General features: G+C 41.8%; 5 protein-coding genes, 1 long non-coding RNA gene and 1 pseudogene across 7 annotated transcripts; 1 reads left to right on the plus strand and 6 right to left on the minus strand.

Annotated features, from left to right (window-relative positions):
- Positions 1-3,077: 3,077 nt before the first annotated feature.
- On the minus strand, positions 3,078-6,630 carry LOC120557097 (annotated as a pseudogene).
- An 893-nt stretch (positions 6,631-7,523) lies between these two features.
- On the minus strand, positions 7,524-36,465 carry LOC120558074 (helicase with zinc finger domain 2-like). The gene is made up of 20 exons (XM_039798923.1): positions 36,152-36,465; positions 32,357-33,901; positions 29,383-29,566; positions 28,522-28,629; positions 20,518-21,032; positions 19,785-20,423; positions 17,714-18,512; positions 17,504-17,579; positions 13,970-17,327; positions 13,645-13,730; positions 13,347-13,484; positions 13,111-13,266; positions 12,886-13,030; positions 12,675-12,806; positions 11,806-11,998; positions 10,927-11,073; positions 10,546-10,755; positions 9,784-9,940; positions 9,128-9,295; positions 7,524-9,039 (listed from the first exon to the last, which is right to left on the minus strand). The coding sequence occupies exons 2-20, from the start codon at positions 33,706-33,708 to the stop codon at positions 8,927-8,929; spliced, it is 8,676 nt and encodes a 2,891-aa protein (XP_039654857.1). The 5' UTR covers positions 33,709-33,901; positions 36,152-36,465; the 3' UTR covers positions 7,524-8,926.
- Positions 36,466-37,951: 1,486 nt separating this feature from the next.
- stmn3 (stathmin-like 3) lies at positions 37,952-84,292 on the minus strand. The gene is made up of 6 exons (XM_039798926.1): positions 84,243-84,292; positions 79,525-79,588; positions 51,415-51,510; positions 49,102-49,280; positions 41,659-41,850; positions 37,952-38,265 (listed from the first exon to the last, which is right to left on the minus strand). Exons 2-6 carry the CDS (start codon positions 79,553-79,555, stop codon positions 38,206-38,208), a joined length of 558 nt encoding a protein of 185 aa, XP_039654860.1. The 5' UTR covers positions 79,556-79,588; positions 84,243-84,292; the 3' UTR covers positions 37,952-38,205.
- Positions 82,692-88,429, minus strand: arfrp1 (ADP-ribosylation factor related protein 1). The gene is made up of 8 exons (XM_039798924.1): positions 88,323-88,429; positions 88,000-88,047; positions 87,603-87,690; positions 86,161-86,243; positions 85,816-85,897; positions 85,497-85,567; positions 85,017-85,117; positions 82,692-84,390 (listed from the first exon to the last, which is right to left on the minus strand). The coding sequence occupies exons 1-8, from the start codon at positions 88,392-88,394 to the stop codon at positions 84,303-84,305; spliced, it is 633 nt and encodes a 210-aa protein (XP_039654858.1). The 5' UTR covers positions 88,395-88,429; the 3' UTR covers positions 82,692-84,302.
- A 6,352-nt stretch (positions 88,430-94,781) lies between these two features.
- Positions 94,782-108,501, plus strand: LOC120556668. Its single transcript, XR_005638885.1, has 2 exons — positions 94,782-94,936; positions 108,244-108,501. It is a non-coding gene; the product is annotated as an uncharacterized LOC120556668 (long non-coding RNA).
- Positions 99,744-105,116, minus strand: LOC120556667 (acidic mammalian chitinase-like). 2 transcript variants are annotated; one of them, XM_039796312.1, is made up of 12 exons: positions 105,049-105,116; positions 104,871-104,928; positions 104,345-104,371; positions 104,049-104,253; positions 103,692-103,748; positions 102,307-102,472; positions 102,089-102,213; positions 101,874-101,997; positions 101,603-101,785; positions 101,379-101,495; positions 101,147-101,279; positions 99,744-100,063 (listed from the first exon to the last, which is right to left on the minus strand). In XM_039796312.1, exons 2-12 carry the CDS (start codon positions 104,893-104,895, stop codon positions 99,813-99,815), a joined length of 1,413 nt encoding a protein of 470 aa, XP_039652246.1. In that variant the 5' UTR covers positions 104,896-104,928; positions 105,049-105,116; the 3' UTR covers positions 99,744-99,812. The 2 variants fall into 2 exon arrangements, with proteins under 2 accessions (XP_039652246.1, XP_039652247.1); XM_039796313.1 differs by lacking the exon at positions 105,049-105,116 and having other exon boundaries at positions 104,871-104,952.
- A 4,082-nt stretch (positions 108,502-112,583) lies between the features above and the next one.
- On the minus strand, positions 112,584-118,477 carry LOC120557762 (acidic mammalian chitinase-like). The gene is made up of 12 exons (XM_039798360.1): positions 118,414-118,477; positions 118,110-118,170; positions 117,991-118,017; positions 117,641-117,845; positions 117,398-117,454; positions 117,020-117,185; positions 116,808-116,932; positions 116,580-116,703; positions 113,621-113,803; positions 113,421-113,537; positions 113,167-113,299; positions 112,584-112,972 (listed from the first exon to the last, which is right to left on the minus strand). Exons 2-12 carry the CDS (start codon positions 118,132-118,134, stop codon positions 112,596-112,598), a joined length of 1,539 nt encoding a protein of 512 aa, XP_039654294.1. The 5' UTR covers positions 118,135-118,170; positions 118,414-118,477; the 3' UTR covers positions 112,584-112,595.
- Positions 118,478-144,179: the final 25,702 nt, after the last annotated feature.

The raw sequence follows: 144,179 nt of genomic DNA on the forward strand, positions 1-144,179 counted from the left end.
TACTTAGAATTCCTCATGGGGGCGACAGAAACTACCCACTATAGCTTTAAAGCCATCGTTATATTAATTGTAGTGCTCGAAACTGGACTGTCCCAGTGCATCAACAGGGACAGTTCTTTGTCACAGCTTACAATTGGGTGAAGCCAGTAGTGCCAGCATGGTGATAAGTCATCTTTGAGTATTTTTGTGCTATGACGCTAGAAAAATCTATTTATCCTATATTATATTATGTTTGTCAATTACATAAAACCAAGGCAAGTCTGAGCCCTTTCTCTCTCTCAGAGTTGGCAGGTATAGTAGTCAACTGGGCTTCAGTTGCCTACTGGTTGTTTTTTATGTCTTTTTGATGAAGTCTTCTCTTTGTCCTGTGCTAGTTTCGCATTGCCAGACCTATCTCCATCAGCGCTGTGGAGTAAGGTCTGGCTATACCACACATACATTCTGGGACAGGAGAAAGGAATGCTCTGAGTTGTTTGTATTTCTTTAAACCAATCACAATCGTCTTGGGCGGTGCTAAGCTACAGACACAGCCACGGTGGCTAAATCTTTACAATCATTCACAGAAAGAATGAAGCAGGGCTGCTATGTTGCACATTCAAAACAATTTCAGCGTGTAACTTGCTTGTTTGCAGGTTTTTGTTTCCTGAAGCGAACAGAATTTGAGAACGGCAACACACAGAGAGCAGAAGGTGAGGGACATCCGGATCCGCCGGTTGTGAGGCAATTATCCTGAAAATGTACTGTCGTTGATCCAGACTAGTCCAGTGCTGAAAGCATCCCTTATGTACACGCTGTGGAGGAAGGTCTGGCTAGTCCACACAGTATACACACAACCGGCACATACGGGTACTTCGCTAAAACTCAAGGTCGCACCCCCTTTTGGGAGATAGAAAACAGACGGTCTCATAGAAGTCAATGCAATTTGACGTGTGTTTGGATCATAATTTTGTCAGTGTTTGGATTTTTTTCTTGTTAAACAGATGGTTTGTTTTATGCACATGTCTAATGTTTATTGTATAAACTTGCCTGAACCTGAGCATTCACGATACCTTAATAAACTAAGGTTGATTGCCGTCATGTCCCCTCAGTCTTCCCCCGTATCAGTAGATCAATGACCAACACGGTGGCAGCATACTAAATGTAGAAATACATATCTGATTAAATCACTATTGTTAGGCTAGGAATGTCGTCTGTAATTAATCAACCTGTTATTAATAACCAACTGTTCGATCTATAAGCTGAGATTTAGTTGGTGACGACAGTCTGATGCTGCAAAACTGTTCCCTTACCACTAAAGCTAACGTTAGCTATCTATCAGTAGTAACTGTCACCAGCATCATTTACCACACTGACTGACAATATTCACATTTCTTATGAGCCTCATATATCAGTGTGAAATTCTTGATTAACCCGCTACACAACAGCTGTTTCTATCCTGATGTGACAGCGCGATTCTTCCCTCTCATAAGGAGCCTCAGTGATGCTGGTCTGGTCTATAGCATGGAGCCAAAGCCTATCTATCAGGGTCTATTTTAGGACATGGCAAGAGGACAAATTGAAGACCAGGGTTTTTGGATGTATTGTTGGAGCAACAAACTACTCAGCAACCTTTCGGCATAGTTATTAATTCAAAACGGTTTGTTTAAAGTAAAAGTTTGGAGTAATTTACATTTCCTCTGTCTTTATGCTGTTGTCATCTATGGGGAACACGGTAATTGTTTTCCCCTAAAAGTGGGCGTGAATCTGTTTAGAGACATTAGGCTCGTTCGAGATGAGCCAGATCTGCGCAGAATTGATCACTGGCGATCGCCGCCCAATGCATGCCGGTTAGATTTGTGTCCGACTTGATTCCGACTTGCTCTGACGTTATGCACATGTGGGCAACGATAATCTCACGAGATCAAGGCGGCCGCAGTTTTAGAGCTAGGTGCCGCAGTTGCTCTCCACCGACTGCAAGACCCAGGCGGACCCAGGGCATGCTGGGAAATGCCGGCCACTCAGCTTTTTGACAGCTACTCTGTCATAATAAAAACAACTGGAAACTGTGTACAAGCTGATATATGGGTCTGATAACATTTGATTAAATTTAATAATAAATAATATTAAAGTTTATTGGCACTTCTTAAAACCAATCACAATCGTCATGGGCGGTGCTAAGCTCCATACTGAGTCACAGCAAAATAGCCTCGGGAAGGAACTTGTTTGAGTGGAACGTGTGTATGTTCAGAAGTTGTTTCAGTAGTGCAACAGAAAACTCAGATTGGACTTGATAGCTGTCTCGATTTACCATGCAGTTAACCATAGTCCTCCAACTGAAACAAAGCAGAAGGAAACGGACATCGGTGAAAAGATGGAATTTCCTGCGTCACCTGACCTGAGCAATCCCGGAAGTAGAACATATATACAGACCATGATACTGGTGAAACTGATATTTTGGGGGTTGACTGGAGATACATTAATATTCATTTTACATATTTAAACTACTTAAAAAGGAAACTGTTATAACCTTAGATGGTTAATAATGCACGCACACTTTGAACGGTTAACAGACTTTACTTAACGTCTGCAGCAGCCCACATACACAGGTAGAAACACACAGGAGCAGCACATGTCAACAGGGCGGGGTAACCCTCTTAACGTCCCTGGGGGGGGAACCTGGGTTAATTAATAAAGGTTCCGGGGTGCAGTACACAGCGACAAAGTTTCAGTCTGTAACACTTCTCCCCCTTTAAGTGAAAACATAATGTAAACAAATACAACTATGCAACTCAGGTCCCCTTTGTAAACTCAAGTACGTAAATATTTTTTGTAACGTTACGGCCTTTTCATAACTTACAGAAATGTGTCTTGCATAATATTTTTAAAACAATCTTAAACAACAATCTTCAAAATGCTTTGTGCTTTAATACCTTAACAATTAACATTTTGTCCTAGCTTTTGGGCAGTTTAACATGTCAGTCTATCTGGAGGCTTGTGCTGCCTCTTAGATCTCCTCAGTCCCACTGTGGGACCAACAGGTCCTGTAGCAGGTTGTGTACTCCCAGCCAAGTTTGGGGTACAGACAGGCTGGTCAACCTGTACAGACTCACTTTGCACAGACAGTCCTGTGCTGTGGTGCTACTGGCACCTCAAAATCAGCCGCAGAGCTGTCCACACTGTCCTCATGTGTAACACTCTGAGGCCTCTCCTCTTCAGCCCCACGGTGAGCACGCAGGTGATCCTGGTGCCTGCGGATCTGCTGTCCATCCAACAAGTCCACTGTGAAGGACACCGGTCCCGTCTGGCGGCTGATGAGTCCTGGCAGCCAGGGAGGACCCTGAGCAAAGTTCTTGACAAACACACAGTCCCCAGGCTTAAAAAGCCTCTCTTTAGCATGTTGGTCTCGCCTCCCTTTCTGCTCTTCCTGCGAACGGACAACTCTCGCTCCGACGTCTGGGTGGAGCAGATCCAGATGAGATTTGGACTTCCTCCCCATTAACATTTCTGCTGGGAAGACGCCTGTGGTTGTGTGGGGAGTGATCCTATATTGGAACAAGAAGCGGGAAAGTTTAGTTTCCAGTGTATGTCCTGACATCTTTCGTAGACCATCTTTCAGGGTCTCAGCGGCTCGCTCTGCTAAGCCATTGGAGGTTGGATGATAGGGACATGTCGGATACCATTTTTCTCCATGAACTTCTGGAACAACTCACTGGTGAAAGTCGGACCGTTGTCTGTCACAGTAACAGCATCTGGCAACCCGTGAGTAGCAAAGATGCTCCCGAGCTTTTCTATGGTGACTGAGGCAGTAATGTTTGACATGATGTGTGCGTCCAGCCACTTAGAATGTGCATCTACCAGCACTAGGAACATGTGACCAATAAATGGACCAGCAAAATCCAGGTGGAGCCTTGACCACGGACGACCAGGCCACTTCCAGGGGTGGAGCGGGGCAGGTGCTGGCATCTTTTGGTTACTTTGACATTGTGCACATGCCTTTACCTTTTCTTCTAGAGCACTGTTCATCCCCGGCCACCACACAAATGACCTGGCAAGGCTATTCATCCAGGACACGCCAGGGTGGGCGTCATGCAGCTCGTCCATCACCTGTGCCTGCCGTGGGGGTGGAACAATCACTCTGGATCCCCAGAGGACACAACCATCCTGGACATTTAGCTCTAGCTGACTCTTGAAATAGGGCTTAAACACCTCCTGCTCAACAGCTGCTGGCCAGCCCTGCATCACCCATCTCTTAAGTTGAGATAACACTGGGTCTCTCTCAGTCCACATTTTGACTTGCTTTGATGTCACTGGAGTGTTAGACAGCCTGTCTAACATGAACACAGTCTCTGGGGGCAGGAAAGTTTGGTTTGGTGTGTCTGGAAGAGGGAGTCGGCTAAAGGCATCAGCATTGGCATTTTCGCTGCCTGCCTTGTACACTATTTTGTACTGATACGCTGAGAGGGTTAGTGCCCAGCACTGTACTCTTGCTGAAGCCATGGGCGGGATGCCTTTTGACTCACTGAACAGACCCATAATGGGCTTATGTTTTGTATAGATGGTAAAGGGACGACCATACAGGTACTGGTGAAACCGTTTCACAGCAAAAACCACAGCCAGTCCCTTTCTCTAACTGTGAGTACCCTTTTTCTGCTGAAGTGAGAGTGCGTGACACATATCTAATAGGCTTTTCAGAGTTTTCCTCCATCTGGTGCGAAAGGACCGCCCCCACACCATAGGGCGAAGCGTCACAGGACAGGATGACATCCCTGTCTGGATCAAAGTGCACCAGCAGTCGATCAGAGTGTAACAGTTCTTTTACCTGCTGGAATGCTGCCTTTTGTGCTTGCTGCCACTTCCATGAGCTGTCTTTATGCAGTAGCTGATAGAGGGGGGCCAGTACAGTGGAGAGGTCAGGTAAGAATTTGCCAAAGTAGTTCACTAAGCCCAAGAACGACTTGAGTTCTGCCACATTCTTTGGACTTGGAGCCTCCTTTACTGCCCTCACCTTCTCTTCCACAGGAGACAGACCCTGAGCCGTAATCCTGTGGCCCAGGTAGGTGACACTTGGAGCTTGGAAAACGCACTTACTGCACTTCAACCGCAGCCCGGCTTCTTCCATTATCTCCAACACCTGGCCCAAGTTACTCAGATGCTCCTCCTCTGTTTTCCCTGTGACCAAAATGTCATCCAAGTAGACTGCCACATGGTGAATAATTTGGAGCAGATTGTCCATGGTGCGTTGAAAGATAGCCGGACTGGATGCAACGCCAAATACCAGGCGGTTATACTGTCGCTAATTTGCATCAAACCCCTTCCATTCCGACTGCAGGCGAGATAGCGTGTTTATTCCCCCAAATGTTTGTTTACATTCGATACATACCTAGGAACCTTTTGCACGCAATGGTTTCTCGTAGGACCGGTCGGAGTGGGAACTACATCCGGTTCACGGAAGCGAAATTAACCCTAACCCTAACCCTATAAAAACTACTGTCAATGTTAGGGAGTAGGAGAGTGTTTTCTTTCTTGCTGTTATCAAGATTCATTTATTTGTCAATTAAAGTTTAGAAGTTCTAACAACTTTGTGACATGAATAAAATTTACATATCTGAGATGGGAAAATGTGTTTTATTAATTTTACCATTTTGTAAAGAATTTTACCATAAATGCCTGTTGTCGCTAATTTGCATCATACCTAAATGTATATCTATTCTATATGCTATAGACAAAGTAACAATCTCTACTTAATTTAGCATCAGCTTGGAGCCAGAAACACACATAATACATTTTTTTATATAATTGTGAATAAATTCAGGCGTCAAGGGGTTAACAACCCTTTGTGGGTGTTGATGGTGACATACTGTTTGGATTTCTTGTCCAACAGCAGCTGCTGGTACGCATGACTCATGTCCAGTTTTGTGAATGTTTTTCCACCTGCCAGAGTTGCAAACAGGTCCTCCACCCGTGGCAGAGGGTAGGTATCGAGCTGTGAGGCCTGGTTTGCCGTCAGTTTGTTTCTCCTCAGATGTGTACTTTACCATCATCTTTCAAAACTGGCACAATCGGGGCTGCCCAGTCTGAAAACCCAATAGACTCAATGACACCTAGCTGCTGGAGCCTCTCCAGCTCTGCCTCCACCTTGGCTTTCATGGCAAATGGCACTGGGCGAGGTCTGAAGAAACGTGGTTGTGCGTTGGGGTCTACACATAGTTTTACAGTTGTGCCATGGAGGGTGCCCAGCTCATCTTTAAAAACATCTGCGTACTTTCCTAGGATGTCTTCAATCACTCTCACGTGCTTGATTTCCCCCCAGTTCAGGTGAACTTTCCACAGGATGTCACGACCAAGCAAACTTGGCCCCTCTCCCTTGACCACAAACAGCCTCACTGTAGCCTCCTTCCCTTGGTACACAATGTTAACTTCTATAGCTCCAAGAAGTGGAATGCACTCACCCATATATGTCCTCAGTCTGACATTAGTCCCTTTGAGTGCAGGCGCTTCCTCTGAGCGCCACAAGTTGAGGTAGGTAGCTTGACTTACCACTGATGCTGAGGCGCCCGTGTCCACCTCCATTTCCAGCTCCTTTCCATTCAACTGCATTGTTGCATTGATGGGCTCAGCCCGGGGCTCGCTGAGGTCGATGAGGTTGAACATGTTAAAGGAAACTCTCCAGGTGATGTGTGTTCATATTGGGCCTAGATTTTCCCCAATCCTTTCTGTGTTTATTGTTAGCAGCTCTGCACTTCTTTACAATGTGCCCATTTTTCCTACAGTTATGATAAACAGTGTCTTTAAAGCCACAGTGATTAGCAAAATGTGGTTAGGTCACTGCACATAAGTGCCCTTAACGACCCACAGCCCATCAGTCTCCATAGGATAACATGGGAAAACTCAACCCCCTACCTGGTGGGGCCCAAATATATTTTCATCTTTCTAAAACTGCTTTTCCATGTCTCACCTCCATAAATTATTGTATAAACACAGATATTTGTGCATTTACTTAAAATACATGGAGTTACAGCCAGGCCGGGGACAGTTGAAACAGCTGTTTCAACCGTCCCGACAGACATATGCCATTATAACCTGTTTTGCTTTCCATGTAAACAAGCATGCAATATGAAAGTCTGGGATTGTGGAGAACACTAAATAGTCTACCAAATAAGCATGTCACTTGGAGAAAACTGGAATGTTTCATCCGTCCCGCGTTTCAATCTTCCCGGCTCTCCCCTACTCAAAATCACATGAAACGGCTTCAGTGATTTAGTATTTCACATTGAAATTTCCATGGAGTTGGGGGAATTGTAAGAAACATATTAAGAGTGATAAAATTGGTTGACTTTTGAAGACAAAATGTAGCTTTAATATCATACCTACACTAAATCTTTTTTGGAAACAAAATTCTGAAAATCCAATATATTCCATTTAACAAGGAAAAGACAAACAAACACTGACCATATAAAGCAGCAACTTTCAAACAGCGCATTTGTTACATTCTTGTCCTTTGGATTGTGCCTTGGTTGATGTGCTCAAACATGACTCAGAATCCATTGATTTGTTACATTTATTTATCTTTATCATTTAGACTTCATGGTGTAATGTTTTTTTTCTTGTCCACAAACAAATAATTAACGACCCTTACCATATGGCGTACAAGGGTTTGACAGCAGAGCAGAAAAATAAAAGATATAAAAAAACAACTGAAATTCACAGTCACTTAATGGCACTGAGTGCTCAAAAGAACGAGGCTACAAACCAAAGAACAGACTGTATGACAGCTCAGCTCTTATAAATGGCCTTAATCAGCTGATTGTCAAAAGGCTGTGACTATACGCCACATACCAACAGCAATTAACTTTTCATCACAATTCAGCACAATTCATCAAAATACAAGTTAACATCAAAGTCATAATTTTGGCTTCAACACCATCAATACATCAAGTTGAATGTTTTTGTACACACTAAAAATCACAGAATGTAAAAAAGCTTAAAAAACAACTTTAACAGCAGTTTAAATGTGTACTTAACCTTTCCTGAAAATTACCATTTGAAAAGTTAAGGGTTTAATGTTTTAGAAGACATAAAGGCAAAAATTCAGAGGGTAAAAGTAGCCATTTTGAGCAATGCTGCTAAAAAATGTCATACGTGCCTATTTGATAAAAATGTTTTATTAACATATAACATACATTTATTCCTGTAGCAAAAGCTTATCCCTGAACAAACAACATCTAAAGGTATCAAAAACAATTCTTTAAGAGGTCAAACATTAAAAAAGAAAACTACAAACTGGACTCACTGAATGGTGAGGCAGTTTAAGTTTTAAGGCCAGATGAAAACTAATTCTGACTCATTCATCAGTAAACAGGAACATTGTCTTACTGGAGGTGATTTCATACAGTGGTAAATACAGTGAAATACATTTAAACTAAATCTAAAGATGAATTAAAAGATTCAAACAACAAGAGCTGAACTCATTTTCTGTCATTATCATTGTCTGATAAAGTATTTATTGTAGCCTACACCTTTTCTTAAATGCAATTTCTTAAATTGTAAACATAATATAAAAACATAACAACAACAACAACAACAACAACAACAACAGACTTTTCATTCTTTGAACCTGGAAGTTCAGAATTCAAATTAGCACATCTAATAATAAAAGTCTAGATACAATTGATATAGGAGTTTTAGGATTTCCTATTTACAGATGCAAACGTATTAAAGAGAAAGGTGTATTTAAATCAGCGCACAACCAAAACTGTCAAATACAATACAAAACCCCCAAATATGGTATATAAAACTGTAAAAAGAATGCATAAAAAGTTACTGCAACATCATTGAAATAACATAAAAATATATAGGCCTACATATTTCATGAAGTCGTGCTGTTGCGCAGGGCTGTGGTCTGCTGCTTGTAGGAATCAAGTCTCTTCAAAGGGACAGATGAGATCAGCTATGTGGGACAGCACACTGAAATCTTGTCTGCATCTGTCACTGCATTGTTACGCTTGTAGTGGGCCAGGAGCTTTTTCCAAGGGCTACTGCAGCTCAGCAACTCTTGGTTTCCTTTCAGAGGACAGAAACATTTGAGTTAAGAAGCTAGGAGGTTTGAGCTTTGAGCGTCAGAATAAGACATTGAGCTGCAGTATCTTACCGATAATGCAAAGTCCCTCTTTGGCTCTGGTGATGCCCACATTTATCTGGTTGGGATCACCCACAAAGCCCACATGTTTGGACAGCCAAGATCCTTCTGGTTCTCTATTAATCTCTTCACTTGGCAGAGAGCACACCGTAGATATGATGACGTAACGCCATTCACTTCCTAAAAGACAAAATATTGTATGTCACGTGATGTTGTGCTTTGCTTTTTTTGAGCCGGCACTGAAATACTTGATTGTTGAGTCATGGGATTGTCATTTACACGTCCAGAAAAATGGTCTATATCATGAAAAGTACACTTGAAATGCTACTCAAGTATTTCCATTTTGTAAGACTCACTCAACTGAAAAAAATATTTTTATTTCACTACATTTGTCTATAGTTACTATTTTACAGATTATGATTTTAAATTCAAATGTGGAATATATAGTCATAAAATATGACTCACTACTTTAAACTAACACCTACTGCCTACACAGCACCACTGGGACAAGCTTCAACATTCTGTACTGACTACATGTTTATACAGGTAATACTTTGAGAGGAGCAATTCTTCACAATGAGTAGTTTTACTCTGGAATATATTTTTTATAGTGGTGTAGCTTCTTTACTTTCAGTAAAAGAGTTGTTGTTAGGTAGCAGAGAGGTCACCTTGGCTTCTGGTGATTGTGGTAACGCTGATTTGAGTCATGCCCTTCTTCTTCAGCTCATCTCTGATTTCAGACACTTGTGCATTATAGGGTGACAGAATCACAATATCTTGCTCTTTGATTTTGGCATTCTTCACCAGCTTTTCAGCAATGTCAATCTGCAAAAGACCAAACCAACACTGAGGTTATAAGCAATAATAATGTAAAACGGTACTATTACTTTACTACTCTATAGTAACTTTTAACCAAAACCTAGGGTGCCCAATATAGGTCTGCACGATTCGTGGAAAAATATGAATCACAATTTTTTAGCTTAGAATTTATATCATGATTCTCTGCCTCGATTTCTTTCTCACAAAGTGTAATGTTTATTGCACACATGAACCATGACAAAACAAAACAAATTGGCAGTACCAAACATAGATTTGTTTTGGCACCTATAGCGCATTGCGCATCACCACAAGCCTGTAAACATAGAGGCTTCAATGGATAACAAAAATAAAGAACATACTGGCCATTTAAGTACAGTAGGCTACGAAAAATAGTGACATTTAACACATTTAACTAAATATGGCCCTGATACAGGCTCTATCTGAACCCCTTGAACATGTCTTTACATAATTAAAACATGTTAATGTCAATGTCAAATGCTTTCAATAAATTAACTGAAGGAGAATTTTTTTTTTTTTTAATTACGAACAGGGGTGAATCGAGATTGTGATTTTATAATGATTTATTGTGCAGGCCTAGCCCAATACAGTACCACTTTGTCTCTCTCTTTCTGGTTTGCTTTGGAGTTCTCATTGCCCTTGGCTGTGCTGACAACCAGACTGATGGTCTCTCCTTTGATGTCCCCAAAAACGATTGGCATCGTCTTGGCATCAACACGCAGGACGCTGCTTGGCTGATTCTCCCCAGTTCTCAGCAATCCCTCATAGTATTCTTCTGACGGGAACTTGCATATGTCCTCATGCTATAAAGGCATATCATTGATAGTTGTTGATAACAATATAAAATACTAAACTCAGACATGTGGTAATTCAATATTGCTACACTAAGTACATGTAATACATACATATACAATATACTTTATAATATATTACACAATAAATATGTATATATAGTGCATATTTAATGTTCTCACCATTCTGTACTGGGTGTCCAGCATCACTGCCCTGCTCTTATGCATTGTATAGTAGCGTTCAAACAGGGACTTGGCCATCCCCAGCTTCCTCACACGCTCATTCTTCACAATGGGTCGTAACTGTTTGTGGTCACCGATCAAAACAACCTGAAAGTCATATTGTAAGATATTGGAGTGAATAATTATTGTAATGATGCAACCAGTGCCCCAAACTCCTGTTATTTGACAACAGTCGTCGACAACAGATGTAAAATAGCCAGTCAGCTTTAACCAGTAGGAGAACCTCCTTTGTCAAAAAAATGGAAAGGCTTGATGCTATAGGGGGCATGAATGTGCCCAAATCTGCCCATTATATTTTGATAAGTGCAAAAACTGGTGGGGGCACTAGATAACAGAATAGAAGGTCATCATTAAGATAAGGATTCATTCCCTGTGGACAAACCTTCATGGATATTTGGCCAATAGCTTTTGAGAGTCATTGCCATGGACTAAACTGCTAGTCAAGGTTAGAGTTTGACCTGAAAGTGGGACCAAATACATGATCAGGGGGCAGTACCATTATCATTAGGAATCAGCCTTTGACAATCATGTTTTTTCACTGTCACACAGGACAACCTTGCTAGTTATCATGATGCCATTGTCACAACTGCCATGAAAAATAAATGCCACAAAATAATATCATTACATTTTTGATAAGGATTAGGCTAATAAAATTTTTATAACAGAGACATTCTGGCATCAAAACTCATTGTGCTTTAAACCTTTCAGGACAGTATTTTCATGAATCAAGACACAAACCAGGATCAGCATACAGAAGCATTCAGGACAGTGTTAATGGGAGGCACAAGCTGGACAATGATTGTTAAATAAAAAGCACACCTTTTCTGGTTTGTTGCAGACTAATGGAATCAGGGCCTGGGGTTCAGTGGCCATTCCACATTCATCAATGAGGATCTGACGTGCGCTGACTGTCTTAGTCAAACTCGGGGTGGAAGACTGTGTACATGTGCACAGTATGATGTCATGGCGTTCAAGCTCATATGTCCGCGCAACGCTGAGAAGGTTTTTGTATCTAGATGGGAACATTTTTCATACAGTTAGGGCTGGATATACAGTCTTAAAGTTATTTACTTACTCTTTTCTACTCTTTCTAACTCTTTGGACAGGAGTTTGGTGTGCAAACAGATGACAGACATGCAGGAAACTAAAATTAAACTAACAAACACAAGACATTAAAGTTGGACATAGCCCTGTTTGTGACTGTCTAATTATCACACTGAGTCAAAGTGACTTTTGATCATTATCTTATGACAGAATAAGGAACATGTTATGATACGATCCTAATCATGAGCTTGTTACTGTACATTCACTAACTACCCCAAGACAAAGTAATGTCCAGCCTAGTCCCATTGAGGACTGTGTCATCACTGCAGTAGGAAACAGTCCCATAGAAAAAGCTTAGGGAAGTAGCTGTACCAGATCAATGGATCTGGTGAAGTTAACCAGACGTTTATTTGCCAAACCAACTAAAATTTAGTTTGTCTTCATCCTTGAAGTCTTTTCTCTTGTAAAACTGAAAAATGCGGTTTATTTCACGCTCGAAAATAATCTTAGACAACTGCCACAAAGGTGATATTTAGTAAAAACTTAAAACAATAAGTATTTAGAAATCCCCTACTTTAGTGACTAAAAGGTGACATTTTAATGCAGCTTAAATTGTGTTAAACCAATAGTGCATCTGAACTCACTTTTTCACCTCTTTAGCAGTCAGAATTTCTCCTTCATCCTCAAGGGCAAGTTTAATGCGTCGATCAAAATCTTTAATTTCACCTGAAGAAGGGTTTTGGTCCTGTCGCATGCGGTGATGCATAGTGATGCTCCTAAAACATGTCAGTGTTAGTGAATAATTAAATTTTTTTTTTCAAAGTTGAGTGTCATCAACTTGTCTGATAATAATACCTTAGCTCTGATTTGGCACGTTCTTGGCGAAGTGACCTCTGGGAAAACTGAAGAGCGCAGTCTGGATAAGGGTAATCAAGCATCTCCACTTGTTGGCTGTAGACCCTGAGGGGATTTAGTCTTTCCCCAAATCTCAACAAGTATTCTGTGTTACAACAGTAAAACATGGGTTAGTAACAGAAACAAATGCAGCTGAAATCTTCACAGAGAAAGAAAGTAACTTGCCTGCAACAACATCAACAGACTTGTTGGATGGGCCGCAGTAGAGAATGACTTGTTTCTTGTTCTCATCCTTTGGGTCAGTAACCATCCTTGGGTTCTTAGAGTTCAGTTCGAAGAAACGGTACACTATGTACACACCTACTACTGTCTTTCCAGTTCCTAAAACAAAATGGGAAAAATTACTTAAGCCTTTGCAGAACATATGAAACATCAGGGTGAATTTACATTATAGCTCTTACCAGGAGGTCCCTGTATAAGGGTAAACGTATTATTTAGAGCTTTCTCCACAGCACGATACTGACTCTCGTTAAACGTTGGCAATACATTTGGTAGCTCTTTCCTCAAGATGTGCCACATTGGTATGTGCTCATTACACACTGCAAAGACAAAATGACAAATTGTTTTTGCAAGAAAAAGAAAAACCTGTTGAGTCAAATTTAAAATATACTACAGGAATATTCCATGTGTGTTATGTGTATTCCACGTTATGCCTGACTCCCATTGATACAAATACTTCAAGTCAATGAATGAACATACCCTCTTTCGGAATGTGTTTTCCAAGTGCTATAGTCTTGACAAGATCACATGCAGACGTAATACTGACCACAGCATCTTCTTTCCGGCTACAAACAGATAGGATAAAACTTTGTGTCAACAGCTTAATTTAGCTGAACATGAAATAGTCGATCAACATATGTCAATGCAAGAAAAATAAGATATAATCAGTATGAAAAGTAGGGCTGTCAATCAATTAAAATATTGAATCACAATTAATTGCCTAAGTGTCCACAGCCCTAATGAAAAGTCAAACTGTAAGCAAAGCTAAATTGGTAGGCTCAGAGTAAACTACACTAGAACTTACATGTCAGGCAGGAGCTTTGGAATTATTTCAACTGTGAAACAAGTGTTTTTCTGAAAGACACATTCAGGAAAGGTCTCCATCGGCAGGTGATTGACATCGAACTCCACTTTACTTCCTTCATTTGTTTTTTTTTCCTCTTTTCTTGAGACACCATGGGCCACCCATGTGAATTCTTTTGGGTCCATCGGTGCAGAAAGCTCCAGAGTTGGAGTCACCTTCAGACCTCTTTTACGTATGCACAGTAAGCACTTTGAAAGGTTACATTCAATGGCCCATTCATTAATCCATGCCAGAGGTAAGAAGAAGCTTCCTGTTATTATGCCTTGTTGCTCTTGACTGAAGCTTACCACCAGGTTCTCGATGACTATGCTGTCACTTTCATTCACGGCAGTGGAAGCAGATTCCATCTTACACAATGGTTTCCATATGCGTACATACTCCTCAGTGTCGCTATAAAAAATCCTTGATGGATCATCTGCCGATCTGGAGAAGCATGTAATGGGGCTGTGGACATGGTGCACACAAATCTCAAACTTTGGTTTAATGCGCACCAACTGGACAGCAGGCATGTGATAACCTCTTTTTAACTCTGTTGTCATTTGGATCTGAAGGGTGTCACCTCTTTGCAACTGGAGCACAATGTCAACCTCATGCTCGATTTTTGTCTCATGCTTCTTTGAGTTAGTCTTTGATTGAGGCACCTTGGATGACTGTGGTAGATTATTTAGATTTTCCAGTTGCATTGTATTCACGTTCATTGTAAGAAACTTTGCATGATCCCAGTTTTTTTCATCAATTGCTTTAACAGTGGCTTTCCACATCGTCAGTGGAAGCTCAATGCAGGGACCACAGTCTGGAATGTTCAACTCTTGGTGGATTTGCATGTTGTCAACTGCGTAGATTCGCCTTTTCCATTTAAGAGTGACCCAGTCATTTGCTTCATCATAAGCTGGTTGGTCGCACAATTGTAAATCTTTGTACATAATTGATAAACTCCCTGCAAATATGTTCTTGTTAAAAGGAAATGCCACTGCAAAACTGTCTCTGTTGGGATTAATAACAAAGGCTAGCTTTGCAGCACTTTCTTTTCTCATGCTCACTGCATAGGAGATCTGCTCAGCCTTTTGTTCATACTCCTTAGCATCCTTGAGGTTTTCCTCAAATTGACTGCACAAAGCCTTTATCACGTCTACAGTGTACTGGACATCCCGGTTACATATGACGGAGTGCAAAAGTCTTTGCAAGATGATGTCCATGTACCGCCGTATTGGTGAGGATGCTTGTGTGTAAGATCCTACATTCAGAGAATAATGGCCAACCTGTGCTTCGCGAGAGGAGTTTGAACAGATGACTTTAGATTTACTACAGCACCTTCTGAACTGATCAATGACTGGCTGGAGCAGAGGGTGGATGTCATCTGCAGCAATCAGGTCCACCATTTTGTCAATATCATCTGTTCTGGCAGCTGACTGGATATCTTCCCACACTTCTGTGAGTATGCGGAAGTTTTCACTGTTTGGGGCTTGTTCCTCATGGTCAATTTTGTGCCGTACATGAAAAGACAGTTGTATTAATTCTCCGCATTTCTCCTTGAATTCTTTTATCTTTTCTAGATTGGGTCTTTCCTGACAGCGAAGGGGTGTGCAATACTTGGTTTTCTCTGAATCAATCAACCTCTTAGATGCAAGTGTGTTGAATAACACACTCAGCTCTTCAATCATCAGATTGGCTTTGCGCTTTCCGGGCAATCTCTGATCATCAGGTTGAGAATAAGCCCAATCTTTTCCAAGTCGAATCTTCCTTTGTGCCATTGCAAAACAATAAGCCACTGTGACACAGTCTTCTACAGTGTCAAATGTAGGTCTCTCTCTATATCTTTTGGTGATCATGACCTCTGCCTCCTCATATGACAACTGCTTATCAGACCTGATCAATGACAGCTGGAATTCAGGCTTTTCAATGATCTCATGTGTTTTCTTGTTTACTTTGATCATTAATGAAACCACCCTGCGAACTTCGCCTGACAGAAGACTGAAGTGTCCAGTGCTCAAGTCTTGTGGGAACATATGCATAGGGTTTTCTTTACTGCAGTAATATGTAGCCCCACGTTGTTTTGCAACTTCATCTAATTCACTACCTGGACTCACTAAGCTTGCCACATCTGCAATATGGACTCCCAACTCATACTGATCTCCAAGTTCCCTGACACTGATGGCGTCATCCAAGTCTTTTGCTTCTTCTGGATCAACAGTGAAAGTGATTATGTCTTTTATGTTCTTTCTGTGTGTCCAATCTTCATCGTTGGAGAGAGCCTCATCTGATTTACATGTATTGGGTGCAACTTTGAATTCTTCATTCAGGATTGTTAGTCCATCAGCCAAAGAACTTCCAGTTGGAAGAATATCTATGACTTTCCCCAATGGAAAAAGACAATTGTCTCTCCAGCCAATCACTTGCACTACAAATACATTGTTTTGTTTCAGCTTTTCATCAAGACGCTCTTTTCGTGCAATCGTCCACTGTCCATTAGTTTGCTCCCATATCGGAAGGAAGTTACGTCTTTTCTTGATGATCAGTATGCGCACTTTGGGTGCAGATTTTGTAATGGGCATCATTGTCCTTCTGACAAATTGGTCTTCAAAATTCTGTCTTGGTTTACTGTGATCCTCATCTTCAAGCAGGCACACAAGTTCACGGGCTGATGCATCTTCCTTGATGATGCTTACCACCTTTGCTGACTGCAACAACACTTCGTCTCCAGTGAAGCCCTTACCCAGGTTTGCCCTTCCTGTGATGATGATGCGTCTAGAGGGGTTGTGAGATGGTATGACATAACCTCTATCATATGACTCCCTGACCAACTTTCCTCGCTTGTATATCTCTGGTTGTTTTTTACACAACTCCAAAAGGTCTGTTTCAACATCACTGGTATTGTATGATGATCTTGACTTTAATCTGATTTCATCTGAACTACATTGTGTTTCCAACTGTTCATATTCATCTTTCAACTCTTGCAGAATTGCATCGCTGAGAGTATTGCTTTCATCCATATGTTCAGACTTTTGAAACCTTGCAGTTTCCATAACATCTTTTTCGAAGAAATCTTTGGTGAAATGCTGTGGTGCAACACTGTTGTTGCTGATGCAATGATCTATGTAGCTATTCCAGACTCTTGAGCATTTTCCAAAGCAACAGAGGGCAGCGGCATCTCCAACCACAACCACAAGGGACTGAGCCCTAGTCATTGCAGTGTTTAACACACGGGCATCATTGAACAGCTCCAGACCAGGCAGGTGAGATGTTTGTAGGCTGTCACGTGTTTGCACAGCGGTCATTATGACTGCCCTGAACTGTTTGCCTGTTAACACATGAAGACAATGTTTATGACAATAATATATATATATATGAAATATATGAAAGGTAATATAAATATATTTGAATAGTCAGACAGGTGTAATGTTTAGCCATCCTTCATGTCTAAAATAATGAGATAATTCCTGCAGGAGTTCTTAATAGTAACTACATTAAAAATACCTTGGACATTTGCAATATTCTCAACATGGACTTCAGCAAGGCTTCTTCTTTTAAGTGCTGTCCTAATTTGCCTAACCTACAAATAAAAAAAATACAATTAAGATAATGAAACTATTGACCATAGTCTGATCATATATAACAATGGCAATTAAAATACATCAATACATAAATCATCATTGTTTTAGTAACAAGTTAAAGGTTGTAACTTACCTGACATCCTTCTGATAGAACGCAGATTGAGCTTTGGTCCTTGGTCCCCCAGGTCAATGGCCAGTGTTCAAGAACCTCATTCACTGCTTCAACCACTTTGGCAACCTCTTCTTTGTTAAACCAAGACATAGATACAGTGTCCAAAAGACACTCTCCCCTAACATGGTGAAACTTTAGGGCATGGTCATTTGCAGGAGCAGGAATATTTCCAGTGGCTTTGATAACATCATTCTTACCAACATAGAAATGAGTGGACACAAACTCCACAATTTCTTTGGTTGATCGGTAGTTTTCACTGAAAATGATTCTACTGTTCTGGGCAGCATCACACTTTTGGCCTTGATAGTAGTGGAACAAGCGATTAAGGAGTGTGTGATTTGAACGGTGATGATCATCAACTGAGAAAAGCTTGGGTCCCATTTGCATGTGATCTCCAGCCAAAACAACTCTGGTGTTTGGCCCAGCAAGACCAAGGGCCATCAAGGCATCACATTCCAGCATCTGAGAGGCTTCATCAATAAGTATGTGGGTGAAGAATCCCTCTGGGAGCTTTAGGTCATGGAAATGTCTTGCCATTGTTGTGGTGGTTATGATTATTTTGTAGCGATCAAGGGCAGCTTTTGTGGGTGGTAAAAAAGTCTGTCCATCTTCCGAAAGCAAACAGTATTTTAAAGTTATCTCATCTGTGGCAAATAAAGCACCCCCTTGTTTGTTTGCTTTTATTCGAATTGGCCTCATTCCATCATTTTTCTTGTCGATGAATGGATGGAAGTGATCTCTGACGTACAGATCTGCAGAACTTAAAGCAAACAAAAATGACAATATTGTCAAATGTATATTAAAACTTTAAAACAGTACATCTTAGCGCAAAGAGCTTAGTCTTTACACTTTTACTTTGCACATGTCCATCACACACGCGTCAATTCAATTCAATTCAATTTTATTTATAGTATCAAATCATAACAAGAGTTATCTCAAGACACTTTACAGATTTACAGAGTAGGTCTAGACCACACTCTATAATTTACAAAGACCCAACAATTCCAGTAATTAAATCAATCAATTAATCAATATTTTATTACAGGCATACTAAGCAGCATTGTTGGTGGGTGTTTCTAAACACACCATTCAAATGTGGCTCTTCCAAATACAGGCAGATAGCAGGTCTACATCAATACACACTTCTAGTGGGTCATAAGCATAGACTGTAAAAATGGTAGACATAGCATCCGTGACTTCACCCATTGGTTTGTGGACTGCTGTTTTGAAGCCTCCAGATTGGCAATACGGGCATCACCCTCTTGGTTTTTTGAAATTGGATAAGATGATTTTTGACAAGATGGTGGAGCTGGGAATGATAATGCGGCCAAGCCAGTGTTGTTTATGGTAGCAATTGTGCTGTGTTAAGCTAAACACTTAAAGGGGAAAGTTGCAGACTTTCAACCCTTCGGAAGGGAGTCATCCAGTGGATTTACGTGGACACAGAAAATCATCACGCTAACACTAGCAGTAGCAACACAGCTTGGTTAGCAGAAAGCTGAACAAGACATTTTAGGCGACCAAATGTTCCAATTAACTTTGATGAAGTAAAAACACACAGTTTGAGGGTCAACATTTAAGCTGAAAACACCGACAACTTCACATCTATTTAATGTACACAGGGCCATGGTTAGAATTGCTAAGCCTCTGTCATGATTGACAGGTCCCTGTGTAGCCATACCCCTAAAGCATCCCCTGCTTTATTCTGTATTTTACCATAATTCACAAAATGACCATAAGCTCATGAAAATGTTTACTGAGGTAATTAATCAAATGAGAAGTTGGGTAGTTTTCTCTTCTATAGAAACTGAGGTCTTTTTCCAACCAGTTGAGCCTTGCTCGAAATTAGATAAAATGCAGGATTAAGGCTTCACTTTTCAGACACAGAAGCCTCGTCCATTATTTTTACAGTCTATGATCATGTATGATGAGTGAGAGGGATTGTTTTTGTATTAGTCTATACACTGTTATGTTTTTTTAGGAAAATTATGCTTAGTGCACCTTTAAACACATTATCAGTAATATGTATTACCTGTTGGTGTGGGTGCAAATGAGCACTTTTTTGTGAGGCTGCTTACACAGCTCTTTGGCTGCTGTAGCAAGGGTGAATGTTTTGCCAGTTCCAAATGGTCCATAGATAAGGAGTGGTGCCACATGTTTTTGGACATTGGAATTACCGGTGATGAAGTCAATTGCTGCCTGCTGCTTTGCATTCAGCTTCTCATAGTGGATGCTATTCACAGGAACTCCACAGTTTTTAAGTTCTGGTAGCACTCTTGTTGTATCAGGAAGGAGGTCTACAGCCTTGTGCATGTTGCAGAAGCTGTGGCGATTCAGCTGAAACTGCACTTCCATTTGGTACGATTCATTGCTTTTGAGTATAAGATCAGAGCAACATTTTTTAGACAGTTGCAGATACATTTTGTTCTCACTTGTGGTGTCCTTCAGAATGATGGCTTCATAGACCTTGGAGTTTCGACCTCTTGAAGATAAAGGTGCTATCAGGCCAGACTGGATGCTTCGTTTAAGAACCAGTCCCTCAGGGGTGTCTGGTGTGAGATTACAAGGAATCGAGACCGCACAGAACAGTTCTCCCAGAGGAGCCATCATCATGCCAAACCTTGTACTGTTCAACATAGCCATTGTTGTAATTTCTCCACAAACATTCAGTCTAAACAAAGAAAATAAGAAAACAACTTAGTTTTTGTAAATATGTGCTAATTCTAAACAACATTAAAGGAAACCACTACAGATAAGGATATTACCTTGAAACAATCTGGTCCTCTGCCCGTTCCTCGTTATACAGGAAGTGGTGCATTCTTTCTTTGTAGTTCTCATTATTCAGAGGTGTTTGGCTGTTGTAGAAGGACTTATACAGAAAGTTAATCTGAGGAGGCTTGTACTCCTTTAACAGCTCCTCCTGTTCTTCTGTCCTGGATGAACAAGGGATGAAAACCCTGTTCCCTCGATGCCAACGCTCAGCACTTTGTAAGGTGGCTCCACGGTTCACAGTTGGTAGTTCAATGTCGTCCAATGGCAGCTGGCCTAGTCTTACTCTGAGTTTCTTCAGTAGCACTGGTCTCATGTCAAAATCTAGCACTAACCACTGGTCGTACAGGCCTGGGTTCATGGATGTGAAAGACACAGTGATGTCATAAGTCATGTCTTCACTGAGAAAGTGTTCACCTGAGGAGTAGATGCAGGGCACAGAACTGATGTCACCAAGGGTGAACGAAGCTCCTGGTTCCTGCTTCAGCAGCGCCACATGCACAAGCTGTCTCTGTACATACAGAAAAGTGGCAATTAAGCTCACTATGACACACTATTTCTGGAACATTAAAGAAAAATTCAAGATGAAGATTGTGTGAACACAACACTGACCAAGACGACAAACAGAGCACGAGTAGCTAGGCTAATGGTCTAATAGCATTTAACTTTTAATTAAATTTTTAAGCCAGTCATTATGGCCAATTAGAACCCCGACAGGCTGATGCAGACTTGAATTGAAATGGTTCAATTCACACAATTCGCTCTACATTATCCCACTTATTAGACGGCTTATTACACAGCTTATTACGTTAGCCAACGAAAAAGTTGTTCACCGGCTGGCTGGTTCCGCCGTGCTGTCATGCTGCATTGGTTACAGAGAATGAGCTGAACAGCGGGCTGGGTCTAACGTTAGCAGTCCGCTGATACGAATGATTGTCATCATCACTTGATTATCATTAAACGATTGATTACCATCATATGATTGATAAAGGATGATAGATTTTCTCGAACTGTTATGGTTTTGGTGTTGTCTTAGTTTGGTAGTCTGTTTTCTGTGTTGTGTTTTGCTCGTTTCCTGTTTTATTTTGAAGTCCCTGTTTTTCTGTCTTGTCTTGTCCTATTTACTTCCTGTCTTGTGTTTCCCTCCTTTTTTGATTGCTCTGCCCAGCCTAATGTGTTTCACCTGTTTTCCAGCCCTTGTGTCACCTGTCTTGTGTTTTCTCATTAGTCTGTGTATTTAGTCTTTGTGTTTCCCCTTGTCCTTTGTCAGGTCATTTTGTGTGTTTGTTTGTTTGTACCCAACCGTGTTCAGTCCAGTCTCCTCGTCTGTGAGTTTTTGTCTTTTGTTTCTGTTACTGGAATTTTGGACTCCTTTTTTGTTGTTTGGACTCCTGCCTTAAATAAATCCTCCACTGCAAACGTCCTCCTGCCTGCCTGCCTGCTCTCTCCGCATTTTGGGTCCGCCATTCCCTACTCCTCCCAGCCACCCCTTAACATAATGACCTGAACATCATGGACCCAGCGGAAAAGCTTTTGTACACCAAGAAGGTGTTAGAGTTCGGCTGGACTGTGCGGTGTTTGCTCTTGTCTGAGCCGGACCGGCACCCGCCTTTTCTGGAGAAGCTTGCCATTCAGCAGCAGTGGCTATCGGAGAGACCTTGGGTGAGTCACTTTGTTCCCCAGCTGGAGGGCTTCAAGCACCAGCTGGAGTGTTTCCTGAAAGCCACCTCCAGTGACTCACCCCCCACCAGCTTGCCTCCTCCCCAGTCGGCCAACACCGTAGCCATCGGTGTGTGCTTTGTCAGCCAGCCTGCCACTTTACCAGCTTCCCCAGAACTCTCGGTAGACTGCTCAGACGCTACCTGGTCAGCGTATGCCCCCAACCACCAGCAGTCCTATGACGGAACCCGCCTGGCCGTCTTCACGGGGACCTGTGGACGCCGTGGACGGAGGAAAGGATGTCGTGGCTCTCAGCGCCATGTCCCTGATCAGCCTCACAGTGGACCTGAGCCTGAGCCGACCTGTGTGCCCGCTCCTGCGCCTGCAGCCCAGTCGCCCGACTGTCCTTGGGCTGGCATGCAGCCCTCCTGCCTCTGGGCTGACGTACAGCCCCTTCCCAGCCTCCAGGCCAGCTAGCATCTCCCCTGAGTCCAGGCCAGCTAGCATCTCCCCTGAGTCCAGGCCAGCTAGCATCTCCCCTGAGTCCAGGCCAGCTAGCATCTCCCCTGAGTCCAGGCCAGCTAGCATCTCCCCTGAGTCCAGGCCAGCTAGCATCTCCCCTGAGTCCAGGTTAGCTAGCAACCACCCTTATTCCCCGCTAGCCAGCAGGCCCCCTGCCTCTAGGTTAGCTAACAGCCTCTCACAGCCCCAGCTAGCTAGCAACCTCCCTGAGTCCCAGCTAGCTAGCAGTTCCCCAGAATCCAGGCTAGCTAGCAACCTCCCTGACTCCCCGCTAGCTATCAGCCCCCCTGATTCCAGGCTAGTTGGCAGCCTCTCTACGTCCCGGCCATGTAGCGGCCCCCCAGAGTTCCTTGAGTCCCAGCTAGCTAGCAGCTCCCCTGCCTCGCAGCTAGCTAGCAGCTCCCCTGACTCGCAGCCAGCTAGCAGCTCCCCAGGATTCCAGCTAGCTTGCAGCCCCCCTGACTCGCAGCTAGCTAGCAGCTCCCCTGACTCCCAGCTAGCTAGCAGCTCCCCAGGATTCCAGCTAGCTGGCAGCCCCTTTAGTGTCCCCGTGCTCTCTAGTGTCCCTGTGCTCTCTAGTGTCCCCGAGCCCTCTAGTGTGTCTAGTGTCCCCAAGCTCCCTGGTGTCCCCGAGCGCTCTAGTGTCCCTAGTGTCCCTGAGCTCTCTAGTGTCCCAGAGCCACCCAGTGTTCCAGCGCTGTCCAGCGCCCCAGATCCCCGGCTGGCCAGCAGCCCTCCTGTTCCCCGGCGGGCTGGCTGCCCCCCTGAATCCCGACGCGGGACCACCCCTAAGACTTTGCCGCCCCTGGGACTCCCCGGGAGACCCCCTCTGAGACTTTGCCGGCCTCCGGTGCCCCAGAGACCGCCTCTGGGACCGCCCCTGAGACTGTCCCTGTCTTCATCCCTGTCACTGTCCCTGTCTTCATCCCTGTCACTGTCCCTGTCTTCATCCCTGTTACTGTCCCTGTCTTCATCCCTGTTACTGTCCCTGTCTTCATCCCTGTTACTGTCCCTGTCTTCGTCCCTGTCACTGTCCCTGTCTCCATGCCTGTCACCGTGCCTATCCTTGTCCCCGTCACCGTGCCCATCCTCGTCCCTGTCACCGTGCCCGTCTCTGTCCCTTTCACTATCCGTGTCCCGTCCGTGTCTGAGTCTGTCCCGTCTGTGTCCGTCCCGTCTGTGTCTGAGTCCGTCCCGTCTGAGTCCGTCCCGTCTGAGGACTGCGTTCCCTCAGTCCCCAGTCCCAAAGCTCCCAGTCCCTAGTGGTCTCTCTCTGTCTCCCAGTCCCTAGAGGCCTCTCTGTCCCCCTGTCCCTAGTGGTCTCTCTGTCTCCCCCTGTCCCTAGTGTTCCCTCTCTGTTCTCTATGCCCCCGGGCCCCTCTGTGCCCCCGGGGCCCCTCTGTTCCCTCTGTGCCCCCAGGGCTCCTCTGTTCCCTGTGCCCCCGGGGCCCCTCTGTTCTCGGGGCCCCTCTACCCCCGGGGCCCCTCTGTTCCCTCTGTGCCCCCGGGTCCCTCTGTTCCCTCTGTGCCCCCGGGTCCCTCTGTTTCCTGTGACCCGGGACTCTCTGTTCCCTGTGCCCCAGGACTCTCTGTTCCCTTTGACCTTTCTTTGTTTCCGTTGCCCCGAGTGGCTCTGGTGCCTTCCCTCTCCCCTCCGGGGTTGACGTATTTTGTGTATTTGGGTCGTCCCTCCTCCGGGCCCCCTCCGCCCTCCCTGGGTTGGTTTTTTGTTGTCCCTCCTCTGTTCCCCTCCGCCCTCCCTGGTTTGTCTTTTGCTCCTTGGTTGGTTTGTTTTGTTGTTTTTTGGACATCTGGGATCTGTCCCTTGGGGGCGGGGGGTACTGTTATGGTTTTGGTGTTGTCTTAGTTTGGTAGTCTGTGTTGTGTTTTGCTCTGTTTCCTGTTTTATTTTGAAGTCCCTGTTTTTCTGTCTTGTCTTGTCCTATTTACTTCCTGTCTTGTGTTTCCCTCCTTTTTTGATTGCTCTGCCCAGCCTAATGTGTTTCACCTGTTTTCCAGCCCTTGTGTCACCTGTCTTGTGTTTTCTCATTAGTCTGTGTATTTAGTCTTTGTGTTTCCCCTTGTCCTTTGTCAGGGGCCTGTTTCACAAAGGCAGAATATATAAATCCAGGATAACTGATAAATCGAGGCTTGACCTAGTCTAATCTGTGCATCCTGGCTTGGTGCGTTTCACAAAGGCCGAGCCAGGCTGAGGAGGAGCGACTAGGTTGAGCCAGGCTGAAGTAATTCAGATAGATGCGCGTCCACGGCTTTCCTCAAAAGACCGCGAGGTCGATCACAGATTTACTGATGCCAAAATGGAGACTACGCATTGTACATACTTTATACAGAGTGAGCAGCAGCTTCTTATGGAAGTATGATATCATGAAATACATTTGTATAAAAAGAAAAAACACGGCCGCTGTAATGAAACGAAAGGTGGGCAGACGATTGCGGACCGACTGAATGCGTAATTGTAGCCTAAATATATACATTAACTGACAACTGCTCTGAATTGAAACCGTCATAATCATACCATTCAAGGATTAGGCTACTAATCATTTGCGCAAATTAACAGTTGTACTCTTTGCCTTAAAAGTAAGCAGAAGATAATGTTACTCAGGAAATTTACCATAAAGATCAATTTTCTACAACGCTAGGATATGATGCGTAAATATCTCTTTCACTCTGTTTCTCCCTCTCTCTCTCATGGGCTAAAATATAAATGTCCTAAGTCATATTAACTTCCACTGCTCGCGTTTAATGCAAAGTGTACAACTGTTCGTTTTTGCCAATGACAGTGACTTATTGAATGGTTTCAGTTAAGAGCAGTAGTTCATAAATGTATATTTTTAGATCATTCAGTCTGTCCGCTATTGTCTGCCACGCTTTTTTCGCGTTTTGTTTTTTTATTTGATAGAGGACGAGTTTCCTTCTCTACATATGATATGCCTTGCTCCCTGTATATATGGACATAGAAAATAAAGACACTAAAGAACTTAGACTCTAAAATCTAGAAACTATGAAGATAATTAAGTGATAAATTCCATGCACACTGTAAACATGAATGGAACAGAGTGATATTCATCAGTTATTTCCCCCCAAATATAAGGTCAAAAACCATTGAGGTGTCCTCTCCCTGTTGTCATGAATGCACAGTAGCCTACATCACTAGATAGTTACTGGTCCAGTGAACTAAGACTATAATTTGGGAGGACTGTACAATTAGGATATGTTCTTAAAATTGTACAATCCTCCCAAATTATAGTTGCAGTTTACTGGACAACACAAATTGTGTGCTAAGAATGCCAAATACAATGTACATGGAAGTGGAACAAACATGATACCGTATTTTCCTCACTATAAGGCGCACCGGATTATAAGGCGCACCTTCAATGAATGGCCTATTTTAGAACTTTTTTCATATATAGGGCGCACCGGATTATAAGGCGCATAGAATAGAAGATACTGCAGTCAAACGTTTGACTGGGGTTGCGTTATGCATCCACTAGATGGAGCTGTGCTAAAGGGAATGTCAACAAAACCGTCAGATAAAGTCAAACTTTATGAAGCGTTCTCACAACTCCGTTCACTCCCTCCTTATAGCATTTAAATCTAAGTGGTCCGAGAAATGGCGATCGTCTCAACGTGGTCCCTGACATGTTGTCATCGGCTTGTCCGCTTCCATTGGCCATATCAGAGTCAAACCTGAACGGATTGGCTAATATGAGCTACCAATCGAAAGCTTAGAAGCTAGGGAATACGATGACGCCCACATCGATCAGGTAGCAAGCTGGGCAGAGAAGCTAGCAGCGATGACAAGTGCGGAAATGGAAAACGCGTTTTTCCGTTGTGATTCGGCCAGAAACTTCAACATTGTGAGGCGAACAGATCGTTTTGGATTATAAAGCTTGGATATTACATTTCCTTGGACTCTTGTGGATTTATGAAAATCAAGTTTTGGCCAAAATACCACTTTGTTGCTGAAAGGACAACGAAATCAGGTATGGATGCACTCTCGACACCTGCGCAGATTATGGCTGAATTGTTTTATTGTAAATTGTTTACTTTGTAACAGTTGTGTAACTGCTATAAATCATCGTATGGTCTTAAATTAATCATTAGAGGCTAAGCTTTCAATTGGTGTGTCGCATGGCTGTATATTTTGAATATTTAATGCTTTAAAGTTATAAAAACGCGAATGAGTGGAAGTTTTATCGAGGTTACAGCGACGCAGTGTCCCGTCAACGGGGCAGTGATCCGAAAGGTTGATCCATATATAAGGCGCTCCGGATTATAAGGCGCACTGTCGTTTTTTGAGAAAATTAAAGGCTTTTAAGTGCGCCTTATAGTGCGGAAAATACGGTACTTATTGTTAAAGAATAAAAAAAAAAAAATGAATCAACCAAAATAATTCAAGGTGCATTGGTCAACTATAGAAATGTACAGCATTGTATGTATTGCCCTTAGTAACAGACTTCATTTAAAACACATTTGAAATTTGATCAGCCTTTTCTAATTATCTCAACAACTGCCATAATATATTAATTAAACTTCTAACAACAATATGAACATCAGTCTTCATACAGCAATATAACAGTAATAATGTCACATGAATAATTATTAAAATAATGGTCACAACTTTAAATAATAACAGTACTTAAATGAACAACAATATGCACCTGTTGTATTTTAATCCAGGCTGATAACAATAGGGTAAAACCACTGCTGGGTGATCAGAAAAGGCTACAGGATTAAATAAATCCTGGCTGTTAGCCTGGTCAGGAGCAGGCTAGCTGTACAGAATAAATCTCCATGGTGATTTATGTGCCTCCGCTTTCGTGAAACCGAATCAAGGCTTAATTCATCCAGGATAACTGGGAAATCCCGGCTTAATCCCTTATCTTGGTTTTGTGAAACAGGCCCCAGGTCATTTTGTGTGTTTGTTTGTTTGTACCCAACCGTGTTCAGTCCAGTCTCCTCGTCTGTGAGTTTTTGTCTTTTGTTTCTGTTACTGGAATTTTTTGTTGTTTGGACTCCTGCCTTAAATAAATCCTCCACTGCAAACGTCCTCCTGCCTGCCTGCCTGCTCTCTCCGCATTTTGGGTCCGCCATTCCCTACTCCTCCCAGCCACCCCTTAACACGAACGTCATTTTGATAATTCTGCTGATAATACAATCACACAATAATAGGGATATTGACTGATTGATCCATTTGGTTCGCAAACAAATGTATTCTTTAAAAAACAAAATACAATTTATAGACATCGTACATAGAGACAATATCTGGGGAAGTGTAGCAGTTGAACTGGCTTCTGAAAGTGAGTAGCCTGCAAATGAGTGGTAAACATACTTTGTTTTAAGATAATATATAGAGAACAATTTAAATTAGTTGATGTTATGGTATGGACATTATATGTGTCGTATTATACTTGTGAAAGGTAAACTATAAAACCTGACAAAACCTGATAAGCGATAACATGATATAGGCCTATTATTATGGTTGTTATTATCATCATTATAACCAGCAATTGAAACATATGAGCTCAATCTTTCCTTAAGAAAGCCACTGAGCCAACTGAAAAGTAGCCTATTATAAGCTGACCATTACATATGATGAACACATTTAGGCTCTGTTCAGTCCAGCTAGAATGATGAAAACCAGTGCAATGAAGCTCAGAAAGTACACTTGTTACAATTTTTTTACAGCCTGCTGTGTCTGTATGAAGTAGTTTGAAGTAAGATATTCAGCAGCTGGACTTTTTAGCATTTGAGCCAGGAAAAGCAACCAACTTCATGCCTTATTGTAAAAATCTCACCTCTGTTTCCACTTGGAAGTTCCATTGCAGTGTTGCATTGGTCTGTTCACACTCCACAGTTAAATCTTCATCACAGGAGATGCTGACGTCGTCAACTTGTTCTGAAATCTGTTCAACATTTGAGACAATTAATTAAAATAGCATAGTGAAGAACTAAAGAATAAATTGCTAATGTAATACAAAAAACATTTCATTTAATTAGTCAACTAACCAACCAATCAATCAATCAATGCCTTTGTTAGAAATTACAAATTCCTATAATTATTTGTTATACCTAAATTATATAGTTTACTTTTTCTGAATGTGATGAAGGGAAATTTAAAGGGACCATTCTACAGTGTTGTGAGTCTTTGGGAAGCAGGAATCACTATACTTAAATAATACCAAGAGATGTCCAAATTCAGTCAGGCATCTTTATCTCTACTGTAGTTCATCAAATGAAGCAACATCACAACATCGGCGTCAGACTGCGTTTGACCTGTGTACTTCAATGCAGTGTACTCACTTAGCACTTGATGGAAACACCTATTCTTTTTATATTCTCATTTTATTCCTTGACTTATGTGCAAATTTACGACAGTATTTATGTAGTGTCTTCTTTGTGTGTGTGTGTGTGTGTGTGTGTGTGTGTGTGTATGTGTGTGTGTGTGTGTGTGTGTGTGTGTTTTCAGGCCTTGCAGCACTACAGTTTTTTTTCTCTAGGGGAGTATTCAAGTTTTCAATGTCCTTGAGAAAGAGGGAGTGTGTGTATGCGATAAAGACTGGATTCAAAGACAATTTTCTCAAATGAGAACATGGTGTGGCACAACATGAACAACCAGAATAAGATAATGAGACAAAATATTAGAGCCTCGTACTCACAATGTGTACTTCATTACTGCTGTTTTTGTATTCCTCCAAGAGCCTTTCATTGTAGCACATGAGACCCTGGGCTCCAATGTTATGTCTGATCTCCTTCTCCTCTGCAGCGCGCATCAACCACTCCTGCAGTTCCTCCTCAGAATGAGCTTTTGGGCACTTGTTGCCATACTCGCATGTTTGTGGTCTAGGATTAAATGGCAATTTGAACAGTACAATACAAAGAATATGTCACAATAAAAAAGATGTCTAAATGTTTCTCATAATATTTTTACTCATTCAAATTTATGCTAGGTACTTATTATTATTATTATTACTATTAAAATAATATATTAGGTATTATTTTTAACTTATTTTACTACTATTGTACTAGGTTTGTTTTTGGGTGTTTCTGGAGCTCCCCTACTGTGGCAAATTTAGAATGCATAAATTAAAACAAATCAAAGAAAGTGAAATTCATATTGGTGAATTTCCTTTTTGTGCATGAATTTACCATGTCATAATTAAATGAAAAACAGATGATGAAAATGACAATTATTCAGCTTTTTGGCTTTAACTGAATGAATTGTTTTTCATTGTGGCATAAGTGGTCCATGCCATATTAAAATCTAATCACAACACAGAAAATAAAGTGACAAGGTGTGTTGAATTTCAGTGTTGTCAGCAGAAAGGAGCATAGACCTTCCAAAACTAAATGCAAACACTGTTATTAGCTTTGATGAGGGGGTTAGAGGGAAAGGTATTTGTTTTGAGATGGAGACGCATTGCCCATGCTAAAATAAGGAACAATTCAATTGGTTATTAAAAATAATCATCCTTTTCGCATATGTTCTCCATTTACTTAACACTTCACGATGCGCATTGTATTTCCGTGTATTTCATGTTTGATTTGTTTTTATTTATGCATTTTAAATCTTCCATACCTCACCACTATTAGTTTGAATTTATTTTGTGTGTGTATGAAGTGTGAGTTGCACCTCTATTTCTGTTGTGTATTGCATTGGACAAAAGGACCACACTGAAAAATCTAAAGAATTTAGTATGCATGCTGGTATCTTTGAGTGTATGTAAGTAAGTACATTTAATTTAATTATTTTACAATATGAACATTGCACTTTAAATAATAAGTCTGGTTCTATGTTTATCTCATTGCGAACAAAACCCACAAAAAGACCAAATCCAACACTAAATGAATGAAAGTACAGTGTTTGTATCACAGCCCGATGTATCTCCATCCTGTGTGCCATAGAGCTCCATCAGTGAAACACAGTGTTGCACTGGCTGACATCTCCCTTCATTACCAGGAACACACACACTGTACCTTTTTTTGACTCAATCCCACACACACACACACACACACACACACACACACACACACACACACACACACACACACACACACACACACACACACACACACACACACACACACAACACCTTGCCTGCCACAAATACTCACTACAAACTGTTGTAGGAAAATTACTAAGAATTTCTTAGAAATTTAAAAAAACACGCGCGCACACACACACACACACACACACACACACACACACACACACACACACACACACACACACACACACACACACACACACACACACACACACACACACACACACAGTTATCAGTAGGTATGAATAGGACTGGAGCACAGACAGACTACAGGAGTTGAGAGTATTGAGAGACAGACGTTGCTGGTCTCTAACACATTGTTGGTGTTGGTCTTTTAATGGGGTTTGTTAACAAAAACAAAAATATAGAATATCACTAGCCTTGTTAGGGTTGTTCGAATGCCCGGTGAAACTGAAGGAATTCTTCCTTCTTTCTTTCTTTCTTTCTTTCTTCTTTCTTTCTTTCTTCCGGCAAATGAATCGCCTTTTTGAGGGGCTTAACATACTTAAAAAACCCACCATAATTGCCGGTTACATCAAGCCTAGTGAAAATTTACGTATTTTAAGGGTTTCGGGAATAGGCGTATAAAAATGGCTCGCTAACGCCCCCTACAACATTTTAAAAATTGAGCCCCTGCAGTATGTTTAACGTAGACTAACGAAACGTGGTACGTACAAAAAAGCTCATTGGAGTCATACCCTTAACGCAACAGGAAGTCTGCCATTTTGAATTGAATGTTCGAAATTAGTGCAATTTTGGCCATTTCCACGTCGTACTTTAACGAACTCCTCCTCATTGTCCAATTGGCTCGAAACTTTTCAGGATTCATAAGAGTGCAATCCCGAGGACATCTATTGACAGATATTTACTCAAAGTCATAGCGCCCCCTAGTGGCAACAGGAAGTAGACCTAAAAGTCAAAGTGCTATACTTTAACGAAGTCTTCCTAGACATTTCATCTTATTGACATCACAAGACCTCAACGATGAAAAGTTAGACTTTTTGTTGAACAGTGTGGGCGTGGCGTTGCGGCAATTTTGAATGTTTAGCGATGAACGAGAAAGTGTCTGTAACTAGAGTGCACATTGTCCATTCTGCTTGAAATTTCCCATGATCAACAAGTGTCCAGGCCAGACATCTACAGGCCAATATTGACTTTTGGTCATAGCTGTCATTGCAGTGTCGCAAATGCATGGTCGCAAGGAGCGGAATCCGCCAGTAACCCTGACGTGCAAGGAGGTGCGAGGGTCCGTCCAATGCTGCTTGCAGCTTTAATTTGCTTTTGTATTCATTTGTTTTGATATGTTGTGCCTGTTCAGCACTTTGTTTGAAATGCACTATACAAATAAAGTTTGACATAACTTATCCTTTAAACGGGTTAAAACTAAAAAATTGGAGGAGCTCCATAAAGCAAATTTATAACAGTATATACAGTAATACAAGGCTTTTTTTTTTTAATCAAACCAAAGGGTTAAGTTATGGGTGTTTTAAAATTGCCACCCATAGTGGGACATAGCCATGACCCAGAAGCTGCATGACTCTACATTATGGCTGTAAAACATGTAAAGAGGAGTGTAGTTGTTTACCTCTCACACAGCCAAAAGTCAGATCGGTTGTTGTGTGGAGGCTGTCGTTCTCTCCACTTGGTGACGGTGTCCTCAGAGAGTAACTGGGCATGCTCCAAAGAGGAGCAGTGCTTGTAGAAGCTCTCTGGGGAGGAAAGGACCAGGAGGCAAACTTTGCAGTACATGGTGACCAGCCTGGGCTCCGTCTGCTCTCGCCGGCTCAAATGAAGAAGATGAGGCCGAATAGAGAGCCCACTGTGCTCGGCTTTCCACATGGCCATCTCCACCTCGCTCTGGGCATACCGGCAGTGGCCGGCCTCATGCCAGCAGGGCTTGCCTTGCCTGACATGACTGCAGTACTTAAACTGACAGTCCTGGCGAAGAGGGCGCACCTGGCTGTAGATGTGCTTCCTACTATTCTCTGATAGGTGATAAACTAAGACTGGGTCCCAGGTGTGTGCTGCATCTGATGAGCAAGTGGAATTCCACCTTTTGGCTGTTATTTTTTGTGGACGATCATGAAAGCAGTCTTTGCACAACTCAATGAATTCACCTGAAAACTGTTGGAGTATGCTTTCAGCTGCGCTTTCTGGTGTTAACGAAGTAGGCTGAGACTCAATTATAAGTCGGATTAACTCCTCTTTATTAATGTCTTTGTCTTTAACATAGTTCCATACAGTGGCCTCTTCATAGCTTCTGGCAAACGTGCATTCCTGTCCGTGTTGTGTACATCCAGAGCCCTCAACAAAGAACTTACACACTTGGTAAAGAACATTTCGACCAAACCGTCGACATGTAGGCCGCTCAGAGACAGGCCTCCATTGGTTAGAGGATTTTTCTTTGGCTAAAAGTAGATTTCTACTGCACTGGTGAGTAACTGATTGAACTGTGTAAGTTATTTCCTTCTCTTTGATGGAACACAGCTCGCACACAGCCTTCAAATCTAGAGTTGGCAAGAGGTCACCCATAGGTTCAGAGTTATCAGGCGGATCAGATCCTCCATCAGACTGAACTATAAGTTTACAGAGAAACACATGGTCTAATCTGTGACGCTTTCCAAAGTTCCAAACGGCAGCTTCCTCATCACTTCTGGCAAAGGTGCACCGGTTCTTGTGGTATGTGCAACCAGAGCCCTCCACAAAGAAGCAACATACTACATACTGACTGGGATTTGGAAACGTGGGCCGCCTAGAAACAGGCCTCCATTTGCTGCCACCTTTAACTTTGCAGAGCAAGAGATCGCGTGCACAATCGTGCCGGCCTGATTTTAACTTATACGTAATTTCTTTCTCCTTGACAGAGCATTTACTGCATACAAGTTTGAGGTCATGTGTTGATAAAATAGGAGCAAGTTTGGATTCATTAGCTGACATTGTGATACATTCATAATACTAAAGCATCTGAATTTAAATGTTTAATGGATTGTAGGAATGTGCTCAGAGCTTAAGTAGTTTATATGTTTTCAGTTGTGTTTTCTGGTTACAGCCAGTCACAATAGACCATCAACTTGTCATTATCTCACTGAAGGCCAAAGTCTGAGAATTGTCCAACTTTGTTTGAATGTGTCTGAAAAAAAGAAAAAAAACAATAGAGACATTAGAGTAAACAGTTTTGAATGTGTTGGGTTACGTCGTGGCTGTATCTGTTTTCCTAATCTGCTGATACTTATTGGAAGTGACGGACATGTTTGTTTGGTTTTCTGAGTGCACATTGAAACAACTCATGTTAATTAGCAGCCATTAGCAGTTCCAATGCGTTCTGGGTTCTAATGCGTTCTCCTGATATCTACAGATCTCATGTTAAAGCCAGGTGTAATGGGGTCCATGTTTCTGCTTTCAAAATTGCTTTGATAGATATGTCAACATATTTCAACAGATTTGAAGTAATGTGCAAATAATACCCTATAATCATTACTCAGAAAACCACATTTCTCAGTTGAAAGCCAATATTCCAAATCCTGGTAAAAAATTGTCTAAATGTGAACTACATTAACCAAAGAATACCGTATTTTCTGGACTATAAGTCGCTCCGGAGTATAAGTCGCATCACTCAAAAAATGCGTCATGAAGAGGAAAAAAACATATAAGTCGCACCGGACTATAAGTCGCATTTATTTAGAATTTTTCTTTTTTTTCATCTGTCAACTACACAATAGCACACAGAACAACAGGCTGAATACGGTAGGTGTCCGGTATGTTAACGTAACACATTAACAGTTATTGAACTATATAATAGCACACAGAACAACTAGCTACCAGGGCGTGGAGCATGGATGTATTAAAAGGCGTGGAGACGTAACTGCACCGTTGACAAGCCCCTCCCGACTCGTTCCTCCAGCTCTGGCCATCTTGCTTTCAGCCCGTGATTAGCCGATTATCTTTCTTTGTTTTCTTCATTGCAGTAAGAGTCACCTTTTCGCCAGTCCCTCACAAGTTTCTCCCTCATTTCAAACTTTCTTTCTGCTGCTCGATTACCGTTTTCGGCTGCATATTTTACTACCTGCAGTTTGTTATCTCTTTTCTTTCTCAGTTGTCTTTAAGAGCAGCATTCTAGTTGTCACAAGCCTAGAGCGCCCTCTCACGGCTGTAGACGGTAATGTTTTCAGTATGAATTAACATTTAAAAACATGTTAAATTATATATATTTTGATATATAAGTCGCACCTGACTATAAGTCGCAGGACCAGCCAAAGTAGGAAAAAAAGTGCGACTTATAGTCCGGAAAATACGGTAATCAATTAATCGATTAGTTGTCAACTATTAAATTATTTGCTAACTATTTTGACAATCGCCTCATCGGTTTGAGTAATTTTTTATGAAAGAAAAGTAAAACATGTCTTAAATGTGAATATTTTCGAGTTTCTTCACTCTGAACTGAATATCTTTGAGTTGTGAACAAAACAAGACATTTGAGGATGTCATCTTGGGCTTTGGGAAACACTGATCAACATTTTTCAACATTTTCTGACATTTTAGAGACCAAACTAATCCATTAATTGACAGATTAATGACATTGAAAATAATTGTTAGTTGCAGGCCTAATGTGAACTTTTAATCAACGTCTTCAAATAATCTGTAACATTTTTCTAAACTTTTGAACCAGTTTTACACCTCTTTTAAATGAGAAAATGCTTAATGTAAAATTAAAGGAAGACTGTATGTGCATGTCAGTTTTACACAGAAAAGCCCCAAAAAACAGCAAACAAAACACTCTGTTGATAGGAAGGATCAATAAAAGTATAAAAATAAAAATTTCGAACGCATGTCAGTAACTGCCTACTGTGTGGAGTTGCATCTTAAATCCAATAGATGGCGCAGCTGCCCTTTCTCTTAATACCAGGAGCAAGCAGGCATTCAGGCAACAACACAGAGTCAGAATGAAAGTCAGTGGCTCAAAATTTTCAAATCACCCAGGGAGTAGCCTGGCTCACCGGATGTATATTGCTGGGATAAGACATGACATCCGGCGCGCCGAATGTCCAAGACGGTTTGGTTTAACACAAACAACAACAATCCCAGAGAGATAGGCGGTGTAGCCAGACCATACTGCATTGCTGACAGAGCTGTGGATGGGAGACTACATCCTACCCATGGCAGTGATATTAAAACTAGGTTTTAAACTGTAGACTTTTTTTTTAATAGTAAGATACATGTCTATTAATCAACAATGAAGACGTTTAAAGTGCATCTCCTAGTCAAGTTTACTGTTTTGACATTATTGCTTCAACTCGAACTAGCCTACTAGTTACTAATACTGATATTAATCGCCTAATGACCGTGATAACAACAACAATAATAAATATGATAATTGGCCTACCGTCAGATACAGGTTGTAATATCGCGTTGAATAACGCAGCTCCTCCGTGTATCGCGTGGACCCCGAGTGAACCCCTCCCTGAAGCCTCCCCGCTCTCCTCCAGCAGCCTGTCCGATTTAGGTTTCGTTTCTCCCTTAACGTCACATCAGGCTGACTGACTTTCCATAACTGATAAACATGCGCTGTCTCCTCACTTCTCTTCCTCATTTGAGCAGCTGCCTTGTGAAGACGCACGTGATCGCCGAGGCATTCCATTATGTTATTTATGTTCCATTGACTCCTTTTGTTAAAGAGTCCTTACTAAATGAACAATATGTATTTAGAGAAACTAAAACAGTTTGACATATGGTTATATTGCACCTGTGTTCAGTACACACCCTCTTGTCTATTAGCCAGTGATCTGCCTCAGAAAGGCTCTGTCTGGCTGGAAAAAGAATGATCTAGGGTTGGAATGGTAACCTCTGTGTGCATATATAGCTAAAGTGATTCATACAGTGTGGGAAATTAGTTTTCTTCTTTATATCGAGGGGACTTAACGGATACATCATGGCTCAGGAGGTTGAAGTAGCATCAATTATTTTCTTACTGTGTACCCATGAGCCACCTGTCCTCCCTCGTCCACCTTCCTTCTATAAACTGTCATACTTTAAAATTTGCAATTTAAATTAGAGATGAAGAAAAGTGATTTCTACAAAACACATACGGCCTTAAGTGCATATCCTACTATTATGGAAAGTAAATATACTAAATGTAAATGAAAGTTTAAGGTCTGCACTTTATATCCCCAATAATAACATGCAGTACCTGTTCTCACCTATCACGTAGAACCTGTCAAACTGGCATTCACCGTTCTCCACAACCAGCAGAGACACTTGCATCATATACTGTAAGTACATTTTATCATATTGTTCATGCTGACTCTCTGTCACGCCCTGGCTTAGAAAAGTTCAACCAGCTCACCTCTCTCTCTCTCTCTCTCTCTCTCTCTCTCTCTCTCTCTCTCTCTCTCTTCCTCTTCCTGCTTCCAACTCAACCAGCTGATTGAGGGTGTTGGCTCTTTCATTCGAACCAATCAGATTTTGCCACAAAACTGCTCCTTTCTGCCCACACCCCCCCCACTGCCTGCCAGCCTTCTCCTTACAAAGTACACTTTATGTTATGGAATGAACTGAACGTTACCCTAGACACGCTGAGAGACACCATTGTGTACAGATATCCATGGTGCCAGATAATGAATCCTAGTGACTGATAATTACTGCACAATATTTACTGCTAAAAGGTCAAATATACATGTCATGTATGCCAACTGAGATGTTACAAGGCCAATATGGTAACATGCGGCAACATCAGCTTGATAACTTCAAACTGTTTAGGCATGTTAGCACATTAACATTAGCATGTTGTTACCACAGTGTCACAGATACGTTCATCTGTGTTATTTCCTCAGACTTTGGAACGCTCCGTCAAAGCCACAGAAGACATTATACAACTGCTTTAACAAGCTGTCGACTGAATTGAACTTCATGTGTAAAACTATGGTAGAGTAACCCAGTATAAAATGTAATGTGGTAGTAAAATGCATTCTGCTAAAGTATCTAGAGCTTTAAGCTGCTCCATGGCTTCAGGTCTTTGGGCTGAAGGTTCTTTCAATGCGCACACATCACATTGGCCTACAGGCCCTTGGGTAGTCCTTGCAGTAGTCATGACAAACTCACAGTAAATGTATCATCTTTATCACCTTTAGTTAGCCATATTTTTCAGTTACTTTACTAAAGCAGTTTTATATTTAGAACACAGATCTTGTTTGGCTCAGGATTGTACTTTATTTCAGCTGAACTTGACTCTGCTATCAGAACATGTATCCGTACTTCTTCAAATATGTGGTTTACCAAAAATGAAACAGATGAGTAACAGTATTTGGTGTTGATTAACAACTAGTTTGGGTCCTGAAAGGTGCACTGTAGGGTGATATAGGTGAATACTGAACAACAAGAAAACTTTGACACAGAAGATTTTCAAAAGTAACATCCACTGACAGAGGGTAGAAAACCTCTTCAGCCCGAGAGGCCAGCCTGAAGCTCCTTGTTCCTGCGTACCTCAGCAGCGTGGACTTCCTGTAAAATAAAGCAATAAACTGTAAACTGTCATTCTCATGATGCAAAATGAAACTTAATGACTAACAGAAGGTGGGGCTTCTGTGGAACTTGAAACTTAAAGGTACAACTTCTTAATTTTGTTTTTAATCTCTGAAGACTGGAAACACTGCTGACCACTGAGCTGCTAAAACTCTCCAGAAACATTATGCAAAGATGCAGAAACTTTGTGTTCCAGGAAGACCAATGGCTCTGTTCAACCTGGTTTTCAGCCATTGCTTGTCTGCTTGAATTTTTTGTCATTAAAACTCACTAAAGAGGCTTCTGTGTTGTCAGATTCAGGCTCTTCTCCACAGCGACATTTTCCTGCTATCCATGTTTCTGGATGGAAGCTATTTAATGTTGAGCCTTCCTGAGGGGTTGGTGGTTGAATAAAATGTCGAGTTTTAGTTAATGTATAACAACATGCAGTACCTGCTCTCACCTTTGTTTCTTTTTACAGTAGTAATTCACTCTAGTTTCCAACCACCAGGGATACTTACATCACATGCTGTATGTCAAACTCTGTGGATGAAGCTGCATGTGTCCAAAGTGGAAACATTTAGAATCACTAAGTTACATTAACTGTGCTCATTTAATAATGACTTTATACTAATCTATGTATTTATTTTGTAGGGTATTCATGGCATATAATTGATAATTTTTTCCCCTGGCTTACTAACTAACTACTACTAACACTTTGTCTTTAAATACAAGATCTGCTGCATTTCATGAGAAGTGAACTAGAATCTGCCATCAGGGACAGTCAGTGGCTGGAAGTGATTTGAGTTTGACATCCTATAGTGTGATGCATAGTAAAGGTACATGTGTGAGAGGGTTGGATGGAAGATTTATTTAAAAAACTAGAACTTTACAGTAACCTCAAATAAAAATCACTTGTGTAACATTAAAGTTACATTTAATCCTTATGAGTTTCATTATATCAAACCTAATTGTTGTTACTCTTTATGTTTGCTATTTCTTCAGCAATAGCCTTTCAATTAATTCAGTAACATTCATTCATCCTGCGTTGGATTAAAACTGAGTACCACACAAGAGATTCACACATGCATGGAAGAGAATAGCTTCCGCAGGTGCGCATTTCATAATGCAGAAAAAACAGCCACTGCCATTGGGGAAATTATTGACAGTAGCTATTATTGACAGTTGCTCTTCTGTCACCCCTGTCTCCTAAAAAAAGTATGTTCCCATACAACTAAACTGTATCATCAATTACATTTTAAAGGAAATGTATTTTCTCTCAGATTACACATCCTCGTACCAGCAACAGGTGCACGTTGTAAAACGGGTGCAGTTTTGAACACGTGGTTAACATTATGATTTGACTACAACTACTTGGGTAGGTTGTTATGGGAAAAAAAACCTTATTGTAAATACTTTGTCAAATATTGTTTTACTAGGTTCAGTCTTGTAAAACAGACAAATCAGACAAATGTAACCTCACCATGTTCTGTAAGTTTAGGAGGGTACACTATCAATCATGTATCATCATACACATTGTGTACATGTTGTATATATTTAGGCTACTTACGCATTCAGTCAGTCCGTGATCGTCTGCTGCGCTTTTTCTCGCTGTTTTATTACAGTGGCCGTGTTTCTTTTCTTTTTATACAAATAATGTGTTTCACATCATCATACTTCCACAAGAAGCGGCTGCTCACGCTGTATAAAGTATGGACAATGCGTATATTCTCCATTTTGGCATCAGTAAATCTGTGATCGACCTCGCGGTCTTTTGAGGAAAGCCGTGGACGCGCATCTATTTGAATGACTTCAGCCTGGCTCAACCTAGTCACTCCTCCTCAGCCTGGCTTGGCCTTCGTGAAACACACCAAGCCAGGCTGCACAGATTAGACTAGGTCAAGCCTCACTTTATCGGTTATCCTGGATATATATATTCTGCTTTTGTGAAACAGGCCCCTGGTTTGCACTTCAGGGCCACCGTACATTTTACTTGCAAATAAATCTGCATTGAGTGAACTGCAATCTCTAGTGTCTTCATGGCAACCAGTCCAAACCATACGACGGTATCGGCCCTTTATTCCTCCCCTCTAATACAGGAGCGTTTCATAAATTAGCGCCCTAGTGGTGACAGTAAAACGACCTTATATCTAAACCAGAGTCGTTAACGCTGTGAAACAGTCTCAGTTTGGTTAGGTTTATGCACCAACACTATTTAGTTAAATTTAGAAAAAGACTGTGGTTTGGGTTCAAATCAGAAGCTACTTCGTAGCTCTGTTTGTTCCGTCAAGTAAAAAAAACCTCTGATCAACAACAGCAACTCTGTTTACTTTTATATTCAAACAGGACATGAACCCCGCTCTCCTGGGTGAAAGTCCTTTGTTTATTTGACCCATCCACCACCGCAACCAACCTCCTCACTTTACTTTCTGCTTTGCTCCCGTCATAATTACTACGGCCACTAGAGGGCGCCGCCACTAGAAACCTAAATATAGGTCGTAATTGCTGTAATATCAAACAGTTTCTATTAATAAAACACACCTATCGTTACCACCAGTAACCAGGTGTGTTGCCAAATTAACCAGGACTGAAATCTTAAGGAATAGTTCATTTTCGGAAATACACTTATTTGCTTTCTTGCAGATAGTTGGATGAGAAAAGCATACATGCTTGTGAGTCCACTAGGGGTGCTTCATATTATATCTTTCACAACAATAACATAATTTTCAAAATAATTTAAATTTTTAAATAATAAATATCATTTTGAACAAGTTTAATGGCAACATTTCGACTTGTTGACATAATTGCCTGTTAATTTGGCAACTTTAGATGTGCACTGTGCATTTTCTACAGAATCTGAATCTCACTTTGAGTAGTTTTTTGGTTTTACTGAATATTTGAAGGCAAACTGTTAACGTTTGGGCTGACTTATAAAACTATAACACTTATTTTTTTGCAACTGTATGTTCTTGAAATATTAATATATTATGTTTCAGTATTTCTTTGTATGATATAGAATGTCATCATCCCAGATATACCCTGAAATATTGTAATATTATTTTAGGGCCATATCACCCACCCCCTTCTGATCAAACGTATGTTGACCTTTTTCTTTAAGGATTAGAACTTTAACCAAGTAGCCTTAGTTTCCCAGTCACAGCCATGAAGGCACAGCCCTTGCTCTACATGTAAGCAACAGGTAAACAGTACGACCACAATTAATTCCTTTTTTATTTTAAGGTATGTGTGAACACTTCTAATTAATATGGGGGAAATGGCAATTGTGTCCACTTTATGCTGGTTTGACATAATCCAAAATGTTGGAGAGAAACATCCGGGTCACATATGTTTTATACCCACAATAACAAATGATGACAGAATGGGAAGACTTGCTTTTTCACGCAGCCTTTGTTTGAGAGCATGGAGGTGGGCCTCCCGGTTCTCCTTGCTGATCTCCATCTTTTGGATGAGCTTTTCCTCCGTCTTCTTGCTGAAGATGTGGTTCACCTCGCGCAACTTGTGGAGAACCTCCTGCTCGTGCTCCCTCTTCTCCGCCAACTGCTTCAGCACCAGGGCCTCCTGGGACTACAGCAGGAGGGGGGGAGGAGGGGGTCACAGACAGTGAGGGTGCAGTACTGTGGTGATGGCGGTAATTATGGCAATGGGGGTTGGCAGGGATTCATGAAAAAACTAAAACCAAGTTCATTAAACAAAAACAAAAGAATGAGGGCCTGTTTGTCGAGTAGCTAAATTCCCTGACAAGCTTTAAAGGTACAGTCAATAAGACATTAGTGCACCACAAAACATAATACATCTGCAGGGGTTGGCTTTTACGTTTCAAAGTGATTTAATAGCTCATGCTGTTTGGAAATAAAAACTTGCCAACCACTGAAGTTTCAACACAGTCCCTTAGCTAATCCCCACATCCCTATTGTAACAGGTTTTACTTGTACTGCTTGATTACAGCACTATCTGCTCAGTGATGTTTGTTCCTGTTGCTGTGCCGTAGGTCTATTGTCTTTGTTTCTATGTTACATAATTGTCGTCTTGCACACCCTATTGATTGTGCAAATGTATGTGGCTATAATTATGACATAACACTTTCTTGTGCCAGTCAGTCGGTGGCAGCTGAGCTGGCAGACGTTAAAAAGTCTTTACAGTGTCTGGAATGTGTGTCCTTCATTATACAGTAACCTTTGGTTTCATCCTCGGTAATCTCAGTGTGCAGTCAAAAAACAACAAACACAGACATTTAATATATCAAATACTTGGAGAACACATTGTGAAGCAACTTGGTATTCACAATGAAAATGTTTTGTCTGTGACAGACAGTGTCAAGGTTGCACAACTGCACACCAGGTTCTGAAGGCTGCTGCCAGCAAAACACACAATGTGAAAGCTTACATTCCTAGAAATCTGAACTCTGTTGATGTTTTAAATAAAAACAAATAGATCCAACGACTGCATGTTGTGACTGCACGTTTTATACAGCACTATAGCACAACAACGATAGTTATTTTAAACAACATTTTGAAACCTATACAAAATATTTTTGTTTTGTTAAAAAATAATTCCAGCCCAGTGATCTTTGTAGTAAAGGTGCAAATACAGCAAATATCAGAAAGTGTCACATATCTATAAAAGGAAACTAAATATAATTTTAAGTTTACATAGCATAGCTATGTTATACTGCTCTTATTATAAAAGCACCGATTGGTGGGATTGCTGTGGATGAAGTACACACGGCGATACACTGGTAAGAGCAAATGAGGTTTAACCATGTATCCAGCTAATTTAAAGGTATAGTAAGTGATCCAATACACTTTTTGTCAAAATCAGTGAATATCTCCTCATGATCACCTAGTGTAGGCTGTTTAAATGTAAAACAAACAGAAAGGAGTGCAAGAGCCACACAACATTGTTACAGCCAATCAGCAACAGGCAGCGACAGTTGATGGTAGGGGCTAGGGCTGGACTGGGACAAAAAATTGGCCCTGGCATTTTTTGGCCCAGGCGGCCCACACCCACCGTGATTGGTCAGACACATTCCCTGCAGACAGTGCTCTTAAAATATGCGTGCATTCTATGATATGAGTTGCCTAGTGTTCAGCATTCATGTGGTCGTTTTGGATCCTTCAAGAGGGTTCTCAAGACTTATCTGTTGCTCTTACACTTAAATAATTCATTCATTCTTAGAGTTATGATTTGTATATTTATGGTATATTTATTATTTTTTATTATTGATATTTGATATTGTATTGCTATTATTGTTATTATTACCAGTATGCTTAATATTGGCTTAGCAACAAACAGTTTACTGTTAATTTTAACTATTGTAAGATTCATATTTTGTTGCTTTGGACACAAGTGTCTGCTAAATACTATAACCATAACTATAACCCTTCCCAAAAGCTACAATAAAGCTGAGAGTAGTATATGCCCTGGAAAAGAGCACCAATACAAGAGAAGCTAATTAAGCCATTCAAGGAACACTGATTCTTGTATCATCACTGATTTTATAGATCACACAGACTTTTCAGCTACCCAACAGGCTAACCGCTAGCATTTTCAATGTAAGCTTAAGCAGTTAGGTTACTTGACAGCCACTAACTTTAATGTTACAGCCAAACTGCTTGTTATCGTTATGACATGACACACACACACACACACACACACACACACACACACACACACACACACACACACACACACACACACACACACACACACACACACACACACAGCCTCCCTCCCTTCCTAAGAGTCCCTGTTAATTTGCCTACTCCTTACCACATCGTCAACTACTCTCTCCTTCCATCTTTTCCTCACTCGCTCCCATGGCCCTGTCATGGTCACTCGGATTCTTCCCTGTCATGATGTTGTTTCTGCCAGTCACCTCTCCTCCTCCTCGGCTTCAGGTAATGCTGATGTTGAAGCAGCTACTACAGCCCCAAACATGTCAGAAATTTTGGCACATTTTGAGGAATCTGCCTGTAGATTCTTAATCTTTTTTCCTGTAATTTCTCTGCACTTTCCTTGCGCTTTGGTGGTCGTTTGTCCATTTTAACGTGAATGCTAAACTTCCAGCATAACTATTACAGCTTCGTGTCTCAGGGTCGGGAAAAAAAGGCCTATTTATATCGGCGATTCACCCCAAAAGTGCGTCGGCCCACCGGGAAAATGCCTGGTATGCCCGATGGCTTCTCCGTGAACCATCACCTTATCGTGGTGGAGAGGTTTGTGTGTCTCTGTGAACCTGAGGGCTGTGTTGTCTGGAGCTTTGTGCTCCTGGTAGGGTCTCCCAAGGCAAAGTGGTCTCAGGTGAGGGGCCAGACAAAGAATGGTTCAAAAACCCCAATGGAAAAACAAGGTAGAAATGGAGTGACCCTGCCCGGAGGAAGCCCGGGGCCCCCTCTGGAGCCAGGCCCCAGACGGGCCGCCGCTCGGGCGCGCCTGGTGGCCGGGTTTGCCGCGAGCCCGGCCGGGCACAGCCCGAACAAGCTACGTGGCTCCCATATCTCCAGCCCATGGGCCCACCACCTGTTGGAGGAACCGCTGGGGTAGTGCGCGCTGCCACATGGGTGGCAGTGAAGGTAAGGGCCTCGACGGACCAGACCCGGGCAGCAGACGCTGGCTCTGGGAACGTGGAACGTCACCTCTCTGTGGGGAAGGAGCCGGAACTGGGTGCGGGAGGTGGAGCGCTACCGGTTAGATCTGGTGGGGCTTACCTCTACGCACAGTCTCCGGTTCTGGAACCGTACTCCTGGATAGGGGTTGGACTCTTTTCTTCTCCGGAGTTGCTCAGGGTGTGCGGCCGGCGGGGTGTGGGGATACTAACAAGCCCCCGGCTGAGCGCCGCTATGTTGGAGTTTACCCCGGTGGACGAGAGGGTCGCCTCCCTACGCCTGCGAGTTGTGGGGGGGGAAACTCTGACTGTTGTTTGTGCATATGCACCAAACAGGAGTTTGGAGTATTCGGCCTTCTTGGAGACCTTGAGTGGAGTCCTGCATGGGGCGCCAGTGGGGGACTCCATTGTTCTGCTGGGGGACTTCAACGCACACGTGGGCAATGATGGAGACACCTGGAGAGGCGTGATTGGGAGGAACGGCCTCCCTGATCTAAACCAGAGTGGTTGTTTGTTGTTGGACTTCTGTGCTAGTCATGGATTGTCTATAACGAACACCATGTTCGAACATAGGGATGCTCATAAGTGTACCTGGTACCAGAGCACCCTAGGCCGAAGGTCAATGATCGATTTTATAATCGTTTCATCTGATCTGAGGCCATATGTTTTGGACACTCGGGTGAAGAGAGGGGCAGAGCTGTCAACCGATCACCATCTGGTGATGAGTTGGGTCAGGGGGTGGGGGAAGACTCTGGACAGACCTGGTAAGCCCAAACGTGTAGTGCGGGTAAATTGGGAACGTCTGGAGGAGGCCCCTGTCCAACGGACTTTCAACTCGCACCTCCGGCGGAGCTTTTCGTGCATCCCTGTGGAGGCTGGGGGCATTGAACCCGAGTGGACAATGTTCAAAGTTTCCATTGCTGAAGCTGCGGCGAGGAGCTGTGGTCTTAGGGTCTTAGGTGCCTCAAGGGGTGGTAACCCACGAACACCGTGGTGGACACCGGTGGTCAGGGAAGCCGTCCGACTGAAGAAGGAGTCTTTCCGGGATATGTTATCCCAGAGGACTCCAGAGGCAGTTGCAGTGTACCGAAGGGCCCGAAGGGCTGCAGCCTCTGCCGTGAAAGAGGCAAAGCAGCGGGTGTGGGAGAAGTTTGGAGAAGACATGGAGAAGGACTTTCGGTCGGCACCAAAGTGCTTCTGGAAAACTGTTCGCCACCTCAGGAGGGGGAAGCGGGGAACCATCCAAGCTGTGTACAGTAAGGATGGGACACTGTTGGAGGAGGTAATAGGGCGGTGGAAGGAGCATTTTGAGGAACTCCTTAATCCGACTAATACGCCCTCTATGTTAGAGGCAGAGCTGGAGGATTGACGGGGATTGTCGTCGATTTCCCAGGCGGAAGTCACTGATGTAGTCAAACAACTCCACAGTGGCAAAGCCCCGGGGATTGATGAGATCCGTCCAGAAATGCTCAAGGCTCTGGGTGTGGAGGGGCTGTCCTGGTTGACACGTCTCTTCAACATGCGTGGAAGTCTGGAACAGTGCCAAAGGAGTGGCAGACTGGGGTGGTGGTTCCCCTTTTAAAAAAGGGGACCAGAGGGTGTGTGCCAATTACAGGGATATCACACTTCTCAGCCTCCCTGGTAAAGTCTACTCCAAGGTGCTGGAAAGGAGGGTTCGGCCGATAGTCGAACCTCAGGTTGAGGAGGAACAATGCGGATTCCGTCCTGGTTGTGGAACAACGGACCAGCTCTTCACTCTCGCAAGGATCCTGGAGGGGGCCTGGGAGTATGCCCAACCGGTCTACATGTGTTTTGTGGATTTGGAGAAGGCGTATGACCGGGTCCCCCGGGAGATACTGTGGGAGGTGCTGCGGGAGTATGGGGTGAGGGGGTCTCTACTCAGGGCCATCCAATCTCTGTACGACCAAAGTGAGAGCTGTGTCCGGGTTCTCGCAGTAAGTCGGACTCGTTTCAGGTGAGGGTTGGCCTCCGCCAGGGCGCGCGCTTTGTCACCAATCCTGTTTGTAATATTTATGGACAGGATATCGAGGTAGTGGGGTGGGGAGGGGTTGCAGTTCGGTGGGCTGGGGATCTCATCGCTGCTTTTGCAGATGATGTGGTCCTGATGGCATCATCGGCCTGCGACCTTCAGCACTCACTGGATCGGTTTGCAGCCGAGTGTGAAGCGGTTGGGATGAGGATCAGCACCTCTAAATCGGAGGCCATGGTTCTCAGCAGGAAACTGATGGAATGCCTTCTCCAGGTAGGGAATGAGTCCTTACCCCAAGTGAAGGAGTTCAAGTACCTTGGGGTTTTGTTCGCGAGTGAGGGGACAATGGAGCGGGAGATTGGTCGGAGAATCGGCGCAGCGGGTGCGGTATTACATTCCATCTATCGCACCGTTGTGACGAAAAGAGAGAGAGAAATGGGTTTCCTCAGGAGGGTGGCTGGCATCTCCCTTAGAGATAGGGTGAGAAGCTCAGTCATCCGTGAGGAGCTTCGAGTAGAGAGCCGCTGCTCCTGCGTCGAAAGGAGCCAGTTGAGGTGGTTCGGGCATCTGGTAAGGATGCCCCCTGGGCCTCCCTAGGGAGGTGTTCCAGGCATGTCCAGCTGGGAGGAGGCCTCGGGGAAGACCCAGGACTAGGTGGAGGGATTATATCTCCAACCTGGCCTGGGAACGCCTCGGGATCCCCCAGTCGGAGCTGGTTAATGTTGCTTGGGAAAGGGAAGTTTGGGGTCCCCTGCTGGAGCTGCTCCCCCCGCGACCCGACACCGGATAAGCGGACGAAGATGGATGGATGGATGGATGGATGGATGCCCGATGGGCGGAAGGTGGGGAAACTGCATTTCAATGTGCAGGCCAGCCAGTAATAGAGCTTAACAGTCCCGCCCACAGCGGGTTCCGGAAGTAAAAATACAATGCAATTTCTCCATTGACAATTGGAGTATAAGCCATAAATTGTAACTGTCGATGGTAGACTTAAAACCAGCATGCCGACATGACTAAGCGATTGTATATGCTCATATAGACGCCAAAAGTTCATGGGGCACCAACCTTGTTTTGAGATAAATGTCTTTTATTCATGATGTCTTGGATAAGTACTTCATTACCCACAATCCTGAACAATCCCACAATCCCACAGTGATGCCTTTGATTGTTGGAACTCATGCTGGTGATGAGGGGGAGCTGTCGGTACCCGATCTGTGCTGCCTGCACGATCCGTCATGCGAATGCGCAAGATGATAATCCTGTTTTACGAGGATTTACGACACTGCACGAATCACGATCTGTTCCACGCTTCTGCCATTAGCCTCCACCGGGAAGCTAACATTAGTTTAGCTAACAGCTAATTTGGCTAACCGCTAGCTGACAGCTTGATTCAGTCTAAAATAACGTTAACTCAAACTAAACACTGGGAAAAGCAGGCTACAGCTGACATAACAGCTGTTATATATCTTAACGGTTATTAAATAGCTCACGTTACTGTATTGTGTGAACAGTTAACTTCATTTAACATTGTTTCTGCCGTTTTCTTTTGCGGGCTGCAAATGTTCCACCAAAACAAGTTCCTTCCCAAGACTATTTTGTAGAGCCACTGTCGCTGCGTCCAGACCTTAGCACCGTGCAAGAAATGCAAACACCCCAGAGCCTTTTTTCTCCTATCCCAGAATGCATCTGTGGTGTAGCCAGACCTTACTCCAAAGCAATGCAATGCCAGACTAGAATCAGTGCAACATAAGGGATTCCCATAAATCATAGTATCCGAATGTAATATCATCTTACACACTGCAATTTTACATTCATCACATTGATGATACAATGACTGAGCCAAATTTTGATTTCAACTTCTTGAAAAATTAGAAGATAAGATAAGACTTTTTATTTATTTAATTATGTATATAAATATAAAATTAACTTTTTAAGATCTTAAGAATGACAAGACTTTATTTAACTCTATTATGGGTTATAAAAATGGGTTAGTTTTACATTAAGAGCATAATGTTGTTTAATAAAAACAATCTGAGCTATTATAGAATCAGTACGGTGGGAGAACAATGACCTGAAAATTCTCAATTGAAAATGAAAGGAGCTTGATGAGCTTATTGTGGCTCAATGCAGATGAATCACCTTTAACTAGGTCAAATAAAATCATAAAGATGTGCGGTGGTACTCCATCATGAGACCATCCTGTGATGACATATGTGCATACCTTCCTCCTTTCCTCAGCAGCCTCCATCCTCTTCTGGAGTTCCTCCAGGGATACCTCCCTCCTCGGAGGGGAGGGCAGGGGCTGAGCCTGGCTTTTGTCCCCGAACTGATCCGGATCCTTAAGGAAGACCTCAAACGACTGTCCCGATGCTCGCTTGTTCAAGCCCTTCACCTCCAGGTCTGACACAGCCACGATAAAACACAAGTTAGTGAGTTGTTTATTAGGTTTTTTCTTTCTTTCTTTTTGCTCACTTGTTTTTTTTTATATAAAAGAGTGGTGGTGGGAGATTCAGCTCTTGACTGTGTCTCAGCATTGTTGTCAATAATACTGTATTTGGGGATGCCCTGCAACGTGCTATGCCCTGCTATGTCCTGCTACACCCTGCTATGCCCTGAACTGCTACAACTATTATTTCCAGTCATAGTTACATTATCTTTATTGTTACTATAATTGCCACTGTTCATCATACCAACTGCTAAAATCATTATTTCTCCATATCTGTAGATCTGTATCAGTGTCTCTGCATCCCAACTGGCACCTGCAGATGGCTGCCCACCAGTGTAAAATGTATGCCACTCTGCTTCTAACCTTAAGATTGACAATTTGCAAGATTCAGTATCTATTGGCTAAGGGTGGCTTTAAATTGGCCAAAAGACCACACAAGTATGCTCACACATCCAAACCAAAAAGGGCAGGTGCTGAGCTGAAAGTGCGCTGATCATAAAATAATCAAATAATTAGTTTCTACACTGCAGGGTTATAAGTGAGCATTGGAGTCCTGCAGTGAGTAAGCTTTTATTTGTTTATTACAAAAGGCCACACTCCCAGTACAAAGTGCAGCAGAGCAAAGACATTGAGTATTTGTCCCATCAGCAATATGACTTTTTTTCTGCCTTAAATCTGTAAATGCTGACACAACTCAACAATAGTTCACATTTCTCATTAGATTTATCTGATTATGCAGATTAAGAAATATCTACAAAAGAGAAGTGTGTACCCATGTGAGTAAGCTTTATATATAAATACTCACATCATATTCTTGCATTCTTGTCTTTTGCTCTTTTACTGCACTTTTAGGTATGGCATAATTTACAGCTCATGTCTTTTTTTTTTTTACTGTATGTTAGCATTAGCTAGTTCCAACAACCACAGGCTCATTCAAAAGCCTGTGGTTGTTATTTGTCACAGGGATTTTATTTGTACTAATACTGTAACCTGCACCCTAGTTTTCCCATTCATTAAATTGGTCCAGTATTGAGCAACATTGCTGTAACTGTCAGTATCGCCAGTTTCATCCACTAAAAGTGCTGTTTTTGCCACTGACAGGCTCAGATTATTATTCTTAAATTAAGTTCTTAAATTCAATTCAGTTCAATTTTATTTATAGTATCAAATCATAACACGAGTTATCGCGAGACACTTTACAGATAGAGTAGGTCTAGACCACACTCTATAATTTACAAAGCCCCAACAATTACAGTAATTCCCTCAAGAGCAAGCAGTGTGACAGTGGCGAGGAAAAACTCCCTCTTGGGAAGAAACCTCGGACAGACCCAGGCTCTTGGTAGGCGGTGTCTGACGGTGCCGGTTGGGGATGCGATGAACAGTGGCAGTAATAGTCACATTAATAATGGAACAGTGACTTCAAATGGTAGTCGTAGTAGTTCATGTCATATCAGTGCGCTGCAGGGCGTTACAGAATGTAGCGTGGCCCAGCAGAGCATGGATGGACGTAGCAGGAAGCAGCAGGGTTCAGCAGGACGACGCATGACATTGCAGGGGAGTGCAGCAGGGCCACGGCGACAGCTGCAACCAAGATCTTGGTTCCAACGTTCTCCAAGGTAATACGCTGGGTGAAAAAAGCATAAGGACTCCGGGGAGTAAACTCCCCAGAAGCTAGGATTAATAACAAGCATTTCTGGGACGGGATGCACACATATGGTAATAGAAAGGGAGAGGAGAGAGCAGCTCAGTGTGTCAAAGGAAGGAAGTCCCCCGGCAGTCTAGAACTATAACAGCGTAACTAAGAGAGACAGGTCATAAGGAGAGGTGGCCTGTTTGGGCTTGAAGTGTCTGACATAACAGAAAGGGCAGACCTAGACCTTTTGGTTTAACATGAAACAGCTCATAAATCACCAAACTCACCAGACTCCATGTAAATAAACAGTAATTTTAGTAAATAAATGTAAATGGGTAAATTAAGGGTTTATTTCAACCAAACCAGAGTGGAGATTGTTGGAACAGTGGAAAGACAAACCAATACGGCTTTTGGTCTATCTACAGTTTGTCAGACAGACAGACAGGCAGACTGACCTCCATACTGATAGAGGCTGTTGGGATGTGGCTGTGTGTAGAAGCAGGAGCAGAGCAGAGACAGCATTGACATCTCCTTGATCTTGTCTGTGTAGGCTGTTACAGAGAGATAAAAGACAAAATGTTACATCTGAAACTACTGAAGACCATGTCAACTTATTGCGACAGAATCAAACTTGACTTACCTCTTTGGGTAATTTAGTTAGTAATTTAGCCTAATACATTACAGAAAACAGCAAGAAATGATTGGAATTGGGTGCCATTAAGGGAGACTTATGCTCATTTTCAGGTTCATATTTTCTAGAACATGTCAACATGGTTAAATGTTAAAACACCATCAAGGGTTGAAAATTGGCAACTTTCCCTCTTTTGCATTTAGCTTAGCGAAGCGCCATTGAAACCACTGGCTTAGACACGTCATCCTTGCCAACTCCATCCTTTTGTCCAAATATGGTCACTTTTGACTCCATGACACCAAGATGGCAAAAATGCAAACTACTGGCTTCAAAAACGCCACAAACCAATGGGTGACATCACCAATGCTACAGTATTTCTATTATTTTTACAGTATATGAGCTAAACAGAGAATAGAGCAGTGCGGCATGTCACAGATACTCCACCCGATACGCAGCTGTCATCCAAATGTGGTGGAAAACTATTGTTTTGGCTGCGGTGTATTCACATAATATTTGTATACTGTGTTTATCTACAGTAGCAGCCTGTAGTTAGCTGATTCCAAATAATGTTAGCATTGTTGTTACTCTAGCTAACAGGAGGTAACAGGCTAAATTTGGTAGCAGTTGTTGAGCTTGCTAACTTAAGAGAGGCAGGGGGAATGTGATTGTCCGAAAGGAGAGTGTGGTGACAACACCACTGTCATGAAAAGTGGGATGAAATTAAAGTGTTGGGGAAAAAGCCATGATGGAACAAAATCAGACTTATGAAAAAGAGCATTTTGAAATAAAAATAATAAAATAAAATAAAAAAATAAAAATCTAATTCTGTTATCATGAAATGAAGAAATAACATGTCATATGAGTTGAGTTTCAGTAGTTCATAATTTGTTGATTTATTTAAAGTGATGTAAGTGAGTAATTTCACCCTAGGGTCCTTTGCACCATGACCTTGAGCCAAAAAGCCAGAAGTTTTTTTCACCTGGGTCGAACATTGGGCCAGTTAGCGTTATCAGCTGAATAGCTTAGTGCAGGCGCTAATGGATCCAAGAGTGTATCTTGTACATTACCCCATTAATAATGCCCAAAATGATACCAAACTTCTACACTAGTACAAATGTGTTTTTTATGTGTTGTTAACGTGTTGTTAACGTTTTGTCTATGTGTTGTCTACGTGTGAAAAATCAACGTGTCGTTTACGTATTGTTTAAGTGTTGTCTACGTGTGACAAATTAATGCGTTGTTTACGTGTAAGAAATCATGTGTATTTTGTACAGTTTGGCTTTCAATATTGGACATTTATACAGCACATTCGGGATATGCGTCTCAATCAGGGTTTTTATAGCCTCTTGCCTGTTTCCGGCTTACTGTACGTACACACCACCGCCGACTTGAGCTGCAAAGAAGCTCTGGCCGCCCTGTCAAGGACGCTTGTCAAAAAGTACGAGGAAGCTTTTTGACGCTTTGGCCGCTGTGACGTGGCAGCATTCTTCATTGTTCAACACATAATTGAAGAAAAAACACAAACAGCTAATACATTGACACTAGAAACCTTTTATTAATTACATATATAATGACAGAATTTGTATTGTTTCTTGGTCGCAGTGGTGTCTGTTAGCAGTTAGCTCGCTCGTTAGCTGCTGAACTGCAGCAGAATGCAGGCAGAGCGAGCAGCCGCCAGCTGTTGATCCATGCAGGACTTCACTGTGAGCGGACTGTTTAGAGACAATGTGACTGGCAGGTACTTTTAACTGGTCCCTATACACAAACAACGTCATAACATAAATGATAGGGAACCCAAAGTTTTGGTAGGAACCAAAGTTTACATCCTATGTTTCTCTGGAAACAGCCAGCGTGAAGGACGTCTATATTCCGATTGGTTGCTGGCATTTGCCGCTGCTTGCCGCTGAACCGCGTCATAGCTCATTACCATAAAGTTGACCTACTTTCAACTTTCTGATTGATGCTCTGGTTGCTCAGAACGCCCAAAATGCGACGCCGACAGATTTGCCGCTCCTTGCAGCTGAGAGAAGCTAGCTTCCATTGAACATGAATGACTTCCGGTAACTTTAGAAGCTCAAGTCGGCGGCGGTGTGTACGCACAGTTATGGTCAGCTCTGTGCGTTGCTATGGTTACTGTACACAAACCAACCAGCCAACAGTTTGCAAGGCTGTACGATAAAAAGGAGAAACACAGCTACTTTTAAACATGATCAAAGACTTGGATATCAATAGGTTTTTGGATATGCGCACACATCGCTACGCCGACCTTTTCAAGAAGCTGGTTGAAGGAATGAAAGAGGGAGGCTGTGTTTGCACGGTCCAACAAGTCCTCCACCGCTGGTAAACTTAAAAAAAAAATCTTATTAGTTGAATATTCAATTTCATTAGCTATGTAAACAGCTTAGTCGGAATATTGTCTTTTTCGGAATAAGGGCTACAACCGGAATATTAGGTTCATGTAAACGTAGTCAGTGTTTGTTCCATTCAAAGTGGGAAGTCAGACTGGTAGTCATACATCTGACATCATCAACCATGCCTTTGGGGATTTAAATAGTCAAATTATAGCAGCTTCTTTCCCCTGCTATTTGAGGTCACTTACAAAGTAACAACAGCCAAGTACAAAGCAGTGGAACAATCCTTTTTTTTATGCCTGGAAGGTTTTATAGCGTGACTGAAACTGCAGCACATTACAGGGCATTTCAGGGAAAGTTGTTATTTTTAGGACGGTTCTGAATTATTCACATGTACTTCAAAATCACATTCTGGCTGTACAACCTTCTGGGATTATTCTGTGGTGCTTGCTGCTGGCACCAGTATTCAATATGGAATCATGAGGAAAGAATAATACCTGTATAGAATCATTCAAATTTCATTCTGCTCCAAACAACCCATCTGATGAAATAAATAATCTTATTACTGCACATATTCAGGTGCTGTTTGCATAGAGCTCATTTTATGTTCACATCCAAATACTGTATTTACATTTTGTGATATCCCCTTTTGACATAATAAGAGAATCTGATGGGTGATCCAATTGATTAAAAACATAAATTATTAGAATATCTTGACTTGAAAACTGCCTTAAAGGAACACGCCGACTTATTGGGAATTTAGCCTATTCACCGTAACCCCCAGAGTAAGACAAGTCCATACAAAAATCAACGTAACATGAGACACAGCCATCTTCTAACAGTAAACAAACCGGGGAACTATATTCTCAGAAAGGCTTGCTGCGAGCATATCACTCTGCCCAAGTACTATATTCTTCCGCCTGAGAATATAGTTCCCGGTTTGTTTACGGTTAGAAGATGGCTGTGTCTCATGTTACGTTGTTTTTTGTACACGCTGTGACTCTACAAATCACAACATGTAAACAGGAACATGTTGGCGTTATTTTGTCACAATTCGGAGCAGTAGGCTAGTTGGAACCAGTTACCTGCAGGATCTGTGCTGGGCTAAGCTAATGCTGGAGCCGTCAGACAGCCTTACAGCACGCACGGAGATGAGAAAGGTATGTATGGACTTGTCTTACTCTGGGGGTTACGGTGAATAGGCTAAATTCCCAATAAGTCGGCGTGTTCCTTTAAGGCAGTTTTCAAGTCAAGATATTCTAATAATTTATGTTTTTAATCAATTGGATCACCCATCAGATTCTCTTATTATGTCAAAAGGGGATATCACAAAATGTAAATACAGTATTTGGATGTGAACATAAAATGAGCTCTATGCAAACAGCACCTGAATATGTGCAGTAATAAGATTATTTATTTCATCAGATGGGTTGTTTGGAGCAGAATGAAATTTGTTATTTTGTCACTTATTCAGAGCAGTAGGATTACTGGAACCATTCACCTGCCTGTTCTGTTATGGGCTGATGCCGCTGGAGCCGTCAGACAGCTTTACAGCACGCACGGAGATGAGAAGGGTATGTATCGACTTGTCTTACTCTGGGGGTTACGGTGAATAAGCTAAATTCCCAATAAGTCGGCGTGTTCCTTTAATTATAACATAACACAGGCTGTTCTCATGAACCATTGGTACATACAGTATAGCTACAAAAAGCGGAAGGAAAGTAAATTTTTATCGGCTAAACTCAACTGCAGTGGCCTCTAAAACAACTGCCAGGTGCTCTATACCTGGCTACCAGTGACAGCTAAACCGAACTGTCATGAGATTGTCATGTGACCAGCTGGCGGTCACCATCATTTTGTAGTATATCATACAAATTGTTGTGCATAACTTTAACACAGCTAACCACCTTAAAAGGCAGAGTCTGTTTAATAAGTATAGCAACACTCCTACTTCTAATTGTAAATGAAGAAACAAATACTTTCTAAATATTCCCTGTTGTAACTTCAAAAGTTCTATGCTATCAAGATAGGTTTCTTCCACCAGTGCAATATCTTTTTTTCTTCTTCCAGAAGGTATAACTTTTCTTCGTTTTATGGGGTTATGAATCCATGGTCTATTCAAAGTACAGACCTGAATCTTATTTACCATTACAACTGTTAATGTAGATACAGGACTGAAAATATCACGACACACTCTATTTAAGAGACAGAAAAAATACAGGAAAAAAAGCTGTGTTACAACATAACAACCAAAACTAAATCTAACTTTTAATACAGGAATCTCTGTGCATGCATGTTTTTGTGTGTGTTTGTGCATTTGTGCAACAGGTGTCGTGCCAAAAAGTGATCATCCATCAAAAACTGATTGATGTCTACCCTACAGGCAAATAATGAAATTAATTGTCACAAACACGCCCAGTTGAACATCCAGGCTCTTGGGCTCTCCAGGACATCAGGCTTGTGTTGAGATGAGCTCGCGCCTCGTAAAGTGGACGAGGAGCAGCCGGCGCAGCGCGCGGGCGAAAAGCCGCGATAAAAGTCGGTAAACAGTTTACACCCGTTTCCAGCAGCCTTCAGGCTGAACAGGAAGTCACAGAAACACTCACATCCTGTCAGGTCCAATTCCGATTTAATAAAATGTTATCAGACCCATATATCAGCTTGTGCACTGTCTCCAGTTGTTATGAGTAGCTGTCAAAACGCTCTACATGCGATCTGTTGCTAAAGGTAATAAACAACAAACTGTAGATGATCCGTAATCTGACCAGATTTAGTCACTCTGATTTTTAAACGTAACTATCAGCCCCACAACATGTGTTCTGTACAGAATAAGCCTTTCAATCAGACAAATAGCAATTAAAATCCCTCCAATTCAAAAACAATAACAAGTTTATATGAAACGTCATCATGTTGAGTCATTTCCGAACCAATCAGCTGTTAGATCAGCGGAGAGCTAGGTGTTTCCCAGCATGCGCTGGGTCTTGCAGTCGGTGAAAAGCAACTGCGCTGCCTGCGTCTTAAACCTGCGGTCGCCTTGATCTCGTGAGGTTATCAATGCCTACATGTGCATAACGTCAGAGCAAGTCGGGATCAAGTCGGAAACAAATCTAACCAGCATGCATTGAGTGGTTGATTTGCATCTAATCATAAGTTTGAATGTAGCAGCGCAAACTATGAATCATGATTGGACGACTCAAATAGCTCCCCGGTATGTGATTGTCATGACTGGATGACTGGCTGTCAGTAAAACTCGTTGCTTTGGCAACACGTAACATCAAAGACCCCTGATAAAGCTTCATTAGTCAGACCAGACTACCCCAAGTGTGTGTCTGTGCCACGAGTAATCACTTTTGGATTTAAAAATTTCACTCAAGATGGAAAAAAAACTGTTGAATTCGAGATTTATCAAAAATTCCGGACTTTGTGACACGTTTGATCCAAGCAATCGGCCCATTCCGAACAGGCACACGCTCCAACAGTTTAAATAAATAAATGTTGACTTTTGCTTTTACAGCATTCCGGGAAGGGAGGAAAACATACTCTGGTTTATTGGCATTTCTTTAAACCAATCACAATCATCATGGGCGGCGAAGCCGCTGCAAAATATCCCCGGGAAGGAACTTGTTTTGGTGGAACGTGTATGTTCAAAAGTTGTTTTAGTCGTGCAACAGAAAACTCAGACTGGACAGATAATGCATTAATTTATATAGGTACAAGTATAAAAAAAATGAATGAGTAGAGCCTGAACAATGTTAGAAAAGAAAGTGCAATCAGTGTAGCATCTAAGATAAAGTTCATCAGGTGTAGACTGACACAATACCTTAAAGCATGCTCAGTATTTATTCTTGCTCTCCAAGGAACTCAGTGCATTAACTCATTAAAAGTACAACATGTTCCCGTGGAGTCCAGAGCTGTGGCACAGGCAACAAATCTCACTGTCATTCAACAGGATGAAGACATCATCAGAGGCAACAGCCACGGTTATGGCATCCAGTCCGACCTGTTTGGGAAGAAAGGCTTCAAAAGCTTTTTGCATACAGCACCAACAGGAAATGATCTTGTTTTGGTATCAGAGCAGAAGACTGAAAAAAACAACTGAACCAGAGACAGTTAACTTCTCAGGCATCTAACTTCAGCAAGCCACTGTTAAATGTATTTGAACCAACAGACAAGCATTGAAGCACTGTTCACGTTTGTCTAAGGCTAAGACTATTCGGCTCATCAGCGGTGGGGCTGCAAGCAGGGTAGCTGCTAACATTTGCCCAGCTTGTTTCCCCGATAACTTAAGATCCAGACGCCCAATGTAGTGTTAAATGTGGCTTAAAACTGGATAAAAAGTAAATCTATGACAGCTTCTGGCAGACAAGCACAACACAACACACAATGAAATGAAAACGTGCTTTAACTAAACACGCTTGGTCGGAACTATTGGCGTCCCTTTTGACGCTGTTACGTTAAGGAAAAGGTCGTGGGTGGGCTTACGTTTCCGTAACACGCGGGAAGAATGGGACGGTTGGGTTTAGGAAAAGGTCATGGGTGGGCTTACGTTTCCGTGATATGCGGGAAGAACGTGATGGTTGGGTTTAGGTAAAGGTCGTAGGTGTGCTTATGCTTCCATGACACACGGGAATAACGGGACGGTTAAAATAGAAAGCGACTTTAGGAAATGTGACAAGCGGGACACGAACCCCGGTCTCCTGGGTAAAAGTCCTGTGTTTGACCCGCGGAATTTCGGCCTTATATACTACTAGCTAAACCCCGTGAAGCTGCCTGCTCTCCCCGGTACGTTATATAAACACGCTGAAGGATGCCTTTTTCGTTGCTTCTGATGCTGACAGCCACTGTCCAAACGTCCATATTTTACGACTTCGGAGTGAGAATGGGTTGTTTATGGTGGATTGCATTTCTGGCACGCAGCCTTCTATTTACATTATTTTCCACCACGCACACAGTGACAAACACAAAACGGAGAACTCTGTAATGAAACATTATCTAACAAGTGTATTGTTGTAAAGGCTAATGTTGCCCGGTTAGCACAATGACATCATGTTAGAAAGCACAGCCGAAACGATTTGTCATAAACTAAGTAACACTAACAAAAGTGTGAGCGACGATGCTAAAGGCATTGATAACTAAGCCAAACAAGTCAGTCTGTCACTACTATTTTAGTGATATAAAAGCAACCTGTTTCTTGCAGATTGTCACGTTCCTGAGAATACAGCTGTTAGAAGGTAATATATTAAGTCAAAGCTAACTCTGACAGCTGTAGGGTAGTTAACATAATCTAGTGCCCTATATTTAGAGAGTGTGGCCAACTCAAATCATGGGCGTCATATTGGATACCAACGTCAGATGACTATACAATGTAACCCTATGGGGCGGATATGCTATCTTGAAATAAAACGCTTATTTTCACCTTAAACACGCATATACATGTTATTAATAACGTTTGTCAATATGTGAAAAGCCCTTACGGAAATATTCCAGTGTATATTTACCTTCTATATCATAAATGGGCCTCTAAAAAATGCCCATTGTAGTGAGTGACCACGTACCTAATAAGTCTCTGAGCAGTGTTTACCTTTCTAATGTCCGCTAGCATACAGGCTAACTATAGCTAGCTTTGTGTGTAACGTAACAAAACCCACCCATCATGTAGGAGCGCGCTTTTCATTCAATAAAATTATGGTAAAAAGGAGCACTAACGCCACAGGTCTTATGTTGACAACATGGACGCAAATATAGACCCTTTGCCCGTGACGTCACACTCTACTCCCGCGAATTATGAACGCCATGACGGACGGCGGAAGAGCTATTCTTTAGACGGACGGCAAGTAAAACGAGAACGTGTTCGCTGCTTATATACTGTGTATGGGTCACTGTTCTTGTTCTCACGAGTCACATACACAATCTGCAGAGTAATCCTCACCAACACAAGCATGTGTATGTATTGCCTTTCTGTTTTAAATGACTGATAAATAATAATAATAATAAAACTTCCTCACCCAGCTAGCTGCGTCGCTAACCAGCTGTTCCTGCTAACAGGTACCACATAACTATCATCGGTTATTCACTGACCTACATATCCCCAAAAGTAAGCCGTTCCCTTGATCATTTAACTTAACCGCATACAAAAAATATTGGTTAAATTAAAGATGAGCGGACGGAAACTAGCTTCAAAAAGGCCAAACAACTGAATTAAATGCGGGTCTGCGGAGCTCCTACCCGGTTAACCGACCAGCTAGCTGTCGAAATATCCACCGGTCAACAGCGAATATAATCACAGATAAGACGATGGCTAGATGTTACATTATGTGTGGTTAATACTAATCATAGACACTCCGTGATTTACTGCATGGATTAACGTGTGATGAATTATTTCCCAGAGCTGGGATGCGTTCAGGCATCCATTAGAGAGTTGCATCGGCTCAGCCAGTGAACAACGGTAGCCTTCGCTCGCCTGTAGCTAGCTTGCCCTGCTAGCTGATAGCCGTTAGCTGCTAGCTGCCGTCCTGTGAGTGTATTCAGACAGGCTTCTGTGATAATCATCCCAATAACAATCCACCGTGGTGTGGCTATGTCCTCCATAGGACAGGTCATGTCACGTATTGAAGTGTATTCCCCCCAAGAAAAGGTAAACAGTAGTGTGCCGATCGGAGCGTAGTGTGTGAAGAGCAGATTTGTTTACAAGGGAAGAAGCTTGGAGTAACGTAACTATGGAGAATATAGCAGATATACAACACAGGGAAGAGCCTTTTGAGTTATATGGTCGTCCTTATGTATTCGAACCGGTATACAGTCAAGAACTAGCCTCACAAGAGTTGAAAAGAAGAGACAGACAGAGGGGTAACAGGCAGATGAACTTGCTGCTCCGCAAGGCTAAAGCTAGCCTTCAGTAACTGGAAGACATAGACATACCACCACCGCTCCATGGATTGTTATTGGGATGATTATCACAGAAGCCTGGCTGACTACACTCACCGGACGGCAGCTAACGGCTAACGGCTAGCGGGGCAAGCTAGCTACCGGCAGGATCGAGACAGGGACCAGGGTAGGTGAATTTAAACAATGTCTGAAGAAGATGATAGTATTATTATTATTATTACATTTTATTTAGTGTTATTTATTTGAAACTAATGAAACTTTCCGCTCGTCTAATACACTATTTAGCTTGTGCTTCCGGTGATTCTGCCATCCGTCATGGCGTCGTCACGTGTTTGTGGTCACGTGTTTGTGGTCACGTGTTTGTGGTCACGTGTTTGCAAAGGGTCTATAGGAAACTCCAAAGGCAGTCGTAATATTTAGCTACCTAGCAGGCTAGGCTAATGCTGTTGCGCTAATCTTAGCAAACATCGGCGTAGCTGCCTAAACTTGTGAAAAGCCGAAAAAAACATCCCGTCCAAGCTGTGTTTCACTTTCCCTCCAATATTATTATGAAGATAATAAAGACACCTGGACTCAGTCGAGACCAAAAGCCATAGCTATGACTGTGGCAAGATCACAAGCATTTAGGTACATGGAGTGTTAGCGAAAAAGCTAACGCTAGCATAATAACTTAAAAACTTCATTCATTTCTGAAGCAGTGTTAGAACTTTTTTCAGCAATGTACACATTAACGATGGTATTACTATATTTGTCCTATGTAATTTCTCATTTATCATATCGAAGAGAGAAATTGACATTTAACTCACACAATAATGAACAGCTCCAATACTTGCCTTTTTGCTTCACGGGGGGACTTGTGAAATCTTTTGCTGCTTCCCTGTCTTTCATTGCAGCCAAACGCACAACAGTTGGGCATTTTTTCAGTGATTTATGTCAATTTTTAAATAATTTATTAAATTTATCCACTATTCCCTGCACTATATCAATGGGAATCAGATGAATGTTGGTATCGAACATGGAGTCCATGAAACACGTGACCACCTCGGAACCAATCGCAGAATGGTATGCTCAGAACATTTGATTCCCTAGTTGGCCACACTCTCTAAATATAGGGCACTAACATAATCTTTAGCTGTCTCCATGAAGCTCCCAGCTAAGCTCCTATAACTCGCGACGCAGATAGGAAACCAGAACGAGCTATCGTTAACATAAAGATTTTGGCTCGGTGAATGTCGATTTTAAAGTCATGTTAAAACTATTTCCCATCCTTCTTCCAATTTCCAGCCGCAGCCTGTCACTCCCCCCTGTACTAACATTACTCTGTACGTAATTTTAGCTCACAATGCCCTGCGTTTCTCACTCCCGTAACTTATTGTTCATCAGATGTGACATGAGAAGAGGGAGATTAGCTAACGTTAGCCAACCTATTTATGCATACAGGAAAAAAAGCTGTGTTACAACATAACAACCAAAACTAAATCTAACTTTTAATACAGGAATCTCTGTGCATGCATGTTTTTTGTGTGTGTTTGTGCATTTGTGCAACAGGTGTCGTGCCAAAAAGTGATCATCCATCAAAAACTGATTGATGTCTACCCTACAGGCAAATAATGAAATTAATTGTCACAAACACGCCCAGTTGAACATCCAGGCTCTTGGGCTCTCCAGGACATCAGGCTTGTTCGAGATGAGCTGCGCCTTGCCTGTAAAGTGGACGAGAGCAGATGGCAGCAGCCGGGGGCGGTTACAAAAAGCCGCGATAAAGTCGGTAAACAGTTTACACCCGTTTCCAGCAGCCTTCAGGCTGAACAGGAAGTCACAGAAACACTCACATCCTGTCAGGTCCAATTCCGATTTAATAAAATGTTATCAGACCCATATATCAGCTTGTGCACTGTCTCCAGTTGTTATGAGTAGCTGTCAAAACGCTCTACATGCGATCTGTTGCTAAAGGTAATAAACAACAAACTGTAGATGATCCGTAATCTGACCAGATTTAGTCACTCTGATTTTTAAACGTAACTATCAGCCCCACAACATGTGTTCTGTACAGAATAAGCCTTTCAATCAGACAAATAGCAATTAAAATCCCTCCAATTCAAAAACAATAACAAGTTTATATGAAACGTCATCATGTTGAGTCATTTCCGAACCAATCAGCTGTTAGATCAGCGGAGAGCTAGGTGTTTCCCAGCATGCGCTGGGTCTTGCAGTCGGTGAAAAGCAACTGCGCTGCCTGCGTCTTAAACCTGCGGTCGCCTTGATCTCGTTTGGTTATCAATGCCTACATGTGCATAACGTCAGAGCAAGTCGGGATCAAGTCGGAAACAAATCTAACCAGCATGCATTGAGTGGTTGATTTGCATCTAATCATAAGTTTGAATGTAGCAGCGCAAACTATGAATCATGATTGGACGACTCAAATAGCTCCCCGGTATGTGATTGTCATGACTGGATGACTGGCTGTCAGTAAAACTCGTTGCTTTGGCAACACGTAACATCAAAGACCCCTGATAAAGCTTCATTAGTCAGAGCAGACTACCCCGCGTGTGTGTCTGTGCCATGAGTAATCACTTTTGGATTTAAAAATTTCACTCAAGATGGAAAAAAAGGTGAGAATTGTATCAAGATTTATCAAAATTCCGGACTTTGTGACACGTTTGATCCAAGCAATCGGCCCATCGAACAGGCACACGCTCCAACAGTTTAAATAAATAAATGTTGACTTTTGCTTTTACAGCATTCCGGAAGGGAGGAAAACATACTCTGGTTTATTGGCATTTCTTTAAACCAATCACAATCATCGTAGGCGTGGCGCTGCAAAATATATCGGAAGAAGGAACTTGTTTTGGTGGAACGTGTATGTTCAAAAGTTGTTTTAGTCGTGCAACAGAAAACTCAGACTGGACAGATAATGCATTAATTTATATAGGTACAAGTAAAAAAAAATGAATGAGTAGAGCCTGAACAATGTTAGAAAAGAAAGTGCAATCAGTGTAGCATCTAAGATAAAGTTCATCAGGTGTAGACTGACACAATACCTTAAAGCATGCTCAGTATTTATTCTTGCTCTCCAAGGAACTCAGTGCATTAACTCATTAAAAGTACAACATGTTCCCGTGGAGTCCAGAGCTGTGGCACAGGCAACAAATCTCACTGTCATTCAACAGGATGAAGACATCATCAGAGGCAACAGCCACGGTTATGGCATCCAGTCCGACCTGTTTGGGAAGAAAGGCTTCAAAAGCTTTTTGCATACAGCACCAACAGGAAATTATCTTGTTTTGGTATCAGAGCAGAAGACTGAAAAAAACAACTGAACCAGAGACAGTTAACTTCTCAGGCATCTAACTTCAGCAAGCCACTGTTAAATGTATTTGAACCAACAGACAAGCATTGAAGCACTGTTCACGTTTGTCTAAGGCTAAGACTATTCGGCTCATCAGCGGTGGGGCTGCAAGCAGGGTAGCTGCTAACATTTGCCCAGCTTGTTTCCCCGATAACTTAAGATCCAGACGCCCAATGTAGTGTTAAATGTGGCTTAAAACTGGATAAAAAGTAAATCTATGACAGCTTCTGGCAGACAAGAACAACACAACACACAATGAAATGAAAACGTGCTTTAACTAAACACGCTTGGTCGGAACTATTGGCGTCCCTTTTGACGCAGTTACGTTAAGGAAAAGGTCGTGGGTGGGCTTACGTTTCCGTAACACGCGGGAAGAATGGAACGGTTGGGTTTAGGAAAAGGTCATGGGTGGGCTTACGTTTCCGTGATATGCGGGAAGAACGTGATGGTTGGGTTTAGGTAAAGGTCGTAGGTGTGCTTATGCTTCCATGACACACGGGAATAACGGGACGGTTAAAATAGAAAGCGACTTTAGGAAATGTGACAAGCGGGACACGAACCCCGGTCTCCTGGGTAAAAGTCCTGTGTTTGACCCGCGGAATTTCGGCCTTATATACTACTAGCTAAACCCCGTGAAGCTGCCTGCTCTCCCCGGTACGTTATATAAACACGCTGAAGGATGCCTTTTTCGTTGCTTCTGATGCTGACAGCCACTGTCCAAACGTCCATATTTTACGACTTCGGAGTGAGAATGGGTTGTTTATGGTGGATTGCATTTCTGGCACGCAGCCTTCTATTTACATTATTTTCCACCACGCACACAGTGACAAACACAAAACGGAGAACTCTGTAATGAAACATTATCTAACAAGTGTATTGTTGTAAAGGCTAATGTTGCCCGGTTAGCACAATGACATCATGTTAGAAAGCACAGCCGAAACGATTTGTCATAAACTAAGTAACACTAACAAAAGTGTGAGCGACGATGCTAAAGGCATTGATAACTAAGCCAAACAAGTCAGTCTGTCACTACTATTTTAGTGATATAAAAGCAACCTGTTTCTTGCAGATTGTCACGTTCCTGAGAATACAGCTGTTAGAAGGTAATATATTAAGTCAAAGCTAACTCTGACAGCTGTAGGGTAGTTAACATAATCTAGTGCCCTATATTTAGAGAGTGTGGCCAACTCAAATCATGGGCGTCATATTGGATACCAACGTCAGATGACTATACAATGTAACCCTATGGGGCGGATATGCTATCTTGAAATAAAACGCTTATTTTCACCTTAAACACGCATATACATGTTATTAATAACGTTTGTCAATATGTGAAAAGCCCTTACGGAAATATTCCAGTGTATATTTACCTTCTATATCATAAATGGGCCTCTAAAAAATGCCCATTGTAGTGAGTGACCACGTCGCCTAATAAGTCTCTGAGCAGTGTTTACCTTTCTAATGTCCGCTAGCATACAGGCTAACTATAGCTAGCTTTGTGTGTAACGTAACAAAAACCCACCCATCATGTAGGAGCGAAGCTTTTCATTCAATAAAATTATGGTAAAAAAGGAGCACTAACGCCACAGGTCTTATGTTGACAACATGGACGCAAATATAGACCCTTTGCACGTGACGTCACACTCTACTCCCGCGAATTATGAACGCCATGACGGACGGCGGAAGAGCTATTCTGTAGACGGACGGCAAGTCAAACGAGAACGTGTTCGCTGCTTATATACTGTGTATGGGTCACTGTTCTTGTTCTCACGAGTCACATACACAATCTGCAGAGTAATCCTCACCAACACAAGCATGTGTATGTATTGCCTTTCTGTTTTAAATGACTGATAAATAATAATAATAATAAAACTTCCTCACCCAGCTAGCTGCCGTGCTAACCAGCTGTTCCTGCTAACAGGTACCACATAACTATCATCGGTTATTCACTGACCTACATATCCCAAAAAGTAAGCCGTTCCCTTGATCATTTAACTTAACACGCATACAAAAAATATTGGTTAAATTAAAGATGACATGGCACGGAAACTAGCTTCAAAAAGGCCAAACAACTGAATTAAATGCGGGTCTGCGGAGCTCCTACCCCGGTTAGCCGACCAGCTAGCTGTCGAAATATCCACCGGTCAACAGCGAATATAATCACAGATAAGACGATGGCTAGATGTTACATTATGTGTGGTTAATACTAATCATAGACACTCCGTGATTTACTGCATGGATTAACGTGTGATGAATTATTTCCCAGAGCTGGGATGCGTTCAGGCATCCATTAGAGAGTTGCATCGGCTCAGCCAGTGAACAACGGTAGCCTACGTGCCTGTAGCTAGCTTGCCCTGCTAGCTGATAGCCGTTAGCTGCTAGCTGCCGTCCTGTGAGTGTATTCAGACAGGCTTCTGTGATAATCATCCCAATAACAATCCACCGTGGTGTGGCTATGTCCTCCATAGGACAGGTCATGTCACGTATTGAAGTGTATTCCCCCCAAGAAAAGGTAAACAGTAGTGTGCCGATCGGAGCGTAGTGTGTGAAGAGCAGATTTGTTTACAAGGGAAGAAGCTTGGAGTAACGTAACTATGGAGAATATAGCAGATATACAACACAGGGAAGAGCCTTTTGAGTTATATGGTCGTCCTTATGTATTCGAATCCGAGTATACAGTCGAAGAACTAGCCTCACAAGAGTTGAAAAGAACGAGACAGACAGAGGGGTAACAGGCAGATGAACTTGCTGCTCCAAGCGCAAGCTAAAGCTAGCCTTCAGTAACTGGAAGACATAGACATACCACCACCGCTCCATGGATTGTTATTGGGATGATTATCACAGAAGCCTGGCTGACTACACTCACCGGACGGCAGCTAACGGCTAACGGCTAGCGGGGCAAGCTAGCTACCGGCAGGATCGAGACAGGGACCAGGGTAGGTGAATTTAAACAATGTCTGAAGAAGATGATAGTATTATTATTATTATTACATTTTATTTAGTGTTATTTATTTGAAACTAATGAAACTTTCCGCTCGTCTAATACACTATTTAGCTTGTGCTTCCGGTGATTCTGCCATCCGTCATGGCGTCGTCACTTGGTCGTGGTCACGTGTTTGTGGTCACGTGTTTGCAAAGGGTCTATAGGAAACTCCAAAGGCAGTCGTAATATTTAGCTACCTAGCAGGCTAGGCTAATGCTGTTGCGCTAATCTTAGCAAACATCGGCGTAGCTGCCTAAACTTGTGAAAAGCCGAACAACATCCCGTCCAAGCTGTGTTTCACTTTCCCTCCAATATTATTATGAAGATAATAAAGACACCTGGACTCAGTCGAGACCAAAAGCCATAGCTATGACTGTGGCAAGATCACAAGCATTTAGGTACATGGAGTGCTAGCGAAAAAGCTAACGCTAGCATAATAACTTAAAAACTTCATTCATTTCTGAAGCAGTGTTAGAACTTTTTTCAGCAATGTACACATTAACGATGGTATTACTATATTTGTCCTATGTAATTTCTCATTTATCATATCGAAGAGAGAAATTGACATTTAACTCACACAATAATGAACAGCTCCAATACTTGCCTTTTTGCTTCACGGGGGGACTTGTGAAATCTTTTGCTGCTTCCCTGTCTTTCATTGCAGCCAAACGCACAACAGTTGGGCATTTTTTCAGTGATTTATGTCAATTTTTAAATAATTTATTAAATTTATCCACTATTGTTGGTATCGAACATGGAGTCCATGAAACACGTGACCACCTCGGAACCAATCGCAGAATGGTATGCTCAGAACATTTGATTCCCTAGTTGGCCACACTCTCTAAATATAGGGCACTAACATAATCTTTAGCTGTCTCCATGAAGCTCCCAGCTAAGCTCCTATAACTCGCGACGCAGATAGGAAACCAGAACGAGCTATCGTTAACATAAAGATTTTGGCTCGGTGAATGTCGATTTTAAAGTCATGTTAAAACTATTTCCCATCCTTCTTCCAATTTCCAGCCGCAGCCTGTCACTCCCCCCTGTACTAACATTACTCTGTACGTAATTTTAGCTCACAATGCCCTGCGTTTCTCACTCCCGTAACTTATTGTTCATCAGATGTGACATGAGAAGAGGGAGATTAGCTAACGTTAGCCAACCTATTTATAAAAAAAAAAAAATCACATTCGAATAGTAATTTCAGCATTCGAATAGTATTGATTTTTTTTACTATTTGAATTATATTAAACTTTCGGAATTCGTTCCAACAGCCCTAACGCATGCACAAAAGGGATATGACGCTATCGACCGGCAACCAAATTTAGGTCTAATTGTTTTTATTTTATACATTTTAATGCAGAAATGTTGCATATTATATCTTTAACAATGTCCATAGTACAGTAATAATTATTACCATTAGCATGTTTCTCACAACTTCTCACACATATCTACTACAAATATGTAAATACTATGTTTTAACATTCATTTAAAAAAATAAACATCACAAATTCAACTAAGCAGAAAAGTTCCAACTAATTTGTTATCTTATTGTTTTTTATTTATAACATCAAAAACTAAGCTAATCTCCTCCATCACGACTGTGTAGGTTATTTCGATGATTTTAATTAACAGTGACCAAAGGCTCTTAGTAAGAAACTGCCTGAGCAAATCGTTCATCAGCCTTCTCGTGCATGAACGATGAAAGGGTTTACATAAGCACTTATTTTAGGTATATTTAAGCAACCTGTCCACTATACATGCAACGTTTATGAATGATAAACACTAAACTAAACTAAACTGTAGCCTAACTGTAAAAAAATGTCCCTTTCTGCACCATGGCTGCAAAACAACATGTATGTGTATGTGTGTGTGTGTGTGTGCCTTGCTGATAAACCTGAAATAAAAGCCAGTCATGCTCCCAAAGGGTGTTGCCAGGGTGACATCATTGTAGTGTAAGTGATTGGTCTACCTCTCAAGCCTGAGCAAACACCTCAAATAAAATACATTAGGTTAGGGACTTTTTCAATATGTGGTCCTGTAACACATCATTACATGACAGGTCCAACCCTGCAAGTCACAAAGAGGATTCCAGAGGGACCCCAAAAAATAATGTGTTTAATTTAATTCTGATTTAATCAAATGGAAATGAGCTCCATGACAAAAATAAGTATGACTGTTATTATCTTCATCACACACACTATCACAGTTGAAACTGTTTACTCATACACTCTCAGAACTAAAGCTTCCTGTGTGGTTCAATGGGCGACAGTCTGAAGGTCTATGACATTACATTTTTAAATTAGAGACACAAGCTATGTTTCCATCCACACGTTTTTATCCGAATTAAGTAATATCGAATGAAAAATGCCTTATGGAAACAGTAACATTCGATAGAATTTCATGAATATCGACTCAAAGGAAATACGTTCGGTCTCATCGGATTTTCTCTTGATTGATATACGGCTTATGCGATAAACGCTGATGGAAACGTTATTTGCCGAATAAATCAATGAATTGCGATTAAGTTTTAGGTCATTTTATGGTTGCAACCCGCCATAAAACGAAGAAGAAGTTTTAGTTAATTTCTGCCCAGTATTTCCGCTCTGTTTGCACACATGACAGGTGTCAACAAAGACAGATGTAAGTAGACGAACGAGGAGACGAGATACTTTTTAAATTTAATTTACGAGCAAAATATAACGGCTATTTTAGATAACAAAAATCTAACAAATGCCATCATTTATCAGGAACTCGTGAAGGAAACAACCAACAAAGGTTACGACAAGCCGTGGGACGTCCTCCGGAGTAAATGGAAGGCGCTCAAACAGCGATACGTCTCAAAAAAAGAGAGTTGTCTCGCAGCGGTGCCGGATGGAAAATAAAAGGCAAGTTCCAACTTTTTGATGAGCTGGATCAGATCCTCGGCCAAAGGCCCATCGTAGCTTCCTTGGCTTCTAATATTAACAACTACTACTACTTTTGTCTAGCCAAACTTTGTTCGCAAAAGTTAGCTTGAATGTTGTAAGATTCAGTGCCAAAATGAATTGAAACACTTTAAAATGTCTCAAATCAATTCAATATACCAATTTAATCGCAAAACAGCATGTGACATCATTACGCACAGGTTTTTATTCGCTTTAAAGCCGTTGGATGGAAACACACTTTCACCAGCTTTATTCGCATGAGTTTTTTTTACCGAACTTCAGATAATTCGATTGACAAGTGGATGGAAACTTAGCTACAGTAACATCCATTATACATTACACATACAATCAGTTGCCAGTTTATTAAGTGCACATAATAGTCCTACAATTTATTCTACCTTCATAAAGGTTATAATGTTCAGTTGTGTTGTAACTGTTTTAGAGAGGTGATGATTCAACTGTGGGATCATTTTGGAGGCTGCAGTTGGTGCTGGTGAACTATATTACATTGTACTGACAGGTGTTTCTGTCATGTTGTTCACCTCATCTACATCAATGAGGGTATAGGCTAGATAACAGAAACACCTCTCTGTATAATGCAAGACAGTAACTGACAACCGAGTGAACATTACACATGAACATTGATCCAGGCCTAAATTTTATTTGCACCACATTTTATGTGGAAACACACCCTCTGCTGTTCAGAAAGGCAGATGCCGATTGGTTGGAACAGTTCATTTACTTACTGTATATTGTTCAACTCAACTCAACTTAATTTATATAGCACCTTTTAATGCAAACATGCAGCCCAGAGTGCTTCACAGAGAAAAATAAAAAGAACTCAGACAAAAAAACTATGAACAATAAATAAAATTAAGCAGGACTACAAGAATAAGACAATACAAATGTTAACAATTAATAAATAAAAGCCAACAGAGTAAAATTAAATAAACACCAAGTTTAAAAAATATATATAAAAAAACTATATATATAAAAAACAATGATTAAAACTTAAAAACACAGAGAGCTTGTCATTCAAATATCCAGAGGCAGTGAGTTCTACAGTTTAGGGGCGTAAAAACAGAACTTTATGGGAAACGCACTGTTCGTGTAATACAGGGGTGTCAAACTCAACTTCTCAGAGGGCCACACTGGAAACTAAGAATCATATCAAGGGCCAGACATGTTTAGTTTATTGATATGCTTTTATTTAATCAAAAAAGTCAAATATCCTTGACTGTATTATTGCATGTCTCACTTACAGTTTGGTCGACATAAAGTCCTAAAGAAGTCAGGAAAAAGTTCCTCAGCAATCACAGACAAAAAGTTACAAAAACTTCGGAAAAGTTACAAAAACTTTGAAAAAGTTACAAAAACTTTGAAAAAGTTACAAAAACTTCGGAAAAAGTGTGAAAAACTTCGGAAAAAGTGGCAAAAACTTTAGCAAAAGTGAAAAAAACTAGGTGGGCCAAAAATGTATTGAACCTAAATTGATATGCGGGCCGGATCATAATCTGCGAGGGGCCAGATTTGGCCCGCGGGCCGTGAGTTTGACACCTGTGGATAGAAGCATCCAGTCTAGCTGGTCTGATTCCAAGTGCTGAGTATTCCTCAGTTACACCAGGCTTAACAGCATGCTAAATGCTTGCTCTTGGGGATATTCTTGGGTCTCTGTAAATTATAGAGTGTGGTCTAGACCAGGGGTGGGCAAACTTTTTGACTCCCAGGCCACACTGAGTTCTAAAATTTGACAGGGGGGCCAGGTGAGGAGCAGATGCATGGAGTGTTTATGTTTACTAATGTAAATTACATGTAAAAACTATTATATAAAATGTTTTGGCATTTATGCATTTATTTCATAACAGTAGAGAAACTCAAGTTCAATTTCAGTGGGAAAAGTGTTGTTGGTCTCCCATTTTTGCCACTGCATCAAAGTCTGGGGTTAATTTTGTTGTGGCAATTCTCAGGATGGATGTGAGGTGCTGGTCAGTTAACTTGGATCTGTGACAGGTTTTGTTGATGTTCATGACGCTGAACGTCTGCTCACACAAGCAGGTCAAGCCAAACAACGCCAGCATCTTCTGTGCCGTCCAGTGGCGTAACTAGCCAACACCGGGCCCTTAAGCAGGATTATCAAGGCAGGCCCCCGTACTACAGCACGTGATTAAGGCGCAATGTCCACGAGTAGGCTACCATGAATAGGACAGGGATCATAGAGACACAGCATATAAGAGATGAGATCACTGACAAAATTAGGATTGCCTACGCGCACCACAACAACAAAAAACACTGGTGAATGTCCACCATGACACATGAAAAAACACACAAGGCCAGTCCCTCCAGGATTTCGCGGCCTTTATTGAGATTGTTGCGGCCCAAAATGACTCATTTCACGGGAGCTTTTGTAAAAAATTGCGATAAACGTTACAATGTCTTTTGTTTGTTTGTTGCAATGGAGTTGCGAGAGGCAGTGAAAGTTGCAAAAAAAGTTGCGATTTTTTTGTATAGTTATTTAAAAATAAAAAGGAAACTTGTTTTGGGGAGAATAATAATTATTACTGTTATTGAATTACTCTGGGCAGAGACTTCCTAGGAACCTTACCAAAAAGGCTCAGGATGCTGCAAATGTTGGTATAATATGAAAATGGCTGGTGGATTTAAGACAAAAAATAATAATTTATTGAATGTATCAAATATGAACATATCTGTCACTGTCAGTGGCTTGTTGATCTTTACATTGTTAGTTAATGTCCTATCCTATCCTGGGACACACATTCATACTGTTTGATAAAGTACTTATGGACTTTAACTTATCATTGCACTTACAATAACGAGCGTAGCTGTCCTCAATTTAGGTCATCCTGTACATCTCATCTGTGGTTTTTCATGCACCCATCGTGTGTGATTGTGTGTGATTGTGTGTGTGTGTGTGTGTGTGTGTGCGTCAGTCACGGGGGGAATGGAGCAGCCCCGCCCACTGCAGAGAGCCGACAGGATTGAAACAGCAGCAATTCATGTGTGTTTGGAAACATTGGAGAAACAAGTTCCGCAAAACCCGGGAAGATTAAAACGCCGTACATGGCCCGTGGGCCATAGTTTGCCCATGCTTGGTCTAGACCTACTCTATCTGTAAAGTGTCTTGAGATAACTCATGTTGTGATTTGATGCTAGAAATAAAATTGAATTGAATAAAAAAATAATGAAGTGAGTTGCTAAATTTTTTCCAACTAAGAGAACATTAAGTTTTCCACATGCAGGCCGAATTTAGTCATGAATGATGTAGTCTGGATCACGGAAGTACATTTCCAGGATAATTGCCTGACATCCGGCGCGTGATGTTTCTCGCCTTGCACTCTCTGTGTGTTGCCCTTCCCAAGTTCTGTTTGCTTTGGGAAACAGCAAACTTTGAGCTAGCATGCTACATGCTGAAAATGGCAAGTTTTAAAGATTTTGATGGTGCAACAAGGCAGGCCTGCTTGGTTCTTTCGGGGAATGATTGTAAAGACGATTGTGATTGGTTTAAAGAGATGCAAACAACCAAGAGCGTTTTTTTCTCCTATCCCAGAATGTGTGTGTGGTGTAGCCAGACTTTACCCTGCAGTGCTGTAGAGATAGTTCTGGCAATGCGAGACTAGTCATGATGTGACACAGTTCTTCGGTCACCTTCTAAAAACAGGTCGATAGTTTAATGTCCCATGCTGACATGACAGACGAGGAAGAGCATTCACCAAGGTTATTTATTATTTAGATGCTCATCATGATGGACGTTTTAGTCCCTCTCAGTGTCCCAACCATGTGGTTCATTATGCAATCCCTCTGTCCCAGCCACACAGCATCATGACACAGAAGAAGACTTTCTTCTCCATAGAAACACTTCCATATGAAATAATGTCTCCAAATCTGCTTCAGTCAGCAGCCTATTCCTTTCCGCCCACAGAGTTATTGTCTGGGTGAAGCAGCCACAGCACTAAATACCTTCGGATGTGGTTGAATTGTCTGGTATAGTCTAGTCTATATTCAGGACATTCCACTTCCGGGATTGTTGCGTTGCCGCCGGAAATTCCGCCGAATTTCACTCTTTTTGGCCAGATATCCAGTACTTTCTGCTTTTTTTGTTGTATTTGTAAACTCCGGTGGGTTTATGAGGACTATGGTTAACTGCTCCTCAGATCTCTGCAGGGTAAATCCAGACAGCTAACTAGCCTATCTGTCCAATCTGAGTTTTCTCACACACAACTAAAACAACTTTTGAACGTACATGTTCCACCAAAACAAGTTCCTTCCTGAGGCTATTTTGCAGCAGCACCGTGGCTCTGCCAAGTGCTTAGTGCTGCCCAAGACGATTGTGATTGGTTTAAAGAAATGCCAGTAAAGCAGAGTATGTTTTTCTCTCATCCCGGAATGCTGTGTGGACTAGACAGACCTTCCTCCGCAGCGCTGTGGACCCAATGACAACAGTGGCAAAACAACACTAATGTTGGTAATATAATAAGAATTGTTATTTATAATTCATTTGGCCCAAACAGGCACTTCAGCTAGAGGGCAATGGGGCAGCAACGTGAGCCACATCAGCCTCTATGTGTACAGATCTCTGTTTTAAGTCCATGCACCCCTGAAAGCACCAGACAAACAAACATGATGCACCCATTTATTCATCTCCTTCTTCCTATTCTTCTTAAGGAAATATATTAAAGACAGCTATGTAATATTTGAATATGGTAAGTGTTCACACTCCCCCAGTGTATGGTGCACAGTGAGTCATGCTGTTCAGAGGAGTATTTGGATCTATGAAGCACTATAGATCATTCCATAAGTCTAAAGTAGGGCAAAGTGACTATTAGCTAAGCTCCATTGGATATTTAACACCACGCTCAGCTCTGTTACTCCACCGAATCCTCAAAATGGCTGACTTGTGCACCACAAGGTAGTATTATAGCATGGTAGTAATGAAATGTGTTCATTAGTCATGTTCAGACTCCTCGCTGTGAGCTGCAGGCATAACATGACATGCCTGTCTCTTCCTTTTTTGTTCTTCATAACAACTAGCTTCCTGCTGTGCTTTTCTGCAGAGGCTGAACAGCCACTGTGTGTGTGTGTGTGTGTGTATGCATCAGAGAGGTGTGTACACAAAGGGAGACATCGGTGAGACAAGGAACAGGGCGGTGACTCGCTCACAGAGCCAGAGAGGATGCAGTGGTTGATACATTATTCACGAATTTGGTGCAAAAAATTAGACTCCAAATTTAAAGAAAACAATGTTGTGCCTGGTGCACCGACATCTTTTAAACTACTTCACTATAGCACACAATATGGCCAATATGAGGAATGAAAAGGAATTATGAAAACTTCTTTGAGTTGGACGAAGTTCTGCACTGACGAGGATCTAATCGGACTCATGAAGATCATGAAAAGGCGAAAAAGGATTAGATATTGGTTGTGCAATCAAGAAGATGATTGAATCTGAAGATATGATGATGAAGGATGGTGCATGGAGGAAGTGATGGAAATTAGTATTCAACTGGCTCCTCTGTCTGGGCATGACCCCCCACTGACCTCAAATATCAAATACATGAAGCACGTGGAGCGCAATGATCACTGTTAGGCAATGAACCAGGACACAAACTATAACTGAATAACCTCATTTGTGAATATGGGACAATCATTTTAAAGGCTGACATTGGTAATATTACTTGGGGTAGAAGTTGCTTCGTTATTGATCCTGATTGAAGTTTACAAAATAAGGAAATAAAGAAATTGGCCCAGATCTCCACAAACCAATGGGTGACGTCATACATGCTCTGTCCATTAATATTATACAGTCTATGGGTTCAACACACCTCAAAGTTAAAAACAACAAAGATCATAAGCATCTTGTCAGACTTAAGATCTTCCTGCTCGCCAATGAGAAGTTGGAAAAAACTTCTGTGACCATTTTAAAGCCTCCAGATAATAGTGAGACAAACGATCAGTATGTTGATACACAATACTGGACACTCCCTAACTGAGAGCATCAATAGAAGATATACAGTACATATAGATAATATAATACATGGATATATAATGTCCTATACAAATGCATGCACATGTAAATCAATCTAACATTCAAACAACTCAAATTTGTTTATTGTTCATAATAATGGTAGTATAACAAAAAACATTTTTTTAGTTTTGCTTACAGATCCATGATGGAGCATGTTTGCTATGTCTTTTACATTTAGTTAAACGTGTTCATGATTCTTGCATTCAACGCGGTCGGGGCAGTGTGGACAGTGATATGACGCAACTGCGCCCTGGCCTAGGCGACTGTGGGTCTGATCACCGAGCCGTGCAACTCCAAGATTTTGTAATACTGCGAACCCCTCGTTGCAATGATTGGCTGAAGAAGTCCGTTCTTGGAGCCGCTTTGACTGCTGCGCTGACCGTTTTGATCACAATCAGGATGAAGCAAGCCCCCAGGAACAGCGCCAGGCTTTGAAGCAACCATGGGCTTACTGTAGCAGCAAATGGTGGAATTGCAACGTCTGGCAACCCTCTGGCCCAAAAAGACTTCCCAAATATATATCAGCAGAGTACATCAACTTAGGCTACCAGTCTGAACACTTAAATAGTCCTTATGTAAACCATTATGTTTTAAAATCTTTAAGATGCACTAATAACTGAATCTAAAGTTATTAAACTGGGCATTATGAACGGACAGCGAGCAGACCCGAGCGGACTGCGCCCGGCTGAGCCGCCCTGCACTGCAGGCTCATATCACAGTTCTCCCGAATTCCTGTAGCTGTAATAATGGATATCATGGCTGTAATTCATAATTTGTTTTAACCCTATAGTACATCCGATACGTACCGATAACCTGACCCATTCTGCGCATGAGGTTAGGCATTGAGTTTGAAATGGTTAGGGTCAGGATAGCCCATTGATCAGGGAATAGGACTTGAACGGATCAGGTTTCTGGTACGAATCGGGTAGTTCCACAGAAAATCTCCACCAATACGGTAGAGCAGCCTGTATTTAGCATAAGAGGCGAAACCCCAGTTAAAAAGGTCCAACGCACTGCCTGCTGCTTTGAAAGTATGCTATAACTTCACCATAACAACTGAAGGCCACTCACATGAGAGTATCAACATTTTGATCACCAGATTTTCTTTCATTGTCAACTTTCATAGAGACTTCAGTAAGACAATCAAACTGAACAATAAAACTGAAGGGGAAAACAATACAATTTTGAAGAGTGAGGGGACGACTTTAATTATCAGTAATCTTTCTCCAGGATGGCAGACTCCACCTCAAAGGGATACTTCACCGATTAGCATTAAGCTTTGTATCAGTAGAAACCCGGTAGTATTTTCGAATGACTGTGCTTCCCTCCCTCATGTCGCCCTGAGACTAGATTTCTCTGTATTGTGGGTCTGGAAAAAAGCCTCTGATGATGCAAAAATCGTCATTTAGCGGCAGTGTCGCTCGATGCCGCTAGCCGGGAAAGGGGACATCGGAAGCGGTGTGCAAGAAAGCGGAAAGGCGGAAAGAGGGCAGGAGTAAGAGCTAGGTGGAAAGCTAACGCTAGCCGGCCACCTGTCCCATCTATCCTGCTTGCAAGTGTCATTAGACAACAAACTGGACTAAATCCAACTTCAACGAAACTCCCAACACGAGTTCAGAGACTGCTCTGTTTTTGTGGAAACGTGTCTGAACAACATTTTACCGGACTCCGCTTTCCAGCTACCAGGCCTGCTAGCCTTCCGAGGAGATAGATGCTCTGTCGGGTAAGACTCGTGGAGGTGGGCTGTGTTAACACAGACTGGTGCAGAAATGGGGTGCGTGTATCCAACTAACTGCTCACCGCTGGTGGAGTTTGTGACTGTTAAATGCCGACCATTCTACATTACAAGCGAATTCACGGCTGTGTTTATACTCAGTGTTTACATCCCACCAAACGCTAATGCTACCAATGCATTAGCTGAACTTTACGGAGCCTATAATGTGTGTGCACTAAATGTAGCCTGTTTCGTATGTTGTTTTTATAGAATTTTTATATATTTTAAATGTGTAACACCACTTGAGCCACGGTGAAACGTTTCGTGTATATGGTTGAAATGACAATAAAACACACTTGACTGCCTCTGTAACCAATTTCACTGTCTATGTCTGTAACCGGTAGGCGTGGCTTGGGAGTGGCCTCGTAGGGAAGCGAAGCAAGTGCATTCTGGGAGTTGTTGTCTTTCATCCACATGAGCCAAAAATAAATTGTCTGGCTTTTTTCGGTTTAGAAGGCACCAACTTCTAAAAAAGTTTCACATTTCTACTACATAAATGACCCAATTTAATACATATTCATCTTTCCAGCGGTGAAATATCCCTTTAAAAGGGGGATATTTTAATGTTGTGTTCACAACTTGTTTCCACTGCCCCCTCATGGCCTTATTGTTATTGCTGTTTTTGCATTTGTCAGCACTGAGGAGATGGAATGTGGTTGTATGCACCACAATGGCAATTAAATTAAATGCATCAGGCCACACCTTAAAAAGTATAGTAATCAATTAGACAAACGGAAAAAATTCCCCAAAACAAACTCATGTTCTGTTCTAAATATGGTATGTATTGGTGAAGATCAGATGGAATATGTGCCAAAAGAAGCAAAAGATGTGTTTAAAATCCAAAATGGTGGAAGAAATGTATAGGCTGAATGGGCGTGGCCTATTTCAGTGGAATCAGCATCATCCAATGAACACACTGTTCAAAGAGTTTGATACGCCTCACCATTCATAAGGCTTAAGCCAAAAGGTAAACACGTAATAACTCACCAAATGATGGCGCTATTGCTACCATGTTTTAATCCATTAAGCATTTCCAGATGGGGCAGCTGTCCATAAAGTATGAATACTTGTACAGTGGCACTTGTAGCTGTTGATATTTAAGCTTTTAATCATTACTCCCATAGACTGCTTTTATAAATTTAAGTGTTTTACCAAATGATATAATATCACTGAAACGTGCTGCATAAAGTCACTAGAATGGTACTGATAAAAATGCTCGGTGCATCGCCTGTCTCAGTGTGAATCTGTTTAGTTTTTTGTATTTTCGATCTTTATCAGCAAGCTGGTGGTCAGTCAGCTGTGTTTGCATACTACTGGGGAGGAATGATCGATAACCTGCTGTTTCTGGAAGAATCTGACTGTGCCTACATGTCCGTATGAGACTATGGGAGGGTCCATTATCTACATCAGAGCCCCAGTACAATGAGAGAAGAAGAAAACCCCAGTTGCTATGACAATTACACAGATACATAGACTCGCTCGGCTCTCTGCATTATCAAATAGACTTACAGAAATAAATAGACAGAACATCCCCCTCCCCCCTCATCCACTCCACCTGCCACACCCACATAATATCCACACAATTTCAACTAACCAACGAACTGGTGTGGAGCATGTCCTCTTACCTGATACTGTGCTGGCCATTGTTGCTGACATGACAGTGGAGAAAGAGGAGAGAGCCGGAGGATGCTGCAGGAAGGAGGAGAGGAGAGAATGTGAAGGATTCAGAGAGGGAGGATCAAGGAGGAGGAGGGGGGAGTGAGAGGGTGAGTGAGTGAGTGAGTGAGTGAGTGAGTGAGAGAGAGAGAGAGCGCAGATGTGCTTGTGTCTGTAACCTATATGGTACAGTGCACAAGTCTATGTGAACAATGGGCAGCCAGTGGGATTTGTGTGAGTGTATATGTGTACGTGTATGTGTGTGTATGTAGGAGGCAACTTTTCTGTGCCTGAAAAATGAAGCCATTCTATCTCATTTCCAGCATGCTTTTTTTTTAACATCCAGCAAGTGTTTGATATTATGAAGACATGAAAGGGGAGAAAGAGGGAGAATGACATGCAGCAAAGTGCCGCAGGTCGGAGTCAAACCCGGGCCCGCTGCATCGAGGAATAAATCTCTATATATGGGCGCCCGCTCTACCACCTGAGCTATCTGGGCACCCGGCCACTCCATGTTTTTAAGCTTACCATCTTGTTCTTTTTTGCTACGGTTCTGGCATAGCTTGGACTTATGTTTTGGGTCATTATCTTGCTGTAGGATGAACCCCTGACCAACTAGGCGCATACCAGAGGGTACTGCATGGCGCTGCAAAACGCTGTGGTAGCCGTTTTGGTTCAGGGTGCCTTTCACTCTGTACAAATCAGCGACCCTGGATCCAGCAAAACAGCCCCAGACCATTATGCTTCCTCCTCCATGTTTGACAGTTGATGTCACACATTGAGGAACCTCCATTTTGCCTACTCCACGGCGTACAAAAATCCTGCGTGATGAACCGAAGATTTCAAATTTTGATTCATCAGTCCATAGCACCTTCTTCCAGTCTTCAGTAGTCCATTGACGATGTTTCTTGGCCCAGGCAAGCCTCTTTTTCTTATTCAGACGTCTTAGCAATGGCTTTCTTGCTGCAACTCGACCTATCAAACCTGCAGCTCCAAGTCTTCTCTTCACAGTTGAAACTGAGACTTGCTTATTACGACCACTATTAAGCGGTGCTTGAAGCTGTTGTCCTGTGAGCCGCCTATCACGCAAGCTGTTGACTCTCAGAAACTTGTCTTCTGATTGTATTGTGGCTTGGGGTCTGCCAGACCTCTTCCTGTCAAGAGTTTCCCCCAGTTTCTAAGTGCCTTTTGATAGTGAAGAATACTGTACTCACTGACACCTTGACTTTCTTCGCAATTTCTCTGTAAGAAAGACCAACATTAAGTGTTATGATGGTCTGTCTCTCTTCCATTGTTAATTGCCTTTTTCCCGCCATTTTTATGGCAACACACTACTTTCTGCAGTACAATACTGATCAAATAATGCTCACGAGGGTATGGTACCACAGTGTGTTCCAACAATACTTTTATACAAACCGAGGGGGGTGGAAGTAGTCCAGACAAGTTGGAACACCTGTGGGAATTGGTAGCACCAACTTTCAAAGCTTAATCAACCTCCATTGCTGCAGAACAGCTTCACGTTGTTAACCCATTTCTTGTTCCCTGAAAAAAGCCTTTTTGTAAAATACTGAAATGTACATAATTTTTCAGTTTTGGGTAACCTTACTTTTTTTTAACCTTCACCACTTATCTTTGTACCATTTCAAGCTATTCATTGGGCTTGAACTGCTGAAATTTCAAGAAACAAAAAAAATTAGGGTGTTGTAAAACTTTTGATCGGTATATAATATAATATATATATATGCATCAAAATATGTTTATTAAAAAGGTGCTCTAAGCGATGTCATGCGTTTTTTAGGCTACAACATTTTTTGTCACATACAGCAAACGTCTCCTCACTATCCACTAGCTGACTGTCCCTATAATCAACAAGAAGGATTTTGGGGTGGGGGTTGGGGGGTTAGTGCGCGGAAGCATGGAAGGGAGGGGGAGGGGACGGGATGAGGAGGAGGAAGGGGCGAGCTAGCCTCAGTTTTGTTTGACAATACTTCGAACGTCAACAAGAAGTAATGTCACCCAACATCGCTTAGAGCACCTTTAACTTATTGTGAGAAAACAGGTAGTTATATGTAAAATCCATGATCCTCGTTTCATAACGCCTCTTCGAAGATTAGACTGAGATTGGCAGTTGAATCAGGCTCCTTCGAAAAGAGGCTTCGAATTTTCAACTATTCGGGGTCAGCCCTAGTGTGTGGATGTGTGAATGAATAAAGTGCTTTATTAACGCATTTTAAGTCTAAGTTCTGCTAAGACTTGTAGTCTTCCAGCAAGTGTGTAAACTGTGACTAAGGCACACAGATATTACCAGAAATGTTGCCTTCCAATAAATACTATTTGCACAGGGCTGGGCAATATATCGATATTATATCAATATCGTGATATGGGACTAGATAGTCTTAGACTTTGGATATTGTAATATCGTAATATGACATAAGTGTTGTCTTTTCCTGGTTTTAAAGAATGCATTTCAGTAAAGTGATGTCATTTTCTGAACCTACCAGACTGTTCCAGCTGTTCTATTATTTGCTTTTACCCATTTAATCATTATATCCACATTACTGATGATTATTTATCACAAACCTCATTGTGTAAATATTTTGGGAAAGCAGCAATTGTCAACCATATAATATCGCCACAATATCGATAAAGTATTTGCTAAAAAATATTTATATTTGATTTTCTCCATATCGCCCAGCCCTATTGTTTATACGGTTTCCAGGCAATGCCTAGCAACTATATTGTTATGTCAGAATATGATCATCTCTACCACAGACATATTTCAGAGTCCTTTTGTATTTTGGTCTTAATTTTTCATCCATCCATTCATGTCTTTTGTACCCTCGACTTAATTGATTTGAAGATAATTATACGTTTCTATATATTAAACAATTAGCTTCAATAATTCATGCATTAAAACACAAAGTACACAATAATGTCAACGACCAAATAGCTGTGCATTACGACACTAAATTATGTTGTGTTTTGGAGAGTCCAATATAATTACATCTTACATTTAAACTCAACCGGTAATAAAGTCTATTTAAACAATAAGAATATAATCAGCTGTCACAGCCTGATATATACAGTCCTGATCGGGTTGTGACAGCAGGACACAGGAGTCAAATTGAAACTTGAATTTGTTTCTTTGAAATCAGAGATTTATTTTGATCATCTTCCATATATGTGACTGACAAGAGGACGTCAGCTTCATTTTGTTAACCACTTCATACATCCCAAGTTGACCTACTGGTAATAAGTGATTAAGCAGAGGTCAGCAAGATTTCTCAGTGTTTTCAGCACACTATGTGCATGTAGTTGTTACAGATATCGTGTCCAGTTACCCAGCTCAAGTGTCTCTGACAATTAAGAACATTAACATTTCCAAAGTCAATAAAAAAAGTTTGCTTTAAACAAACTATAAATGTTTTACAGAAGTCAAAGAATATACAGATAACTAGGGTTGGGCATCGAGAACCGATTCCTACTTGGAATCGTTTCAAAAATTACGATTCCATCGGAATCGTTTCTTTATTGGAATCGTTTGGAGGATTTGGTTTCAAATCTGATCATGGGTTCAGAATTTAATATGTGCAAGTTTTGGTTTCCAAAGCGACCAGGCGCTTGTTGTGTTGCAGCCTTGGAGAACAGTAAGTGGCGTTCTAGCTATAAAACTTTCCTCGTATTTGTGTAATAAGCATGTGACCCGTTTCAACTCCACCCCTCAAAGAATCGGAATCGAGAATCGATAAGAACCGGAATCGAAAGGAAGAGTTGGAATCAGAATCGTTAAAATCCAAACGATGCCCATCCCTACAGATAACATAAAAGAAACCTCAAAAACAGTTTGGTGGCCATTCGATCATATGTGTACCCGACTGTTGCTGTTTGGGCTGCTGCAACAGTCTGTATGGAGCTCCACGGAGGCCTAGGAGCAAAATTATGCAAAACAATCGATCAAAAAACACCGGAAAGTATATAACTGCTAGAGTAGTTATTCTCGTTTTCACTAAAAGTTGGACTCCAATGTTTTGAACTCTCAACACTATTGCAGCTGCCACAGGAGTCAAGTCAGTAAGTAAGTAAGTAAACGTCATAAGAAATGTCACTAAATCTGAAACATTGCCATCGCTACATCAGGAAAAGTTGAGACAGATTCCACTTTTGGAGAAACGCACACAAATGGGCCATTTAAGTGACACTCCCACTGTTGCACAACCCTGCGATGAATCTCTGGGTCGCTTGTTTTTTGGTCTCAACATGCTCTAGTACTAGCTACACTGGATTCTTTGTGGAACAAACAGCAATGACGATGCAGGAGTTTGACAGTGACTCTGCAGATGATCGAAAGAAAGTATAGTGGGAATCGGTACTTTTAGTTTCAACTTAAAAATTGTGTGCTAAACATTGTTTATTAAATCTGATACTGTGAAGAAATAGAAAGCCACCGTGTGTGACAGTCAGTGAAGCTCCATGCAGACACAGTCACAGCGATCCCAGCCAGAGAATGCTGCTCACACATGAAGCAGAAGAAATCATAACACCGCTTCAAAAAGTGGAAATAGAGTCCATTCAAAGCACATCGGAAATTATGCTTGGTGATAAAAAAAATACTGTCACACTCAAGCAGATATCCAAACTGTTCAATGTCGCAGCAAACACGAGGAGAGTTATCAACTCCAGGGCTTACATGGAATGTCCTCCAGGAGAAACTCAGTCCAACATAAGCGTGAAGACTGCTGGTGACTTCTTACGTGATGTCCTTTTGTCTGGGTGGCCTGTGAATGTTTCGGACCACACACTTCACCATCCACTCAATGCCTTCGTTCACTCCATCCCTGAATCAAAACAAATACTGTAAGTCATTAAGTGTGGGTGGGTGGGGGGTCTCCATCAGGATCCATCAGCCTCCAGGCAAACTCATATTTAACACAAATCATTTTCATCTGTAAAACAAGGAAATGTGTCCACTACACTGTCCCCTAAGTGCCATATTATATTGAGAGGTTAGCAACGTGCTTAAAAATAAGTTTGGTATTGATTTCGCGGGATATATTTCAGGAAGTCAACAGGAGGTGTGTTATGTTAAGGCTTTTCAACGATGTGACAAGAGCATGTGAACGAAAAATTAATTTGCTACATTTTAATCATTTAGTAGCTGACCAGCTGGCTAGTTTGCTTGCTTTCTTGCTAGGGGGCTCAGTTGTCAGTCTAGCACCAACCACGGTGCAGTATATTAAGGTTTACGGTATAGGACTTTATTTTGTCATATGTACTTATGTAGATAATTTAAAAGACATGTTTATGTTGAAGTAAACATGCCTACACAAGTAGTTATGCATGTCTCTTGTTGTACATTTGCCCTTCTATGGACATTATGTGTAAAAATAGATATTCCAAAAGCAACAATCTCAAAAAAAGAAATCCTTGAGGGACTGACAGTTGAACACAGCAGTAGTCTTACCCTGTTAGGGCCGTACAAGGCTGGACTAAACAATCTCTCTTGCCGATCTTCGGGGCAGAGTCACTGAAGGCTGTTTTAATGTCCGCCACTGACAAACAGTCCTGAGGATGGAGCAGAAACAAGACATGACTGAAGGCTGAAACAGCAAAGACAACACTCAACAACAACCATGCTAATCAAGGACTTAGGCACGAAGCCTTCTAATTGCTTGTACAGTCCAACCAACAGTTCTAAACCTAAAGATTTTAAATTTACAATTAAATAAAAAAGCAAGAAGCAGCAAATGGACTAGCATTCTGCTGACACATAACTAAAACAAGTTTTCCTGAGTATCGGACGATAACGCTTGGGGCATCCCTACATAACACACTGGCTTAGTGTGGCTGGAAGGTCAAAACATAGAGAATAAATAGAGTTTTTGTTTTTAATAAATCATTAACCCGAACACTGTCTCATTGAGTCAAAGAGATCATACAGTACCGGTATGTCCTGCTTGTTGGCCAGCACGAGGAGTGGGACACCTTCTAACACCTCACTGCTGATCATTTTCTCTGGAGGAGACGAGAGTTACATTATTGATTTAACATTCAGCAAACATAAAACATAATAAAGCGGTTCGTGTGACGTCAAGTGTTGGTTTTGATACGGCGAGCAAGTATTCTGCACTAAAACACTGGTGCTACTGTTTTCTCTGAAGGTTGAACTGTCAAAGTAGCCTGTCAACCACAATGCCATTATTTAAGTAGAAAAAAGTTGCAAGACCATTGTATTCTGAGGACAACAGACAAACGTTACTTACCGAAGGCCTCCTTTGATTCTGACAGGCGCTCTTCATCAGTTGAATCTATCACATAGATGACTCCATGGGACTCAGCATAGTACTAAATATAAACATGGAGAATATCAGAGCAGACTCCTGGGCTGAAATAACAACAGCACAACAATGATACCCTCATGGTATGACTGCTGAAGGAGGAACTACAAGTTACTCAGTAGTATTAAAGCCACAGTCAGGGAAAAGTCGGATTTCAAGATTTAACTCATAACGTTATGAGATTATTATTTTTTTTTAAGTTTTAATATTTATTCCTGAGTCATCAAGATTCCCCCTCAGGATATTATTGGTGTTAAAGTCTTTACTCACTTTGTCCCACAGAGACTGGAGCTCCTCCTGACCTCCCAGATCCCAGAACATTAGACGAGCCTTGCCCACATCAATTGTACCAACTGTGAAGGAAAGGTAGACATTAATGAGAAATGTTAAACTGCAGAGCAGTGGGAGGAATAGGGCTGGGCCATATTTCAATATAAATCAATATCGTGATAGGAGACTATATATAATCTTAGATTTTGGAAAACGTAATATGACAAGTGTTGTCTTTTCCTGGTTTTACAGACTGCATTACAGTAAAGTGATGTCATTTTCTAAACTTACTTACGGTTATAGCAGTTCTATTATTTGCATTAACCCGCTTAGTCATTATATCCACATTACTGATGATTATTTATCACAAATCTCATTGTGTAAATATTTTGTGAACGCACCATTTGTCAACCCTCAGCGTGACATTATAACTTCGCGTAAACATACACACCACTTTCTAAAGCCAAGTGGCGTGTTATCTGTACGCATTTTGAGCTATCCGCGTCTATGTCTACGGCGTATACAGAACGCCATATACAGCAGGTTCCAGACTGATCTCAATAAGTGGCGGATGTATGACACGTCAATTTGTATGCCATTTTGGCGGGTTATCAAGATGCATAATCGCTTTTCGGACGGTTGGGTTTAGGAAACAAATAACGCGGATTTTCGGGCTTTCATACTACTCGCTACGGCATAAATTGAAATGCAATCGCAAGGTAATGCAAGTCAATGGAAGCCAAACGCCATTGATAAACACGCTAAAAAGCAATTATAAGTCTTGATAACAGGCCAAAATGGCATACGACTTGGCGTGTCATACATACGCCACTTATTGAGATCAGTCTGCAACCTCACATATCGTCGCAATATCGGTAGAGGTATTTGGCCACATATATTGTGTTATTTGATTTTCTCCATATCACCCAGCCCTAGGGAGGAATCAAACACCTACTGTAAATTATAAGACAACTGAGTATAGACTGAAGAAGTTAAATGAAAAAGATTATGAGATTGAGTTTGTCTTTCAGAAAGCAGTTACACACTAATATGATGCTCCCTAGAAATTATTCGTAGCAAATTAGAATTATTGTAGTTAGCCATTGAAAATAAACCAGTTTAAATAATACAATTCCATTGAGTTTGGCCACAAGTTGTCATTGTGCACTCAGCTTAGGGCTGCATGATTAATCCAATTTTATCGAAATCGCAATATGGACTAGTGCAATTTCCAAATCGCAGGGGGGTCATGAGAATAATGATATAAAAATGATCATTCCCTCCAATATTGTGAATCATCGCAATCGCAATATCAGTCAAAAATGATTGCAATTAGATATTTTCCCCATATCGTTTAGCCCTAACTCAGCTGACAACAGCCGTAACAAAAGGGGATCCACCCAGGGCAGTCAGCCTAAAGACATACTGGAACATCCACTTACTGTTCAGGCCAACCGTGGTTGTGATCTTTGATAAATTCATTCCCTTATAGTTCTTACTGAACTTTGTTTTTGTTTGTTCCAGAAAGGTCTGCAAAAGGGAGACAACAGTTAAATCAACAGACAGCTAAACACATTTATAACGATAGGCTACCAGGCATATATAGCTACGCTAATAGTAGCCTATGTGACAGTTTGCATGTAGGTATATAAATCAGTGACAAATATTAATTCGTTATTAAATTTCACTTAAATAAAGTGGTCATTTGTGGCCCAGACTGACAGACGACAAAGCCACATAGGGATGAATGCAGCACAACACAGAAAATAACACAATCGACAATACGAAGGAGTTAACGTTAACCGAATTAATTTAAATGATAATGTCACGGTAACTTACCGTTTTCCCAGCGTTGTCCAGTCCCAGGATCAAAACACAGAACTCGTCCTTTTGAAACATGTACTTATATAATCCAGATAATAAAGTATACATCTTGAAACAAATATGTAAACAACAAAAGTAATGCTATTTGCTAACTAGTCTTAGTCTTAGCTTGATATCATAGATTAGCCTACATTATGAGGCCAAACACAGCGCCACGCGCCACTGTGGCTTCATTATCACCAGATTAATTAACACGTCTATAAACGCAAGTGGCCGACAATCGTACATGTATCAGATAATAACTCAGTAAAAGTCGTCGTTTGTTGCTATTTTCCTACCTTGAAGCGCTCTAACAGCAGGGACGCTACGTGTAATCTAACAGGAAGTAAGACTTTCTTCTTCTTCTTCATGTAGATGATGGCAGTTTAGACGCCACTCGGCGTTATTACTGCCCTCCTCAGGAAATCCCTTTAACGAACATGTTCTTAATTCAGATTTTCACAACAACCCATTGTCATGTAAGAACTGTAAAACTACTTTTGCCTTCAAGTGATGTTTCTCGTTTTGGCTCAATAAAGATTTAATTAAAAATGACCGAACTCCTAAGTCAACCGTGAGAAAATACAACACTTTAACCACTTCTGTTTTTCCCGTCATAATAAAGGTTCTACATTCACCTAAAGGATTATTAGGAACACCATACTAATACTGTGTTTGACCCTATCCTATAAATATGGGCCAACATTTCTAAAGAATGCTTCCAGCACCTTGTTGAATCAATGACACAAAGAATGAAGGCAGTTCTGAAGACGAAAGGGATCCCCCACAATATTACACCACCACCACCACCACCACCAGCCTGCCCAGTGGTAACAAGGCATGACAGATCCATGTTCTCATTCGGTTTATGCCAAATTCTGTTTCTGCTATCTGAATGTCTCAAGAGAAATTGAGACTCATCAGACTAGGCAACATTTTTAGAGTCTTCAACTGTCCAATTTTGGTGTGCTCGTGCAAACTGTAGACTCATTTCCCTATTTTTAGTGAAGATGAGTGGAACCCGGTGGGTCTTCTGCTGGTGTAGCCCATCCGCCTCAAGCTTGTGCATGTTGTGGCTTCACAAATGCTTTACTGCATACCTTGGTTGTAACGAGTGGTTATTTGAGTCAAAGTTGATCTTCTATCAGCTTGAATCACTTGGCCCATTCTCCTCTGACCTCTAGCATCAACAAGGCATTTTCGCCCCCCAGGACTGCAGAATACTGGATGTTTTTCCTTTTTCAGACCATTCTTTGTAAACCCTAGAAATGATTGTGCGTGAAAATCCCAGTAACTGAGCAGATTGTGAAATACTCAGAGCAGCCCATCTGGCACCAACAACCATGCCACGCTCAAAGTTGCTTAGATCACCTTTCGTTCCCATTCTGACATTCAGTTTGGAGTTCAGGAGATTGTCTAGACCTGGACCACACCCCTAAATGCATTGAAGCAGCTGCCATGTGATTGGTTGATTAGATAATTTCATTAACGTGAAATTAAACAGGTGTTCCTAATAATCCTTTAGGTGAGTGTATGTTTACAGTAACTTCCTCTTAACCTTCAAGAGGTTACACAATAAAATACCTTACATACATCCCCTCCTCCAAAAAGAAACGTCCCCGTTTCTAAATAGTAACCTCCAGAATATGAAGAACAAAGATAAACAACAGCAAAATGCCATAAAAATAGAAAAATAAATTATATATATATATATATCCCAACTGTAACAACAGTATGCAAACCCAGGGCTCTCAAGTTTTGAAGACAGGCAAGAGTGACATCTCCCCCCCCATTAAACTCTTCATTTCCTGCATTCTGGTGAATTTGTATGCACCTATTTATACCTTTTTCTGAATTAATTGATGCTGGAAATCTTTATGTAAAAGGTACACATAGATTATAATCCAAATATAAAAACATAATGGAATATATTGCAGTAAGGCTCTCAGGCATTCTGTATTGTTTTCATCTATTTATTCTCCTGTAGATCAGCTTTTCTAATTATATCTGAGTCAGCACACTGCACAGCCTAGCATCATTTACTCTTCCCTTTTCTTTTCCATCTTTTGTTAAGGAAGTAGCCTAAACTCCTTAAATGTGCATATGACAATTATTCCGTCAATGATACATTAATTCATTTTAATGAATTAATAAACCCCTGGACTATAATATTTCAGATTTGTTTGAGCAAGATTTCTGCTCATGTCCAAAACTTTGTGCACATTCAAAATATATCTGTGTTATCTGAGTTTTGGAGGAGTCGTGATATTTTGAGAAAAATAAAGTTATAATAGTCAATATATTTCAGAAAATAATCTACCTGCACCATAGTCTGCTGTGCATTACGTGATTGCTCTGCTGATACGGTAGATCTCAGACCATCTGACAGACATAGAGCCCCGTTTGGGTCTCTGGTCTCTGAATGAGCGAACGTTTAGGGGTTGTAGTGGCTGTACGCTGCTCTTTGCTTTTTTTCCCATTGGTTGTTGCGTTAAATCTTACCCAGATACAATAATGCTATTTTCTGATTGGCTATTGTGTAGCCCCTTTCTTTTTTTTGATTGGCTGATAAGTGGCAGGCTCGACTAAGAACTCCAGGGGAGACGCGCTTGATTCCTGCCGGTTCCATAGTGAGAGCGGCGCCGGCAGAGACATTTTGGGCGCTGCGGCATATTCAATTTATTATAAATAGTTTTTCTGCGTGAGAAATACAATGTGTGACGGGAGTGCGTGACAAAAGACCGAAATGAGTGACTGTCACGCTCAATGTGTGACACTTGAGAGCCCTGCAAACCACAGTCACCTCACACACAGAGTCAACATGGACAATTATTTACGATAGGTGACAAAGTCCATGAAACGAACTGGCGATCTCACAGTCCGTCCAAAGCGAGACATAGTCTGTTGTGCTCAGTGGGGCTTGTATCCTGAACATTCTCTGTGCCCCGAGCGCCCAGTGGCGCCTCAGGTCCGCAGTCCCGATTCTGCAACCCAACAGTAAGGGAGCATGAAGAGGAGAGGAAGCTGGGAGGTCAAGAGACGAAGCAGCCGGCACCAGTCCAACAGTGTAGGGTTTGAGTCTATCATAATGAACAACCTGCTCTCGTCCATTGGGGCTTAAAGGCCAATCCGGTAAGTGAGCCCAGGTTCCCCCTGAGAACCCATGACCCAGTGGGGAGCAAGCTTTCTGCGGTCCTCAGCGGGGTCATGAAGCCGCACCAGATCACCCACTGCATACGGCTAGTGAAGGGCCGCCCTGTCATAATATAGCTTTTGATTCTCATGGGCGTCGGCACCACGTTGCCTGGCACTGCCAAAGGCTGTCTCCAGCCTCCCCACCAGAGAAGACACAAAGTCAACATGAGAGGAATGAAAATCTGAGCTTCCTGTCCGAGATGGCACCAAAACATCCACCGGAACACAAGCCTCCCGCTCATGAGTTAAATAGTAGGGGGGGAAGTTGGTGCAGGTGAGGACAGATGTGTTATAGGCGAAAGCCACCTGTTTCAGGTAATCATCCCATTCACCTCCACAGGCAGAGCAATAACTTGGCTAGCTGGTCTATGAGTCCAGTTGAAGCGTTTAACCATGCCATTCAATTTGGGGTTGCAGGGCGTGGTTCGTGTCTTTTTAGTCCCTAAAAGTTGACACATTCTCTTCACAATCTTGGCCTCAAATGGCAGGCCTTGGTCACTGTGAATGACCTCAGGAATGCCATGCACTAGCACATAATCCTCAAACAAACACTGTGCCACAGATTGTGCTGTCTGATTTGGGAGGGCATACAGGTTCACAAACTTCATAAAGTAGTCGTCCACTACTAAGACATACCTGTTGCCCTTGGAAGTCACTGGTAGTTCAAGAATGTCAATCGCCAGTCTTTGGAATGGTTGAGTCGCCTGGAGACCCCCCCATTGGTGCTCGATGCTTAGGCACAAGGGCCCTGCTTGTCTGGCATGGAACGCACTGTTCACACCACTGTTGAATGTCTTTCAGCATGGAAGGCAAGTAACAGGTTTGTCTCGCCTGCTCCCACACTCATTCCGCAGAGAAATGTGCTGCAGCAGGACCCCCATGAAGGTGTTGCAGCACCTCAGGGTTGAATAGGGGAGGCACAACCACTTGACACTGAGAACCCCCAGTGAGGGATGAAATCACAGTTCTGCTGAGCCTTCCACTTTCAACTTAGAGGCGGGGATATTCAGTCCATAATTTTCGGAGCCATCGAGAGCTGCCTCTCAAGTGCCCCTGATGCGGTTGAGCTCTCCCCTCAGTAATCCAGTCCAACACTACAGTTCTCTCATGCCAATCCCATCATGTGATAGAGCATGCATGAAAGACAGGTCATCTGCGTCACCGTCAATTCCCACAGACTGCTCCCCTGTGAGAAGATCAGCGGGAACCAGGACAGATGAGGACATGGAGTCTGTGTCCTGCACACTTAGCTCTCTGTCCGAGCCTATGGCATTCATCTGACTGGCAGCTGCTGGAAATGTGTTGTTTATCATACAAAACTCAGGGTCTGGAGGCTGCTGTGAGAGCGTATCGGCATTAGTGGCATCTTTGTGTTTTATGACCCAGTTAAACGGATCCAGTTCCAGTATTCACCTTCCTTTTTTCCCTGGGGGGTGGCTTGTCAATAGACATGCCACGAAGGCCAAGAAAAGGTTTATGATATGTTATTATGGTGAATGCGGCTGAGAGAGACTTACTGGCATAAACCACCACTCTCTCCAATTGTTCTCGGTCTTGAGCCAGCACAGCCCCCACTGCTTCCAAGGAGGCTTCAGTATAAACTTGAAAGGGGACATTGAAGTCAGGCATGGTGACAATTGGGGCAGATGAAAGCACCCCTTTCAGGTACTCAAAGGCTGCATCACAATCAGACATCCAGTGGAAAGGTGTGTCTTTGCAGGTTAGGCGGTGCATGGGTGCTGCATGTTGAGCAAAGCCCTTAACAAAACATCTATAGTAATTTAACAGAGGACCAAAAACTCTCTCACCTCAGTGGGGTTTCATGGTGTAGGCCAGGTCCTGACCTTGAGGGTCTAGCTGCAGGCCATAATGAGACACAATGTGCCCCTCTCTCTCTCTCTCTCTCTCTCTCTCTCTCTCAATCTATCTAATAAAGCGGGACTCCTCTGTGTGTGTGTATGTACAGTATGTCTGTGCGTCTGTCTTTGAAATATCTCATGAACCGTTCATCCAATCTACTTCACACTTGGTTTCCTGTGTACCCAATGAACTTGGGGTTTGGATTTTGGAGTAATTTGGACAGCATAAACTGCTGGTGCAGCACGCGGCATGCAGCAGGCTCTTGACACGCTCTGGACAGTAGGGGAGGTTTACCAGCTTGGGTTGCGGTTCACTTTTTGCAGCTTCTATTGTAACATGATTGCTGGATATACCAAGCAAACTTTTCTTCACGTTCCTGGAGCAGGAGCGGATAGTTGACTTGAACAACTGTTGTGTTGAATAGGGTTGGAAAAAAAGGCGCAACATAACGCTGGCTTTTCTGTGTCTATTATTTCGCTAAGAGGAAACTCAATAAAAAGACATTTGCCAACACTAAATATCAGACTCACCCTGGGTCCAGTAAATTAAGTCTACTGCTAACTTAAAACACTAATAACATTACTGTCGCCAAAATATCCCCGCGAATCAAATCCATATTTTAACTTTAACCGTCAAGCCACAAGTGTTAACACACACACACACTCACACACAGTCCGGTTCCTGGTGATTGATTAACGCAGAAAGGTGCTGATTAATAATAATAATAATAATAATAATAATAATAATAATAATAATAGTGTATACCTTATTAATCCCGCAAGGGGAAATTCCAATGTTTTATTGTTTATATAAATTAGCTCTCATAACGGGCCAGATGGGTAGCGCACTGCCATGAGTCCATGAGGCTAATGTCTGATTAGGTACTCCACATTTTAATTGTGATATTTTGTGATTAAATTCTGAATCTGCAATGTTCTCTGTCAGGTAAATATACTAGCACAATGTCTTCCTCTAATGTTTCTACATTAGAGGAAGACAGTGCTACTATAGCCTACACTGTAAGTTAGCAGTAGGCTATAAAGTGTACTTGCATATTAAGTGGTTCGGGGTCCTTCTGTAAGTAATTTTGGAGTAAAATTTGGTTTTGGAGAATTCTACAACAAGCTATACCACAGCCCAATCAATCGGCCCGTTCCAAACAGGCACATTTTCAATGGGCACTGTACTAGTTCAATTCAATTCTCAATTCAATTCAAAGGGGCTTTATTGGCATGAATGTTTCAATAACAATGTTGCCAAAGCTTCAATGTGTCCAAATATTTGGACAAAACACAATAAACAGTTAAATGAACATAAACACAATATTAGGATGATTCATATTAGTTATATACATCTATTTGTATGGCAAATATGAAACACAAATTTGAAAACAAAAGTTATGAAGCAATATGAAACAAAAAACTTAAATAAACTGAATTCTAATAAAAATGTAAAGACATCTTTACTATATATATAAACTATGAAAATAATACAATTAATTTATTATATATACAGTATATCTTTTACTTCTTATGCAACCTCTATAGTGCGTGTGTGTGTGTGTGTGTGTGAGTGTGCATGTGTGTGCGTGTGTGTGTGTGTGTGTGTGTGTGTGTGTGTGTGTGTGTGTGTGTGTGTGTGTGCCTTGCTGATAAACCTGAAATAAAAGCCAGTCATGCTCCCAAAGGGTGTTGCCAGGGTGACATCATTGTAGTGTAAGTGATTGGCCTAACTCTCAAGTCCGAGCAAAACACCTCAAATAAAATACATTAGGTCAGGGATTTTTTCAATATGTGGTCCGGGTCCAACCCTGCAAGTCACAAAGAGGATTCCAGAGGGAGCTCCATGACAAAAATAAGTATGACTGTTATTATCTTCATCACACACACTATCACAGTTGATACAGTGTCTCTCTCAGCCTCTGGTGATGTGGCACCTTTAGTTTATGCTTGGTTTTCTTCTGCTTATTTTGTACACTCTACAACATGCACACTGGCCACATAGTCATACATCTTCATCTTACATTACTTATCATACTGACATTCAAATCCCCCCTAATGTGTTCCTTTAGTTATACTTTGAAAAATTACTAATTACTTTTGTTAAATAAATCATTTTGTTTATAATAATAATAATAATAATAAATTGAATTTGTATAGCGCTCTTCAAGGACTCAAAGTCGCTTTACAGGGCAAGGTAGAAAACAAGAGGGTCGGATTTTGGCAATGTTGCAGAGGTGAAAGAAGGAGGTTTTAATGACGTGGCGGATGTGGGGCTCAAGGTAGAGGGTGGAATCAAAAATCACGCCAAGGTAGCGGGCCTGGAGAGAGACAATGGTGCCGTCGATGGTGAGAGTGGGGTTATTGATTTTGCTGAGTGTGGATTTGGAGCCTATGAGGAGGAATTCTGTTTTGTCGCTGTTGAGTTTGAGGAAGTTGTGTTGCATCCAGGTTTTAATAGTTGACAGACAGGAGTTGATGTGGGAGAGGGGAGGATTGTGGGGGGATTTGGTACTGAGGTAGATCTGGGTGTCAATGGCGTAACAGTGGAAGTCCAGGTTGAAGTGGCGGAGTATCTGACCAAGGGGGAGGATGTAGATTTGTCAGCAAAAAGCGGAGGAATGAGTTGCAGAGATCCGGAGTAGAGGTAGGGAGGGTGTTGGTCCGAGGCTTGAGGAGGTTGTTCACTGTGGAGAAGAGGGTTCTGTGGTTTTGGCAGGGGTCGGTGAGGATGGTGGAGAGGTAGGCAGACTTGACAGCAATGAGGACGTCTTTGTAGGCAGTGAGGTGGAGTTCATAGGCTTCATGATGGACTATGAGAGATGATTTCTTCGTGAGACGTTCAAGTTGGGGGCCAGTTTGTTTCATTTTCCGGAGTTAAACTTGTGCATCTTTCATATTTGTCATGGCCCAAGAGCTAGGTTTTGACATTGCCTGCCATGCAGCTAGAAGTCCTACACTATAGCTGGAACAAACAGCTTCGGCATCTTCTGGTCAGTGATTAAGTGACCCTTGTCACACAAATAATTAATTTCGACGATAACACTTATCACTAACAGTCGTTGCTATCTGTGCGCTCGGGGAAGTTCACTGAACAAAGTCTGTGAAATTGATTCCATACTGTAAATGACTATGCAAGGTTCCCTACCTGCAAGACTATTAACTAATACTCTTTATTCTGGACTGAAACTGCAGCTGAAACAAGGGGCCGTAGCTCTGAGTCAAACCTGCGGCCCCTGCAAGTATAGACTGAGCCTTCGTACATGGGGTGCACGCTCAACCAGGTGCCCCTTTGATATATATTTTTTTATGTTATATGTTATATCATATTATATATATCATATGTGTCCCAACCGGCAGCGGCAGAAGGCCATCCATCAATAGCCAGGGTTTTGCCTGTTCAAAGGAAGTTTTTCCTTGCCACTGTCGCACTAAATGCTTGCTTATCTCTCCTGAGAGAAAATTTAATTGAATTGAAATGTTAAGTTATGATACTATAAGTTATGTCCTTTTTGTTCGAACACCGCAGGGCACCTTCTAGTAATGCATCAGTTTGACAATTTGCATTATATGTTTGAAGGGTAGCATTAGAGGAAAAGCAGAAATTCAAATTCATGAATCATGAAAAAAAATCAGTTTTCTTTAGGGTGCAGTATCAGTATGAATCCGGCTAATAATGTCTGGATTTGCTGTCAGCACTGGTCTGAACTAAAAAAAAAAACACTCAGTACTCGAAGATGACTTGATTTTTTTAGCATTTTAAGAGCCTGGATTATTTCCAAAAAAACATATAACACCCATATAACATTGCCCATTTAGGGTTTATTTATTACATTGATCTAAGTGATTTTGAAAGATCAAACTGCCATATCATCAAAGGGTCATGTTTTCCATACAAATAGTCAGGAGACAGCACCAGGGGGGGAATTATTTTTCCACACAACAAAGGGATGTGATGTGTGAAGTACATTAACATGACGTGATTTTCAGGAAATGTATGTTTGTAATATGTATGGCTCAAACGTCTCCTGTCTGAGGACAGGAACTATTGTCCTTTTGGTGGCTTAAAAATTGTATATAAGGACAGATACACTGGAGGTAAGGGAGAGAACACTACTTCTCCCGTGAGCACATAATAAAGGTTTTGTTTCCGGAGCAACTCTGCACTTTTTAAGAGAACAAGAAGGAGAATTTTCTAGGACACAAAGCATACACGCTGCTCAGGTAGGCGGTGTGGCCCTGAGGCCTGTACTATGAATCAAGATCAACATGCCCTGGATTTCTTTCAGTTACCCGGCTTCACTTAACACTAACAACCGCGGTCCCGCATAACCTGTGTCACGACGGTGGATAACAACTAGTTCAATCAACCCAGGGTTTCCCAATCCAGCGGCGCGCGCGTTCACATAAAAGAAGCGGTGTTTTCACAGCATGACCAATCGCAAACATCTATCAGAGCCGCATATTTTATATAAGAAGAGCAAACTATAATTCTACAGAAATATGAAGAACACAGACACGGCTTCACAGGCAAAACGCAATACAGTCGCTGCTTGCTAAAACAGGAAGGAAAGCTGGCAAAAAATAGCCGACGCTGTAACGCTTATCAATATCTAGATCTGACCATAATTACACTTGTACTTTCCATAAACTGCCGTTGCTTTAGCCTATTATTTCAGTTGCAACCCTGGCAGTGGAAGCGATCGTGAGAGCAAATAAAATATATAATTCAAACCGATGTGCGCATTGGCAACACGACATTGCCAACATGGCAAATAGCCTATACTTAATTCCCTTCCCTTAAAATCTATACATTTCTTAAAAATACCCATCAGGGAATGTTAACGGGGCTGTCGGTCTCTAAATGTTTTAACTTGTAAGGAGTTTCTCTCTCTCTCTCTCTCTTTTTTTTGCTCTCTCTATCTCTCTTTTCTCTCTTTTTTTTTTTCGCTTTTTTTCACTTTTTTTTTTTTTTTTTTTAAGACCGAAGCCTTCGATCTTCTAAGAACGGTGATGCTGTTGTCAATCGAGTATTGCTTGGTCAGTAGGCGGTGCTTTTACACCGGTTGATCTCTTATATTCCAACTTAAAGTGATGGTTCGGAGTAATTTAGCCCCTTTGCACCACGACCTCGAGCCAAACAACCCCCCCAGAAGCTTTTTTCACCTGGGTCGAATATTGGGAGAGTTAGCGTTATCAGTTGAATAGCTTAGTGCAGACGCTAATGGATCCAAGAGTGTATCTCATAAATGACCCCACTAATAATGCCCAAAATGATACCAAACTTCTACACTAGTACAAACAGGTTATGTACTCATAAAACGATGGATTGGAAAGTTTGTAAGTACACCAGGAGCTGGCTTCTGCTCTCTGCTGCTATTGCTACCGGCAGTAAGACAAGTGCTTAAGGACGTCTTCAAATTACAACACCGAAAAGACATACAACAAAAATATTTATTAATATAACTTATTTTTTAACTAGCAGGAGACACGTTATAATTGAGGTAAGTTTGGAGACACTACCTTATTTAATCATGAAATTAATAAATATTGTTGTTGTATCTCTTTTCGGTGTTGTAATTTGTAATTTGCAAAGGACCCTAGGGTGAAATTACTCCGAACCATCACTTTAACCTGCTCCCGACCAGGTTAAGTGTTCAGCATAAGTTACCACGGCGATTTAACCCAGTAACAAGTAATCCACCGTCGTGATACAGAAAACCCTGGGTTGAACCTGAAGTTACCTTGTTAACAAAAAATCTTGCTTTGTAGTACAGGCCTCTGGTGTCAGTGATAAAACCTGTCACACTGTACTGCAGGCTACACGTATTGTTTATTTTGCTATGGAACCTCTGTACTTTGTGGGTACTCAAAGTTGGGACACATATTTACTTATTCTTGGTTAATTAACAACATTGCAACAGCTGGTATAGTTTTAAACTTGTGAGTCTGTGTGTGTGTGTGTGTGTGTGTGTGTGTTTGAGTACTTTGCCAGGTGTATTTCTGTCTGTCTGTCTGTCTGTCTGTCTGTGGACAGATTTTTTCACTGCTGTAACGTAACAACCATGTAAGATGCAGTCCTGAAACTTTAGAGGTGTGTATTTCAGATGAAAATAAAGGCTGAGTTTGAAGAAGGGCGTAGTCCGAAGTAGGGGGGTAGGAAGTAGAGAAGCCTCCCCACACACACACACTCTTTAAGCCTCTGGCTGACATTTGCTTTAAGCCATCCCCTCAGTTGTATCCGGCTGAAGTGTACCAATCGCAAGATGGTCTCTTGTGTCAGTATTTTTAAGTTCAAACTCAACAGTGCATTTGAGAAGCTTGCTTTGATTGTTAGATATATTTATATATAGAAATATGTGTTTTACACTCGTTGTTGTTTTGGTATTGGTACAAAAACAGGATCCTTATTCTGTCACCAGTGCTAAAACAATGACACTCAGCTCTGCAGTTAAAATGTGTATTAACATGTAGGCTTGTCGAGCAAAGAATGGAGAAAGTAGAAGATTTATATGTATACACAGACTGAAATGAAAAGCCAGCAGCCAACAATTTGTACCAAAGTACTGCAATGCAATCTGCAACCTATGTTATATATATAAAAAAGACAATACATTGTATTTATACACCACTAACATTGAGGTAAATGACACAGTGGATACAAGAGAACTTAAACACTCTGTTTAATGGTTGACTTTTGCATCAAGTGTAATACATAGTGTATCCACTCATGGCTCAGGGCCAGACACAGCACTTGCAGCTGTCATTAAAGACAGATCCAGATCCGCATTGGCGGACATGGGTGACGCCACCAGCGCACATGTAGAAGCTGCTCCTGTCGTCTGGGTGAGGGTAGAGGCCGTCAGGTTTGCCGTTGCAGAAGCCGGATCCCGGGGCATGGGTGGTGGTAGTGGTGGTGGTGGTTGCAGGGGAGGTGGTGCTAGCACCAGGTTTGGGGGTGGTTGTAGGGGGCAGTGGGGGCAGCACTGAATGGTCGAAGGAAAAGAATGGGGTTTGAATTAGATAAATAATTATCGTTTATCTATAACTTGACTAAAACTTTAATCCAGACAGCACAATATATGGGGGGGAGGGGTATGTCCCCCCCAATATTTAGAAGAGGTAGATTTTTCCCCTCTTAAAAAATATGAAAGACAACCGTCTTTCGTTCAGGGGGCTCAAACCATTTATATATCCTTCTCACCGGTAAATATAGCTTTCCCAACGATTTCAGACCCCCTTTTAGTGAACTATACATTTTAACCTTGCAGAGCACATCTCTTTTCTTTCTATCTTTCTTTGTGAAATGAAGCTGCCTTCAAGTGTGGTAGAAAATGTCAAGATCTACAAACAATCGGACGGAAAACGATAATTGTGTCTACATTGGGGGTGTAAAAGAACACAACAGGGCCGTGAAAAAGAAAGATGTGATTGCTCAACATTTTCTGGGAGAGGATCCCCAAACCCCCCAGTTACAATGTGTCCCCCCCAATATTGAAATAAAACCTACTCCTTTGCCTGTTCTCACTCCCAACGCTAGGTCAGTGGCTCTCAGCGTCAGAGACGCTAAATGAGACATTTTGCATCAGTAAATTACACCAAAGGCCACCAAGCATTGGTTTTTGACACACTGGGAGAGAAACTGTGTTACATTTCTCCAATAACTTACTGAGGGTGGCTCATTCCTGAGGCTTACATTAAGAGATGCTATTACACGCAAAATACCTGTTTGAACATGCATGTTGATCATTTTTTATAAGGCAAATGACTATAGTAGTTCAGAATATGACATGTCATTTATGCTTTACAGGCCCTTATTACAGAGATACCTTATGTCCAACTTAGTAACTTAAATACCTGGTGCCCATTTCAATAAGACAATAAGACAATTTTAAGAATATACCATTAAACAAAACAGGAATGTTTAACATGGTAGCCAAAAATAATTAGTCCTAACAGGACAATAGTAGGGGTAATAATTAGCCAGACCATAAAGATAGCAGACATTACTATTTGTCTTGTCTTTGTCTGTAAAGGAAAACATCTGCATGAAAATGCTTTGGACTTACCAATATTAAGAAGTTTGCGCAGATGACCCATTAGAGGGTGGTTGCCCTGTCCACAGAATCGCCCCGCAAAGTCATCCAAATCAAGGGCCCAGACAAAGGCACCTCCGAACTTCTGCTCCTGGAGGTAGCGTACCTATTGGGGTGAAAATAAATACAAATTGGTTCAAATACTTTGCATATGCTGTGAATGTGTTATATAAAATAAATGAGAGAGAGCTGACGTGCCACCTACCTTGGTCTCAAAGCTCTCCTTGTTGTCAAATCCCACCCACTCGTTGTTCTTGACGGCATATGGAACTTTCTGGTCGTCAATCCACTGAATGGTAGTGCCTTTCAGGAAGGTGCAGATCTACCATAGACATCATCAGGTTTGTGTAGGTTAGCAATGTGTAAATGCCAATGTAATTGAGACAAAACATCATATCGTAATGGCTTTATTATTTATCTGAACTGTACCTCATAGTGGGACCAGAATCCAGCTTCACGTGTGAATGGTCCGGCTGATGCAGGGCCATTAGCTGGGGCTCCAACACCAGTGTCTGATGATGTCAGACGGAAGGTACGACCATAAGTAGCAAATCCCATCCTCAGCTTCTCCAATGGGGTGCCTTGGTCTCTCCAATATTTCATGGCATAGTCCTACAAAGTAAATGGAAGAGGTGAAGTCAAACCTTCTAAAAATGTACCCCTCAAGTGTATATTTCTTCATTTCCCAATGTCCACTTACAGTGTTAAAGTAGATGAGGTCGCCAAAGTCCTCTGAGCCACGGAACAGTGGGCTGTTATGTCCAGTGAACTGCTCCCAAGTCCCATGGAAGTCATAGGTCATCACATTTATGAATTCCAGGTACCTAGAGATAGGGGGAAAAAAATAGTCATTGAAAGACCTTTGTTAAACTCTCAGTTTTCTCTCTCAAGAGGTATTCATGACAGCACACTCACTTGGCAATCTCAGCAATCTCATATCCAGCATCGATGGTTCCCTTTCCAGCAGACACTGCAGCAGTCACCATGAGCTGAGGATTGCCAGTGGCCTTGGCCTCAGCTGCGTAGGCTTCAACGAGTTCCTGCAAATACAGACCAAAGAAGAAGTCAACATGATGTTAACTGTAGAACAGTAGCTGCAAATTGCAGCTAGAAATCGAGAAATCTGTACCCACTTTGCAGAGCAGAGTGAACAGCTGTTTGTCCTCTGGGGGACTTCCACGAGCACCAGGGTACTCCCAGTCCAGATCCAGACCATCAAATCCATGAGTCCTCAGGAATTTGATAGAAGACTGGATGAACTTCTGTCTGTTGGCTGGAGAGGACACCATGATGGAGAACCTGCAGGGAAGATTGAGTTCTGTTATCCTACTTGGTACAATCAGAAAGTAGGCTAACAAAGGCGGCCTTTAGCAGCCCTTAGCTTTATGGCAACAACTGACTGAATTTTGATTGGAAATATGTTTTATCATTACTACTTTTATGTTTTTACATATGGGCTTTATAACTAGCAAACCACACTATCTGGTTAGCTATATATTGTTGATTTGTTCTAAACACTCAGTAATGCAAGTATAAACTAGTATTAAGTACTGTAGTGCTGTAAGTCAAAGATCAGATCAGCTAAATCTGCCTACTGGTCAGTTAGCTATCTACAAAAAACTATGTACATTTATATAGGCTATATTTTGCCTTCAGTTAAGACTCCATTGGACTTTCAGGATGTTTTAAGAATGTAGTGGTCAGATCATTGGTAACATAACTCCAAGCAATCTGTATTTGCCTAACCAATTGACTTTAATTCCCTCACACTCACAGAATTATTTAATTATATTTAACAGATTACAAAATTATCAGTTCACACAGGTTCTCTAGGTTTATCACAAGAGGAAAAAACAGCAGAGGAAACTGTCACAATGTTTCAAGTTTCAAGTATATATATATATATATATATATATATATATATATATATATATATATATATATATATATATATATATATATATATATATGCCCCCTACATATATTGTTAGTTTGTCTCTTTTACAGGATGTATGTCATATATATATATATATATATATTGTTAGTTTGTCTCTTTTACAGGATGTATGTCATTAACTGGAGAAGTTGTGTGGTGATATGTTTTACTTATTTTGTGTATCCCATTAGCCTGCATTGCCTTGTCCAATGCATGCAAATTAGCGATTTTAATTAGTTAACGCCTATTTTGCACATCAATTTGGTGCTTGTGGTGATGTAATTGTTCTGTAAAGGGAACTATAGTTTGACTATAGTGTGACACGGACTGTTTTGTGCGACGCACAAGTTCAAATAAACGTTCACATGGCATGCACAAAGCTCTCTGTGTCTTTAATTAGTAAAGGGTATACATACATAATTTAACAGTTATTACACAAGGGGGGGGGGACGCATCGGAACTCAACAAAGTCTAAAAAAAGGGCACTTTCTCACGAGGAGGAAAAAGGGCAGTTGTCCAAGCAGCTTTGATGTCTATGTGTGCACTTGCCAACATGTGATTATGGTCTAAAATGTTACTCACTGTCTTGAACCAAAGTTCCATCCACCAACAGCCAGCAGGGTCTTCAGATGAGGATTTCTGTAAATAACACAGAGGATACGTTAAGACTATAAAACATTCTCACCACACTTTGTTCAAGCTTGTAAGTGCTTGTAACAGCTTACTAGAACATTGTATCGTTTAGGCCCATGTAGGGCATTTGCATTTTACAGTAGGTAAAATCTCTGGATCTTAAGTCATTGTTTCAGCAAAGTCATCCATTTCAGGCTTCTTATGCAGAGCACTGAATGTATGCGAGCTCCAGAGGTACTGCAGCCCAGCCTGACCTCTGACCTCTCCTGTATGTGATACAAGGTTCTCTCAACTCTGGCCACTTACTTGTTCTTTAGGGCATTAAAAGACTTGTAGAGGACATCATCATTCCATTCATAGGTAACCAGCTCATTATTATGGTTGATGATGGAAAAGGCGTAGATCAGGGTTGTGCACAGGAAGGGGTCCACATCTTGTGGCAAGTACTTTCCCTCACCAGGTCTGTACTGGGACCAGTTGGTGAAGTAACAGACCAACTGTGTGGCAGATCCTGTGTTGGAGTAAAGGAACATTACATTAATGTCAGTCACTGTATTAAAGTTAAAATCAAAATCAAATGATCAAAAAGTATTACGACTTACCGAGCTGGCATATCACCAGACATAAGCCTAAGGAATATAGAAAAGAAACAGTTAGACAAATAAAAGAACATTTTGAAATCTATTATTATTATGAGTTATATTTCAGTATTTTTCTATATGCTTATATCTGGTGTAAGTGTGGTCTAGACCTACTCTGTCTGCAAAGTGTCCCAAGATAACTTATGGTATAATTTGACACTCTAAATACAATTTAAAAAAATGAATTGAATTAAGTTAAAAATATATTCAGTAGATTCAGTTTTATTTATATAGCCTAATTTCACAAGTCACAAATTTGCCTCAAGGGCTTTTACAGTCTGTCAAGCATACGACACCCTCTGTCCTTTGAATCTCGAGCTAGAAAAGGAAAAACGCGCCAAAAAACTCTTTAATGGGAAAAAAAATGGAGGAAACATCAGGAAGAGCGCCAGACAGAGGGATCCGTTTCGAAGGACAGACATGCAATATGATGTTGTGTGTTAGTGAAGATTAATATGTAAATACAGCACCAACTGAAGATAAATACCTGCTAGAATAGTGAGCCTCGTCATCTTGAATTCACTTCTCACAACTTCACTTGATTACTACAAGACAAAAAGTGACCCAGGGTCTATGATTGAAACAACAAAAGTAAGCTACCAATCTCAAGATAAACCCATTTAAAAATGATAATTTAGAGGCATTGTGTTCCCTTGTGAACTCACCTTAGGACTTGATGAGAGACGAGAAAATGACAGCTGAGTTTGGCCTTTTATACAGGGAATTTTGCACAGAAAAAGGAGGTGGTGGAACAGCCTTTGATAAATGGAGGTAATAAATGTCATGATTATTAGAAGATGTTTTGATAAGATGCTGCAAAGTCTGAACATTAAGATGTGTAGACAATAATTTACTCTGTGCAGCACTCTGCTTACAGCATGCACGCAACACGTGAACGGGTTATAACTTAAGTATATATACATCACTCATTAATGTTGAGCCAACATGACCTGTGGAGCATAGTCCTGATATTTCACCTTCGTTTTGGATAAGCGTCTTGTTGTTACTCTTGTCAAGTTAACATGACTGTAGGTTAAAATATCACTTTTAAATTGATTAATAAATCACTCAATGAAACCTTCAATCAACTGAAAACAAATATTTGATCATTAAAACAAATCAATTAGTACTTGTGGCCAAATAGATAGATAGATAGATAGATAGATAGATAGATAGATAGATAGATAGAGAGTTGGTGGTTCGATCCCTGGCCCTGCAGTCCCATGCCGAAGTGTCCTTGGGCAAGACACTGAACCCCGAGATGCTGCGCATTGGAGTGTAAATGTGTGTGAGTGTTTATCTGATGAGCCTTGTACGGCAGACTCGGCCATAGCGTGTGAATGTGTGGAATGGTGAATGGTTCCTGTACTATGTTAAAGCGCTTTGAGTAGTCGTTAAGACTAGAAAAGCGCTATATAAAAACAGTCCATTACTCTACACAACGAAATTAAGATGACATCAATCACTCACTTAGCAGCATAACAATAGAAGGATAAAAAGTGACAGTTAATAGATAAATATATAGTATAAAAATAAGATAAAAGTATTAAAACAAGAATAATAAAACCAGTACATTAACAAACACAGTATGGTTCAAGTCTAGATTAGCTTAGTCTTTCAGCAGCTCATTTATGGCCATGGAAAAACCAGTTTTTCATGCGGTTTGTCCACGCCCTCATGACCCTGAGCCTGCCTGAGGGAAGAGTGTCAAACAGGATGTGGCCAGGGTGTGTAGGATCTGATTCTTGCTGCTCTTCTCTGCAGCCTACTGGAGTAGATGTCCTCAAGGCTTTGGAGAGGTGCACCAATGATTCTCTGGGCTGTTTTAATTACCCTCTGTAGGTCTTTTTTCTCCTCAGTGGTGCAGCTGGAGAACCACACTGTACAGCTGTATGACAGCACACTCTCTATTGTGCACCTGTAGAAATTTGTGAGAAGTGTCTGCGGGAGCCCAGTGCTTCTTAGGGTTCGCAGGAAAAAAAGAGTCTCTGCTGAGCTTTTTTCCCTATCTCTTTGGTGTTTACTCCCCAGGTCAGATCCTCCGCCAGATGCAACCCTAGGTATCTGAAGCTTGGGACCTGTTCCACCTCCTCTCCATGTATCTCAAGACTGTCATGTCTGTTGTTTTTCCTAAAATCAATTATGATTTCTTTTGTTTTCTTTGTGTTGAGAATTAAGTTGTTTCTGCTGCACCATGATACCAGTGATTGGACCTCCTCCCTGTAGGCGGTCTCCTCATTGTTGGTTACCAGCCCCTCCACAGCTGTGTCATCTGCAAATTTGAAAATGGAGTTTGAGTCATGAATGGGAGAACAGTCATATGTGAATAGTGAGTAGAGGAGCGGAATGAGAACACAGCCCTGGGGAGTGCCAGTGTTGAGGATGGTGGTGGAGGAGGTAATATTTCCAAGTCTGACATGCTGGGGGTCTGTCAGTGAGAAAGTTCTGGATTTCTTTCAGTAATCCGGCTTCACCAAAACCTAACAACCGCGGTCAACGCGCATAACCTGTACTACGACGCTGGTTATCAACTAGTTCAGTCAACTCAGGGTTTCCCAATTCAGCGGCGCGCAGTCGCGCACGTTCACATAAAAGAGGCGGTGTTTGCGCACCACAACCAATCGCAAACATCTACCAGAGCCGCATGTTATATAAGAAGAGCAAATTATAATTCTCCATAAATATGAAGAACACAGACACGGTTTTACAGGGAAAACGCAATACAGTCGCTGCTTCCTAAAACAGAAGGAAAGCTGGCAAAAAAAAAAGATGTTGTAGATGTTTAAATCACAACGCTTATTAATATCACTTCCTTATCAGTCAGGACCAAGATCTGACCATAAATACACTTGTGCTTTCCATAAACTGTCATTGCTTTAGCCTATTATTTCAGTTGCAACCCTGGCAGTGGGAAGAGACCGTGAGAGCAAATAGAAAATATAAAAACATAATTCAAACCGATGTGCGCATTGGCGACACACGGCTCAAGAAGCCGATATGTAGTTCCCTTCCATTAAAATATACATATTTCATAAAAATACCAATCAGGGAATGTGAACAGGGTTGTCGGTCTCTAAATGTTTTAACTTTTATGAGCGCATCTCTCTCTCTCTCTCTCTCTCTCTCTCTCTCTCTCTCTGCACCGAGCTCCGCCTGATCTTCTTTAAGAACGGTGACGCCGTTATCAATCAAGTATTGATTGGTCAGTAGGCGTTGCTTTTACACCGGTTGATGTCTGATCTCCAACTTAACCTGCTCCCGACCAGGTTAGGTGTTCAGCATGAGTTACCACGGCGATTGAACCCGATAACAACTAATCCACCTTCGTAGTACAGAAAATCCTGGGTTGAGCCTGAAGTTAGCTCGTTAACGCCAAATCCTGGTTCGTAGTACAGGCCTCAGGGGTTCTCCAGGTGAGTGAGGGCAGTGTGAAGTGCAAGTGAGGTGGCGTCATCGGTGCATCTGTTGGCTCTGTAGGTGAATTGGTGTTGGTACAGATTAGCTGGAATGAAGGCCTTGATGCTGTTCAGTACCAATCTCTCAAAACATTTCATTATGACTGGTGTTAATGCTATTGGTCTGTAATCATTCAGGCATGCAACAGTTTTCTGTTGCAATGGCCCCTGAATTGTTGCCATGCCGGGTACATGCCTTCAAAGGTCTCCCATTGTATTTATCAAAACAAGCAATTGGCCAAGAAGCCAGCCTACAACAAGGCATGGCTGGCAACCACTAATTGCCGCCTCCAGCTGCCTCTCGTTTGGCCTCATCAGGCCAGGACAAAAGGAGCCACGCCGAACAAGGCAAGTGAGTATGTGTTTGCCACTAAAGCTTACCACTGCTCTGTTTCCTGCACTCAGAAAGCCTGTAAACTGAAGCCAAGGAGGACTGTAGCTGAATGACCCATCGAGCTTCACTGGAACTTGAGGTCTCCTGTCCCCTCCTTACGCAACTTCGCTGGTGAGCCGTCTGCTGCACCTCACCTACCCAGCTGAATTCCCCAAGACCTAACCCAACCCTTCACACCTGCCACGCCATGAGGGAGCTACACTGCTGCACTCCTTACTTTGTTGTACAAAGAAAAATAAAGCACCCACCTTAGTGGGTTTTCACTGCAATCTGATTCTGGTCCATTCTTGTCATGCCACATAGTGTATTAAGCCGGTTCCATCCCCTTTTTTGATTTCATATTATTAATATCAAACCCCTGGCTTTGATTTTTATTATTAACAAGTCATTTAATTACATCCCTGTGATATGGTGGTTATTTAATCATCAAATTAAACATTAAACTGACAAAGGTCATGTTCTTCTCATGTTTGTTCTGACGTTTATCAATATTACATTTTAAAAGTTCAAATAAATCAGTAAAAATAAGATTCTAACAACGGCTCTCTTTGCCATTTTTCTGTCATTGGATAGTTGACAGTGGAGATAGAGATGCCCTCAACAAACATGTTTATTTTATGTTCATTTGATTGAAGTTGTACAAAATAAAAAGGAGAAAAATTATTAGTAGTTAAATTTAAATGTACTTTATTTACTTTAGGTTTTTGAAACACCAACTCTAAAATTCAACGTTTTACACTGAATAAATCATTTTAAGGTATAAAATGTACAATCAGCATAAAGTGCATATAGTCATCTTTTAAATACTTGTTTTGAACTTACAATTAAAAAATATTCACTATGTGAATATGTTTTGACTGACTACACAATATTTACCAAAACCGATGTGCATAAACAGTGCTGCGTTATGAAATAGGTCATTACAGCTTCAGATTAACAGCTTTGATTATTTTATCTCTTTCATTCGTTGAACACTGGCTGTGACCATTGACCAGCGAGTTCTACAGCCAGCTTGTTTTTCCACTCCACAGGAATCAGCAGCTGTCTTGGAGATAAGTGTGGAGCTAGCTAGGGCATTATGGGTGCTGTGGTAGTCACAAATGAAGAAGAAGAAAACAAACACAGGAGGTAGACACAACAACACCTGCATAAGCCAATTTTACATTAAGGCCACACTCTAACTCACTATCATTTATTAGATCCAACAATTCCCCCAAGAGCAAGCATTTGGTGCACACTGAGTAAAAGCAGCAGCCAGTGACAAACTAGTAACTATTTATTGTAACCTAGTGAAATAAAATATAAAATATTGACCACAATATTAAAATGCTTTAGACTATGTTTTGATGAATTAATAATAATCAAATCAGAAATGTTGTTTTGTGTTTGATGATATAAGAGCAACGGCATTTTGTTACTTACTAATTTACAAATTTGACAAATTACTTTTAAGTATACCCCATTAATTATTTACCCTATTAATTTAATAATTAGTTTTTTTATGAATATGTCCATATTGTTTATCACACCTTTAACACCACACACAGTTCTGCCAGTAGTGTCCTGTTTCAAACAGTCTATGGTAGTGTCACACTGTTCCCCTGATCCATAGATAACAATCAGAGATTACCTACAATGCACCAACAAAGACCGGGGAAGAACTAGACTGCAAGCTAGTAAAGATGGATCTAAATGCTGGATTTAAATTACTTAAATAATCAGCTTTCAAAATGTTTTATTAGGAAGGAGATGTATTTGAAACATTTGCTAGAGCTGAAGGATCAACGCAGTCTCATGAACGGGTTTCTTTGACATTGTACAAGAACGTTTGTACACCAATTCTTATTCGGTGAATGCCTGGGTGGTCATGTGACAACTGGTCACACGAAACAATGACATCCATGCGTGCGGGAACATACTGCATGCTGCAGCCTAAATGTGCACCCATTGCACATGCTTACACATAGCCCCAAAAAGAAAATTTTTCAACCTTGCTTGGTACTTGCTATTACACGTTATCGAAGAAAACACAGTGTCTTAACTAGTAACGTAACAAACGTAACGTTAGTAGCCATCTCTGTCTCCAGTGCTGTGCAGAACATGTTTCAAGGCTAGATAATGTTTATCCAACAATCCTTGCCATAAAGTTTGTATAGGCTATTTGATAATACAAATACATCCCCATTTTCTGTTGATGTTCTTCCTGATAAACACATTAGTAAAATAACAATTGACCGCATTCACACCCATGGCTGCTAGCCAAGTAGCTAATGACCCTAACCCTCGCCCTCTGCTCTTTGACCTCAACTCCAACGTAACATGATTGCTGGATATAAGCTACCAAGCAAACCTTTCTTCACTTTCTTGGAACATGAGCAGATAACTGAAAGGAACATCGCAACTGTTCACAATAAAAGCCCAGCTTATATTTACTTAGAGCATTTCGCCATTTGCCAACACTAAATATCAAACAAAAGCCAAAGTTGCTGTGAGCTGTAAATTCACCACTTCTAAACAGAGGCAGAACATAACCAAATCTCAGAGCTTTCTCCACAGTGCTGTGCAATGCGACACTATCTCAGAGCTGATTGGGCAAAGACAGCAGTTCTCATCGGACTCACCCTGGGTCCGGTTAATTAAGTTTACTGCTAACTGTTCGCCATTCCCCAACTCTAGCAAGGCTCTCATAATTTCATTCCGATATTGGAAATATGGCTGGTGACTGGCTTCTCAGCAATAGATGGTATTGCAGCCCCATCCACAAAGAAATGGAACTTGTACACCACCTTTCCTCTCTTCAGGACCATGGACCTGGATTTAGTCAGTTTAAAGCTAATTCCAGCCCAGGAGATGAACTTTACCAGGCCCTGAAGTATCAATCTACTGCCAGACACTGATGAGGGGTGCACTACAAACTATGTCTGCTGTATTCTGTCATTGTGTTAGGGTGATCTGTAATAAGCTCTTATAAATTACTTTAGTAACCTTGTTTTTTTTTTTGTAAAAAAAAAAGAAATTCAGAAGTTTGAACAGTGCTTTTGTGATGATATTGGTTGATGATTGGTTGTAGTGTCATTTGTTGAGCTCACTGCATTATGTGTGAATTTTGTCTCCACGAAGTTGACTGTGGGGTACCTAATAGCATTCCTACCAAAATAAACAGCTGGTTGGGACAAAAACGTCCCGGATTGTACCTTATTCATCACACCATGTAAGAGAGAGGACACAACTGCACAGGCTTCATTGGTGGGGAGTAAACATTTTATTCCCAAGGTCAGACTACCTCAACGTTTTTACCAAATGCTCCAAACATTATTGAAGTGGTTAAATTTGCAAACCAGGCAACACATTCTCGTGAACTGGTTTGTATGATATTGTATGAAAATGTATACACAACAATTTATATGATATGCTACGAAATTAGGCAACCGCCAGCTGGTAAGGTGATGACATAAGCGGTCTTTGCAGTTGTTGCTAAACTTAGAAAAGTTACTGTCAGCCTGGTACCGGTCACTGTGAGGTTACAGTCGTTTCAGAGGCTGTGGCAGTTGAATTTAGCCAACAAAGTGTCTTTGAGCAGGGTACAGGGCACCTCGAGGTGACGGTCCTATAGCGTCCGTTGCAGTTGAGTTTCGCTGATAAATATGAACGTCATGTGGCGACGGCAGTTGATTTAAGGCATGAAAATGACTAATATATACTTATAAAAAGATTGTGGTTTAGATTCAAACACTCACAGGACACAACACACGTTTCCTGGGTGAAAGTCTTGTGTTTCCCTGGTACACAAACTCCACTCCCTGTCTTGAAGCCCTGTGGTTTATGCCCAACCCATCCACCCTAACCTCCTCCCTACGAGGATTGTCAAGCTCTTATACAGCAGCAGTCATTGTGGTGTATACAGTTATAAATACATGGAATACATGCAAATACTTCAAAACTGTATGTAGGAATTGTTCATGAAAACAGAAGAATCAGACCAGGAGAGGGTGTCTAACTCTTTATTATTAATATGAACCCCCCTAACTGCATTTTGAGTTTTTATCTGAGTTACCTTCAACATTATTATTGATAGGATTCTCCTCATACAACATACATAAATATGTAGGGTGAGGTCAGAATGTAGCTTTTGTTTTTCATTATTTGTCAAACAAATTTTTGGTCTGACATAATACTGTTATTCTGATGGAACATACACATTAAAAATTTCTCTTCTTTTTTCCCACTTCCTTACACTTCAACAAGCTGTTTTCTAAACATGACTATATGACAGCTTTTTATTTTCAAAAAGGATAAAAACAAATGTTTTCCCTGAGATTAGAGTCAGTTCTACGATGTCACTCAGTCCTCCACTATTTAAGAATTAAGCCCACACACAGCACTTGCAACTGTCGTCATAGACAGTCCCGACTCCACACTGCCTCAGATAGGTTCGGCCGAATGCACACACGTAGAAGCTTCTGTTGTCATCAGGGTTGGGGTACGTGCCGTCGGGCTTGTCTTTGCAGAAGCCACGTCCCGGGATAGGGATGGTGGTCTTGGTAGATGGAGCATTGGTAGTACTACTGGGTTTGGAGGTTGTTCTTGTGGTTGGTGCTGTGGTAGTAACAGCAGGTTTCTTGGTTGTGCTAGTCGGTGATGCTGTGGTAGTAACAGCAGGTTTCTTGGTTGTGCTAGTCGGTGATGCTGTGGTAGGAACAGCAGGTTTCTTGGTTGTGGTTGATGGAAGGGGAGGCATATCTGTGAGACGTGAAAGAAAAGTAAGACTACATTATACAAAAAGGTCAATTTTGTAAAAATATGGCTTGTATAAACTAAAAGGAACAACTTTGTTTTCCAAAAACATTACAAGAACTTAACTCTCGTGGAATAACTTAACTTTTCTTTCTTATCTCAAACATATTTGCTCATAAAAAAAGAGACGGAAGACTTACCAACATCGATGAGTTTGCGCAGATGGGACAGCAGAGGATGGCTTCCCTGTCCACAGAACTCTCCTTTAAAGTCATCCAGATCCAAGGCCCATACAAAGGCACCGCCATACTTCATGTCCCTCATGTACTGGACCTGTGAATTGAACAACAAGACGAGTCAACCAAAAATTAAGGAATTATTCATCTATCTCTTGAATTCCACCCAGCAGACCAACCCGAAATCTGTAACCCCTGTGTATTGATGTGCTACCTACCTTAATCTCATAGCTCTCCCTGGTGTCGAATCCCACCCACTCGTTGTTCTTGACGGCATAGGGAACTTTCTGGTCGTCAATCCACTGAATGGTGGTGCCCTTTAGAAGGGTGCAGACCTGAAATACCACATTAAATGATAATAGATTGGTCCATCCATTCTACTTGTGTTATTATGCATTTCATTTTATTCCGACTTTACCTCATAGTAGGACCAGAATCCAGCTTCACGTGTGAATGGTCCGGCTGATGCAGCACCACTAGCTGGGGCTCCAACGCCACTGTTTGATGATGTCAGACGGAAGGTACGACCATAAGCAGCAAATCCCATCATCAGCTTCTCCACTGGGGTGCCTTGGTCTCTCCAGTATTTCATGGCATAGTCCTGAAATAGAAATGGAATAGAAGGGATGGTTGACACAGACGCAAGGCCTGGATTTCTTTATGGACACAGTAGCAACTGACAGTGCTTGTCAAGAATAAAAATGATATTCTACAGTAAGTATTTGTTATTGTACTTCCATAAAGTTGGGGGGCATGTGAGAGATGAAGCAGCATGTATTATCTGTTTCTCTCAACCCTAGATCCTGTCTCCTCAAATGTAGTTAAAGATGCTATCCTTATCATCGATCCCAGGAATTGTACTGGAGAAGACCATTTGGATCTCTTTTTTTCTTAGACTCTCAGCCAATATTGTCTCAGCAATATCTAATATTTTCAATCTTTCAATTTTCTCTGGTGTAGTTTGGAAAATGGCTCATGTTATACTCCTACATAAGGGAGGTGAAAAGAAGAATTTTAACAACTTTAGACAAATATCCAAACTGCCTTGCTTGTCAAAGGTCCTGGAATCTCTGACAAATGATCAATTGAAGGTGGTACTGTCTATTCATTAAATTTTGAGTCCATTTTGAGTAAGTTTTAGAGCAGGGCACAGTACTATAAGTGCTGTTTGCCTGCTTTTGCAGAGGCTACATTATATTGTATTTGATATGAATGCATGTAATTGGTTCAGGAACTACATATCAAAGAGACAACAGTCTTTTAAATTGGGAAGCTACAATTCTGAATTGTTATCAGTAACAAAAGGTGTTCCACAGGGTTAAATTTTAGGTCCAGTCCTTTTCACTATCTATAGCAACAATATTATTTAATCTTTGACAAACAGTCATGCCCACCTGTACACAAATGAAACAGTGCTGTATTATGTTGCGGATTCTGTTTATCTAGCAGTTGAAAACTTCTCACAATCCTTAAAATCAATTCACTTGTACGTTTTGGACAATTTAGAGATCTGATTTTAAACCTCCAAACTTCTACTTGTATTGCTTTACATCATTTTATTTTCTTTTACATCCTAATTATCCCACTTTATTTATAAAATATTTGTACAGTTCAGAATGTTTTGTAGATTTCTATTCTTTTTATGATGGTGTTGTTTCTACTCTGTGTTTCTTCTTGTTTTTTTATCTTTGTAATTTACTTGATGTCATGTAAATGAAGGCCACCCCTTAATGATCTCTCTAGTGTAAATAAAGGTTAAATGAGAACAGCAGAGGCCTAGATATCCTGACTTCTGGTCCCTTTTAAGTGTCAAGCCTAAAAAATGTCTCGACCCTACTTTTCCCAAATTGTGCCCGGTTACCAGATTTTTCAAACTCTACAAGTCTTTTGTAACGACAAAGCTAAAATACCCTGATGACATAACTATGACATAATCTGGGTTATTATCTCAGTCTTGACAAAGTCTCAGTTCTAGTTTTAGCTGAGTCGTTCTCTCCATAAATACACTGTAATAAATAGTTTAGTTTAACTTGGAAATGCAAGTTCCCTTGCTGCCTTGAAAATCGAAGTTCACTCAACTTATTTCAACTTAGAAATTAAATTTAATGAGGTTGATGTAACTACAGTGTTCTAGTTTTGTTAAAGTTGTTCTTTTAGTTGATTTAACTTTTTATTACTTGATTTAACTTCATACTTTAAGTTAAAACAAATAATTTATTTTCTTTAATAATGCAAGAAACCTTCCTTGCCTAGTATAACAGACATGCTTTTCTGCTTTATTACAACTCACAGTTTCAAGTTAAAACAACATAACCACATTTATATTAGAGATAGCAGGGGTGGCTGGGTGAAGCCGCCCAGGTCCACATGCGAAATAGGGGCCCCTCTAAAGCCGCTGACCTTGCATCACTTCACTTAAAAAGGTTGCTAGTGAAGTGACATGCCGCAGATTAATGGCTGAAGGAAGCCTGTTACTGCTCAAAGTCTAATAATGCAATACTCCAGCTCTTCTTATCAAATGTAACAGTCACTTAACTCATGGTTACATTGTTGTGCTGATGTAAACCAGCACAACAATGACAATTACCAGACAACAAAACACTACATTCTAAGCAGACACGTTTCATAAACGGAATTCATAAAGTTACATTTGTATTTCGAACAAACTGCAAACTTTTCAGCAAATTTTAACACAACTCTATTTACCGCCTTGCATCATTCGAATTGAACAGCCAGTGAACCAATAGCACCTGACTGCAGTACACAGATCGGGGTTGGGCTAAATGTGGGCGGAGCTAAACGTTTGACTTTTGAAAAGAACTTTCCATTTCAATTTGAGAAGAGTGAAATTCACAAGTTGTTGACAGGTACTCCCTCCGCCGATGGCACTAGTGCTTTCTTGTTTGCCAAATATTTTAGTAGAAATTTAAATAGGCTACATCACTTATCGGCGGTGTATAATTAATTTATTGTGTCCATGCTTTAACTATGCCGTGGAAGAAGACAGGTTATTTTAAACTCGAAAGGCAACGCTTTTTTTTCAACTGATAACTTAACTTACATACCCAAGTTCAATCAACACATACATATCTGACAAAAAATTCAAATAGTCGACACAATGAATAAATGCAAGTTTAACTTTCAAAAACTCATAAAGTTGAGTTCAAAATCCACAACTTGTATAAGCTCGTTCAGTTAAAACAAAGAAATAAGTTGACATAACTAAATGGGTCTGTACTTTTTTACAGTGTAGCTAAAGTGTGAAATTGGTTAAATAAAGGGTATTGGACCAACGTGATTTATGTATTCCTGCATCATTCATGCCATAAGAATTTTAGAATGTTTGTGGCTCCAAAGAGCACCACTACAACTCTTACAGTGTTGAAGTAGATGAGGTCACCACTGTCATGTGAGCCGCGGTACAGTGGGCTGTTGTGTCCAGTCGATCTCTCCCAAGCTCCATGGAAGTCATAGGTCATCACATTGATAAAGTCCAGGTGCCTGAAATGCATATGAAATACTGATTAGCATGAGCTACTGAGCCCTTCTTTATCAAAAACAATTATTGATTTAAAATAACAGTATTCCAAAACAATCTGCAGTACTTGGCAATCTCAGAAATCTCATATCCAGCATCAATTGTTCCTTTTCCAGCAGACACTGCTGCAGTCAGCATGAGCTGAGGATTGCCAGTGGCCTTGGCTTCAGCTGCATAGGCTTCAACAAGTTCCTGCAAATAAAGACAATATGAGACTTTCAAAAATATAGTGTCATCAATGCAATTTTGTTCCCAATGGCTCAAGAGTTCATGACCCACCTTGCAGAGCAGACTGAACCGCTGTTTGTCCACTGGGGGACTTCCACGAGATCCAGGGTACTCCCAGTCCAGATCCAGACCATCAAATCCATGAGTCCTTAGGAATTTGATAGAAGACTGGATGAACTTCTGACGGTTGGAAGGAGTGGACACCATGATGGAGAACCTGAGGAAATTTGTTCAATGTAAATAGGACTTAGCAACATTATCCTAAAAGGCATCAGAACTATTGATCATGAGTTTGACATATCTACTATTTTTGTCTAAATTCATGCCATATCTTCATTGTCTGATGTAAACTAAGTTTTCATTCCATGTTCAACTTTTGAGATGGTTTTGATCGACAACTTTGATAAAAAAAAAAGAAGAAACACTCACTGGGTTGAGCCAAAGTTCCATCCACCAACAGCCAGTAAGGTCTTCATACTGGGGTTCCTTTAAAAATACATGTGGTATAATATGATATGAAATATGATTTGTTTAATGCAGAATATTTGAGTTGACAAAGTTCCTGCTAAACTGTGATTTTCAAAATTCACGTTTGAATTTTGGTCATCCACACACAGATTAAAGCGCAAGCTGAGGTAATATTTCACAAGACAGTGGAAAGACAGTACTTACTTGCTCTTCAGGCCATTAAAGGTCATGTACAGAGTCTCGTCATTCCATTCATATGTAACCAACTCGTTTTTGTTGTTAATGATGGAGAAAGCATAAATCAGATGGGTGCACAGGAAGGGATCCACATTCTGGGGCATGTATTTCCCAGCCCCAGGTCTGTACTGGGACCAGTTGGTGAAATAGCACGCCATCTTGGAAGCAGTTGCTGGAGATCAGTGAATGCAAATCTTTGGTCAGCATTGCACATAAGCATGTCATTTTCAGACACTTTAAGACATATTGCTGACTCAGTGCCAATATAAAGTGTTGTTGTATGAGCATGTCATTGTTTTTACTGAAGGGTAACTTACTCAGCTGGCACATCACCAGGCACAAGCCTAAAGAGAGGTACACATAAGAGAATGATTGCATACATATATAATATAAGGCATTGTGGTGATAAAGGCATGGAGGCCTGATAGCTGTTTACCTGCTAGAAGAGTAAACTTGGTCATCTTGATTTGAAAGCTCACCACTTTAACTTCTTTTTTCTAGAATAAATACAGTGAACAGATTTGTCAAGGACAAAACAAAGACAAACAAAATGAATATGATTGCATATTCTGGAATTATTAAGATGATTCTTATGTACAACTTGACTTTAACTAGTATGAACTAAAAGCATGTGAACCATCATAGTTTCTCTTGAATCTTTAGAACTTTTTGTGTATTTTTTGAATAAACAAATATCAATCAAAGTTAGTTACCCTTTGATTGACCAAGTGTAAGCTTACCTTGGGATCTTCAGGAGGAACCAAAGTGTATGAGTGTTGGATCTTCTTTTATAGCTTACACCACTGTGGAGTATATCAGTCCTCATATACCATGAAAGGGAGTTGAGCAATACGTCTATACTGTAGGTACAAAAGGGATAAGATAAGTAACTGGTATATGGTGATAAGTTTTAGTATATGGCATGGAGACAGTGTACAAAAGCAGCATTTCTGTACAAGATATGACTCAAATTAGGTCATGACATGAAAGCTTGTGTCCTTTTAGTAATGTCAGCAGGTGCAATTGTTTGTTACCAGGGGAACACAGCTCAACTATGTCCTTTAGCTGTCCAAGGACATCGTCGCCTCACATTGACTTGTTTCAAATGATCCAGGAGTAAGTCATGTCTGCTTTTCAATGCTGGTCATGAACAGTGAAGTTGTTTATTAGCAAAGACTGCAACTGCAGAATATATAACATATGGGGGGCCTTTAGGGACATTATTCTGAGTTACCAGGTATTTCCATGTATTTTTCCTCTCGTACACATATAAAACCGAATTTATTCACATACTACACTGAAAACATTACACACCTACAAGTAAAATGCTTTTACATACACAACTGAAACACTCCTACAAACAACTGAACATTTTAGGCTCTCTTACACATAGGCCTTCTTATGAAATGCTTTTTTGTATGAAAGCATTTTAGTATGTTGTATGAGAGGATTTCAGTATGCTGTGTGAGGATTTCAGTTGAAATAGAAGTTTGTTTAAAAAAAGTGTGCATTCGTTTGGCAGTCGCTGCACAGATTCTTAAGGTTGAGGTTAAGGTTGTTTCAGAGGCCATTGAAGTCTACCCCACAAAAAACAACATTTCACTTGTATGTGTAACAGCTTTTCAATTGTGTAAGTGAGCATACATTTTCAGTTGTTTGTGTGAGAATGTTTCAGTTGTGTATGTAAAAGCTGTGAGGTTTTCAGTACAGTATGTAAAAAATAATCAACAAAAAGGAAATAATTTTAAAAGCTGTAGAGCCATTAATGGAATGTTTAGCCACTTAGAGGTGGCAATGAAAAACAGCTGCTCCTGGAAACATCAGTGAGAGTGATATACTAGTGTAGAAGTTTGGTATCATTTCGGGCATTATTAGTGGGGTAATGTACAAGATACACTCTTGGATCCATTAGCGCCTGCACTAAGCTATTCAGCTGACAACGTTAACTCTCCCAATGTTCGACCCAGGTGAAAAAAGCTTCTGGGGGGTTGTTTGGCTCGAGGTCTAGGTGCAAAGGACCCTAGGGTGAAATTACTCCGAACCATCACTTTAAGCTGAGGCAACTGTTATGGCATATTATCACTATTAGCGCCTCTTTTTGAATAGTAATTTGATTGGTCGCACTTTATTTCATGGTACACTAGTAAGGCGTAATAAGAGTACCTTTTTTATTTTAAAAAAATGATTTATTTAAATAAGACCAATCTAATAATATAGTCTTTATTTAACAATAAACAAATACAGTTATACCCTAATTAGACAATATACAGTATTCCTAAATTATGCTGGAATGAGAAACTGCATATAATGCTGTATTAGACCCAAATAAGACGTAATAAAACATACTCTGTATTAAATTAGACCAAAACTAGTAGCCAGTAAACAAACACTATTAGCACCCTAATTAGACAGCATTTTCCTACATTATGCTAATTGTAAACCACATGTAATTCCATATATCTTAATGCTGTGACAACTCACAGATATTGTACAGATGTATTTGTATTTTTGTGTTTTATTTCAAAACCATAAAATATTCATAACTATGCTGTACCGCATGTAACACTTCCAATCTGCATGTAAACAGCTTGAGCCAACCTATGCTCTGTGCTCTCTCCACAGGCAAACAACGAGGTGGAAAGGGTCCCGCTGTAAAGACCAGACACAAGAAAACTGCAATACACAATCAGTCAATATGTTTGTTTGTTAAAATACCACATGTACTAATATGAAAATATGTGCATTAATTTGCCATTTTCGTTGTAATGTGTTACAAATTACCTTCTCATTAGACAGTGGGATATAATGATGGATCGCACTTTAGTTTATGATACAGTTCTGTTATTTGTCCCTAATTTACCCATTAATAAGAATGCAACTCAGAAATAAAGATCCAATGTCCTGGTAGCTACACTGCTACGGTGGCCGACAGGGGCAAACGCCCTGCATCTTCAGAAAACACATGCAAATAGACAAAACACAAGCAAATTAAGAAAACAACTTCATTAATTTGACAACACGTGAAGCTTCAGCAAACGCGCTGCAAATACATACAACACAACCAAATACATAAACGCAATGCAAATAAAAACGATGCAAAAAGAAAAGCACACAAACCCCCAAAAAAGAAGCGATGCAAAAAGAAAAACAACTTCATTAATTTGACATCAAATGCGCAGCATTCAGCAAACTCGCTGCAAATACACACAACACAACCATATACAGTACATAAACGCGCTGCAAATACACACAACACAACCAAATACACAAACGCGCTGCAAATAAAAAACGATGCAAAAAGAAAAGCACACAAACCCCGAAAACAAATCCAACAAAAAAACACTGCATCCAGATTACACAACGGAAGTTCTCCAGGCCTCTAGAGGGAGCAGCTAGTGGAACAGCTTGATTTTCGACCCCACGGGAGAGAGCACTCTGCCTTTTTATTAGAGTCGGGTAAGGCTGCATAGTAAAAAGAGAACTCCCGTCTCATGCCCTCCCGTCCATATACTGTGTTTTAAATTCATATTATTATTATTAATAACATAATATAATATATTAGTAATATACAGTCTATGCTCCCCCGGCTGGTGCCATGCCCGAGCTTCGACTTTTCAAAATAAAAGCTTGCGTCTGGTCCGCTCTTCATACTTTAGTGTTTTGGATGTTTTTGAACTAAACAGTACAGCAATCATGCTAATGAATACAATAACTTTTTCAGCAGATGTCTTACTTACAACACGATGGAGCAAGCAAAGCAGTGTTGTGTTTATGTGCGGGTGGGATTTATTCAGTTTGATAAATCCCACGGTAAATTGGCTGGTTTACTAAACAGGGAGGAACTATAAATCCTGTCTGTTTTTTGTATTTCAAGAGCGAATTGCTCCACAATATGAATACAGATTGATCATTTATTTTGTTGTATAATCACAATATTACACTTGAGGAGGCCTACACTTCAGTGATGCGCCTTCAGACCTGGAAATTAAACCCTCTCATGTAATATGGCTTAAACAAACGTCAACGTTAAACGCTGATGCAGTTTTAAATGTTTTATTACCACAGAGTTTACAGACGTCTCTGCTGATTGAGTATCACCTGTGATCTGAGCCGATACACACCCACCAAACGAGAGAAAACATATCTCAAACATAGACTTAATATTTACAGTCTATGATCTCACCGTTGCACACCGTTCTGAGATTGAACGTGTCTCTCTCTCTCTCTCTCTCTCTCTCTCTCTCTCTCTCTCTTCCTCCCCGTGGGGTTGAAAATCAAGCTGTTCCACTAGCTGCTCCCTCTAGAGGCCTAGAGAACTTCCGTTGTGTAATCTGGATGCAGCATTTTTTTGTTGCATTTGTTTTCGGGGTTTGTGTGCTTTTCTTTTTGCATTGTTTTTTATTTGCAGCGCGTTTATGTATTTGGTTGTATTGTTTGTATTTGCAGCGCGTTTATGTATATGGTTGTGTTGTATGTATTTGCAGCGCGTTTGCTGAATGTTGCACATGTGTTGTCAAATTAATGAAGATGTTTTCTTAATTTGTTTGTGTTTTGTCTATTTGCATGCGTTTTCTGAAGTTGCAGGGCGTTTGCCCCTGTCTGTGGATAGTCGGATAGTAACAAGGCATTACATGTTCTGATGTCTTAACTGGTATGGGAGTAGAGCGTTGATGAAGCATGTATTAATAGTATATTAATATATGTATTTGACATTAATTAATGGCAGTTTTTTTCTAATAAGCAACACATGACACTAAAAGGGCCTGCCTGATATTTGGTTTCTAAATAGTGCGTAATTTGCTATAATAGTGCCTAAGTATAGTATATTTTGGGTTTAATAGGGCAATATGCAGTGTATGGTTGCAGCATAATTTGTATGGTTTCTAATTAGGGTATAATTGTGGCATGGCGTGGCGGCCATTTTAAGTGTTTAGCGATGAACGAGAAAGTGGCTGTAACTACAGTGTACATTGTCAGATCTGCTTGAAATTTCCCACAATCATTTTTAGGCCAAAATTGACTTTTGGTCATAGCGCCCCCCGCTGGCAACAGGAAATCAGCCTTATATGACAAACATCATCCGATTTACATGAAACTTAGAATGTGTGGTCTACTTGTGATACTGAGCCAGTCCCTATACTTTAACCACACCCATGTAATCAGGCCACGCCCCCTTTTATGGCTTTTGAACCGTTTAAGGTAGAGTCTTGTGTGAGTTATCATTGAACTCAGCAGAGAGTTCGTTTGTCATTGGTCATTGTTTGGCCCGCCCCTTATGATTAAACCACGCCCCCTTTTACAGCTACTGAACTGTATGACGTATCTTGTGTGAAGTATTGAACTCAGCAGGGAGTTCCCTTTTCATTGGTGACGATTTGCAGTGTCTGAGTGCTGCGCAAATGCACGGTCGCAAGGAACGGCGTCTGCCAGTAACCCCAACATGTGCAGAAGAGCGACAGCCTGTCCAACGCTGCTTGCAGCTTTAATTGCAATTTTTGTCTGTGAAGAAAAAAAGAACTTGCTCCGACAACTGCAGTTTTTGCTGAGTGGAAGCTCGTAGATGTAGCTGCAGCTACTCCATGTTGACCGCACAGATTCAGCTATTTTTTATTCTTCTATCGACTGTACTCAAGATTAATGTAAAAATTGGAGTCAATTGGAGTCAGGACGTGTTTAGCCTGGCTTTGGCTAGGCATCAGCTAGCCAAAAATATTAACAACTGTGATTTTGGATGGAGTAACATGTTGGAGCAACAGTTTCCAGTATTTCTGTGCAGTCTCTCTGGCTATAAAAAGGGTCTCTGTACAGACATGTCTGTTCATGTACTGATTACCAAACTAGATGCAACATATTCATTAGTGAGCTTTTTCGGTGTAGTTTATTTTTTTCACATTCTGTAAAAATAGTGGAGGTAGCATCCGTGACATCACCCATTGGTTTGTGGACTGCCGATTTGAAGCCTCAAGTTTGGCGATACGGGCGTCGCCATCTTGGGTTGAAGGCTGGAGCTGGGGCGAACGATGAGGCCAAAACAGTTGTTTATGGTTGCCATGGCGATGTGCTAAGCCCATTTTCAACCCATCTGAGGCGAGTCATCCAGTGGATCCAGTGAAAATCTGCAAATTTTCCCATACGCACAACCGGCACATATGGGTACTTCGCGAAAACTCAAGGCCACGCCCCCTTTTGGGGGATAGAAAACAGACGGTCCAATAGAAGTCAATGCAACTTGACGTGTGTTTGGATCATAATTTTGACAAATGTGTGTGGATTTTTTCTTTTTAAACAGATGGTTTGTTTTATACACAGGTCTAATGTTTATTGTATAACCTGAGCATTCACGATACCTTAATAAACTAAGGTTGATTGCCGTCATGTCCCCTGTCTTCCCCTGTATCAGTAGATCAATGACCCAACACAGTGGCCGCATACTGCTAAATGTAGAAATAGATATCTGATTAAATCACTATTGTGTCATCTGTAATTAATCAACCTGTTATTATTAACCAACTGTTCGATCTATAAGCTGAGATTTAGTTGGAGACGACAGTCTGATGCTGCTAAACTGTAGCAGCTTACGACTAAAGCTAACGTTAGCTATCCATCAGTAGTAACTGTCACCAGCATTATTTACCACACTGACTGACAATATTCATGTTTCTTATGAGCCTCATATATCGGTGTGAAAGTCTCGATTAACCCGCTACACATCAGCTATTTCTCTCCTGATGTGCGATTCTTCCCTCTCATAGGGAGCCTCGGTGATGCTGGTCTGGTCTGTAGCCTGGAGCCAAAGCCCATCTATCAAGATCTATTTTAGGACATGGCCAGAGGACAAATCAAAGACCGGGGTTTTGGATGTATTGTTGGTGCAACAAATTACTCAGCAACCTTTCAGCATAGTTATTAATTCAAAACGGTTTATTTAAAGTAAAAGTTTTGAGTGATTTACATTTCCTCTGTCATTACGCTGTTGTCATCTATGGGGAACGCGGGATTGTTTTCCCCTAAAAGTGGGCGTGAATCTGTTCAGAGACATTCTATGACGTTGCGCCAGTTGTGCGTATAAGTTGCCAGCTAACTGGTAAATAGCTAGCCTGGTCACCAAATGTTAACTTTGATGAAGTGAAAACACAGTGAGTTTAAGATGGAAACATGGACAATATCCAAAAACAAGTTCAGATCTATTTTAATGTACACAGGGTCATGTTTAGCATTGCTACATTGCTAAGCCTCTGTCCTGATAGAGGGTCGGTGTGTAGGCACGCCCCTAAAGCATCCCCTGCTTTATCATCAATTATTTCACAATAATTTACAAAATGAACATCATGCTGTATTGAAGAAGACTTGACTAGCGATTGAGACCATAAAGTCAAAATGAAAATGTTACCTAGGTAATAAATGATAAGTGAGAAGTAGCGGCATTTCTCCATAGACTTTTAAAGTCTTTTTGCAACTAGTCGCCCCCTGCTGGAAATTAGATAAAATGCAGGTTTAAGTAAGGTTTAAGGCTTCACTTTTTAATTAAATTAAATTTTATTTATAGTATCAAATCATAACAAAATTTATCTCAAGACACTTTACAGAGTAGGTCTAGACCACACTCTATAATTTACAAAGACCCAACAATTCGGCGAGGAAAAACTTTCTTTTAGGGAGTGCCAGTTGGGGGTGTGATGATCACTGGCAATAATAGTCACAGTAAAGATAATGGAACTGTGACTATAAATAGTTGTTGTAGTAGTTCATGGTGTAGTAGGGCACTGCAGGGCATTACAAGGTGTAGCAGTACATAGCAGGGCTCTGCAGAGTGTAGCAGGGTGTAGCAGGGCATAGCAGGGTGTGGAGCAGGGCCACGGCGACAGCTGCAACAATGATTTAGGTGCCACCCTAATCCAAGGAAAACTGCTGGGCGAAAAAAAACTCCGGGGAATAAGCCCCCCAGAGCTAAGTTAGTAACAAGCATTTCTAGTATGGAGTTATATTACTATCGTAAGTCAAGAGCGCATTATTTCAATTTGAGAGCATTTCTCACTGATGTTACGTTCAGATTTTTTGCTCTCATACTCAAATAGTCACTGCTCGTGCTTGGATTTGCTCTGCTTGCACTCAAACTTTCTGCTTGGACTCAGATATGTTGTTGTTTGGACAGATTTCCTGCTCTCAGCTTTGAACCTTCTCCTCGCACTCAGGCCGATTCTGCTCACTTGCAAAGTTTCTGCTCTCAGATTTCTCCTGCGCGCTTGGATTTTTTTGTGTTATAACCCTGTCAAAAGTCAACAACCAATAGAATGCCAGCTGTAGTGTTGACCAATGAAATGATTCGCTTTACTTTAGAACGTCTGTTGAGGGCGGCTGCACTGTAACCTGACTGTAACCAAGTTTATATATCCCCGTGCCGTTTATAGCTTTATTATAAGTATATGTCAACAATGTGCACAGAATGGTCGACTGCACCCATCAGGAAACGGGAGAAAGCTTTGAAGTGGGACGTATGAAGTTATGTCCACAACTTAATAACTTAAGCACCTCGCTAGCTAGCTAGCATATGGCGCTAGCATATAGCCTAGCTTGATGTCCAAAAACAAATAGCTAGATGTTCTTTATTGTATAGCTAGCTAGATTGAACGACATATGACGGACAGTATGTGTATATGTGATGACCCTACTTTGTGTTTTTTCCTCGTTTGGTTAACCATGTTCCTGGGATTTGGCTAATTTCATGTTAGAGCCAGTAGTAAAACCTAAACTGTAATATAACTGAAAGAACACAAGAAACTGGATTGTTTGTGTCAGTTTTTGCATCACTGTTGTTTGTTGCTCATCAGAATTTAGTCTTCATATAACATTAGTTTGAAAATGGATTCATAGCAGTCTGTATAAAACGTTGTATTGTTAAGTTCAATTTTATCACTATAATAAAACAGCCCGGTCTCATGGAAGTTCGTGTAAATGTGACGTTATTTGAATCTATTGATACGTGTTCACGGAGACGTTTTTGTCGTTTTTTACGTGGTGGACAACAATCAATGGGAAGCATATTTCGTGGCCACAGCACGAAATTGTAGGGAGTAATATAAGAAGCCGAAAATCCGCGTAGGGAGGTTGGTCGGGGTGGTGGATGGGTCAAACAACACAGGACTTTCATCCGGGCGAGCGGGGATCGCGTCCCGTTTGCGGCGCTTTGTTTCCCGGGGATGGCGTCCCTGCGTGTGGCGTTTTGTCCCGCGTGTTACTGTGGCACGTCTCCCCGCGTTTAAGGCGCCCTTTCTCCGGCGTTTAAGGCGCCCTTTCTCCGGCGTTTAAGGCGCCCTTTCCCCGTAAGGTTTTTCCTAAACCCAACCTCCGCCATTCCGTTATTGTGGGGCGTCCCCAGCGGGCCGCCTCGCGGGCCGTCTCGCGGGCGCCTCCCGGCCTATGGAGCGTCCTTTTCGGTAAAAAATAACGTGACAGTTACACGTAAAAAATAACGTGACAGTTACACGTAAAAAATAACGTGACAGTTACACGTAAAAAACGAGAAAAACGTCTCCGTGAACACGTATCAATAGATTAAGAATAACGTGGACATTTACACGAACTGCCGTGAGACCGGGTTGAATAAAAACAGGTCTAGAAATGATATGGTTTCTTATTTGCTCCTTAAATAGCAGTTATTTGTTTAATTAATACAAAGCAAACTGAACTGAAAAAACAAGTATTTTGTTTTACTTTCTTTTCATCCAGGTGGGGCTGAGGGGCTTGACCCCTGTTGATCTGTGTGTGTCATATCACCAACCCATGATAGCTAGAATTCACCCTGCTACTCCAGATATAGTTTAGTCTATACTTTAGCTTGCCACCTCATACCTTTACCTTAATTGCTCTTGTATAGTTAATTTATCTTCTAATAGTTGTACATACCTCCTATTTAATTGAATTATTCTTAATTTGTGTTGCTATACCTGAATCATCCCTCTTGTGAACACTAGGCTTATCTTATCTTTATTCATAACCCTGCTCACAAACTCACCTGAACCTGGGTCATCTGTTTGCCAATATCAATGTTCATGCTAAATAACCTTAAGGTAGACTGTACTGCTTCACCGTAGTATGAACCATACACTTTTAAGGTTTTTGTGTCAAATATTGTGAAATTTGTTATGAATTACTCATTGTTTTGACAAGGTAAATTAAAGCTATTTACCAAGTGTCAGCTCTGGTAAATTTAATTGTACTGGTTTTTTTATAAATGTTATGGAACATAAAAACAATTTGCCTTGATCAGGGTTTTAATTTGTTGCAAATGTGAACATGGTTTTAATAATCTGTATCTTACTGCTCTGAAAAACTACAATGATTTAAGAAATATCAGTGATACTTATCAACATTTATTGAATTGATTGAATATATGGGCAGACATTACAGGCACCTATCATGTCAACAGAGAAAACAATAATTTGTTCTCTCTTTTATCACTTTGATTATACGCTGATGGTGCAGAAAAGGGTGAAGTCCTTGTAGATCTCTGGCACTTTGAGGACAGACCGATCCAGGAACTCTCCACTGTTGTCTTTGTATAGTATGCTCCTATTAAAGACAGATTCATAGACATCAACACGTAATATATTAGGTGTACATAGCTTGCTTTAACATCATTACTATCTTACCTTACCTTCTCTGATTTGGTTTTGTGGACATCAGTAATTTTCTCTCCCATGCCTGGTTGTGCACCCTGTGAATTTAAGCAAGAAACATAAATGATAAGTGTATGTAACATGATTTTACTATTATATTATTATTTTTTTTTTACAATTACATTATTATCAGACTTGCCAACCTTCTTGGTTTGTGCTACTGCTGCCTGTCCTCTGCACACAGGTGAGTAATGTGCTGACTGGCACAGGTCCATGCACATAGTGCAGCTGTGATGCAGCTCAACAGGGGTACTTCAGTCACACCTGGAAGAAGAGAAACAAACAAACAAACAAAATACTTGTTCTTTCTGCTCAGTTTGCTTTGTATTAATTAAAAAAATAACATTTAAGTTGCAAATAAAGCATATCATTTCTAGATCTGTTTTATTAGTGGTGAAATTGTACTTAACAGACTGGGTCCGTGTACTTTTTCGTTCATTCGATTTTCATTTCATAAACAGGTATTAAAAAACAAATGGTTATTTGATTTTCGTTTTAAATCATGGGGATCAGACCTCCGGTGCTGGGTCTAATATTCTAATATTAGCTGCTGCAGCTAGCTAGCAGCTAGCCCTGTGAGCTTGGGCCCCGCGGTTCGCTCCCCGGTGCTGACTGACTCTGGTCCGTCTGCAGAGCTGCGTTACCCGCTCTAGCTGACCTGGGAATCTACCGCGCTCGTGATTTATTCATATTTTATTTTCTTTGCAGTGATATGCTATGCACTGATGTCAGGCAGGCTTGCTGCTGCTTTTAGTCTGAGCCTGTGAGATAACTAAACTTCCTTTGAATATAACGTGCATATAAATAGACGGAATAAATAAAAGTCCCCGGAAATAAATATAAGTAAAACATATGTATTTAGGCTATTGAACTATAATGACTAATGCCTATATATGTATTGCTCATTTATGTATTTCATGTTCTATTTCATAGCCATATTTATTATGTAAAGGGGGCAAAAACGGATGATCAGTCGCTCAGGAAGTTATACAGTTTCCCTCAACAGCAGCCGGGACATTCTAACGCTTAACGTGAGAAAGCTTAACGTGGTAACTTAATGTACCTAAACAATGATCAATCAGATATCAATCAGTTATCAGTCACATAACGTCCATAATAACTGGACTTTGGGTTAGATTTTTTTGACAGTTTTCAGTGGTTATGAGGAGCAATATGAGAGAGAAATTTGGTAATCATTGTTTAGGTACATTAAACCACGTTAAGCTTTTTCACGTTAAGCGTTAGAATGTCCCCCCAGTGGGGAAACTGTAGTCTATAACTTCCTGAGCGACATTTTCTACAATAAAGAACATCTATTTGTTTCTGGACATCAGGCTAGGCCATATGCTAGCTAGCTAGCTAGGTGCTTAAGTTATGTTACTCACCCTCGTAGTTGTGGACATAACTTCATACGTCCCACTTCAAAGCTTTCTCCCGTTTGCTGATGGGTGCAGGTGAAAGTGCGTCGACCATTCTGTGCACATTGTTGACATATACTTATAATAAAGCTATAAACGGCACGGGGATATATAAACTTGGTTACAGTCAGGTTACAGTGCAGCCGCCCTCAACAGACGTTCTAAAGTAAAGCGAACGCACCCTCAACGGGGTTGGGATCATTTCATTGGTCAACACTACAGCTGGCATTCTATTGGTTGTTGACTTTTGACAGGGTTATAACCAAGGGGGTAAGCTTCGCTTCAGAACTCGAACCTCCGATGGCGCCATTTTGTTGCTACAAAGGTATCACCTCCTGTTAGCATTCCACTGACCGCCATTTTTCTTTTTACGTCACTTGACTGCGAATAACTTTACATCTGAAGCGTTTAAAGACTCTATTTGTCCATTGTCACGACAATTTATAAAAGGCTCCATTACCTTGTAGCTCACGTTATGGCTCCGTAGCAAACGTATTTGTAAAAATAGGCTAACGATAGTGTCATAACCAAGTGACTTACTGTCGCACAGTAGAGGAATTACCGTATAGTACAGGAGAAGCTTGCAGGCAGTTTCGACTTACATTAGCTGTTTATGTTTAATTGCTAATGTTAACTAGCATGTTAGTTAGCAATAATTAGCCTATGCTTATGTTATCTCCTTACATATACCTACACTCTCCATCTCTGTAAGATTGGGAATGATTGAGATTTCTCTTGGCACAGCTACCAGAAGACTTACAACTTTCAGACACGTTGCTCACGTCACATTTACGTTGTCTCCGTCAGTTGGAGGCTGCGCAGTAAAGCAAGGTATCACCGGAAAAGTGCTTCTAATAGCCTTCACTGGTCTCCGTCCAGAGCAACGGGGTCTATTGGTCCATTATATACTGTCTATGGTTATAACACAAAAAAAATCCAAGCGCGCAGGAGAAATTCTGTGCACATTGTTGACATATACTTATAATAAAGCTATAAACGGCACGGGGATATATAAACTTGGTTACAGTCAGGTTACAGTGCAGCCGCCCTCAACAGACGTTCTAAAGTAAAGCGAATCATTTCATTGGTCAACACTACAGCTGGCATTCTATTGGTTGTTGACTTTTGACAGGGTTATAACACAAAAAAATCCAAGCGCGCAGGAGAAATCTGAGAGCAGAAACTTTGCAAGTGAGCAGAATTAGCCTGAGTGCGAGGAGAAGGTTCAAAGCTGAGAGCAGGAAATCTGTCCAAACAACAACATATCTGAGTCCAAGCAGAAAGTTTGAGCGCAAGCAGAGCAAATCTAAGCACGAGCAGTGACTATTTGAGTGTGAGAGCAAGGTTTTGAGCGCGAGCAGTGACTATTTGAGTGTGAGAGCAAGAAATCTGAACGTAATATCAGTGAGAAATGCTCTCAAATTGAAATAATGCACTCTTGACTTGTGATAGTAATATAACTCCATATTCTAGGACATGGATGCACACAGATGGAAATAGAGAGGAGAGAGGAGCTCAGTGTGTCAAAGGAAGGAAGTCCCACAGCAGTCTAAAACTATAACAGCATAATTAAGACCTGTACAAGGCAAACCTGAGCCAGTTCTATAAGGGTTGGTAGATGAATCTGACAACTATGAAGAGAAGGAGAGAAGAGAAGGGGTGCCGTGTCTGGAGGTATACACCCTCCCCCGCCGGTCTAGGCGAACGCTGCAACTCGTCACTCCCTAACTATAAGCTTTATCAAAGAGGAGATTTTTAAGTTTACTCTTAAATGTGGTGACGGTGTCTGCCTCCCGAACACAGACTGGGAGCTGGTTCCACAGGAGAGGAGCCTGATAGCTGAAGGCTCTGGCTCCCATTCTACTTTTAGAGACTCTAGGAACCACAAGTAACTCTGCATTCTGGGAGCGCAGTGCTCTAGTGGGACAATAAGGTATTATGAGCTCTTCAAGATATGATGGTGCTTGACCTTTTAGAGCTTTGTAGGTCAGGCGAAGGCTTTTGAATTCAATCCTGGATTTTACAAGAAGCCAATGCAGAGAACCTAATACAGGAGAAATATTATCTCTTTTCTTAGTTCTTGTCAGAACACGCGCTGCAGCATTCTGGATCAGCTGGAGAGTCTTAAGGGACTTATTTAAACAACCTGATTGTAAGGAATTACAGTAGTCCAGCCTGGAAGTAACAAATGCATGGACTAATAATTTTGGCAATGTTACAAAGGTGAATAAAGGCTGTTCTTGAGGTTTGCTTTAAGTGGGCGTTAAAGGATATATGTTCTGTTTCTCTGTCTTTTCCCGTGGGTCTGTGGAGTTGTGTCCGGGCTGGCGTGCCATACATTGTCGGCGCTACCCTCTGGGTCATCAGCTTGCTGTGTTTTGGTAAGGGCACTCTTTCGTCTGTCATTCCTTTCCTGGTTTGTGTTGCTGTGCGTGTGGCGCTAATGTGCGTTCCTTCATAGAGCCGACCCCGCCTTCTGCTGTGGATGTCCCCTTTGGGTTGATGTACACCCGGGCTGCTGGCGTTCAAGGACGGACTGACAATATGTGCGTTCGGGAAAAGTCGAGAACGGACATCCAACCGACGGCTATTGGCACAAAAAAAGTCTAATAAAGCGATATTAACAGCCAATAGCAGGGGGCGCTAATACAATCACTTACTGCATATGATACGTGTAAAAGACACAGAGGAAGAAGAGTAGGCCTAGTAGTCTGGCTATCACCAATCCACAGCCTGGTCATGATGAGGGACAGACAGCAGAGTTAATTTCACATCAGCAAGAGGTACTGAGTGCCAGGAGTAGGGCACATTATAATAGGCTGCCTTTATCCCTATCTTAGCGAATTGCATAGTCAGCTATCAACATGGGTGTGCATTATGATTATGAAAATTATCGTGCCATTTAGTGCTGTCAAACTTAACGTGTTTAATAATTTCTGTTAGGTTAATTTGAAACATTAAACGAGTTAGAAATTAATCGCGGGTTGACCGTGATTTTACTTGGTTGTATATGAGAGGTTGTAGTGAGCTCACTTTTGCTGCTAGGATGAAGATTATGGTATTGAATTAAACGGGAAAACATCAGGCATGCATTGGTAGCACTCTAAACATGCTAACAAACAGGGCAGGGGGCTAAATAATTCAATAATCATAACATGGTGTCAGAAACAGGATCGAGTGGAGAAGGACAGTAGAAGAGGCGAACTAAACCTGATTAAGAAAAGTAATCGTCCGAGGAAGCAAAAACGATGGACGGAGAAATGTCGGTGCAACAGTTAGCTCCACAGCTAGCGCCGCCAGGCAAGTTCAACTTCTCCGATGCTAATGAATGGCTGAGATGGATTAAACGCTTTAAACGCTACAGAATAGCATCAGGAGTGTGTGTGTGTGTGCGCTCACGTGTGATTGGGGTGATCCTTCCCTGAGACCCCACACCCCTTGACCCTGTCCCTCCACCGGTAAGGCCTCAGCACTTATTTCCCATATTTAGTATCTGGTATTTTAAATAGTATTTTATATTTGATGTTTTAGTAATTGTATTAAAATCATTGTTTTTGACGGAACTACGTCTCTGGCTTCATGCATAAATCGAACCTGTGAGCTTTCTGTATTTTGGTGGTTGAACTATTTAACTAGTCAAATCCTATTCTCGTGGTGAAATTCCCCGGGTGGCGTTGCCTGTGTCTTCCTTGGGTCTGGGTGTTGAGCGGGCCAAAAAGGGGCTTCCCCTACCCCGGACACAAACTCTTTGAGCCACTCCCCTCTGGCAGGGGCTGAGGTCCATCATGACCAAAACCTCACGTCACATGAACAGCTTTTTCCCCTCCGCCACTAGCCTTATTAACAAGGCCCGGAAACCACCCTGACTCTCCACCTGGCTCTTCATGCCACTGTTCTCTCTCTGCTGTAATGCTCTTTGCTCTTTATTTTTTTTTTTATTTCTATCTTTATTTTAATTTAATTTAATACATAATGTGTACATATACTTATACTTATATTGTTTATACATATACTTATACTTATATTGTTTATACATATACTTATATTGTTTAATATTCCATTTAGAGAATGTGTGATGTGCACCAACGGTCCCATGGCTAGAAAATCTCTTTTTTTAACATTAATATGCATTCCCCCATCCTTCCTATGGTCCCCCAGTGGCTAGAAATGGCATAGGTGCAGGGCTTAATTTGAGCCCGAACACTCCGGAACATGTTCCGGCACCTCCGACGTTGGATCCGGAACCTTTTTTATTGGATCCGAAACAAAAACAAATAAATTACTGTTTGCGTAGTGTTCAATGTTATCTGTCTTGTTAGTCTTTATTCCCCATTGAAGTTCGATGCGTTTTGAGGGGAATTTTCAGGGTAAGACTGAGGGGGGAGAGGGACGGAGGGAGGGGAGACACTTCAACAGCGCGGCACTGCACTTCAAGTGACACAAGCGCTTGTGCTGGTTGAGATTGCTGTTATAGCCTCATTTCACTCGGGGGAAATGTCAAAAAGACAACAAAGTTTGCTCAACTTTTTCAAATACGCTGGCCAGTTGGATCACAAACAAGCAAAAAACGTTTCTGCCGATCAAGAATGTGGAGACCACGGTGGGTTTTTTGGTTAATTTAATAGTCCGATGGATAATTGCTGCTTGTGAAAACGATTGTTGCATTGTATTATTTTTTTTTTTACATTTCGCACCGATGCAGTGCATGTTCTAAAATAAAAAATAAACATTGCCCTGATGTACACACAGCGTTGTTTAGGTTTTTTTTGTCAGAGAAGCTACGTAGGCAGTGTCATTTTTTTTTTTCAGTTACATCCAACCCCCCTCTGCGCTCTGGGACATTCCACTTTACAAATTAAGCACTGCATAGGTGTAAACTGAGCCCTGGGTATCCTGCTCTGCCTTTTGAGAAAATGAAAGCTCAGATGGGCCGATCTGGAATCTTGCTCCTTAAGAGGTCATAGGGAGCAAGGTTACCTCCCCTTTCTCTGCTTTGCCCGCCCGAGAATTTGGCCCACCCATGAGAGAGAGACATCATGGCTTTCAAACGAGCAAAGTGGCAGTTGGTCAAGGCCACACCCCCACCCTCCACTTTGCCCCCCCCCCTTCTCTCCTCCTCAATAGCTACAGACACAGAAATGGCACATACTAAGGAAAGCTAATTGTGGGACTGGCTCTAGTGGCTGTAATTCTGCACCAAGGCTGAATTTTGGGAAAGAGACAGATACAGTATTAGGGGACCACTAAGGTCTATATAAAAGCATCCAAAGAGCACCATGTCATGAGACCTTTAAATGTAGCTATAGCACTGTCAGATAGGCATCTAGTGTAGAACTTTTATCTTATTTCATATAGTCGGGTAGTAGGAATTCGAAAGTTATTAACGAATGGTCTGATGATAAAGGATTCAATGTCGATGCCATATACCAGCACAAGGTCAAGGGTGTGGTTAAAACAGTGAGTGGCCTTATGCACACTCTGACTGAAACCAAGAGACTCTAGTAGTAAGTTGAAAGCAATACTAAGGCTATCGTCAACATCCACATGGATATTAAAATCACCTACAATAAGTACTTTGTCTGATTTAAGGACTACACATGATAAAAACTCAGAGAATTCAGATAAAAATTCAGAATACGGACCTGGAGCTCGGTAAACAACAACAACAAATATAATTGGCTGTAATGTTTTCTATGTTGGATGTAGAAGATTAAGAACAAGGCTTTCAAATGAGTTATAATTTAGTTTAGGTTTAGGATTAATTAACTGGCTTGAATCAAAGATGGCTGCAACTCCCCTCCCTCCTTCCTCCTCGGCCAGAGACTCAAGGAATTTGAGTATTAATATGACTGGGAGGAGTGGATTCATTTAGACCATAAGACAGAATAGCTCATTTGATTATTTGATATCAAATCATTTACTAGTACTGCTTAAGAAGACATTAATATTATAATATAATATAATTTTTAATAGTCCACATCACATTTTCCTATTCTGTTCTATCATTGCAGTGGTAGATTTAATTCCAATAAGGTTGTTAGGTATAGCTCCTCTTTTGTTTACTTTTGATTTAACCGACCTGATTTGGGGGGGACACCGTGGTTATGGAACTATAAGTGGGTGAGTACTCCAACAAAAGCACAGAGAAGTGTATAGCACTGCACCTCTGATTACTGATTTTAACCTTGGGTTGTCATGGTTTATGACCGATAATAGACTCGGTCAGATTTCTTGATATGAGAGCGGCTCCGTCCAAAGTGGGAATGCCGACTCTCCTAATCAGACCAGGCTTTCTCCAGAATGCCCTCCAGTTAAGTACGTAGCCCACATCATTAGCTGGGCACCACCCCGACAACCAGTGGTGGAAGGATGAGATGCGGCTGTACATGTTATAGCTGATCAGGTTTGGCAGGGGTCCAGAGAAAACTACTGAGTCCGAGTTTGTCTTTGCATATGCACAAAGTGACTTAACATTAATTTTAGTGATCTCCGATTTGCGTAATTGGGTATCACTACCACCAACGTGAAGTATGATCTTATTGTATTTACGGTTATCTTTAGCCAGCAGCTTTAGATAGGATTCCACATCGTCTGCTCTGGCCCCAGGGATGCACCCGACCGTGGAGCAGCGAACTTCATGTTCCGCAGTATAGAGCTCCCAATAACAAGAGTTGGCTTCTCAGCGGGTGTATCACTGAGTGGGGAGAAACTGTTAGAAAGGCGAAGATGTTGGTGGTTAGCCATAGGCTCCGGTTTAGCGCGACCGCCGCCATGTGCACTCCCTGGTTTAGAGTTAGCACTACGCTTCCTTCGGACAGTCACCCACTCGCCCGGCTGCTCGGGGCCTGCCGGGGGACTGCTAACAGAAGCTACAGTATCTTGGCCCACACTAGCTACGGAGCTGGCTAGCTACAGAAGCATACGATTTTGATTCCATGGTGCAGAGCCTCAAACTCACTAAGCCTCACATCCAGAGCAGCGAATAAACTACATTTATTACATGTATCTTTATCACTAAAGGAAGCAGAGGAATAGGTAAACATTTGACACACCGAGCAAGGGAGAGCAGGAGAAAACTGCTTCTGATGTCATCTTATCAGTAGCTCAAAGACTACAATCAATCTCTCCCGATTCTTTCTTGGTGATTTTAATCATGTCAACTGTAAAAAATCGCTGAGCAGTTTCACCCAGTACGTCACCTGTCCCACTCAGGGGAACAGAATACTGGATCTCTGCTATATCTCTATCAAGGGAGCCTATAAGTCCGTTGCAGGTCCTCCTATAGGATTTTCTGACCATAACGTGGTGCATCTTCTCCCCACATACAGACCTGTGCTGCATAGAGACAAAGTGCAGGCACGTGTGGTCCAGGTGTGGAACGAGGAGAGCACTTTGGCCCTGCAGGGCTGTTTTGACTGTACTGACTGGTCCGTTTTTCAAGACTCATCCAACAGCATCGATGAACTGACTGATGCAGTATGCAGTTACATCTCTTTCTGTGTGGACAGTGTGATCCCAACTAAGACAGTTGTTTCCTTTCCCAACAATAAGCCCTGGATATCTAAAGAACTGAAACATATGTTAAGGGAAAAGAGGACTGTTTTTAATAGTGGTGACAAAAGTGCATATGCTGAAATTAGGGTTTGTGCAGTTGAAATAGTAAAGGCTAAACTTCAGTATAAAAGAAAAATTGAGTCAAAATTCAGTAAGTCTGATCTCAGATCTGTGTGGAATGGCATGAAACTAATGACAGGTCTACACAAAGGCACTAGCACTGTGTGTGTGGTTTTGAGTCTGATGAGCAGCTAGCAAATGAATTAAATAGTTTTTATATGAGATTTTCTAACAGAGGATGGATGAATGGAGAGATGTCAGAGTGAGTGGGCTGCCAGTGCTGGACCAGCGACCTGAGCGCCCTGGGGGGGGGGGTATGGTGCCTTGCTCAAGAGCACCTGGCAGTGCCCAGGAGGTGAACTGGCATCTCTCCAGCTACCAGTCCACACTCTGTACTTTGGTCCGTACTGGGACTTGAACCAGCGACCCTCCGGTTCCCAACCCAAGTCCCTATGGACTGAGCTACTGCCACGCCCCTGGCTGAGAAACTTCACTCTATTTTTAGCTTGAACCCTAACTTCATTGGCTGGATACTGGATTTTCTGTCAAATAGGTCGCAGTGTGTTAGGGTTTATGGTGTCTTATCCTCAAAAGTCTTTACTTCCACAGGCTCTCCTCAGGGCTGTGTTCTTTCACCATTGCTTTTCATTTTATACACAAATGACTGTAGGAGTCACTATGAGAATAGGCACTGTGTGAAATTTGCAGATGACACTGTTATAGTGAGCCTTTTGAACAATGATGAGGCGGGGCATGGCCCTGTAGTTGATGATTTCACTGCGTGGTGTGAAAACTTCAGCAGGTGGCCCGAATCTTAGAGGGCTACGCCTATACTCATAGAATCTGGAGTTACAATAACGTAACTATCGTTCTATTTCGTATAGGCGTAGCCCTCTAAGGCTACGCTGTTGGGTTAGGGCGAAGCTGATGTAGTCAATGCCACCTGCGACAGATTCCGCAAGTGGAACATAGACTAACTTATTTTCCCTTACTGTCACTTTATCTCTCATGTGCCGCCATGGCAACGACCTGTTAGCTGGCTGGAGGCCCAGGCCGAGAATGCAGGCGTGCATGATTGATGAGGGAAATACATAATAATGATAATGATAATTATGGGACGCCCGAGTTCCTCCCAGTCACCCAGAGTAGGGGGCAGAAGAAGACATAAAGCGGCACATATCGTGATTGTATAATAGTGACAAAACATATACATATGTACATAATATATACAATTATACATACGACGGGGCCTCATTCGTCATTGTAAGAAGAGAGGACCGAGTGAGTCAGGGAGGGCTCACACACATCCCGCAAATAGAAGCGGATGAAAGGGCATGGAGATGCCCAAGAGGCCGCTGCACAGATTTCGGCCACTGACATGCCTCTGAACAGGGCTGTCGATGCAGACAGAGCCCGTGTAGAATGTGCCCGAATGCCCTGGGGGCTCCCCCCCGAAGTTATAATCCTGGGTGATAGCCTCGCACAGCCAGTGGGACAGGCGTTGTTTCGACAGGGCCGCTCCTTGGGAGTGTTCCCTGTAGTGCACAAACAGCTGCTGTGTCCGCCTTATGTCCGCCGTGCATAAAACATACTGTGATAACGCACGCACCGGGCACAATCTGTGGGAAGCCTCCTCCGCGTCGTTGTTATGAGGCGGGGGGAAAAAACCCTGGAGGGAAAAAAACCCTCGACCGAAAGGAATTTGTTAGAATTTTTGGTGTGAAGGAAGGGTTGGGCTGAGGGTGGCTGTGCTCCCGTCCCCTCTGATTGAGAGACAGGACGGTGAGACTGACAGCGCACATAAGTCGCTCACTCGCTTGGCTGATGTCAGGGCAAGGAGGAGCGCCATTTTTAGAGACAGCAACCTGAGAGGGGCTTGTGCCATGGGCTGGCTTCCCCAGAGCTTGGAGTACCAGGGCCAGATCCCATTGGGGCGTGAGAGAGCGCACGGCGGGTTTCTGCCATCTGATCCCTTTCAAAAAACTTTTTACTAGGGGGTGCGCAAAAACCGTTCTCTCTCCATAGCCTTTGTGGCAAGATGAAATGGCCGCCACGTAGGCTTTGACCGTGGATGGGGCCAAGTCGTTATCTACCAGTGTTTGGAGATAAGTCAGTACAAGGGGCAGGGGGCACGATATGGGGTCTGACTCCCTCTCTGCGGCACCACGCTTGAAAGCCGGACCAACGCGCCGCGTAACACGCTGTTGTAGAGGGAGCTCTCGCGCCCCTGAATGGTGCGCACCACGGCAGGGGCAAGCCTAACCTCTGCAAGCGTTCCGCCGCCAGCAGCCAGCCCCACAGTCGCTGGGTTATCACCGGGTGGGGCTATCGCTACCGCCCAGCTGTGACAGGGCGTCCTCGTGCCACGGCAATTGCCAGGGGGAGCCGCCAGCAGCTGGACCAGTGTCGGGAACCAGGATGCGCTCGTGCACTCCGGTGCCACCAGGATGACCGACAGGCCTTCCTCCTGGATGCGTTCCAGGAGGCGAGGGATCAGAGGGACCGGGGGGAAAGTGTATAGGAGGGTTCTGGGCCAGGGATGGTGGGATAAAGTGTCCGCGCCCAGGGGTGGGTTGTCCCGTGAGCTCAAGGAAAACCACAGAGCGCACTGTGTTTTCTCGTGAGGCGAACAGGTCCACCTCCGCTTCCCCGAACCTGCTCCACAGCTTCCGAACGATAGTGGGATTCAATTTCCACTCGTTGTGAGAGGGTCCCCCCCTCGACATTAGGGCTCGCCCGGTTTAGTATCCCGGGGATGTGGACGGCCCTGAGGGACAGCAGATGACTGTGAGACCACAGCAGGAGGCTCCTGGCTATTTCCAATAGCCGGGCCGAGCGTACGCCGCCCTGGCGATTTATGAACGCCGCTGCTGTGACATTGTCTGTCTGCACTACAACATGTCTCCCTGCTAACCTCGGGGCGAAATGCTTCAAGACCTTCAGCACCGTGGACAGCTCCAGGCAGTTTATGTGTGGGAGGGGAGGAGGAGGCCATTCCCCTCCCACCACCTGTGATTCGCACATTCCTCCCCAGCCAGTGAGGGACGCATCCGTGTACACTGTCACGTATGACATCACTCTGCCCAGGGGAACCCCAGCTGATAGGGTCTGGGGGTTCCCCCAGTATGACAGGTCTGACTGCAGAGAGGGAGGGATAGTCAGCATTCGCCACTTGTGGCGTATGGGGTCGACGCGCTGACGAAGGAACCACCTCTGGATTTTTCTCATGTGGAGAAGCCCCAGTGGTACTACCATGTAGCCCGCGGACATCATGCCCAGAAGGCGCATGACAGACAGTGCTGACACCTTTGCGTGGGGCGTGGTGCGCACCAGGAGAGAAAGCAGCGCATCTTGCCTCGGCGTTGACAGCCTGGTCCTCATAACAATCGAGTTTAGCACTACGCCCAGATAAACTATCGATTGTGTGGGAACCAATGCGCTTTTCTGCCAGTTTACGGCGGAACCGAGTGTCTGCAGGTGCTGCAGGACTGTCACGGTGTGTAGCGCCGCCGTTTCCCGAGAGGGAGCCAGGATGTGGTCGCCGTGGTGAGGGTGAGGATGGCGGTCATAGCCTTGCCGATCTCCGTGGCTAGCTCCGGGGGAAGCGCCTCCGGATTGGTGGCAATGGCGGAGACGGCGGAGGCTAGCAAGGCTATGTTGTTTTGTGCCGCTAAGCCCTGGGCCGCACACTGGTGAGACCGGTCAGTAACTTGGGCGCAAACCTGGCAAAGCAGGATCGACGCCAGGCTCTGCTCCAGAGGGGGGACCGAAGGAAAACCTGCCTCTGTGTCGTCAGGAAAACCGGTGAGAGAGTCGTCGTTTGGGGGAGACGAGACATTGGAATCGTGCCCGTTGAAGACGCCCTCTTCCAGCGGTTCCAGGGCGTCGACGGTGTCACGTCGGTCCGCCCAGCTGCCGTCCCCCTCTCCGTCGACCTCAAAGGCCAGAAAAGCGTCCGCCCGCTGTTGAAGCTCTTTAGAAGGCCGGCAGGCGCAGTACGGGCAGGAGGCGTCGGAGGTGAGAGCCTTGCCGGCGTGAGAGGCGCCGAGGCAGGTCTCGCAGCGGGGGTGGAGGTCCGGCAAGAAGATGTAGCCGGCCTCGCAGGAGGGGTAGAGGTGGACGCCACTGGAGCTGGTAGTCTTCATTACCTTCTTCATAACTGCTCTGCTTGAAGAAAAAGTGGGAGCAGAGCAACAGGTCCGCCCTGTTTTTATACAGTATTTGCGGACGTAGTTGAGGCCCGTGCAGCACGCAAGGGCGGGAAAGAAAATCTTCACGACTGCGCATGCGCGAAGGGATAAACCCAACAGCGTAGCCTTAGAGGGCGAAGCCTATACGAAATAGAAGCAGAAAGAAGGAGGAGAGTGACCATGACAGGGCCATGGGAGCGAGTGAGGAAAAGATGGAAGAGAGAGTAGATGACGATGTGGTAAGGAGTAGGCAAATTAACAGGGACTCTCAGGAAGGGAGGGAGGCTGTGTGTGTGTGTGTGTGTGTGTGTGTGTGTGTGTGTGTGTGTGTGTGTGTGTGTGTGTGTGTGTGTGTGTGTTTTGTTTGTGTGTGTGTGCCAAGACGCTGCGTTATGCGCCTCTACCGTCATAACAATAACAAGCAGTTTGGCTGTAACATTAAAGTTAGTGGCTGTCAGGTAACCTAACTGCTAAGCTTACATTGAAAATGCTAGCAGTTAGCCTGTTGGGTAGCTGAGAAGTCTGTGTGATCTATAAAATCAGTGTTGATACAAGCATCAGTGTTCCTTGAATTGCTAAATTAGCTCTTTTCCAGGGCATATACTACTCTCAGCTTTATTGTAGCTTTTGGGAAGGGTTATGGTTATTGTATTTAGCAGACACTTTTGTCCAGCAAAATAGTAATAAAAACAATAATGACAATACAATATAAAGTATCAATATTAAAAAATAACCAAAAATAAGTCTTGAGACCCCTCTTGAAGGATCCAAAACTATCACATGAACGCAGAATACTAGGCAACTCATATCATAGAATGCATATTTTAAGAGGACTGTCTGCAGGGAATGTGTCTGACCAATCACGGTGGGTAATGATTAATATTTCGATTGATAACATAGCTAAACTTTAACTCACATATGCGTATGTTGGGTGTGACTCTGTAGTCTATTTGAGATGGTTTTGTATTTTCCAAAACGGTTTCATAATGAACAGTCACCAAAGTCCCTTAGTCAGTTAATTTAAGAGAGAAGACAATATCTTAAATCAGATCTCTTATCACTGACTGCTGCAAAAGCAGTCAGTGATAAAAAAACTTGTATCAAACTTGTATCAACGCTTCAGCCTGCTACGAGTACCGTGAGTCATCTAAAATGGTGTTCACTGAGACATGGCTGCGTCTTAATGTTCCTGACTCACTGTGCAAGGTGGAGGGTTTCTCTCTTATTCGCTCCGATAGGAACGAGATGTCGGGTATAGACAGAGGGGGGGGTATCTGTGTTTTTATTAATGACAAATGGTGCAGGCAACATACACTGCGCAAAACTATTTGCAATCCCGATGTTGAACTAATGTGCTTGAGCCTAACACCAACAGTTACTGCGCACTCCGGAGGCCCAGATCTTTATTTTAGGGGATTTTAATCACTGTAAACTAGAACTGTCACTCTCAGGTTTTTCACAGTATGTTAAATGTGGTACAAGCGAGGACAGAATCCTTGATAAGTGCTATTGTAATGTGAAAAATGCCTACGTGAGTATCCCCACTTACAGAACTGCTCTCAAGTAAACCATACACTAAGACTGTACAGGTCAGGACTAGTGACAGCATAGAGTCCCTTATATGTTGCTTTCTCTCCACAGAATGGAGTATCTTTCATAAACTGGACGTAGATAAAGTGGCAGAGACTGTTAAGGATTATATAAAATTCTGTGTGGACAATGTTATACCTCAGAAGGTAATAACTGTATATTGTATATCCCAACAACAAACCATAAATAACTAAGGAGGTTAAACACTGTATCAACCGCAAGAAATTGGCATTTAAGAACCAGGACAGAGCACAACCGAAAATTGTGAAAACGGAACATAATCACCTGCTCAGGGAAGCCAGAGGGAAACAAAGAATTAATTGAACAGAGTTTTACAGAAATGAACTCAAAAAATCTGTAATTACTCCTGTACCTAAGAAACCTTGCCCTAAGGTGAATAATGATTTCAGGCCTGTGGCACTGACATCCATTGTTATGAAATGTCTTGAGAGGATAATGGTGTCATTTCCTAAAGTGATGGTTCGGAGTAATTTCACCCTAGGGTCCTTTGCACCATGACCTCCAGTCAAACACCCCCCCAGAAGCTTTTTACACCTCGGTCAAACATTGGGAGAGTTAGCGTAGAGTAGCGTTATCAGCTGAATAGCTTAGCACAGGGGCTAATGGACCCATGTTTGTATCTCGCAAGTTACCCCACTAATAATTGGATTGGAAAGTTTGTAAGTACACCAGAAGTTTATGAACACTTGCCTGCTCTCTTCTGCTAGCTGCTGCTGCTGCTGCTACCTGCAGTTAGACGAGTGCTTAGGGCCGTCTACAAATTACAACACCGAAAAGAGATTTTTTTTTAAGTAAGTGCTGTAGTATAACTAGCAGGAGACAAGTAATAATTGAGGTAAGTTTGGAGACATTACCTTATTTAATCATTAAATTAATAAATATTTTTTTGTATCTCTTATCGGTGTTGTAATTTGTAGACGGCCCTAAGCACTCTTACTACCGGTAACAGTAGCAGCAGCAGCAACAGCAGAGAGCAGAAGTCAACAGGCAAGTGTTA

The sequence above is a fragment of the Perca fluviatilis genome, chromosome 4 (genome assembly GCF_010015445.1).
Source record: "Perca fluviatilis chromosome 4, GENO_Pfluv_1.0, whole genome shotgun sequence".
NCBI lineage: Eukaryota > Metazoa > Chordata > Actinopteri > Perciformes > Percidae > Perca > Perca fluviatilis.

What these genes read in the sequence shown, in the direction of transcription:
- LOC120557762 (XM_039798360.1), bottom strand. Translation starts at nt 118,134, where the DNA reads ATGACCAAGTTTACTCTTCTAGCAG. An exon ending in GGGAGAGCTATGAGATTAAG is followed by an intron (nt 113,300 to 113,420) that starts GTAGGTAGCACA and finishes TTCAATTCACAG; the next exon opens with GTCCAGTACATGAGGGACAT. An exon ending in GCGCAAACTCATCGATGTTG is followed by an intron (nt 112,973 to 113,166) that starts GTAAGTCTTCCG and finishes CACGTCTCACAG; the next exon opens with ATATGCCTCCCCTTCCATCA.
- LOC120558074 (XM_039798923.1), bottom strand. Translation starts at nt 33,708, where the DNA reads ATGTCAGCTAATGAATCCAAACTTGCTCCTATTTTATCAACACATGAC. An exon ending in ACTTCCAAGTGGAAACAGAG is followed by an intron (nt 21,033 to 28,521) that starts GTGAGATTTTTA and finishes CTGTATGTACAG; the next exon opens with AGACAGCTTGTGCATGTGGC. An exon ending in AGAAAGAGAGAGACAAAGTG is followed by an intron (nt 9,941 to 10,545) that starts GTACTGTATTGG and finishes GGTCTTTTGCAG; the next exon opens with ATTGACATTGCTGAAAAGCT.
- LOC120556667 (XM_039796312.1), bottom strand. Translation starts at nt 104,895, where the DNA reads ATGACGAGGCTCACTATTCTAGCAG. An exon ending in TGTTCACTCTGCTCTGCAAA is followed by an intron (nt 102,214 to 102,306) that starts GTGGGTACAGAT and finishes CTGTATTTGCAG; the next exon opens with GAACTCGTTGAAGCCTACGC. An exon ending in GATTCTGGTCCCACTATGAG is followed by an intron (nt 101,496 to 101,602) that starts GTACAGTTCAGA and finishes TGTCTATGGTAG; the next exon opens with ATCTGCACCTTCCTGAAAGG.
- stmn3 (XM_039798926.1), bottom strand. Translation starts at nt 79,555, where the DNA reads ATGTCAGCAACAATGGCCAGCACAGTATCAG. An exon ending in CAGCCTCTATCAGTATGGAG is followed by an intron (nt 49,281 to 51,414) that starts GTCAGTCTGCCT and finishes TGGCTGTGTCAG; the next exon opens with ACCTGGAGGTGAAGGGCTTG. An exon ending in CTGCTGAGGAAAGGAGGAAG is followed by an intron (nt 41,851 to 49,101) that starts GTATGCACATAT and finishes CTCCTGCTGTAG; the next exon opens with TCCCAGGAGGCCCTGGTGCT.
- arfrp1 (XM_039798924.1), bottom strand. Translation starts at nt 88,394, where the DNA reads ATGAAGAAGAAGAAGAAAGTCTTACTTCCTGTTAGATTACACGTAGCG. An exon ending in AACCACGGTTGGCCTGAACA is followed by an intron (nt 86,244 to 87,602) that starts GTAAGTGGATGT and finishes TTTCCTTCACAG; the next exon opens with TTGGTACAATTGATGTGGGC. An exon ending in CCAACAAGCAGGACATACCG is followed by an intron (nt 85,118 to 85,496) that starts GTACTGTATGAT and finishes CTCCATCCTCAG; the next exon opens with GACTGTTTGTCAGTGGCGGA.